The sequence below is a fragment of the Tauraco erythrolophus genome, chromosome 13, assembly GCF_009769465.1.
Source record: "Tauraco erythrolophus isolate bTauEry1 chromosome 13, bTauEry1.pri, whole genome shotgun sequence".
NCBI lineage: Eukaryota > Metazoa > Chordata > Aves > Musophagiformes > Musophagidae > Tauraco > Tauraco erythrolophus.
The window spans coordinates 10,018,016-10,159,051 of NC_141477.1; the positions used below are offsets into that span (position 1 = coordinate 10,018,016).

Here is a 141,036-nt window from a genome sequence, read left to right on the forward strand (position 1 = left end):
GGTGGTCAAAGGGCACTGCTTGTCGTGGTGCTCTGTAGAAATGCCACATGACTTTCAGGCTGCTGAGGCTGAAGGTATCACAACAGTCACGATGCTGTGTCTCTTTTTATTTCTTTTGTTTACACTGTACTTACTGTTTCCACTTAAATAATAACCCCCCTGTTGCCCAGTGTAGCCAGAAAAATCAAGCACATGTGTCTGAGAAGAGAGGGCCTGATTCCTCCACACGTATTTGGATGTCAATGGCAGTAAATCAGTGGCGTTTTTCCTAAAATGAGCTCCCAGAATGAGGACCGGGCAGCCGCCTGCTTCAGCTGTGTCTGTGATTCCTTTGTTATGATTCACCTTCCACAAATATCCAAATAAACAAGTTTTCTGGCAGGAATATTCTGGTGAGAGGCAAAAAGCTGCAAAAAAAGTCACTGAACTCTCACTTTAAATGGAGAAATCTCCCCCTCATAATCTGACCATCGAAGATGCCCTGGCTCGTGCCCTGCAACCCTCTGCGCCGGAGGCAGGTGCCCTCGCCATGTGCTTGGCACGGTACGCAGCCACACCAGGAACAGTCACAGCACTCTTTTGGCACGTCTCAAGGAAATGCATATTTTTCCACTGCACTGTCTTTTTTTAGTTCTTACATAGAAAAGTATTATTAAATGCTGTTCCAATATTCTCCTTGGTTTTGCTGATCCTGGTATCTGGAAGTAGATGATGTTGTTACCAGGACTTCACCACTGCAACAAGGATTTCTCCCTTATCAGAGACTTCCACAGCTTCTTTTATTCCTTGACAGATTCTATGTTCCTAAAGAAGATAGCTAGTTTCCCAACTATAGTGTTCAATGTATCAGTAGATCTAGTGATTTCAGTAGATCAATGGAGATCTAGTATTGTTTTTACTTATGCGGACAAAATCCTTAGAATATTTGTGCATATTATACGAATCAAAATTATTCTTTTTATGCATATTGAACATGTCTCTGCCTGCCGTCATGCTCTTGAAAGAATCAAACCATGATTGTCTGAACTGGCAAAGAACCATTTTTGGAGGAGAGAGAAATAAATCACAAAAAATATTCACTAATATATATTGTTATAATATATGTATATGGTTATAATACATATTTCCCTCTCTGTTCCAAGAAACACAGAAATCAGCAAAACCCTTCACTTAGCTCATCTCTATAACTGACCACGTATAGGTTTTGGCTTTGGTGTCAACCGTATCACCAAGACAAGGTACAGGGTCCCTCCCCAGGATTTCAGGGTGCGCAGCAGTGCCAGGCTTACAGCATGACAGTAATGAAGGGTAACGTGGCCTCTTCGCCCAGAGGGAAGCCACCATGGTGATGTCTGCAAAAATATACTACAGTTGCGTGAGATAGCAGCTTGAAAAATATTTGAGATGCTGAAATACATCCAGAAGACAAGTGCTTTGGACAGGCTGACAAATGAGCATGTTATCCTTTGTCCTTCAGCAGATCTCATGCCATATATTAACTCCTGTCAGAAATGGCTTAGGGTCGATCCCCTGAGGGCAACGCTCTAATTTTTTTGGGTCATGCATATGGGTCACACAGAAGTCCGAGGCCTAGAGCACAACACAGCCTGAGGCATGCAGCTCGCCACCGCGCAGCGATCCGCCGGCTCTGCAGCCATCCACAGCCATTGCACAGGAAAGCAGGTCCGTGCAGGGGGGAAAAGACAGCAGAGAGATAGCTCTCTCACAAATTCAGAGCTATGGATTGTCTCCTTTTTCTCCCTCTTAAGAAAGAATTCACTGAGCACTTCGGGGCTTGGGCAGTTTGTATGTTTGCATTAATACGTGGTTAAGTTGCTACTTAACAGGTATTCCAGAAACAGAAAAGAAACTCCAGGCCAAGGTATTTTTAAATGTACTTAGCTGTCTAAATCCTTTCACTAAAGCTAAGCTCAAAACTAAAACTATTCCTTCCCGTTTTCTCCAGACAGCACATACTTTCAGGATACAGAAATAGTCCAGCATCCCTTTTCAATATTTATGAGTTGTCAATTGATGCTCACTGTGTTCTCTGTTTAGAAATCATCCAGAGCAGCAGGATGTACGTACCAGGCCCAAGGAGTCTGTTTATATTTCATACACATAGTTATTCAGACCAGCTGCACTTGTGAGATTTCCTCGTATTACTGCTATTGTGCAAAGAGACACTGAAATACTGTATTTCAGAAGGCTGCTAAATGCCAATGTTTGAAGTCTAACTGTGGAGTAAAGCCTCTCTAATTGGGATTTCTGGAGCTTTTCCTGGAGTTGTGTGGATATTTCGGGAAGTCATTCAAAGGAGCGGTTTTTTGGGAAGGGAGATGGTTCACAGGAGGATATTTTCCTCCCAACCCAGTCCAGGTCTCGAGTACTTCTGAAGAAAGCGCAGTGTGTTATTTGACCTGTGCGCTGACTATTTTTATACTATTCCATAAGATATGTGCCCCAAGGACTGCCCAGAGAAGCCGATGCACGTGGGGAAGGGGTTCACAGGAGCACACACGCATGCCTGGTCCCACCCAGCAGGGAAACCCCACGTCCTTCCCTGCCAACAAATGGCACGAGGAGATAACATGCAGAAATAATGACCACAAAAGAGGCTGGGGAAGGGGCCGGAGCAGATAAACATACAAAGACACTGGACAACACCATCCTTTCTCTAACAGAAGAGAAGTTTCAGGGAAATGTACTATTCCCTGCTGTTCGCTTCCTCTTAATTTATAAGATGTTGGTTTTGCTGCCTGCAAAAGGGCAGAAATGTATGATGAAAATATTGCAAGAGCCATCATAGACTAATGCAGAAATAATCATTAATTGGTTGTGGCATACAGCTCCGTGCAGCCGGGGCTGTGGAGCTCAGCTGTGCTGCTGGCTGCCCTGAAGGACATATCATCCTCTGGCTGCAACTCCCTGGCCACGAGCAAAGGAATTTGTCTCTTCCAAAGCTCTTGAAACTAGAAACTCATCTTCCACAGTGATAAAAATATTCCAGGAAAATTATTTTTCGTGCGTAATTATTCTTTGCTTTTTTTAAAAAAAATAAAGTCATTAAAGTGGTCAGCATTTTTCAAAAATCAGAAATGCAATTGCAAAGGATGCTAAAAAATGTCAGTCTATTTTCTCTAAATCTTCAGATTTGTTCCAACACGACTGTGTTCATTTGGTCAGATGTTAACAAAAGATTTTTATAAAAATCTAGAATTTCCCTAATCCTGCAACTCTGGTGAATTTTGTCTCTTTAAACAGCAAATAATTTTTTTTTCTTGGTCTTTGTTAGGCAAGTGAGGGATGAGCTGAAAGGCTTATCGTGCCCCTGTATCCTACCTGCTAAAGGCAGCAAGCTGCAGGTGACCTCCTAAAGTGAGAGCAGAGGGATGCCGGCACGTGTGCGAGGCAGTCAGAACTGCCCCGTGATTGCTGTCACGATGTGAGCTGTTGCCTAAGAGCAGCTCAGCTGCATTCCTGAGACACTTAAATGGAGGAGGAATGGGACGTTTCCATGCAGGTATGTCCAGGCATCTCCCTAGGTTGCTCCCTCGGTGTGTAGGAGATGTGGCAATGTCTGGGTGTAGCTCGGTGCAGAAAGCTGTCTGGACTGGAGGAAAGATGCTCCCTGGGGCATTCATTGCCTTTCTCATGCAGCGCTCTACAGCAGCCAGCGCTGTTGCAGATAATAACCTCCAGGCCAGCAGGAACTTTCCAAAAGAGGCAGAGTTTGCCTGGAAATGCCCTTTGGGTGCTGTAGGAAGCACACGGTGACAGCGCCCGGCCGGGGGATGCGGGCTCAGGGTCTGGGTGTGGAGCTGTGCTCAGGGACAAAGTCACCACAGCCCTCCTGGTTCTCGCTTTGGAAAACCTTTTAAACCCTAAAAGCAAATAGGATCCTCATTTTCATGCCTCTGTGAAAGGATAGCAGGAGGTGAGCTCTCCTTCCTTGCCAAATATTTATATTTAGGAGACCAAATCCTGTCCAGCCTGGGGCAGGAACACAAGCCAAGCTGTTCATGAATCGATGCCCTGTGTAATTTGTGACATGTTATGATTACAAGTTACTAAACTAAGCTCAACTGAGTAACTAAACTAAGCTGGACGGAGTAAATGCCTTTCCTTCCCCGTTCCCTGAACAGCCATTTCCCCTCAGTGCTGTAGATCACCCCTCCGTAGCCCAGAGGTGTTGGAGGTGAGGAAGAAGAGACGATCCCTGTCCCAGTCCCGCCGCTCCCCGCTTCCCTTCAGTGCAGATGTGCTGACACGGGAGCTGTTTGCGGGTGGCACGGGTGGCGTGGGCGGCATGGGCAGCACATCGCTGCTGCCACTGCTCCTCAGCTGCATTCGTGGGCTGAGCTGCCCCGTGCTGTGTGCGGTATCAAGGCTTTTTTCCCTGCCTTCTTTCTCCTCTTGCGTTGTGGTACAGAAAAATCTGCAATTTAACGTTCCCCCAGCAGAGTTGTTTTCCTTTCTGAACACTTTTTGGTCAGGAGTAGCCAGGGTGCGTGTGAGAAAGAGGCAGTGAGACAGGCTGATGTTATGGAAAGGCAGCGCTCTAACCCGGGAGGGGAGAAGGAAAACTTCTTGTGCTGGTTTTGGATTAGTTCACCCAGAGTTTCTCTTTGTTTTTTTGCCAGGGCTGCTCTTAACTGTCTGACTAGACGCTTTTCGGTGGTTACAGAAAGCTCATCGCTTCCCATAGCCCAACATTTTTTCCACCCTGCTCCTAAGCGCTCCAATGCCACGCAGCTCCGAAAACCGTGCTCCGGCTCTGCAGCCCGCGGGCCAGCCCCCGGACGGCTCATGGGTGTGGGGAGGGGGCCCGTGAGGAGGAGGGCACTGCTGCAGGGAGCATCCTTTTCAGAATGGATGGGCTACAAAGCTGGGAAAGCTCAGAGGAGGAATCGGGAACAGCGTTAGGTGCTAACGGTCCTGAGCACGGTGCTGTCCGCTGGCCCAGCTGGGTGTGAGGGAGCTGCCTCCAGCTGGGAAACTGCCATAGGGTTAGCTGAAGGAAATAGCAGAGGAGAGATGGTGTTGGGAGCTTGGGAACACTGCATCCTTATCCTGCAGGCAGTCCTGGTGCGTGGCTGTGAAGGGCTTATCCCTGTGAGTCGGTGTCATCCTGCCCCCCTGGTGACACGTGGCTTGGGGGAAGCGCTGGATGTCAGGGTGCTGGACGTCGGGGTGCTGGATGTTGGGGTGCTGGATGTTGGGGTGCTGCACTGTCCCTGCTGATTCCTGGTGTAAACTGGCCTCTGCTGCTGCCTTGTCTGCAGGCTTAGGTTGGGCAAGTGACTCAGGCCAGCAGCTTCTCCTGAACTGCGAGTTTGGGACAGTAAGTTTAGATGCTCTGGGAAGAGTCTGCTTCACTGGGCTGGCTCAAAGGCAAATAGGGACCAGAGATTTTGCAGAACTGGAAGGAATGTGCTTGTCCTGCCATAACTTTCTTCCTTAACCAGTATAATAGATGCTGAATGCTCTCTTCTTTGCTGTCACTCTCACAGGTCCCTTAATTTTGATGATGACAGAGAAAGCAGAGGCCAAGTAATGAGCGCACCAGGTGTGTAAATCCTGACTGAGAACAAGTGCACCATAACAAGGTTTGAAATCTCACGCCAGCAGATCACTTTGACCCCCATCTGCCTGCAAGGAGCACCAGCAGTGCAGTAAGGCAGCTGGGGAAATGAGATTCTACGGGTGGAGGGAGCTGAGAAACCCAATCCACTGGGCTGGTTACCATGCCCTGCACAACAAGGTCAGGGATGGCCCCAGACGGGGCTGATGAGACACTGACTCTTGCAAGGCAGGAGCCAGGACCTGCTGCCGGTGTCCTGGAGGCAGTTAAATACAGCCTTGTGTAGCATGCAAGGCTGATGTCTCTTTCCTTGCCTCTGACTGCAATTCTGTTTCAAAAGTGCTTTGTTATTTCTGGCTCTCCCAAAAGCAACCTGCATTCAGTCACCAAACGAACTGGCCTCCTTTTGTTGCTCTTAAATGCTTTCAATCCCTGCGCACTGCAAGGAAAAAAAATTGGCTCCCATAAGAAAGAAATACATACGGTAAATTCAGAAGCATTTTAGGCATCCCGGCAGTGCACTAAGATTTTTAAGACGCACTTGAGGAAAGCTACCCTTTGTTGAACTGTTTCACCACACTCCATTGAATGCAATTTCTGTCTCCTTCCCATGAATAACGTATATAATAACCACTGTTAGCCTTGGTCTCTGGTGTGTGAATAACAAACAGCAGCGATGGTCAGAGGCCAGATCCAGTGAGGAAGCACGGTGCTTCCACTCTCATCTCCGCAGGAAAGGAAGTCAGCAAACACTGCCAGCCCTCATAAAATAAAGAATTAATGCACCCCACTGAGCACACAGTGCATTACTCATTGGACAGATGTATATGCACCCTCTGCCCAAATCAGTCAGCAGTCAGTATTACCACCCAGCTGAGAATGCACGTGCTGAAACGCACCATCAGCCGTGAGACGGGCTGCAGCATTTGGGAATGGAGCAGCAAGAAACACAGCAAAGCAGTTTCTGCTCTGGGGAAGGTGAACAGAATTGCTCCGGCCATTGCCAGGTATCAGGATGAGGACTGGAAGAGAAGAGGTCTTTTCCCAAGCACTATGTTGTTCTAGTGGCCCCTGGAGCAAGGATCATCTAGGGAAAATTAAGGCCTCCATGTGGTTATGTGGCCCATGGGTTATACAGGTAATGATGAACTGCAGTGGTGGGTAACAGAAGAAGACTGGAGAATGAGGGGGAAGAGTATTAAAGCAAGAACCCAGGGCTGTGGCAGAGCAGCCGCGAGAAGAAAGAGGCATTAATAACCACTTTTTTCACTACGTTGCAAAGCCAGGTTTGAAAACAGTCATGGAGGAATTTAAAATGTTTTAACAACAACCTCTTGTCTTATCAAGAGGGTTTCCCCACTGTATCTCAAACACTTTACCAATGAGGTTAATACGCCTCGTGCCCAAAGAACAGATAAGAAGACTGAGGCTCAGCTAGGGAAAAACACCGGCCCATCAGCTACGGAGAGAGCTCTGCCTGAATTCCTGTCCCACACCAAGGTCTGTCCCGTATCATACTCCCTATTGCAGAGGCGTGCGTAGCAAAATCCCCCTTCTCAATGCATATGGTCCAAAGCGTGATGAAAATAGCAGCATTCCTCAGTTACATGGCCCTAATATTTCACACAGCCCAGCTGCCACCAGTCTTGGCACCATGAGCCGCGACAGTGGAAGCACGTTGTCACGAGGAAGGTGACAGTGCAGCACAAGGAAAACACAAAGATTATTCATTGCAACTTTTGAGACCGAGATGTAACATGCACACGGAAATGTCTCTTCTGACTTTTCTGAAATGTCCCCTGAATTATCTGATTATCCTAAATATTACAGCTCAAGTGAATGTTGAAAAGAGGGAAAAGAAAAGCCTGGAAGCTTTTCTGCAAAACTGTTGGCTCTCTATGCTGCTTTCTTCGCAGGCCAGGCATGCTGTCCTGCAGATGCCCAGCCAGTTTTGCTAATATTCATTTCCAAGTGGAGGCAGCACCTTGATCAGCATTAGGTCAAAAACGTGCATCATCCCTGATGCTAACAATGGCCTTGGCCAATTCAGCTAGTGGGCAGCATGCTGTGTGCAGCTGATAACGGCACGCAGGGCAGTAAGAGACCTGTTGTGATAATTCCATACTCTTAATTACCAGCTGCTCCTAAATTTCTCTGAAGCATGTTTGAAATCAGTTAGTGTTTGCATAATCCTGCTGCTGGGCTGAAACTTGACAGCTGCAGAGAGGGCAGGTCTCACCGATTGCTGGGGTGCACGGCTGTTGTGTTCACGGGTCACCCTTAGCCTCAGTAGCTTCGGGGGGAGATGCTGCTCAGCCCCTCCTGCAGTGTGAGCAAGTCCCACCAGAGCCTTTGGGCACCATCTCAATGGAAATGTGCAACAACAGAAATGATGTATTCCAGAATCCCAAGGAAGGAACGGTATGACACGGTACCCTCTCCTTTATCTCTGGAGTTTCCTGCCAGAGTGAAAGGCTTTCAAAGGGTCTGAACTTTCTTGAGTATTAATGCAGGGGAGAGAGGGAAGGCAGTAAAGTGCCCTACTCTTGCTTTCATTTTCATCTTGGCTTGACAACACATTGCTGCCGCCAGCGTATCTCCTTTCCCATTCTCTTTTATTAGCAAATGCACTTTGACTGGTTGAATTATTCATTGCAAACAATTTACCAGGCCACTTAAGGCCAGCTTTTCTCTGTCTGTGAGTTACCCACAAACGAACATGTACTTTTTTATTGATGTATTTGTCGTCAGTAACTGTTCAGTAAAAAGCCTGTGCATACTTGAGACAGTGAGTTGTTTGTGAGCTGCTGTTTGCTTGGACTGGCCTGTCTCTGGGTAAGAGTTTTCTGGGGGAGAAGAGAGGGAGCAGCTAGGCATGGGGCAAACGTGAAGCAGTCTGACCCCATTTATACTGGAAGACATCTAGTAGCCAATGTCCCTTCTGTCTCACAAGTGCCCTGGTTTGTCAGTGCAGCAGCCACCGTGAACATTGATGCTAGCAAAGCCCTGCGTGCATGAATGTTTGCACAAATGGGACAAGACAAGGTGACGCACTTCGTTGAACATATCATCTCAAGTGAACATTTTGCAGCATTAGGTCAGGCCAATTGCTCATACACCATCAATTTATGTTGTAGAAGAGATCTGAGTCAAATGAAAATTCCAAACTTGCTAGACTCATTGTGCGATATTCATAATAGTTCTGTGTAGCCAGAACTAAGACCTATCACAAGTTTAGACAGTCTTAATCTGTTACCAAACCAACTGGATTTTCTTCAAGTGTCACATTTTTCTAGCAGCTCACCTATATACTATGACATTTTTTGTTTTTAAGATGAGATTCAATGCCGGTTGTGCAAAATTTAACCATGTCATCGGGTCTGGAGGCCTTTTGTAGTATAAAAGTACAAGTATTCATCTGCTGTAAAAGAAAAACTTTGCTTTAGGCAAAGAAGCAGCACCAGTTTACACTAGGGAAATTATTTCCAGTATATACCACAACATCATCCAACTATTTCTTTTATGGGGATGTCATAAGTCTTGGTTGCTGGAATACAGTGTACTGTAAAAAGCATTTCTCACCAAGGAGGGTGCCATGCACCAGCAGGTAGAGACAATACAGCCTGCAGTGGCTGCTAGATCCACCCGTATCACTGGAAATAACTGGAAACCATCAAGGATGCTTCTAAGACTGATAGTCCAAGAACAAACTGTGTTATGCTGTTGGAAAAAAAAAAAAAAAGATGCATTATGAGAAGCTCTCTTTGCAATATAAACTTTCTGTTTTGGTTTAGCTTAATGTAATTAAAGTGTTCCAATGTTTCCTGTTCTTGCCACATTTTTGTAACCATGTTGTTTGTTGCCTTGCAGAAAGACTTTAATATACCTTTGCATACTTTCTTCCTTCCATAGAAAAAAAAGTTTAGGGCAGAGAGAGAGAGGAGGAACTACAAGGGATTGCTCACCATCACCTGCATGCACTGCAGGCAGGCTTGCTACCTTCCTAATTCTGCTATGCTGCTGTAAATCCTGCTGGACATTATGGTTTATTCACAAATTCAGGGTCAGGCTCGAGCATTAAGCTTTCATGGGCATATCTCATCTTGACATCTGCAAGTGGGGAAAAAATCATTGCTGTGCAACTCCATTCTGCAGCAAGATAAATGTGAGCTTTGAATTTACAGTTGCTCACAGCTCTGCCCACAGCTGCACTCTCCCAGTTTCATGCCTCCACACAGAGTTTGCCTGAAGAAAAATCTCCTTTTCTCATTTACTCCATGAACAAGCCTGATGAGGGTTGAAATTGGGCTGCTGAATGCCTGAAGTTCGATCTCCATCTTGAGAGTGCAAAGGAAGAAATGCTATCATACTGAAATTTATCCTAAAACCAAATTGAAGTATCTTCAAAAATGGAGAATTACTGCAGAAAAACTACAGGAAAGGCATCATACTACCACTGCAAGTAATTTCTATGGATTTTTGCTAAAAACTAAAATGAAATGAGATGCAAAAGTGATGAAAGATCAGTATTAACTAATCCTGCAGGTGGAAGTATAGTCATCTTCTTACAAACGAGCTGAAAACCTTTAAAATATGCTGTCAAGTAGCTGAGATATGCTTTTGTATCAGTGGAGCCCTTTTCCTGAAAACTTATCAACCTCTTGAGTAGTTTCACTTGCCCTCAAGAGCATGGGCTGTTGGAAATGACCAGAACAGTCTCCTCTCCAGTTTATCCTCTCCATCTGCCTGTACTAGGCAGCAAGGCAAAAAAAAAGCAATACAAGGAGACTAACAAAGTACTCAATCAGCATTTCTAAAATTCCTGAAATATGGGAATGAAATAACAGAGGACATTGAGTCATCGGCCCCATTCAGCTTGGGGCAAAGCTGAATTCACTTCCTGCCCACTGCGATCAGTTCCAGTAAGCTGAGACTGAAGCAGCTGAGCTTACCCATCACTGATGTTTCCTGGCTGCCTGAGCAGCTCTGTCACACACCTAATTGAGAACAGGTTATTAGTAAAGCAGTCAAATGACAGAGGAGCTGACAAATGGTGCTCAAGGTTAGACCTGGGTAAATTTCATTGTTCCGAAAAATTTCCTTGAGTAATGGGACAAAAAAAAAAAAAAGTCAAGTTGTTGACTGCTGGTGGCTTGCTCTGGTTTGAGGGTATGATGCTTTCCAGCCACCCTTGCAAGACGTGGCGGCCGCTGTCTAGACTGCTGCAAACCCAGACCTTGTCCTGGCGCAGCTTGAAACCTCATCGTCAGCCTCAGGTCCTGCTTCACAATACTTCTCCCCTTTTTCAGTGGAAACTCCTTAGAAAACAAAATGGTTCCCTAGCACTTGTACTTTCTAGGCATACAAATGGCTCAGGTCATGCTCAGGCAGCTTTTCTCACACAAATTAATTCATGGTAACTTGAACTTGAGACCCATGCAGGACCAGCACTTGTGCATATGAAGCAGAAGTTTGCTCTACTAAGCTGAGGATGTGGAAGGGGGAGAAACAGGCAAACAAAATCCAGCACATCCCATTCTGACATAAATAAATTCCAGGATGCTCAATGCTTGGAAGAAGTTCAAGGGAGAGCCACAAAATTTACCTGCAATCTAGAAATATACCTTCAGCATGAGAGCATGGAGCTGAGGGGTCTGTTCATCCAGGAGGAGAAAGAAGGGTGACTCCATCGCAGTCTGCCTACATGAGGATGCATTTTCAAGAACAAGTACTTTTAAAATTGACCTAAAATGGGAAAATTGAAATGAGGATACAGATAGCTAGTGATGAAGCTAGGTAATCATTAAGACAATTCAGAAAAAACGGTAATTTTTTCCATTGCATTAATAGCAACAGAAAAAGTGGCTGTTGGCCTTTTACAAAATATTCTGCAGCACAATTAGCAGTGACAGGCTGGATGCAGGAGCTGCTCAGTGAGGATGTACAGTCCACATTAATGTCTTCCAAGGGATGTTATCTCATTTTCTTTTCTTTTGCTTGGAATATATCCATGTGTAGCATTCCCAGGTGTGAGCAATGCCATCTATTTGGCTCAGGGAATTCTCGTCCATTCAGCATCTTCCTTTTAATAGCAATAAGACTTGCATAATTTATTATTATTAGCATTAACAAGACTTTTCTTCACATGTCTCAAAGAGCAAGGGAGAACTCCTGGGCTTATCTGGATTCTGCAGCACTGATGACAGATTTTTCTCTAAATACTGTGAGCAAGGACTTGTCAGGAGCCAGGTCATCGTAGGCAGGTTGATGGTATGAGCCTGTGCAGGTAATAACTACAACAAGGTAAAAGGTGCCAAGGCTGAAAGTAGGAACAACTTGTGTTCATCAGAATGTCCCAGAACTTCTGGAATGACTCTGGATCCCATTTGGGATTGGAGCAAGTCATAGAAGACTAGAGAGTTTATTCCAGCAACCTTTCCAAGATGGTTGCGTCAGCTGAATTTTTCTTCAAATTCACAAGTCCTGGGACCTGGACCCTAAAAACTGTGTGATGGTGACACAGCAATTCTGGGATGAAATGATACAAGCAGGAGAAAAATTGTTCACATCCTGTTGCAAAATGATGCAGCATCTCTAGTAATGTTGAACTGCGCTTTTGCTATACAGCTCTGAACTTCTTTTCCAACCCACGTTCTCTGGAAAATCTCTGCTAAAACACACTGGTTTGTCAACACAGAGCAGAAACAGCAAAGACTATGTGACAATGTCACCACAGAGATACAGCACAGGCCAGGAATTAATTGGCTGATATGAACACTTGGTGGCTATCTTAGATCTTGCTAATATGACTCTTCTTTGTTGAATCCAGGCTCTTCAAAACCAGGTTTTATATTGACTTCATGCAGTAGCCATGAGACCTTCTGAAGAAGCATGGGGGGTGATGGTGCTACAGAGAAAACAAGACAGCAATCTGCCCCCTGGCTGCTCTTGGAGCCAGCTCAGGCCTTGCCGTGGCACGTGGCACTCGTGGGACCAGGAAGAGGTGGCCAGGTTGCACGGTCTCACCTTAGCCCGGCACCCACAGAAGGGCAGAGGAGCCCATGGAGCACCTGGGCTGGGATGTGGCATGGGGAGCTCTTGGTGGCTCACCCCTCCTCCCCTCTCAGCAACATCCACAGGCAGAGCTGTCAGATCAGTGCCAGACACCGTTAGCCATGATCCCATCTGCTCCTCTACCTGAAGGTGGCTCAGGGTGTATTCAGCTGTGTGTCACAGCCATGGACATCCCTGAGACCCACTGCCCTGAGCCTCAGGCCCAGCAAGACCCTCCTGTCACTGCTCTTCCTTCACAGCATCAGCTTTTCCTCTAGGACCTGCCACTGCGAGTGATGCTGATGTGGCGGTTCAGGCTGCAAGCGCCAGGCGTGGCACCAGCCTCTCTACAAGCCAGCTTGTTTCCACTGCTCGGATTGATCCCTGAGGTACCTTTCCAGAGCACTGAGGGATTATTCCTGTGAAAATGCAGAAGTGTTTTAACACTTACGGTCTTGGTATGTGCGATGGCAAAGGCACAAAGACAGTAGTACTGTCATGCATTACACAGACTTATACTAACCTAATCATAACAGTTAAACGTAGAACTAGCTGGATGCTGCACTAAAGTATCTCCACTGTGAAAAAGAAGGTTTGGATTAAAAAACTTTATTCTATATTTTAAAACCAAAATAAAAGTTCTTTGCAGTGTGTCGCTACATGATTTGTTTCTTTTTTTGTTCTTTTTAAAAAGGAAAAAAGAGTCTAAGATCCAAATAACACTTCCTGATATGGAAAGCAGAAAATACTTCTCACACATTTTCCAAGGTCAGCGCAGAAGAGGAAGCTACTTCCAAACTATAGCTACAAAAATTAACAAGCCAAAAGTTTGAATCCTCTTCTATAGTTAGCCTGTTTATAAAAAAAGACTGAGCATCTTGGTCCTCTCTTCACCTCAGAAACATCCTGTCTGACCTCACTGGGAGATTCGGGGTATGTGGCACCCTTAAAATTTGAGCAAGTGTCTAAATATGGACTCAGGAGTCAATCTTTGAATCTGTTTGAAAAAATCCTCAAAGTCTGTCATTTCAAGCAATGAGACAGCAGAACAATAATCTATAGTTGCCATGTCTTCACATAAATGAAGCCTGCATCTATTCTCTCTCCTCTTTGTTTACTGTGCAAACTGCTTCCCTGCAAAAAGAAATGAGCTTCTCAATCTAAATGTCACTTTATTTAAAGCAGTGGGTAAGGAGTTTACCTTGGGAGGTGGTGAGCATGCTGTAGTGCTCACTGACCTCTCAACAGGCTCCTAAACAAACAGAAACCAAACTGCTGATCATGGCAATGCAGCCATGAAAGGATTCAGTAGCAAGCTGTGTACGTTCAAGGATCAGCAGCCAGGCAAAGCACCATAATGAGTTTTAACCTGCATTTGCTGAGTGCTAGGAGCACACACAGTTATTTGCTGTAACTCAGCAGATCTGCAGTATCTCAAGAAGCTGCAAGATGCATCCAAGTATTCACATTTGCAATGAATGAATAAGGGAGGTGTGCCCATGAACACTTGCAGCTCCCCAAATGGGTGTCCACCTTACTCAGGATGGGTCAAATACACTGTTTATCTTCTCATTGTTGCTTAGAGCAGCCCTAAGGACAGGCTCCAAACCAGATCAGCTGCTTCTCCGTAGTCCTTGTCTGCAGAGATGTCCATGAGGGCACCTAGCAGCTGCTCTGGAGGAAGAAGGGGCTGGTGTCTGCTCTGTGGTGGGGCCTGGCATGTTCTGCACCTGCAAATCAGAACATTATCCGTCTGTTTTCTATGTGACAGTGTCAGGCAGAATCAACAGTGCTCAGAGAATCTGAGGTAGAGACATTAAGAGGCAGGACAACACATCAGGCAAGGATGCGTTAAAAATAACCAAAAAACACAAAAGCAAAAGTGTGACTTCTCTGTGTATTTTTGTTGTCCTGTGATCATCCCGAAATAGCACGTGTGATTCAGAAGCAAGCCCAAAGACACCTCCCTCCCAACCTGCTCACAGCAGCCACCAGACCCCGCTGCCCAAAGGCTGCTGTTCAACTGTTCTGGCTCTGAGTTTAAACAATCCTGGGCTGTACTTGCAGTAATGAGTATGATCAAGACTAAGCACATGGGATATAAATAATCTAAAGGCAAGCGATACTCACAGCCTAATCCAGTTACAGCTTTAATTTGCACATTTCATCTTTGAGAGCAGCTCTTTTATTTTCTATATAGAGCTGAACCTCTCCCAAATGCCATTTGCAAGGCAGGAGAGGTGCTTTGTGTCAGAGCCAAGGCAACAGAGAGACCTGCAGCAGTGTTTCTGACCTACCCACCATGTTCTCCATGCGAAGCAAAGGACAGGGTCCTTCCACCAGCTCTGCTCACCAGCAGTTCCTCAGCCTCCCAGTTAGCTGTGAGTCCAGATGGGAGAAAAACAACAGTCCTGAAAAACAATAGCTGAGCTTCTCTCTCAATTACCTATTGCAAGCAGCTATAGCACAAAGCAGGAGTAGCTACAAAGAACCAGTTGTTACTAAAGCAGTACCTGTGGCTCTCAGTTTAGAAAACCTGCTCCTCATTTGCATCCTTGGCACCTCATCATACAGCAGAACAGTCTACCAGCTACTCTCCTTTTCTAGTTTCTCCTCCAGTTCTCTGCTCCTTTCCAGGTTCGTGGTGTGGCTGTCGGTGTGGTTGTATGGCTCTCCTGGGGCAGAGCTGCAGGGTCCTGTCTCTGTACAAAAGGAAAGAGGTGTGTGCATAGAGATGGCTTGGGATCCATTCTGAATCTGGGCTAAAAATATCCCAACTTCTTGAAAAGCATCAGGAAAAGTACCTAGCACAGCTCTGTGTCATCTGGTCACCCAGGAAAAAGATGTGGGTGTTTCCAGTCTCCGTGGATAGCCCTGTTATCAGGTTATTGCCACCTTTGATGTTATTTGTTACGCTCTTGTAGAGACTGGTGTCCTCCTAGCAATCACAGGCACCCTGCCCCTGTGTGGACGTGCTGTTGGGGCTGCGATAGCCTGGGTACGTGCTCTTAGGCTTTTGTCTGTGTTTACAGATCTCTGGCTGTACTTGTCAAACAGCAAAGTATCGCAGAAGCATACTATTTAAGAGACCTTGTAGATGAGGTCTGCCAGCTGCAGACAACGACAGAGGGAGAGCACAACATGTAGCCTGCTTTTATGAAAATATTTATTAGTTGCCATTCCAGCATTTCCTGCACTTTGGGATGTTATAGCTGGAAGGTTTCATCAACAACTCTTTCTTGAGACTGTTCTGTTCTGTTCTCTAAGAAATCTCATCTGTATAAAAACAAATAAAACACGAGGAACATCTGCTGGAGACCTGGCTTGGCCTTTGAAACACCTAAAACTAATTCCAGAGCAAAACTGTACTTGTTTAATGTTAACTGGCTGTAGTGCTCTGAGAGCCCAGGTGCCAGCTAAACTGGCTCTGTCTTTGCAGCTCTGCCCTCACCCTACTCCTGCCCATGCGACAGGGTCTGCCTGCCACCACCTTCCCACCCACGGGAGGAAGCCTGACCTTCTGTGCTCCTAAGCAAGGCTTGACCCATGGCAATCAGGGCTTTAATCTCCAAGTGAAGTTATTTTCGTGTATTTGCTGGAGTGATACAAGCTTACAGCAATGTGTAGGGGTATTATCCAGGACAAGGAGGTCAGGCTTAGCAGCAGCAAAGCAAGGAGAAATGCCAGCAACTTCTTTAGAGCTGCAGCCAGAGGGCTGGGAATTGCTAGGAAAGGCAGTTCCAACATCATGAGTCCTGCTGCTCCATCTGCGCGGCCTCTGAGGCACAGCTCACTGGAGAGGAAAGCGTCGTCTCACGTCAGAGCTCCTCTGTTCAGCAGAAGGTTGGCCTGAGCAATGCATTTCAGCTAATGATGATCTTTCCTGGTGTTAGAATTAAAAATTACCATTACCCACAGAAAAGCGATTTTTACCAACTAAGGAGAAGCTTGTATTTTCCTGTGAGGATAAATGGAAGAATTTTGTATTCACAAGTAGAAAAAAAAAGCAAAACAAAAACCTGGAAGTTTTGCCAAAGAACATAAGCCTGGCTTGGCAAGAAAGTTCAGCAACAAAATTTTAATCTTAAACTCCTGTGCTAAGATTATGTTTAGCAAGTCTATTGTTTAGGACAATTACTTTAGCTTCCTTTTTGAGAGCAAGTGCCAGCCAAGACTGGGGAAAAGGGTTTTGTAAGAAAAGTAACAGCATAATTCAGTCATGGCCTCCCAGCAAAACATGTTTGTGTTTACTCAAAAGAAGCAAATCATTTTCTGGATCAATATCAAATCATTCTCTGTTTAGACAAGAGATGGAACAAATCCACTAAGAATTGTTATTTATTCGGAAACTGGTAGTGGTTGTTATAAATCAGCTTCAACTGGCCCTGATTCAGCTTTACGTTTAGCCTCTGGGCATATAAAAATAAATTTTTGTTTATTCTCCTGCATTCTTTAAACCCATTCAGTTCCAGCTCTTTGTCTCCAAGGCCTGACCTCCTGTACCTTTCTCTGCGAGGCAGCTGTCAGTGTTGCTGATGGCAGATGCAGGTCTTGCAGGAGCAGGAGGTCAGTAAGCTCCAGACACTCGTGGTGCAAGGTGTTGCTGTGAGACACTCTGATCTCTCTCAGGAAAATATTCTGAGCAACTCAGTTCTGATGATTAAAGTCCCTCAAACTGCTGTATCAGAGAATTCATGAGGATGTTCGCATACTTCTCTGGTTAGGAGTATTTGCCACAGGAGATTAACCCTTTCCTATTCAGCTTCTGTAGAACATATCAGCTAAAAATTATTCTGTAGTTTGCAGCAGCAGAAAAATGATAAGTGTAGTTAATACAGCATCTAAACCCATACATTTAATAGAGATGCACATGGCATGGCCAAAATCTTCAAGAGGCTGTACCTAGATGGAGCTGCCTCCCTAGAGGAGCTGCTGGTCTGGAATTAAAGCAATGGTATTTATTTGGTCTTGCCCAGAAGTGAGTGGCCTGGGGGAAGGGAGTACACTGTCTAATCCCAAGTGATGAGTTTCCTGGGTTTGATGTGAGTTGTCCTTAAAAAGCTTGTTCAGGACCTGGGCTTCAGAAAGAACGTGCTGTCTGGAGAACGACACTGAGCCTGCTTTATTCTGCGGTGATCACGAGACAGAGCAGCAAGCTCAAACGGCTCTGCCTCCTGAAACCTCAAACATGACAAGCCACGTGTGTTGGGAAACCAGAGCTCTGCGTGGTGTTAAGAGGCTGTGCTGCAGTTTGCACAGATAGTGGGCAGAGTTAGGAAAGTTAGAGTTTCTCTCCCACAGGAATTTGACATTTCAACCTTTCAAGGCTTTTTGTTTAGGGGAAGACTCACTGGCTTTAAACAAATCTTCCACACTAATGGTACATTTAATATTTTGCATCTCCGCTCATGCAGAGTTTCCTTATCATTCACACCAAGTTACCTTCTTTCAAATATAACCATTCATGTAACTGCAGCCTGTGATAGAGGGTGACTGAGCATCACCTGATCCATTAGATGGGATCTTCCCTGGGGCAAAGGAGCGAGCTCTGCCTAGAGGTTCACATGCCATGAGCTGTAGCTCCATGGGTCCCAGATACCATTTGCAAGCCAGGAGAGGTGCTTTAAATCAGAGCCAAGGCAACACAGAGCCCTGCAGCTTGTGCATTATCTTCTGCCCTGGGTGCTATAGGGAGTGAGACCACTCCCAGCAGATCTGGCTGCCACTCAACTTCCTTCCATTGATTAGATGAAACAAACAAACTCATGCAACTGCTGTAATGAGGTATCTGAAGGCAAACAGGGCTGCCAAGCAATTAATGTCCAAACCATGCCTAATTAGTCCCTTGGGTACATCTTAGTACAGAACAAAGCAGAAGACGTCTTTGTCTGAGCATTATATTGGGAGCGTGCCATTCTGATCCGACCGGGGATGGAGCAAGGTGGGAGGAGTAGGGCTGTTTGTGAGATGATCATTTCCAGGACATGTCTAGGGAGAGAGCATCTCTTGCTCTCACTGCAGCGATGACAGTTCTGGCTTTTGCAGGCAGTTTGTGCTGGCAGGGGAGGGCAGGAGAAGGGCTCTTGGTCTGTAACCTGTGCAACAGAGCTGCAGTTTCCATTCTGGATCAGCTGTAAAAGATAAGATATGGCTGTACAGGCAGTTTTGAGTAGACTGTTAGACACATACTGTAGATCTTAAAGACTTTGATACACAGTAAATTTTACAACGAAAGTACTGCAAAACACTTACTTACATGTTGGTTTGGGGAGTAGTCATGTGAAATAAACAATCTGCTTCTAATAGGTAACATAAGAAATTTCTTAGCTAAAATCAGCCAGACATTCAAAGCTGACTGAATGTTATCATTAAATTCTAGATCCAAAAATAGACAGAATCTGAATGGGGACCGAAATCCTGTTCAGTAGCTGTTGGTAAATCCCAGCAAACCACACTTCTGTGTTGAAAGGAAAACAGGCATACATCGGTTGGCTTTGGCAGAGCAGAAACAAATTTGCTTTCTCAAATCTGCTGACATGTTTATCAGGATAATGTGAATGAATGCACTGCGCTTGCCAATACAGCACACAGTGGCAGCAGAAGATAGAAAATGATCTGAAAAGAGAAGACACACTATTTGGCTGCAAGCACGAGGCTGTTACTTGCCCTTCCTGCACAATGAATGGCACTTCAGAGGAAGATGTGACACGGCAGCAGAGCTGGCTGCTGCTGTGGCTCTGGGAAAATAGCAGGAAGAGAAAGTTTGGGAGAGAGACTGGTTGCCCAAGCCTTGCAGCATCCAGTGCACTCCTCCTGCTGTCCCCATGGCCCAGGACCTCTGCAGAAGCAGAAAGGGTCTTTGGCCTTAATTGGTATTTATTTTTTATAAGCCTTAAAAATCTTTTCATCCCATTTGCTTTAATTCTTTTTCAGAGTTTGGGCTCTGTATCGCTTGGGTGGAACAGCAAATGTGCAAAAAAGCGACAGGAGCTAATCATGAAAAATACCCTTCACTTTCAGCTTTCTGCCTCTGTATTTGCTGGAAAAGCGCAGATTTTCTTGGCAAATATCAAGAGAATATTTGTGACTGAGCTTGCTGTAATGGACAGGAACTGTGCTGTGCCTCTTAGGCCTGTTGCACTTTCAGATGATTTCACCACTTTACAATTCAGCTCTTATGATAACATTTAACACACACTTGTTAAACTATTCAGTGCAAAGGCAGCATAAAGTCCAGTAAAGGGTAGCACTGTGCACAATCTGTTTCTAGATGGTCTCCCTCTAACAAAAAATGCAAGCAAACACCACAAAGGGCTGAGATGTAACTTTTTAGAGTAGGGAGTAGACATTTATTGACAGTGCTAATGAGATTTAGCAAATTGCACAAAATAACATGTGGAACTATCTTTTAGTTCTCTTGCATTGTGTGGGTTTTACTTTGTCAGTTGTTTTAAAAAGCAACCAGCAATTTCTGGGAATGCTGAGTTTAAAAAAAAAAAAAAAAGGAGAGGGGGAAGGGAGAAAAAACTTATCAAGCATTTCTATAGCTTAGTAAACATGATTAATCCAACTCAGCAAGAGTGAACCAAAGAGAATTCATTGACCAGTTGATATTCAGAAACTTTTTTGTTTAAATATAGCTTAAAATGCCACAAAAATTTGATCTAGTCGTAAAACCCTGGCACATGCAAAGTTCTTACTGTCTGTACATTTGGGCTTATGGTCAGATCTATTTTAATGTCTTTTAAAAATACAAGGACCAGGAGAAAAGCAGAGAGTCATCAGGGCTTTTGCAGGGCTTAAAGGAATGCTGAGCAAAAACCAGTTGAAAATTAAAGTGCCTGGCCCAAAATACGTTCTTCACATCCTCTTTTTATCTGCTCATCTGCAGAGTTGCATAGTCCTTTGCAGACCCGCTGCTAGCAGGGTGAAGAAGAGGGCTCCCTTTCCAGGTCTCTCAATCTGCCCTTGGACAAAGGAGCTGAATGTGCTGCTTGTCCATGGGTACAAGATACCAAGAAAGCCTGAGGAGCAGCAGGCACAGGCAGCTGTGGTGCTGTAAATGTGATGTGCGTCACCCAGATCCGCAGAAGGGGATGACAGATGAGCTATGCTCCTTGGCCCCGCAGCCCACCCTCCATGGTGCCCCTCATCCTTCCCCTGCTCCAGGGGAGCACCTCGCTGCAGTGCAGCGACGCAGCAGCTCGGCCAAAGGGCCAGCCAGCACTCAGCAACACATGTTCAGGTCTGAACTGTGGGGAATGCAAGGTTTATGTAGCCGTGGGTGGAATGATCAGTCGTTTCTTCACTATCCAAGTGCTCATCCAGGCCCAGGCAGGATGACATTCATCACTGCTGTGCAAGATGATGCAGCACCTCTGAGCAGGGCCTCTCTTAGCCCAGCTGACCCTGATATACAGGTCACATTAACTCCTATAATTTGCTGAATATTCTTTGAAAACCTTTGAAACATTTTCCTTCACCGCGTCCAGAGTTACAGCTTACAGTTCCCAGCAGCTGTCGGGCAGGAGAGGACAGACGGGCACAGACAAGAGCAGCTGTTGGAAGGGAGACCTGTTATAAGGGCACCTGCAGAGACTGATATGATATGGAAAGTCGTCCATAAATTGCTGAATGGTTCTGGGGCTTGATATAACGTACACAAAACAACCTGAAAAAAGACTGACTATCCCCTATCTTGTCAGGACACTGGTATGTAATAAATAACCCCTATAAAAATGTTTACCTCCTTTATCCCCAGTAGTGAAAGCTTCTTGATGAAACACAGCATTCTCATGAAAACATTTCTGGTTCTCCTCAAGAGCTAGGGGGAGGTTCACCTGAACAGCTGAAAAGGTAATTTGTCCATCTTTGCCATCAAAATGATGAGTTTTAATATTTTAATGAAATCCAGAATTCCCTTCTTTGGCTCTAACCATCATCTGTAAGGATTTTATAGTGTCGTGGCTCAGCCCAGCGGCAGCTCAGCCACCTCTCCCCGCTCCCTTCTGGGAGGGGGAGAGGAGAGAAATGTAACAGGAGGGCTGAGGGTGAGACAAGAACACGGGGGGATCACCCACCGACCGTGAGCCTGGGCAAAATGGACTCAGTTTGGGGACAAATCAAATTAATTCTTAATGGCTCATTGAGTGAGGATAACAAGAAACAAAGCCAGATCTCAAGAAGACCTTCCCTCCCACCCCTCCCTTCTTCCCGGCTCTACCTCCTCCCTCAGCAGCGCAAGGGGACCGGGAATGGGGGCTGCAGGTCAGTTCATAACACATTGTTTCTGCTTCTCCTTCCTTAAAGGAGAAGGACTCCTTACACTCTTTTCCCTGCTCCAGTGGATCCCCTCCTCACGGTGCAGTCCGCAGACTTCTCCAACATGAGTCCTTCTCGTGGGATGCAATCCTGACCCATGAGATTGCTCCAGCACGGTCTTCTTCCCCATGGAGTCACAGGTTTCTTAGGGAGCTGCCACCTACTCTGGCATGAGGTTCTCCACGGGCTTCAGATCCCTCTTCACCTCGTTGTCAGCCTCCAGCAGCTCATGGAGACCATTCTCTACGACTCCTTTCAGGCACAGGCATCTCTGCTCCAGTGTGGGGTCCTCTGTGAGCTGTGGGTGGATCTCTGCTCCACCATTAACTCCACGGGCAGCAGAGGGGCTGCTGCCATCTCACCACAGGCTGCAGGGGAATCTCAGCTCCGGCACCTCGTCCCACTCCATCCTCACTGACCCGGTGTCTGCAGGGCTGTTTCTCTCAGGTCTCAGCCCTCTCTGCTGCAGCTGCCTTCAGTCAGGCAGCAGTGGGCCCGTGTGGGCAGCTGCCTGCCCGGGAGGCCAGGGGCAGCCCCCCACCTCCCCGCTCTCTCCAGTGCAGCTCCAGTCTCAGTTCGGGCTCCTTTGTCCCCGTCTTAAATCGGCATTTGCAGAGGCACTGATGGGCTCAGCCCCGGCCTGAGGAGATGTGGAGGGTCTCACCTGGCCAGAGGCCGTTCTGACCAATTTTGCAGCTAGGGAAGCTTTTCACATCTACTTACAGGGGCCATTTCCACAGCCCCTCCCGTGCTGCCAAAACCCCCTCACATAAAGCCCACACATGAAGCTTTTTCACAGCTACTTACAGGGGCTGTTTCTGCAGCCCCTCCCGTAAACCCAGCACATATATGTAGCTGATGGCTGCTTTCTACCTGCTTGTAGAGACCCGCATAAGGGCATGCAAGGAAAAATACTGTTTTGTTGGCAGTTTACTGCAAATTATGAAGTGGTGTAGGTCTGGGATGCGATAACCTCCCACAGTCCTACCATTGCCCAGCCAGCTGTCTCAGTTGGAAATATCTTTGGGAATCATGAATGACTGTGAGCTGACTTTTAGCAGCTCCAGGTTCTTTCTCAGCTTTACCTCCCTCCAGCTTTCTGTGGTGGTTGGAAGTTGCTGACGTGCATGGCAGAGAAGAAGAGCAGGACGCCAGCAGCTGAGACAATACAGGATCTGCCTCTGGCCTGGAGGTAGCCAAAGTCCTCAGCAGCCCAGATGAGCAGGAAATTACCCAGCTATAAATCAGCAACCAGGCAAATATATCAAACATTTCTGGTTAGATGGAGCAAGTGCTGGACTGGAAACTTCTGCGAGGGTTTTCTGTACATGGATCCAGGATGGAATCAGGTTCTGACAACTCCAGAAGTCCCTCCGTGGCAGCAGCTGGGCTGGTGGAGCATGGGCCTAAGAAGTCATGGGTGGACAGCAGCCATGGGCACTTTTATGGTGTGAGCTTGATTCTGCCATTGCCAGGTCACTGCAAGCACTGTGCTGCAGCGCGGACTGCACTCTGCCTGGGACGGAGAAGATGCTGCATAGCAGCTAAAGATGTCAAGGTCCTCACAGCATACATGAGGATGGATCAAACGCAAAGGAGAAGGTGGGAAGCCAGTTAAAGGGGGTCAAGTGTGGGCAGTGGCTGCATGCACCATGGTCTGCATGCACACCACAGTCTGTGCGGGGCTCGTGTTTAACACAGACTGCGGCAGGACGGCTCAGAGATAGCAAAAACTCTGCCCTGGCCCTGCCTAGGCTCTGCGTGGAAATCCTGCCTACCCCACCAGTAAACCAGTTAGCCCTCAATTCATGACATTCTGAGTATTTTTTCCTGGCTGGCCCTAGTAAGGGAGCATCTCAGCAGAGAACCAGCTTGTAATTTGAAATGGATATAAAAATGTACTTCCCTAAATACACATGATCTGTACCACCTAGCCTATTTTCAAGCAAAGACAACCACACATAGAAAGATGTGATGGGGGCTTCAATTAGAAGGTAAAACCTTGCATTAAAGCTAGGTGCTAGGTGGAAATTGCTACATTCTCACATTCTATTTGTGGCTATTCTGTTATCTCCCTGCTTTAAAAGTGCTGCAATTACCATCTATTTTAATGAACACTGCTGGAGCTGATATAAATACATGACCAGAACATCTTGTATGCAGTACACAAAAGTCCCTTTTCCTTCCAGAAGTGCTGTGGTGTTCATTTGCATCATAGAATTGTGACCAGGCACATTTAACAGCATGAATCAAAATGCTTCTAAAAGCAACGTTAGATCCAGTAGACCCAAGGAGGCTCTTCATGCTCATCAGTAAATCCAGGGCAACTCCAGAATCGGACCAGGTGTAGCTGTGCCTGGGGCTGTTGATGTGTTTCTGGATTGCTGTAGAAACATAAAAACTCAAACACTCCTTTTTTTCCCCACGGGGGTTGTTAAGCAGAGATTGCAGCCATGAGCTGCAGCAAGCAGGGTTCTGGTCATCCAAATGCCTGGGCAGTGTTGGGGGCCTCCTGTGCGAGAAGACTTTGGGAACAAGGCGCCTTTGGTGCTTGCTGACACTTAGATGCACCGTCCAGTGTTTCACGGCTGCAGAAGCATTCAAAATGCCTTGGTCTCACCAGCTTCCTTGCAGCTGCCAGGTCTCCTGGCCTCAGAAGAGGTGATCAAGGTGATCAAAATTCTTATTGACTGTACATCTGCACTTGTGGTCAGATCTATTTCAATGTCTTTAAAAAATACAAGTGCCTTGGCTGTAGAATACATGGCATGATGAACTTGATGCCAGCAACCAGAGGATCCCACCTTGAGCAAAAGAGATCTCCGCAGTTCCCACAGGGCTTTGTTTCTTTTTCACTTCCTCTTGCAATCTCTCCATCCTCCCCAACCTTTCTCAGCTGTTTGATGCTGAGGTCCAAGCAGGGCACTTTCCCAGTGGTTCTTTCCCTTTTCATCACTATCAGCAAGAGGAACAACTGTATGTTTTTTCCCCTTGTGTAAAGCTGGTGAACTCTTAGAAGGCTGTTTTTTTTTTTTTCTATGGGAAACAAGATCTCTGAGGACTCTGCCTCCCCTGCATCATTTTTGTGTTGCAGGGGAATTAGCCAAATTTTTTGCAGATTATAGCAGTTTCTCAGAAAAAAAGCAAGTTCTGAACAATGTATAGACCTATAGAAAAAAAAAGTAAATCAGTCTTGTTCTAGTCTCCAACTGCTTGGACTGTGTTCTCTTTTCATTGCAGACAAGCAACTTTCATCACCACCAATATGCAAATAAAGATATTTGACCTCAATCTTTCCTACAGGAGGAAAACCCTCAGCCATGCCACGTATCCTACAGCCAAGGCTTGTTGCACATCAGACCATATTTTCTTCCATAGCTTGAATCCCTGTGGGCTAAGAAACCCACAGGCTCCTGCATATCTGGGGAAGACCTAGACCTCTAAGGACATTTCAGCTCAGTCCTCCTCAGGTGAGGTTTGTCACAAGTTATTTTCTATATCACAGAAGCGTTTTATAACTACAAAACTGTAGCAATGGAAACTGGGACTCAACCAGTGAGAGCTGTGTAGTCTGTTGTTAATATACGGCAGGCAGCTCGCAGACACTGAAACTGCAACTAGATTCCTGTCTTTACCCAGGCATTTTCTGCATACCAAAATTAACTGCGGTCAATAAAGAAACCTTGGATTGGTCAACAGTGAAATCCTTTAAGCTAATGCACAGATGAATCATTGTGGCGGGTCTAGGGCAGGGGGAAAATCTGAAATTAGGATGTGTGTTCTCTGCAGGCCCAGAGGAGGTGTGGAACCGGGAGCTCCTGCAGATACCTCCTTGGCAAGGCTGACTTAGTGTGGTGCAAGAGTGGCTGGTATTAAATCACAGAATCGTAGGATCATAGAATGGTTTGGGTTGCAAGGGACCTTAAAGATCATCTAGTTCCAACCCCCCTGCCATGAGCAGGGACACCTTCCACTAGATCAGGTTGCTCAAAGCCTCATCCTCATACTGCTCAATCCTCATGTTGCTGTCTCAACTCGTAGTATTATGTGGTTGTGCTCCCCAGCAGAGTTGCACTCCGTGGTATGACATGGAAGAGATGTGAGGTCCCCACACAGGGCAGGAGCACCATTCAGTGCATGAAGTTAGTGCTTTGCCAGAGCATCCACAGGGTGGATTTTTGCATGAAGCTATGAAAAATTCAAAAATTGAAGGGCTGTCCATCTACAGCAGTAGCCTTCCTCACATCTCATAGGCAAGAGGGACCTGATGAGGTGCATCTGCAGGTCCTGAGGGAACTGGCAGATGAAGTTGCTAAGCCACTAGCCATCATATTTCAGAAGTCGTGGCAATCTGGTGAAGTTCCCAATGACTGGAAAAAGGGAAACATAGCCCCCATCTTTAAAAAGGGGAAAAAAGAAGACCCAGGGAACTACAGGCCAGTCAGTCTCACCTCTGTGCCTGGCAAGATCATGGAGCAGATCCTCCTGGTGACTATGCTAAGGCACATAGAAAACAAGGAGGTGATTGGTGACAGCCAACATGATTCACTAAGGGCAAATCCTGCCTGACTAATTTGGTGGCCTTCTATGATGAGGTTATGGCATTGATGGATAAGGGAAGAGCAACTGACATCATCTACCTGGACTTGTCCAAAGCATTTGATACTGTCCCACACGACATCCTTGTCTCTAAACTGGAAAGACATGGTTTTGATGGATGGACCACTCAGAGGATAAGGAATTGGCTGGATGGTCACACTCAAAGAGTTGCGGTCAACGGTTCAATATCCAAGTGGAGGCCAGTGACAAGTGGTGTTCCTCAGGGGTCGGTACTGCAGCCGGTGCTATTTAACATCTTTGTTGGAGACATGGACAGTGGGATTGAGTGCACCCTCAGCAAGTTTGCAGATGACACCAAGTTGTGTGCTGTTGTGGACACACTGGAGGGAAGGGATGCCATCCAGAGGGACCTTGACAGGCTGGAGAGGTGGGCCTGTGTGATACTCATGAAGTTCAACAAGGCCAAGTGCAAGGTCCTGCACGTGGGTCGGGGCAATCTCATGCACAAGTACAGGCTGGGCAGAGAATGGATTGAGAGCAGCCCTGAGAAAAAGGACTTGGGAGTGCTGGTGGATGAGAAGCTCAACATGAGCCGGCAATGTGCACTGGCAGCCCAGAAAGCCAACCGTATCCTGGGCTGCATCCAAAACAGCATGGCCAGCAGGTCGAGGGAGGGACCCTCTGCCCTCGTGAGACCCCATCTCAAATACTGTGTTCAGCTCTGGAGTCCCCAACACAAGAAGGACATGAAGCTGCTGGAGCAAGTCCAGAGGAGGGCCACAAAGATAATCAGAGGGCTGGAGCGCCTTTGCTATGAAGACAGGCTGAGAGAGTTGGGGCTGTTCAGCCTGGAGAAGAGAAGGCTCCAGGGTGATCTTATAGCAGCCTTTCAGTACTTAAAGGGGGCCTACAGGAAAGCTGGAGGGACTTTTTACAAGGGTGTGTAGTGATAGGACAAGGGGCAATGGCTTTAAACTGAAAGGGCAGATTTCAGTTAGATATAAGAAAGAAATTTTTCACTCAAGAGGGTGGTGAGGCACTGGAACAGGTTGCCCAGAGAAGTTGTAGATGCCCCATCCCTGAAAGTGTTCAAGGCTGGGTTGGATGAGGCTTTGGGCAACCTGGTGTAGTGGAGGGTTTCCCTGCCCATGGCAGGGGGGTTGGAACTAGATGATCTTTAAGGTCCCTTCCAACCCTAACGATTCTATGATTTTAAGAACTTATTCAGCTGCAGTGCATTTGAGAACAGGATGTTCGGACTGGGAATTTTCCATTTGTGGGCTTTGAGAAGGGCTCTCAATGAGGCCAGGCAAACTGTTCTGAAAGAGGCAACTGCAAGTGCACAGCAAGATGCAAGCTGGGACAGGATTTCTGCCTAAATACACTGCGGAGGGGACACAGGACAGCAGGGAGGGGAAAGCCATTTCAGCAGAGGATAAGGCCAACTCAAGAACAGACAGAGATGGCCGCAAACTCATTTAGGTTGGAAAACTGAAGCTAGGAAAGGTCTTCAGAGCAGGAGGTGCCTGAAGGCCCCAGCAGAGCGGAGGGAGTGCCTGCCTGCCCCAGGTCCTGGGGATGCCTGTGGGTTGCCAAACCCCTTGGCTCTGGCAGCCGCTTATTTCTTCAGTGACAGTCACTGGGAGGACAAAATATGTGCGGAGCTCCCCCTGTTCCTGGTACTTCTGGTAATACAGGAGGCTCCATGCAGTTTATCAATGCTCCTGGCAAGAATGACAAAAAGCTGTTCCTGGAGCAGCTGAGGGAGACATTACCAGCTGCAAATAAACTCATAGACAACATAAAGCAGCCTCCCTCCCTCCTTGGTGCTTGGCTTCGCTTCCCACCCCAGTCTGGGTTCCCCTTGGGGGTCCTGCCAGTCACCACACTCCATCTTCACCCCACGGTACACCTCCTCCATCCACAGACAGGGTCAGGGACATCCTCAGCCTCCAGGGATGGTGACTGGAGAGCAACAGTGTCACTGCTCATTTGAGAGCACAGGGTGGGGAATCTGCACCCTGTCATCTTCCTCCTGGAGCCTGGCAAGAGGAGGGTTAACAGTTGCAGCCTGTTGTGATTTACAGATGAACATCCCCTTCTCCAGTCTTGACCTATGGAAAGACTAAATATCACGTTTCTCAGGCACATACACTTCTGCAACAAGCTGGGGCTATCGCTGCACTGCAACAAAGTGCTGCTGCAATGAGGGACATGGGGACAAAGGTGTCCCAGTGCTGGCGGTGCCACAGAGATTCCCATTCACAACGAGGCAGGACTGTGGATTAACTGTAGCCCAGCAGTGTGCTCTGAGCATTTCAGAGTCATGAGATAGACTTAGAAACCTGACATTCAAAAAAAAAATAATTAAGAGGTTCCTCGTTTCTTTGACATCTGACAATCAAGCTTTTAAGTTACTCTTGGGTCACGGTCTTCCCTGCACAGCCACAGCATTGCAAATCGACTTTTTAATGCAGGCAAGCCAAGATGGTCACCTCCTGACTTGCCTCCAGAAACTGGGGTTTTAACTGCACCATTAAACATCACAGGACTTTCAGTAAAATCATGAGAGCTAGCAGTAGTCCTGGCATAGCTAGGAAGGATCTGCTTTAGGACATGGCTTAGTACTAAATCTTAAGCCCCTGATCTTGAGTGGATAAAGCCCAAATCTGATTTTTCTGTTCCTCTTGCCTCTACATTTTAGCACTTTAAGTCATGTTGTCTATAAAAGTGGTCAGAGTTGATCCAGATGAACAGTGAGAATAAGACTTCAGCGAATGAAACCTGCAATAGGGAAAAATAACTCAGCATCTTGCAAATGGACATTAAAGGCCCGACAGTCAAACTCTGGAAGAGGCTATCCCTTTTCCAGGGTACAAAGTGGAGCCAAGTTCCTGCACCTAGCACAGGGCACAGATTCCCAGCAAAGCTGACACTGGCTCAGAGCAGGGCTAGCTGTGAACGCAGGGCATTCTGCCCACTGCAACGCCTCTACTGGAGGGGCTGGGATTGCCCAGTGCTGTCTGAGGGGATGCTCTTAGTTTTTCTGGTCCTCTGGGAAACTGTGGTAAATCCCTGGTTTGTAGCATTTTCCTACACTCCTTTGTCACCTAGTGCTGTGCTGGGGCAGCACACTAGTTTCTTCAGAAATGATACAAGATTTCTGGAAATAAGTTAGTTGATAAAGTACCATTTGACCTTCCACAAGACTGTTTCCCTCCTCCAGGTTGTTTTGCTGTCTGTGGTCCAGTTTGGGGAACTCCTCACATTTCAGCCCAGGGGTTTGCATGTCTTTCCTGAGCTGCTTGTGACTCTTTTCTACTGGGTTGCTGCCTGACGGATGCTCTGCTTGTAGCTCTGTTTACCCCAGCCCCTGAGGGAATTGCAGTGCCCGAGATTCTGTTCAGACCTTAGGCTTCTGTTTAAATATTTTGCCTGTGGTTTCTAGCTGTTTGAATCTCTCCAAGGAGCCCTAAAAGCTAACAACTCCTGCTGCTGACAGCAGGCTCCATCTCCACTGACATGTGCCCCTGCACCTTCGAGTCCAGGCAGCGAGTTCATGCCCTGCCTGACTCCATTCTGCAGCCAATCTGACAAATGCCAGAACAAGGACCCCCATGCAACACAGGAGAGCCAGCCAGCCACTGCATGCGATGCCTTGGCTGCTGCTTTGTTACCAGGATGGATTTGACCAACAAGTCTGCCCCAAAACACACATTTTTATTCCTGAGGCCCCTACCGCAGTGCTACTCCAGGGGCACCACTTTGGGATCCTGCCCTGCGCTAGCTTGGCAATAAACATACCCCAAAATACTGGGGAGTAACATGAGGCACATCTCCTGGTCATTCAACACTAAAATAGGACAGAATGACAAGCAAGGAAATTTGCAGGGAAAGCTGGCCTGCTACCCTCTCTCTGTTAAGCTCATTAAAGGTAGCTTTTAGCATCAAACCAGACATCCCATGAACAGCTAAGAAAATATCAAACATCAGCACTAGCACTTAGACAGGAAAGTCGGGCCCTTGGGCATGTCCTCTTGCAGCCAGCCTTTCCAGGTGCCCTCTCTACCACTGATACATGGGCTGCCAGACCAGCTTCTGCAGAAAATGTTCCCAGAAAAATTGTTTCATTAAACCAATATAAACATGCCTTACCATTTCCTGCTCCAAGTGGCTATTCTAGGTTAAAAAACAACTGGAATGTTAGGAATCACTAGGAGAGGAACAGAAAACAGAGCAGAGCCTCCCTCTAAATCCATCTCAAATATTACATCTACTTCAGCCCTGCTGTCTCAGGCAGATGTGGCAGAGCTAGAAAATGTACAAAGGTGACCAGTGGGATGGAACAGTTCCCAGGCAGTAGATAAGTAGATACACAGAGGCTCTTCTTCCAGAAAGGAGGTGAGCAAGGGAGAACACAGCACAGGTCTATAAATTGCAAAGGGTTTAAAGGAATGAGTATTCCCTTGTAACACCAGCCTCTGGAGGCAGAAATAGACAGAAAGCAAAAAGCAATAGCATTGCTCACCAGCCTGGGCTGCAGCTCCAAGGATGCTATTGCATCTTCCACAACCAGGAGGAAATGGCCCACCTTTTGTAGGCAGGGTCTCAACCTTAGTTAATTACATTCAGTTTCAATTCAAGCCAGCTGGGTAATAGTAATTGGATGCCACAATTCCCCTTTTTTGTTTTACCAGTTTTTTGCTTTTAGAGGAAAGTAAAGGTTTTTACAGTGAGCAGAGACCCAGTCCATTTGTTCCAATTCCAGCACACTTCCCTCCCATGAATATCACATCAGGGCTTGCAGCTTTACCTTCTTTACCAAAGGACTCTCACTCCGGCCCTGGCTCCGGCTACTCTGGCTCCAGTGAGGGAGTCACGGTCCTCAGGGTCTCTCAGATGTATCACGTCAGGGTCACCAATTGTTGCTCACCAGCCTCGGCTGCAGCTCCAAGGATGCCGTTACGTCTTCCACAGCCAGGAGGAAACGGCCCGCCTTTTGTAGGCAGGGTCTCAACCTTAGTTAATTAGTTAATTACATTCGGTTTCAATTCAAGCCAGCTGGGTAACAGTAATTGGATGCCACACGATAGTGGAAGAAAACCCCACCAAATGCTGTTAAACGCAATGATCCAAGCGGCTAAAGAAAGAAATGGCAGGTACTGCGGGTTCGGTGCAGTGACCGACCGGGCCGCGGGCGGGTGCTGGTGCCCCTCCCCGCCCCGGGGTGCGCTACGGGCACCCTCCGCACTGTCCAGTGGCTTTTAAACCCCTCAGACACCATCAGAGGGGTGTTTCTGGAGATGGCTTTGACTGGCCTGAAATAGAGTACGAAGCGTTCCCCAGCTGCCTCCCTGCCCCTTCCCGTTCCCCAGCTGCCCCCCTGCCCGTTCCCGCCGCCCGCCGGGGCAGTGCCCGCAGCCGCTGCTGCCACCTCCCGGGGGAGCGCCGCGCCGCCCGCGCGGCACCGGGCCCGGCCCGGCTGGGCATCCAAACCTCGCGGGCGGTGGTTAAAGTGTGCTGGGGGCCTGCAAGAAAGCTGGAGAGGGGCTTTTTACAGGGGCGGGTAGTGACAGGACAAGGGACAACGGCTTTAAACTGAAAGAGGGGAGATTTAGATTAGAGATAAGAAATTCTTCACCCCGAGGGCGGTGAGGCACTGGAACAGGTTGCCCAGAGAAGTTGTGGCTGCCCCATCCCTGGGAGTGTCTAAGACCAAGTTGGATGAGGTTTTGAGCAACCTGATCCAGGGGAAGGTGTCCCTGCCCATGGCAGGGGGGGTGGAACTAGATGACCTTTAAGGTCCCTTCCAACCCAAACCATTCTGTGATTGTATGAAACACCCTCCCCAAAACCAGCCAGGCTCTGTGCAGCAGCTCACCCTATGCATGACAGCAGGGATAATTTTAGAGATTATTATTCTGTGGCTTTAGTACTGTGGTAGAAAGGGTTATTTTATGCCTGTTGGAGCAAACTGACTCTGTGCCCTCTCCCAATACGTTTTTAGCACCATGGTTATGCTTTTTTGCTACTTAGAAATTCGGTGCCCTTCTGTGCGAAGCCTGTTTCGTCTCTTGCTGCATGCAAAGTCACCCAGCCCTGTGGGGGAACCAAGCTAGAAAAAAGTGTAGTTTTTGTCATTAAGCTCTCCGTCTTAATTTAAGGAGTACTTAGAAAAATATAAGGTAGAGATTGCTGAAAAACATCTATTTGGAGAACAGCATCAGGGTGTGCTCTGAACACCAAGGCGATGCTGCACACTCAGTTGTTGTTTCAGGACTAAACAACTCCATCCCTTTGCAACCTGGTTTAAGAAGTGATCAGGTTTTCTTAGCGAGTCTGCCACCTTTTGTCAATATTTATAGTGAAGATGCTACTAAAATCAGTGATATTGCCGTTCGCAACAGTGTTTCTTGTTCATCTTCCATGACATCAGGATTATTTGTGTGAAGGGGTGATATCCTCTCCAGAGTTCATTAACCTGGAAGTCAGTTTGCATGCGTTTTGCTTTGGACGCATTCAAAGCCAAATCTGCTCTGATAATTTTGCTGATAACATTAAAGGCAAAAGACATCACAGCAAAGATTTTACAAACTACCTACTGAAAACCTTCCACTGCTTTGGAGCCAGCTTTGCGAGCAGCAAACTGCCTGCATGGCCAGGCCAGTGCCCTACCACCCATGGGTGGGCACTGACGGGGACCACGGCCTTCCCCAAAGCACCACCACGGCAGCCCATGTAGCCACGGGTACCGTGTCCAGAACATCACGCTGAGAGGCTGAACTCATGACAAAAGCCTGTTGAAGAAAGGGAAATAACCAGAGGGGACATTTGACAAGTTAGTTTTTTATTCAGTGCATTGGACTCGTACATCGCCGCTTCGTCAACTTACAACATTTCACACATTCCTATAAAACCAACACCGAGTCCGGTCTCTTGTTAAAGACACTCGGTGTAAAATGTAAAGCAGTCTATCAAATATTTACTTTAGTAAGTACAGCTTAGAGCCCAGTAACAGGCTGTGTCCAGCGCGTTCAGTGCTGGGTTGCAGCAGTGGGTGGAGAATGGATCAGTGACTCACGATTGGTGCAGGGATTCGTTCACAAAGGTCTAGACCCAGCTCATTAACATCTCAGCCAATGTTTATCCGATTGCTGTAGAGCCTGGCCTCCCTCCTGCAGCTGCTAGTTCCATTATGCCAGTACTCTGAGCATGGGTGGAGCTGCACCTATGAAACCCCTAATGCAGAACTACTGCAGCACTGGAAAACCTGATTTGGGCTGGGGCAGCCTGTCTGTGCTCCGTGCTGAGGAGAGTCACTCTGGCAGCACGGTATGGCACATCTTACCCCGTCCCCGCAACTGGGCCAGCAGCAGCAGTCAGAACAGCACAGCAAACCAAAGAGAAATGCAAGGTGTTTCAGGCCTGACTATCAGGGCAGAGTGAGATGTTTTCAGGATGGAGGGGTCTTACACTGCAAACCTCTGGGCAGGAACAGCTGCATGCACAACAAATTGGACAATTAGGTGGATGCTGGGGAATGTGGGCAGCTTGAGCATCCCCACTGGTGCTGCTGCTGAGGCACGTCCCTGCACATGCGCTGCTTCCCGCTCTGTCTCCCACACGGGCAGCTGCAGTGTCCTCAACCCCATTCCACCCATCTGACAAGGCAGGGAAGGCTCCATGGGTATGGCTTGGAGCTGGTCTCCCCTCCCTCTTGCAGAAGTCACCCCGGGGAGCACAGGGTGCCCTGGCAGGGGGTCAGGGCTGGTGCCAGCCCTGCAGCTCCCCAGCACAGCGCTCCCAAGAAATCCATCTCTGCTCATCCCCCTCCACCACCCCACTCACGTCCCACCTGCCCTGTGCTCTGGCCCCGACTCTCATCCTGCCTCATCCCTGCCCTCAATAGCTCATTCACTCTGTGTGTAAGGAAGGAGACGGCACATTGCCAAGTTAGCTATCTCAGAGGAAATCTATCAAGTTTTATTGAGCTGCCCGTTACGGGGCCTGGACTGTTATGGGCAGTCCCTGTGAGGAGCATGCGGTGCTAAGGCATGGTGACCGTCCGGCCGGCGCTCCTGGCTGCTGTAAAGCGCCTCTTATTCCTCAGACCAGAGAACCTCTCATCCAGCGTCAGGCTGGTCTGCAGGGGAAAGGGAGAGCGAGTCAGTTCTGTGTCCCATGGCAAAGCACGGCCAAACTCGTAGCAGGGTATTGATTAGAGCCCATCAGTCAGGACGGTGCTTCACAGCCGGTTAGTCAATTAAACCACTCAGCACACAGAGACATGGAGCTCAACAGATTGTGTGCGGCTGGAAAACCTCCAAGCAGTGCCCAGCCCCAAGACATGGGGTGTTCTCGGCAAGAACAGGAGCAAGCAGATGGCATTTGAGCACAAGGCGTCAAGTAAAACCAAACCATCCAGACAAGAAACATCGGCAATGAAGAAGGTGGAGTAGGATTTCTGACCTGCCCTAGGGCTCTTGGACCATACTTCAGCACAAAACATGGCACCGAGAAGGTCACCAAAGCAAAGAGAGAGCAAAGCCCAGAAGTGCCATATGTCTCCGAGGAGTGGGGAGCACCGATAGCGAAATGGTCTCCCCCAGCGAGGACCGCTCACAAGCAGCATCTCCCTGCTCTGAGCAAGCACATGGACACGCCAAGAGAGGCCAACAGAGTTGGAAAAATTGGGCTGAGTCTGTAGCTGCTGAACAGTCTTCTCAGGCACGTTCAGTTTTGCGAGGAAGCTAGCCAACACGGCTACAGGACTTTCCTCCTGGGTTATGCTAGATAAACCCAACTGGCAGCCCCAAAAACCTGAGCGTGATGTTAACAGCTTAGTGGCAGGGCTGCTGCAGGGTGCAAGGCGCTGCCTGTCCGTCGACAATCCTCTACCTGGTTGGCCATCGCGCGGAAGTTGAATCTCAGCAGCACCCCTTTGGGCTGGGGCTTGGTGGCCCATGGTGGGGGCCTCTGGCTTCGCAGGAACGGGCGCTTGGATCCTGGCCTGGGGAAAGCACAGATGTGCAGTCACTGAGGATGCTAAGGCAGCTCGCTTCCTATCGTCCACGAACCAGCGAGGAGAAAAGGAGGCACCTGCACGCTCCATACGTCCTGTGGCATGTCTCATGGCAGCCTGGGTGAGTCTAAAGGGCACCAGGAGAGCTGCTGTGCAGGCAGAGTTCCAGCACTGGGGACTGTGTCACGTCAAGGCTATCACAGGGTGCCCTCTGTGCCAAGGACATTCCTAGTGCCCGCACCCATCCTTCTTCCTGCCCCCAGCTGGGTGCCAGGTCCTGCCGCTGCACTGGCTCAGCCTAGAGGTGAAGCTGCCCCTTCCAGCCTCTGCGCCCCCCTTACACAGTGAACTTGCCGTGTCCCCTCGGGGCACACGGCGCTTCCCCCGTGACACCCCACATCGAGCACAACCAGCCTGCCACCTCCCACGCGCTGCTGGCGCTTCCATGTCTCCTTACTCTGGATAACAAACGAGCCGCACGGTAATTACCGTCTTCTTTCAGATACGCCAGGAAGGGAATGAGACACCATTTGCCAACCAGTTTGGGTGTGAACCATTCATTGCATGCTCATTATGGAAGAAGCGAAGCTGCAATAATGCTAAAGGGATTTGCAATGGCTTTTGTAGGGCTCCCATCCTAACAAATCACCTCATTTACTTACGCGCCTGTCTGGCCTGCCTGGGGATTAGCCACAGAAACCGTCAGAACCGCTCCGGGGCTGGGTTTCACTTGCCACCTGCCAAGACAGGGAGATGTATCCAGCTTCGATTTGAGCGTGAAAGAGCACGTCGTGTTTGCAGCATGCCTTTGTTCACCAGTTACCTTCTCATCCTTGGTGGTTTCCTTTCTCCATTAGCATCCATCTGCTGTGAAATATATTTAAAAAAAAAACAGACTTAAAGAATTAGCACTCAGAAACAATGACTCCTTTTCCATCATTTCATTTGGTGTATCTGAATAGCTCTTTCCTTGCATGTTGCCAAGAAATTTCCTAATCTTAGGTTTCCTGCTGTCACAGTGATCTGTACGGGTGGCTTTACTTTGCCCTGCTTGTGCTGCTGTATAAACTGCAAGGTTTACTTTTATCACCTGCCCAGATTTTATTTTCCAGCTGCCAGAATATTAAGCTGCATTAAAAATTGCCTGTCCTGCAAATACTTTCCTAGGAATATGATCGTTATTAAAATCATCCATCTCTCCCAGTTACTTTTGGAAGCAAAGATACAACTGGGCAATGGCTGGTAAAAGCGAAGGCTTGTCACCTTCAGCAGGTTGCAGAAAAAATGTTGCAATACTGACCCCTTTCTGAAAGTTGCCTTTGGAGAACCGCTGCTGCATCCGCTTCTGCTGGAAGGCTGGTCCTCTGTTTAGCAGAAAGGGCCTGCTGGAAAAGGAGGAGAGAGAAAAGGACATAGGTGAATACAATGCCAGATCTCTCCTAAAGTTTAATGCTGAAATACCTAACCCAGCACGGTATTAAAAAGCAGCATGAGAAGCAAATGAGGCTGCGCATTACCAGGCTCAGCCCAACAGGTTTTTCTGCCAGCAAAAGATTTCAGAGGAACTCGTTTTTCCGCTCAGATGAAACAACAGCTTGTGTTTGTTCTGAACTCTGCTCATGAAATCATGGAAGAAAATCATAGAAAAAAATCTGGTTAGAAGGGACCTCTGGAGGTCATTCAGTTTCTGCTCTACACAGAGCAAAGATGGGATTGCATTGGAGCTTCCTTTCGAGCTCCAAGAACACAAGGACCACAACGAGACAGGCTCTGAGGCTGTGCCCAGTGCCTGGCAGCCTGCTTTCAGCACAGCTCCCGGGCACAGCGTCGGCTCCTGCAGCCCCTCGCCGGGACAGATGCCCTCTCCCTGCCCACCTCTTACAGCTGGGATCTGTATTTCCTGCCTTTATGAAAAGAAATGCTATTTCACTCTTCATATTTTTCCCCAAAGTGACAGAGTTTAATAAAAATACAGAGGTCACACTTCCCGTGCTTTCTAAAATGAAATGACAGATCCAATACCTGAATTATTAACTATCGGCACAAAGTTGTTTTATTTCCAGATGCTTTCCTAACATCCCCAGGGGTATTTTTCTCACGCTGCGTGAGCACACGGCCGTAGCCACTCCCAGCTGGCGCAGACCAAGAGCAGAGCCCTGGGAGCTTCACAGGGAATTGCCGAAAACCAAAAAACTCCAGAGTTACAAAAAATTTTACCTTTTCCCTGGGGCGCAGGTGCTGGTAGCAGCTGCTCTGAACCTCTTGGGGCCTGGGGGTGGCCGCTGCCGTCCCTCCGGCTGCCCACTGCTGCTGCTCTTGGCGAAAGCATCGCTGTTCTTGTTGCCCTGAAAAAGCAGCGAGAGCCCAGCTGTCGCCACCCGCGCTGCCACCTCGGCACACGGAGAGGGAGCGAGCGCAAGCAACAGCATGCGGCGGTCCTTCCCTCCGCTGACTGCCGCTGCCTGAGAAGCCGGGGCATTTATTTGGCATTTTCTTTGGCTCTGTCCAGGGGGAAATCCAGCCTGCTACGATGGGCAGGTGGTGACTGCTGACACGGCAGCCGTTCCCTCGCTGCTCACGGATGCATCCGGCACCGCTTGCAATTGCTTCAAAGGGGGCTCAGCCCCGCACTGTGTGCTCTGCGTTCCCCATATTCTTATTCCCAAATGTTTTTCCTTTTGCAACTTCTGCACTCTTGCAACAGAACAACCCTGCTCTGCAAGTGCTTTTTTTTTTTTTTCCATCTCCTTTGACATTTTCTTGATTGGAAACTGATTTCTTGCTAAATCTATTAAAAATTGGTCTCTTCCATGGTGTTTTGTATCTACAGCAGGCATATTACTACCAAGCAGTGTTGCTGTAGTCTCAACATCTGGACTTAGTATACACTGTTGTCAACAATCAGTGTGCGCACCTCGGCTCCTGGGCATGAAACTAGGAATGAAGGAATAACAGGAAGAATGTTTCATTCTAACAGAGCAGAAATACCTAAAAAAAAATTAGTCAATGGAGAGCAAATCTCATACAAGCCAAGCATTTACAGCTTTGCTCAGGTTTCCTTTCAGTCATTGACTCTTTCCTGTTTGGACATGTAGGTTGTCTGGTCCAAGCCCTGAAGCACGAAGCACATCAGAAGGCCCCTCAGCAGTGCAGGTCCTCCTGCCACACGCTCTATGCCATTTATCTCTGTAGGACAACCACTGTCATTGTTACTACCCATTAACTGAGATGTGTTTCCACATTCTTCCCACTTAGTTTATTTCTGCAAAATGGAAGCTATCATGGAATTATGCCTCCTAGCAACTGCTTATTACTTTCCGTTAATACCCAGCCACACTCAATATCTGAGTCATCACAGTCTTTATTTTCAGGAATAAGCGCACTCCATGCACATGTCTGCTCAGTTTGGGGCTCCCTTATCTATACCCCCAGGACACAGCCATGAAATGTGCCATCATGTTCGCTACTTTGGTGTTATTTTAAAAGCTTACTAAGCATATGTGACCTCCTAACTGAGTGGATTTTCATCAGTGCAGAAAAAATAACCTCCTCTCACAGAGGACTATCTACCTGCTTGATTTCCACCTTCTACACCAAGCCAGTTTAACATTAGTGATGCTCAGAAGAAAGCTGTAAGAATTACTTTAATGGTGAATGTGTACCTTCCTTCTCACCTGCTCAGTCTTAAAATACCTCAAAAATCAAATGAAAATATTTAAATATTTTTTTTCAGTTTTTGAGCAGAGATAAGACCTAAACACTTAACCTTCAAAAAGGGAAAGCCACGAATTAAAAAAAACCCACGCATTTTACACTGAAGCACATGGGTAATCTGATCCATGGCTTGTCACAGCACTGGGAACCAGTGTCTCAGGGTGGGGGAAAGCCACTTTCTAGTGAAAAGTATGTCTCTGAATCGAAGCCACCTGAAGCCAACAACAGTCTGTCCTTTGATTTCACTGGACCTTGAAAAATGCTTTGGGTGGACGACAAGTAACGGTGAATCGTAACATACCTCCTCTAAATGATAATAATAGTAAGATGAGATGACATGGAATTTGGTTTTATGGAAATATTTTTAAATCTTTCAAGAATACATTTTTTAAAAAATCTTTTCTGTAAAACCCATGAGAACTGATTCAGTGAAATTATGTAGAGTCATAAGCTTATAAAACCAACAGGAAAATTGCTATTTTATATGCATATGTGTCTGTACCCACCTATGCATACAAATTCTGTGCACAGACATATAAAAGATGGTGCCTGTAAATTTTTTAGGTAGATTGTTCTTTGGGGTGATCCAGAATCATAAAATCCGGCAGATTTCTACATGACATTTGGGAACAGCTGTACCTTCCTTACCCCCCTACCTCCTGAGTCGATGCCTGGCGATTTAAGGGGCTCACTCCATTTAATGTGGCAGCTGATCTTCTCCTGGGACCAGGCACAGTATTCCTGAACCGTCTCTGATTGTATTGTTGTTGTCCAAACCCTCTTCTAAAACGGTTAGGTCCTACAAAAATAAACTTATTTTAGCACCCTTCAAAACTCAATTTATGATTACAGTTTTGCAAATGAGTTACAAGGTTAACTTAATATGATACAGGAGTATCTATATAAATAGTGATGCAAGAAACACATTAATTTATACCAGAAAAGTAAATTAATTTTGCAGAATATATAAATAATTTATCTTTCCAATGTCTCACTAGCATTCTTATTATATGTAGAACTGACAAACACGTTATTTGATTTGAAAGAATATATAAGAGAAAAGCATTCCAGAATTCTGATTCCTAATAAAGGCAGGAACACTCAAATCAAGAAACCTGTCAATCTGTTGTCAGAGCTCACATTGCTACGAATTAACTGTGAAATGGAAAAGCCTTTTGATACAGACATGCAAGCGACTCGAGCATCTGAAAGCCAACCCCACAGCAGCCTGAAATAGCTCCAAATGCCCACATTATAGCACTTGATAAGTGAAGACTGGATCATAATTTTTATATGTATACATATATTTTAATTTTTGAGCTTGACATATCCTTACTCACTGCATATGTTGAAGGGGGCACCTTCTGCTGCTGTTTTACGTATCTGCATAGTACATACACACCAACAGCCCACCTTGCATTTAAGTGCTTCCCTAAGTTTCTTTATGATTTTGAAACCTGCTTAAGCATCGAGTGAGAGGAAACCACTCTGTCAGATGGAGGCAGAGTGCATTAAAGCCTGATTACGCCACACGATAAACTTCTGTAGTCATCAGGAAGCAGACATTTTCCATGTTGCGATACCAGTGAAACGCGCACCCGGACTCGGAGGGGCACGTAAATCAGGCACAAGGCATGGCAGTGGGCAGCGGGCATACGGTTAAACCCCTGCACCATACAGCAGAACCCCACTGACACAAACCACAGACCGGTTAGACGCGTGTATTGATCCTACACCATCGACTCCTACATCACCGCGATTTATAATGACTCAGAGCAATTAGCAATGAAGTCTTGGGAGGCAGCGGTGACACTGCTGTCAGGGGCCATCACCGCAGTGATTAATGAAGGCTCCAGCCCCAGGGTGTAACACCGGTCAGAGCCAGCGTGGGCTGGTTACGCTGGAATACGAATGAAGATGATTTGAGCTGCTCTGGCTCTAAAACAAAAGGGCACCAGGGTGTGCCCGTGGGAAGCACCTCCTGACCAGCACGTCGGGATGCTCCGCTCCCTGTGATCGGACTGCTAGTCGGAAGCACTCACAAAAACACAACGCTGTTCACAAGCTCTGTGGGGCCAATAGTTATTTTCTTCGCAAATGACACTCTCTCACCACAGGTGTGTAAATGTTCCTCTCCCAACACACACTTGAATTTTGGCCATCTGTGTCTTTTTGACCACATGTCTTGCTGGGTTTAACGGCCCTTTTTTTCCTGCCTGGTTCTGCCCCCACAGTCTGTTTTTCCCTTTCTTGTTCCCTTCAACAACTACCCTGGGCTTGCCCGTCTCTCTTGCTGTCCTGGGTGCCCCCAGCCTTGCAACATAGCTCCCGGGCACCCCGGAGAGGGCAGCTCCTCTGCAGCAAGACAGACTGAGCTCCGCCACCTTTCCCGGGCATCTCGTCGGTGCGATGGGAGGGACTGATGCAAAAGGCAGCCCTGACTGGAAAATCAGGCCCGTCAGTCAGCTCATTTTGGAGAGCCCCTGCTCAGCAGCGCGCTCGGCTGAGCCTCAGCCAGTGCTGACAGCTAACGATGGAGCTGCCAGCCTCTGAGGGGTACCCCGTGTACACCGGCTGGGGAGCAGGGCCCCGGTCTGCCACGCGTATCCTGAAGTGTGACGCATGGGAGGCTCCATCTCTGCAAAAAGTCTGGCCAGTATTTATTAATGAAAGAATATTTGACTAAAACCCCACAGCATCAGCAGCTGCGGAGGACCCCCTCTTGTCTGGGCACATGCTCAGAGCCTGGTGCTGAGCACATCTGGGTTGGCTGAGCGGCACCTCTGCCCAGCAAGTCCAGTCTGGGGAGAAGCTCCAACTTCTGACAGACTCTTTTTCCGAGGAGATTTGAAATTCAAATGTCTCATCATTAAAAATCATCCTTCCCCAACGGGGAGATGGTTTAAGCCTTATTCCAGGCGGGATAACAGCACTTCGCTTGCACGAATTCTCTTGCTAGTCTAATCAGCATAATACCTTTTTCCACACTCTGTCATTACAGCGCTGGGCTGTTCTGATCCTCATTTTGATAATGGTTATCACACCTCAGCCCAGAAGGGACGGCATTTCACCAGGGACCGAAGTGAAATGAGCCCCCAAAGAATTATGGGCTAAATTCCCAGTTGTGCTGAGCTTCCCAAAATTGCTACTGACATCAACTTCACACAGCATGGTGGGTCTCTGCACTTGGCAGGGCTGAATTCAGACTCTGTTAAAACCTATGAAATACTAAGACTAGCAGAAATAATTCTATACATGAACAGAAAAGTTCTCCTTTCTAAGGAATAGCTAGAAAAAAAAAATTATTTATTTGACTCTGCATGCAGTAGCGGCTCGAGTGTGGAAGAATATCAATATGCCTGTGTTTTTGACAGAAAAATCAATTTGCAAAGGGCAATTATCATCATTCTGTTTTGAACCGGAACGATTCTCGGTAAGGCAATATGTGGTGGAGACCAAGAACATGAGAGTGGGAGGCAGATCACAGACAGGCAGGATTGCTCCCAGCAATCCCACTGTCCTGATGTGCCATTGGCACTCCAAGGGAAGACTGCGAAGAAATTGCTGCAAAACGTCACCAAAATCTTCAATGAAAAGATTTAGCAGTAATTTTTTAAAAAAGCGAAATTTTGATATGGCATTTCATGCAGCAGATCACTTTGGCTTTGTAGATAAAAGCTAGTGGAACCAGACACAGATTAGTGTGTGATCACATGGTAATATAAAAAAAAATCATAAAAATAGCACAGTTGGCAAAAGTGACAAATTAGCTCCAATAACTGAGCTATCAAAGACAGTTACTGAAGAGGTAATTTACGTGTGTTCTGGGAAAAAGAGGATTAGGAAGAGGCATAATTAAAATATGCAAAGCCAAAAGGGAATAGAGAATAGATATTAAGTCACTCTGAATTAGTAATTCATGAGAGGGTGGAAGGGAGAGAAACGGATGAATTTATGCTCTGAAAGGGCCCTGATATTCCATTGTTGCAGAGAAAAAAGCTATTCAGAGCCCGAGTACATCTTATACGCACACAGGAATTAGACAGGAGAAGGATTTAAGAGCTGTATTTTGTTACACAAATGTGTTTTCCAGCTTGGCAGACCTCCACCCTCCCAAGGCACTCACCTACCTTGCAAATTCCTCTGCATCCAGGCGCAGAAACGGGGCCGCCCATACCCGTACGCCGAATTCCTGTTCTTGACCTGCTGCCTTTGCCTGTTCCCCACGGCGCCGGCATCTGTTTGCTCCTTCCTGTGGCGTTTTATGATGTCATCTAGATCGAAATGGCAAAAGGGGAACCTGTAAAACCTGCACTTTCTACCGACAGCAATTCCCACTTTTGGTGCTTGCAATTGTCCGCAGCAAAAACGGAGTTTGCGGTTCTGCGAGCTATGCTGGCCGAACAATAAAAGATTAAGCTTAGCTCAGAAAGTATAGGATCAAATCACTCGGCTCCTGTGGGCTGGAGATTAGAGTGCAGCTAATTATTTAAAAACAAGCTACCACCCAGCACGTATGCACCATTTGCAGGACAGAGATTTCAGATCCCTGTCCCACTAAGGGATCCGATCCTGCAGATTTCCCACACACATAAGAGAATATGTTTTTGCAGGAGCGTCGGGAGCTCAGTGCTGGGCAGAGAACATTTTTTGAGAAGGTCTGACTTGGGAGGCTGCAGGACAAATGGCCAAAGCAAGGAGAATGGGCAGAAGCACCCATGGGTGCACTCACGCTGTGATGGCCGCTCCAAGGGCTCCCCCTGCCACACATGGGACACGGACACTGCCCCGTGCAGGGGACATTCACATCCCTGATGTATAAACAACACAAATGCTGTTCCAGTGTCATGCAAACACAGGCGGGATGAATGTCCCCCTAGCCCCTAAATTCGTAAAGGGGAGAACTGAAGCTTGGTGCAGCGAAGGCTGTGACGTGAGGGCTGGGGGAAGGAGTCTCAGTTGTACAAGGCAACTGCTAAGAAAGGGGACATCATGGTCCTGCAAACACTCATGGTTCACCAGGCAGTTGTAGGACAGTTTCCTTTCAATTTCCATCTCCTGAAGGCAGCTACCTGCATGTCTTTCCTCAGTGTTTTAAAAAAACAAAGCAAGTTTCTAGCCCTCGGTGGTATGAGATGAAGCTTGAAGCCATAAACCCCTATGGCTCAAAAACCAGCAAGCAAATAGATGTAACACGCACAATGAGTATCAGCAGTGCTTTGTATTTTAAGTTCCACGATCTTCAGCACCTGACTCGATTTTCTGACTATCTGGGGTAGATGCTCCTGCTTAATTACTCAATATAGCTCACCTAGAAACAGCTGGATGAGGACGTATCAACCACAAAGCAAGAACCTCTTACCTTTTGCTGTTGTCTGATGAAGCAGAGAGGGAGAACATCCCAAATACAAGAGGACTGTGCAGGGGATGCTGGCTCTCCCCTGTGGAATCTGGGTGCTCCCGTATACACCTGTCTGCACTGCACTGAGGGAACCAGCTCTCGTGCTTCACATGGAACACATCGATTCAATTTCCATGCTTGCCCCGTTGCCAGCAGCAGTAAGGTATTTTGGGAACCCTGCACAGCTCTCTGCAGACAGGAGGGAGGGTGACCAGCCAGCTTCTGTGCTGCTGCAGTACGAGAACCAGGACCAGGCACTGCTGCCTCTCACCTCTGAGTCCTCATCGCCGTCCCACCACAAAAGAGGTATAAAACAGCTCGAATGCAGCAAGATGGACCCAGGATGTCCTGCCAATATCACAGGACTCTCCTCACTTAAACTTATTAGACAGCTCTGAAAAGGTGCTCTACTGAGATCTTCCATGAACTACAAGATGTTTCTCACTTTCTTTGCAAGACATCATCCAAATGCAGTTCCTGAGGTGCAGAGCCTGTATGAAACAAGCAATTATTTCCCCTGTGATTTAGACACTTTTGGTTTAAAACTATATTAGCAGCACTGAGATGACACAAAATTTCTCCAAGGATGTTTTTCCATTGTGCTTCACCAGTTTGGACCCAGCCAAGCATCCCTGGTGCTTCCCTCAGCGCTGCTGCTGTAACCAGCTGTGCATCCTCTGAGCTGCACTGAAGTGCTCTGTTTCAGGACAGAGACAGCACAAGGGACACAAAGGAAGGTGGTGATCCACCTGCAGTATCCAGAGTATACCTGAATGGGTTTTGAAAGCTCCTGCCCATCCTCGGCAACAGTTTTTAACTCTTTAAAAGACAGCACTGTAAGTTGAGGTACCTGGACCACACACATATGGCACCAATCATTCTTACCCAGCTGGACTGAGTTGAGATAATGAACTAATTACTAATCAACTCAAGGTACCGATCCTGCCTACAAGAGGCAGGCCATTTCCTCCTGGCTGTGGAGGATGCAACAGTGTCCTTAGTGCTGCAGCCCAGGCTGGTGAGCAACAACTGGTGACCCTGATGTGATACATCCGTGAGACCCTGGGAAGCCCTGACTCCCTCGCCGAGCTGAGAGCCCGAGCCGGGAGCTCAAGCGAGAGTCCTTCGGAGAAGAAGGTAAAGCCGCAAGCCCCGATGTGGTATTCGCGGGAGGGAAGCGTGCTGGAGTTGGATGAATGGGCCAGGTCTCTGCTCACCCATAAAGCCTTTGTGAAAACAAAAAATGGTAAAACAAAAAGGGGGAATTATGGCACCAATCATTCTTACCTAGCTGGACTGAGTTGAGATAATGAACTAATTACTAATCAACTCAAGGTACCTATCCTGCCTACAAGAGGCAGGCCATTTCCTCCTGGCTGTGGAGGATGCAACAGCATCCTTGGTGCCACAGCCCAGGCTGGTGAGCAACACACACAAACTACTTTTAGATGCAAAGCTCCTTCAAGAAACAGCCCAAAGCCCCTCAGTTCTCAACGGGCTAGTCTGAAATTAAGGGGATCTTTTTAATTCAAGCTGTTCTGATGAAGACAAAAGGCAAAGGGACATCTCCTCATTAATTTGTATTTTCTAACAATTTCTTCTTTTAACCTCAAACCTTCCAGAAAATATTTAGCAAGTAATAAAGCCACATCTGTTAACCTCCAAGTGGAATGTTTTAACTTTACTTTAACAAATTAGCGAGGAAAGAAGTGTCCAAATCAGGCCTTTTCCCAGGCAGTGTGTGATAGTTTGATGTGTGGGGGGGTGTTCTGGTGGCAGGGGAGGGGATTTGCTCCCTGTGCCACCAGATCTGAGTCCCATCCCCCCCGGGGGAGGTTGAGCCAAGGCGGCGCCTCTGCGAATTGCCCTATTTAAGCTGGGACAAAGGGGCGGGAAAGGGCTTTTTGCTCAGGAGCGAGGAGAGAGCAGGAGGGCGCTGCCCTCGCTCCCGGCTCCCGGCCGAGCGGCCGCTCGGGCCCGGGCCGGCGCCATGTGCTCAAGATGGCGCCGGGGAGCCGCATGGGGGACTCGGTAAGCGCCCCACTCCCGGGGTGCCCGCCGGGCCGAGCTTCCCCAGAGAGGATTAATATCTAAGAGAAGACAACCACAGCGACCGGGTCAGCAAAGATGGAGCAGGAGGAGGTGTGCTGGAGCTGAGGCTTCCCTTGCAAATCGGTGTGAGATGGCAGGCGGCCCCCCTGCAGCCAAGGTGTACTCGGCGGGGCAGCGACCCACTCGTGGCCCGTGGAGAAACCCACGTCGGGAAGGAGATGCCTGAGCCCAGGAGAGGTCGTGGAGCAGGGGATGCGCGACCAGGTACTGTTGATAATGGGGCATGGAATGCACGACGAGGTCGTGGAGGCATCTGGAGACCGTGGGACGACCCACGCCGACGTGAGTGGCAGCAGCTCCCTAAGAGGCCGAGACTGGTAAAGCCCGAACTGGTGCGATCCATGGGGAGGATTGCAATCCTGCGGGCAGGACTTACTTTGGAAAAGTTTGGGGACTTTTTCTTTGTGAGTAGGGGATCCACCGAAGCAAGGGAAAAATGGTGTAAAGACTCCTCCTCCTTTAAGAAAGGAGCGGCAGTGAACAACATGGATGAACTGACCTGTACTCCCCCATTCCCTGTCTCCCTGCGCCGCTGGGGGGAAGGCAGAGCCAGGAACGGAAGGAAAATAGGGGGTGGGGAGGTGTTGTTTTAAGATCGGGCCTTGTTTTCTCTTTCTCCTCTCAAGTAACCGGTTTCGTTCCCTTTTGTCTTTTGTTTAGTAACTGTTAATAAATTGTTTTGTTTTATTAAGAAAGCCTGAGTCATGTTTTGCCCGAGACCATGTTTGGTGGGTGCTCCCTCTCGGTTCTTGTCTCGACCCTCAGTCCAAAAAAAAAAGAAACCACGACAATTGTGGCGCCCAACGTGGGGCAGAGGAATTCGAGATAAGAATAGTGATTGGGAGAGGTAACGGGCAAAACATGGACTCCAGAGTGGTGAAAACAGAAGGACCTTAGGAAACTTTGATTGTTGTGTTTGGTGAAGGGACTAGGGGTGGATTGTTTGTGAAATGTGTGTTCTTGTTTAATGTTTTAAGTGAAGTTGTGCCTGAATAGGGAATTCGCAGAGGCGAGGGGTGGAATGTGATAGTTTGATGTGTGGGGGGGTGTTCTGGTGGCAGGGGAGGGGATTTGCTCCCTGTGCCACCAGATCTGAGTCCCATCCCCCCCGGGGGAGGTTGAGCCAAGGCGGCGCCTCTGCGAATTGCCCTATTTAAGCTGGGACAAAGGGGCGGGAAAGGGCTTTTTGCTCAGGAGCGAGGAGAGAGCAGGAGGGCGCTGCCCTCGCTCCCGGCTCCCGGCCGAGCGGCCGCTCGGGCCCGGGCCGGCGCCATGTGCTCAAGATGGCGCCGGGGAGCCGCATGGGGGACTCGGTAAGCGCCCCACTCCCGGGGTGCCCGCCGGGCCGAGCTTCCCCAGAGAGGATTAATATCTAAGAGAAGACAACCACAGCGACCGGGTCAGCAAAGATGGAGCAGGAGGAGGTGTGCTGGAGCTGAGGCTTCCCTTGCAAATCGGTGTGAGATGGCAGGCGGCCCCCCTGCAGCCAAGGTGTACTCGGCGGGGCAGCGACCCACTCGTGGCCCGTGGAGAAACCCACGTCGGGAAGGAGATGCCTGAGCCCAGGAGAGGTCGTGGAGCAGGGGATGCGCGACCAGGTACTGTTGATAATGGGGCATGGAATGCACGACGAGGTCGTGGAGGCATCTGGAGACCGTGGGACGACCCACGCCGACGTGAGTGGCAGCAGCTCCCTAAGAGGCCGAGACTGGTAAAGCCCGAACTGGTGCGATCCATGGGGAGGATTGCAATCCTGCGGGCAGGACTTACTTTGGAAAAGTTTGGGGACTTTTTCTTTGTGAGTAGGGGATCCACCGAAGCAAGGGAAAAATGGTGTAAAGACTCCTCCTCCTTTAAGAAAGGAGCGGCAGTGAACAACATGGATGAACTGACCTGTACTCCCCCATTCCCTGTCTCCCTGCGCCGCTGGGGGGAAGGCAGAGCCAGGAACGGAAGGAAAATAGGGGGTGGGGAGGTGTTGTTTTAAGATCGGGCCTTGTTTTCTCTTTCTCCTCTCAAGTAACCGGTTTCGTTCCCTTTTGTCTTTTGTTTAGTAACTGTTAATAAATTGTTTTGTTTTATTAAGAAAGCCTGAGTCATGTTTTGCCCGAGACCATGTTTGGTGGGTGCTCCCTCTCGGTTCTTGTCTCGACCCTCAGTCCAAAAAAAAAAGAAACCACGACACAGTGGCTACTCCAGCTCCTTAATGAATCACTGGACTGGAAGCACAGAAGTGCCATTAGCTTTCTAAGAGTGATTATCACAAACAGCACATCATACCTCCAGCACTTGTCACTTGTCATTTTCTATCAAGAAACTCCTGTGTCCAAATTAACACAAAGCCCAGGGAAAGCAAACGAGAGCAGATGTAAGAATAGGCTGCGTGACTGCTTTTGTGATTTCTCCATCAAGTCTGCCAGAAAGAGAGCACGCTGGGAGAGGCTGGGTGATGTTCTCGATATGAACGCGTTAATGTTCTCAGCTGAGTGTGCCTTTGGGACATGTGCTATTTGGGGCACGACAGCTTTGATGCATATCAACAGCATCCCTGCTTGCTCTGCAAGGAGGTGGATGCAGGCATCCAAGGGTGGGCTATCTGCAATGCGGGGAAGAGCTCACCAGGAACAGAGAGGAGATGAATGTCAGCTGTCCAGTCTGTCCCCTTTCAGTGTCTTTTTTTGTTTGGTATGGGTTGTTACTCTCTCTTTTGCACCTATATCATAGGGTTAACCAAGCAATGTAATGGAGTACTACATAAGGCTGGAAGGGATCCTGAGAGGTCATTCAAGGTACCCCTATGCTCTTAAGACAGAATTAGATCTATCAGGGCAGCTTTAGAGTAACTCCTGCAGTTTCCTGTGACTGCTAACGCAAGTAAGGCCCAACGCATCCCAAAGCACAGAAACAAGCACCTCACGGTCAAAGTTCTTCACTAGGGCTCTTGTTTTCATAGAATCATAGAATGGTTTGGGTTGGAAGAGATGTTAAAGATCATTTAGTTCCAACCCCCCCGCCATGGGCAGGGACACCTTCCACTAGATCAGGTTGCTCAAAGCCTTGTCCAGTGTGTATTCTGGATTGAATATGGAGGTGGACCACAGAAGGTCTGACCAAGGGAAGCAATAAGCAGAAGCAAAAGGAGTATTTCACATCAGCAAGCAGAAAAAGGGTGTGCAACACCACGGGGAAAAACTAAATGAAAAGTTAGGGACGTGCTATTGCTGTAAACTCTCATAGCACCGTTAAAATAAGGGTGCGTCAGCCGAGAGATCAGTTCGAGTTTGTGGTGGAAAATGTTCTGCTATTCCTGACAAGTGGCTCATTGCTGGGAAGAAATGACACAAGGTTTCAGTTAGGAAGCTGACCCAATAATAAAAGGTACTGTTGGACTTTCCTTCCACAGCAGAGATGTCAACACGATAATCTACCAAGATCTATCATCCCAGCGTCAGAGCCCAGGCCTTCGGAGTTAATAACAGAGCAGTTGTTTATGCACAGTCCACGTATCCAGTGCCAGAGGAATGGCGAGCATCACGAGCAAGCTGCTATAAATAGCCTGCGCACCCGAGGATATGGCTCATATCTTTATTCCAATTTACGTAAGCCTCTCCGGACCCGCGGCGCTTCTCGCTCTGCCCTCCGCAGTTACGGGGCGCTGCCAGCGGAGCGCAGAGCCGGGTCTGAAGCCGCGATTCCCCCCCCGCGGCTACTTCTTCGCCTCCTCCTGCCCGGTCCTCTTCCACCGCAGCCGGGTGCGGGCGTACCGGGGGGCACCGGCACTGCGGGGCCGCACCGCGCTCCTCTGCCCGACTCTACCCACCCCGCACAAACACAAGCACAAAGCAAACCCCCGGGCCCCGCCGGGCGCACGGAGCCCCGTGCCGGGCCCCCCCGGGCTCCCCCGGTCCGCCCCCGGCCCTCGCCGCCCCCCGCCCGGGCAGGACCCCTCGCCCCGCCGGACCTACCCAGGGACATGTCAATCTCCTCGGCTCCCGGTTGCGGCCCGCCCGCGGGCTCCGGCCCCGGCTGCGGCCCCGCCGCCTCCATGGGCTCCGAACGCGCACTGCCGCCGCCCAGTGCGCCTGCCCGGAATGTGCCGGCACGGCCGGCGGCACCCCGCCCCGGCACCCACCCACCGGCACCCTGCCCTCTGTGCCCGGACACCCCTGTCTCCGCAAGCTGGCCGTCCAGCCCCGCCCAGGTATCCCCCAAACTTGCTCCGCGAGCATCCCCGCCAGCCCCGCTACTCTCCAGCCAGTTCTGCCCTCTGCGCCCCCGGGCACTCTCTCGTGGCCCGGCCCTGCCCTGGCCCACCGCCCCTCCGCACCCCGCGAGTCATCCTCGCAGCCTCCCCGCTTATTCGGGGGATCCTTTTCATCAGCACTTCCCCTCTAGCTCTCTCCTAAGCATTCCCCAGTCTCTGTGCTAACCCTCTTCCCCCCGAATCCTTCTCCTCTGGGGTTTGTGCCAGGACCAGATAGTCATTGCCATCAGTCATTTCTGAGCGATGTAAAAGAAGGAATGACTTTGCCTTATCTTCAAGACTAGAAAAACAAGGTAACTTCACAAGCAGAGGCACTCTCGGCTTGTATTCAGGCATGAAGTCTGTTGTTTGTGAGCTTCTTGGGGAGCACGCATGCATTTCAAATTGGTCTTTCAGCACCATCCCGATCACTCACAGAAATCAGATTCTTCAGGGGATCTTTCAGTCTCTGTGTCACGTTGGTTGTGGCACTGGTGCTATTCTGCAGTTTGAAATCAAAATGTGAGCTAAACCATCTTCCTCTACTTTTAAAGCCCGATTAAAAAAACCCCAAAACCAAACAAAATGGAAGAGACGAACTGGGAGAACAATCACTCCTCTTCCAAAGGGCCACCGTGCAATAGGTGAATAGAATGTTTTTTCCTAAATAAATGTGCTGAAATAATCTTCCACACCACACACATAATAAAGTCCACATAAATCTGAGAACAAACTCTGCACGTTCTGTGTTTTCAAGACAGTTTCTTGTGTTTTCGAGACAGTTTCTTTTTTCCACCTTGCACTTCAAATAAGAGATAAATTTCTACATGCAAATAAATCAGGGCAAACATTGCCTCCTGGTATGTGAATAGCTCTTAGCAAGATCGAGTGCTTCTGAAAGTGTTGGTTTAGGGAACTGTTCTTTCATGAAAGAAAAGAACAGAACAGTGTTGAGAGAGCAACAAATAACTTTAGTTGTCTTTTGCAATGACACTGTAAGATGATCATTAAAGCATGTTAGCATGAAGTCCTAGGAACTAAGGTCATGATACTTCATTTGCAATTTTATATGATATGCAAGGTGTCCTGGAGGTGCTGCTGCTCTTTGAGGAGCCCTGGTTATAATGCTCCCCTTGTCCAAGAGCTTTCCTTCAAAGGGAATCACTAAAATCTTCCAGCAATTTAGTGAGAGCAGGCAGGGAAGCTGTGGCTGCTGGGAAAGGGCTGGAAGTATCCACATAAGCCAAGGTTTTAGCAATGGACAGGGAGAGGAGGTCTATAGCAGTGCCATTTTCTAGCCCCTAATGAGAGAAGGGCTCTGGGAGGTGTTCTGGAACCAGCTGTGAAGCAGCAGCTGCCGGGAGTCCTGAGGGGAGGACCGCAGGAGAGGTCTGGAGTCTCCTCTGGGTACAGGTGAGCCGTGTGTTGAATGAATGACCCAGGTTTCCACACTGGGAAGAAGCTGGAGTTGGTCCTGCTATGAGGACAGTGCAATAAAAGTTTTCGTGGCTTTCTGCAAAATTACACATACTTGTATCTTCAGAAAATCTGAAGGCAACAGCTGAGAGATTTGCAAGTGTTTCCATTTGGTCATGTTTAGAGAAACAAACATTTGAGACAAAACAAGACAAAAGTAGAGTCTAGAAATGCTGAGACCAACTTCTGAAATAGTAGGTATTTTCAAATGACAGGGTTTTTTTTGTTGTTGTTGAACTACAACAAAATACTACAAAAAAAGTCCAAAATCCAGTCCACCAAGTGAGAGGTTTAATTATCTGTTTTTCTCTAACAGCACAGCTTTGAAGGCAGTGATAAAACCTTTACAAGCCATATTCCTGCATCTGGGAAGTACGAGCTGATACGTACTCTGTTATCTCTCAACTGCCAGTCTGTGACCTCTTAACGTCTTGGCAAGTGTCCCATTTGCTTAGTATGTCTAAGCACGGCCATTAACTCAGTTCTGAGTAATTTCTCATATTAACAGTGTAGGTGACACATGCTGGAGTTGGTGAAACGACCTTAAGAGCCAGAACCTTCTTCTAAAGCACAATCCCCCTGCCCTGGAGAGGGCTGCAGGTGTCTGGCAGACAGACTTGACCCTGCATCCTAAGAAAGGAATGCCAGTAATGTGACTTTCTAAAGGTTAAAGTGGGATTACGAAAAAAAAAAAAAAAAGAAAAAAGAAAAGAAATGAACAGAGGAAAAAGGATTTTTGTCATGCTTTCCTCTAGAACTGGTTTGCAGTACTAAATAATACTGTGGCAATGAGCCATCAAGTTAAGCCCTCAAAGAAAACTGGGGTGCCTCTGCCAAAGGTGCCAAGTATTCCTTCCCTGGAGGGCACATGTGTAATGAACTTTTTCACAAAGAGCAAGTGTTATTTTGGGACACTGAGCCTTTCAATTTATCAAGGTACTCTTCTTATCACATAATCAAACCACAAGGAACCCTAGAAGGCTTTTAGCTAAAACCAAATAAAAATAGAAGTCAGTGGGAGAAGGGAACACATGCCAGCATTCAAACTCTTGTATTATCTGAAATGCTTTCTCAGGCTCTTAGTAGATTAAGTGAATCTTCTGCATGTTAAATAACTTGTGATGATTTGTTGTTGTGATAAACCTTATGCTGTGATATAAAAATACATATCTTAAAATTAATGCTGACCACTCTTTCTGTTGTTCCCAGAGGTACCTCATATCACAATTACTTAATATAAAATTAAAAAAAAAAAAAAGACTATTGACTTTAAGTGAAATGGACTCAAAACTACATGATGCAATTGCAAATAAATGCTTTTTCTTGAGAAGTAAGCCTGACTGGCTGTAGGAAATGTTTAGCATCTGCATGCATACATTTGTACCTGTGGGTATGGAAGCACTCCACCCTATATCTGAACTGCTCAAAGCATAAACAATGGGCCAAAAATCCGCTCACTTTTGTGATGTTTTGTGTTTTGCCCACAAGGGGGTGTTTAGGCCTTTTGGTTGGCGGGAGCTGCAGGAGCAGAATTCTCAGCTTCTCATGAGGAACGCTGGTGGCAGTACAGCTTCGCCAGCTTGTTCTGAAATTGGTGCACCACCACCGAAGAGCCTATGTTTTATTGTTAGATGCTGAATATGGTCTTTTAACCATATGGGGCTACTTGAAAACCATCTTCTTGAGAAGATGGAAGAGAAAAAAAAATGTTCTTCAGGCTTTTTGAGAAAACTCCAGATTACGCCAATATTTCCCTGTTCATTCCCAGAATGTGAGCTACATTGATGATAATGCTTCAGTTTTTATGTGGAAGTTCTGACTGAATGCGATGGAGTGGCTGAGGTGCACACATCATTGAGTTCTGCTCAGTGAAAACAACTGTTCACTGACAAGTCAACCACTTCTTGTTAACACTTAATGACAAATTCCGTGTTTTGTTTCTTACACATTTGCAGCCTGTATACTGTAAGACTGCAAGTTATTTAGAGAAGGGTTGTTGTTTTGTTTTTTTTTTTGTTTGGGTATTTTTTTCCCCTCTCTTCTGTATGTGTATTAAAACTGAGATCTCAGCCTGGTACATGCAAAACTATTTTTACAGTACCCATTAGCTATACCTCTGGACTATGCAGAACATCCTTACAGTCATCCCCGGCATGTCTAGATCTGAAGGTCTGCAGGACGATTTAGCATTTGTATTAAAGCACAATACAATTGATCATCCTGCCTGTAGTTATCTAGGACAAGGAGACAACAGTTACTTCTTATCTTAGACTGTCTTTTGTGTATCAGAGATGTAGTTTGTGAAATGCATGGCATACTTGATAAAAGATAATTGCAACGGCAGAGGCTTGGACTCAACACACACACGTGCAGGATGACAGGGGAGTTGGCAGCTTCAGTGTAACCAGCCTAGCTACATCCCAGTAAACTGAGATACACAGATAATCCATGTCACTGTCATTTTGATTGCCATGTAGGAGTAGTTTTAGTTCATGTTTCTTCTCGGGGTCTCTCAATACTAAAATAAGCCTTCACTGGAAGGGCTCCATTTCTAATTTTACCAAGAAACTAGCAAGGCAAGTATGCTACTGCATAGCAAAGAAGTTATTCACAATAGCATAAAAGGAAGAAATCCTGTTAGAAATCACACTAAAACAATTGGTAAAGGATAAAGGTCTCTGCAGCACCATGAGAAGGTGTTTCCAGTGCATATAACTGGAATAAGTGGTACTTGAAATTACATTTTTGAGGGTAAAGGCCACCCTCCCCCTTGCCTTCAGAAATGTATTTTCTGGTGCTCAGTGAAGCATTGCTAGCTGTACAATTAATCACATGCTCAAGATGGAAAAGGTACCAGGAATCTTTTCTTTAATGGATCTGCTGTCTTCTTGTGGTCTGTACAAAAAGACTTTTAAGAACAGATATTGCCCACAAAAGCAGCCAGAGGGAATCTTGCTTGCTTCCTTTCTATTCAAGCATCAGATGCTGAAGTATTTCGAGCTATCTCTAGCTCTTTCAAAATGATGTTTCAGATAAATCACTACCCTTTAGCACGGACAGCATGGCATTTGTTTTTTGACCTAACTAGGCATATGTGGTTTGCTTGCTTTGCTTTCAAAGTGGGCCAGATGATACCATTTTAGTATGAATCTTGAATTTGGTTATTTGGAGCTTCCCTATGGGAAGCTGTGGACACTTGCAGGTCTTGAAGAAAAAAATGGTATCAATTAGGAATAGAGCATGCACTGAAACACAAAGTAAGTGAGAAGGAATTGAAGAGTAATCGAGGAGACAGCACAAGGATCATGTGAGTGCTGAAGTAACAGTGGATGTGTTATCTCAGTACCTCACACATGTAGGAGGACTGAGGCTACTCATAAAGAAGCATAGTAAGAACATTATGAAAGCTCTGGTGTTTAATTGCCTAAAGCAAGAAAGTCTCTAAAGAATGCAAAAAAAAGGTCGGTGCTGACATCTCAGGAGGATTTCATTTCTCAACAGCAAATGCCAATCTAGACTGACAAAGATCTGCTTTGTATTGAGCTCAAGTATTTAATTCAAGAACACTGAAAGTTTCAGGGGTGTCTCTGCTTTGGGTGCCCAGAGCTTACATTGCATGGCAGAGGCCTGCAAGTCCAGTGGAGGTGTCAAGGGAGCATTGCACCAGGATACCCCAGGCAGCATCTCAGCTTTGTTACTGTGCTTTGATGTTCTTATCGCATGCACTGACCTGACCTGGGACGCAGCCTGCAGTATACTCCGGAGAATTGTGAAGGTACGGGAAACATAAGGAACTCCACTCTTGCTTTCCCTACTCTCATAATCGATTTTATACTGACATTTCCAGTACAGATGAACCTGTCTGGCTCCTCCAGAAGGCAGAGCCCTGGGAGCTGTGAGTGATGATGCTGAGCAGAGGTCAGAAGAGGTGCGAGAGCAGCACAGGAGGAGCAGCAGGATGGGCATGCTGCTCTCACACTTGGGCTAACCATGCCAAAGCACTACGTCATTGCAAGACTTGTGAGTAACCACATCTTGCAATCCATGTTGAAAGTTGGATAGATCAAAGCCTTATCTAGATCTCATTCCCTCTAGGCATTGGCATTACCTCTTAACGTTTGTTGATGTCATATCTTTATGAGTTTTTATCTCATCTAAAGCGGATGTGGGTAACCACAAAGACTGTCAAAGTGGAAGCTCTTTATGGAAGCAGGCGATTTTCAGTGATTTTCAGACCCCTGAGACATAGACTGTGTCTGTGGTGAGCCAGCAAGGAAATACGTTTGTCTTGTGCATTCTCATTGTGTTCTCATCAGTGTTTCCACCTTTTCCTGTACTCATCTTTACTGCCTTAATAAATGAGAAAATGCTATCATCTCTGTTTTACAGAAGAAATGGGGGGATGGCACAGCTATGACTTACTACTCAGTATGACAAGATGGTTGATTTTTGGGAGCCTTCTGCCACTAAACTAGTGACTCTGGTTTTGCTTGTGAAATGAAAAAGAAAAGAGAGCAGGGGGTGTGGGGAGAAAGAACTGTTGAATGGCTGTGAAGTTCAGTATAAATAAAATGAATCAGACTTTAGCATTCCAGACATCTGTTCTGATTGTGCAGCTATTTGAGGTGATAAATGACCGCCACAGGTAAATCTGCATGTAGCTATACCATAGGAACATGCAATCAATTCCCAAGCTTTTGCCTGAGTAAGCAACAATCTGCTCAAGACAGTTTGCAAATTAGGGATTTTCGGTTAGCTGTTAGAAAAAGTCTCAGACATTGCTTCTAGCCTATTGTATTGGACACTTTAGTGCATGTGAAGATGTGAGCATGTGCCTGAGCAGACTGAGTGTACTTGGTTTGCTTCTCAGTAGGAACACCTGCAGACGCAGTGAGAGTTTTGTTACAGACAAAAAGGCCCCTCATACGTGAGAACTGCAGCATGACTAAATGGTGTTTTGAATCCTCTGACAATTCAACAGACCCGTTTCTTACAAACCGAGCTGAACCTCTTTCTCTGTCTAACCACGCAGAGACCAGCTAGGCTCATAAATAGCAAGCGGCTGTGTGATGTGGCTTAGAGGGAGGACAGCAAAGCTGCATCTCCGAGCTGGCCCTGTGCCAAGCCACCGGCTTTGTAAACTCAGAGCCACTATTTCTAACATTTAGTAGCATTTAGTTACCAGGGCTGGTCCTGGCTGCTGCTCTGCTTCACTCTGACAAGCTGCAGAGCCACTATACCTCCCGCTCCACGTCTGCAAGCAAAATCATCATACGCACTTGGCCCAACATCAGCCTGTGAGCTTATTCAACCTCCACCCTCTCTGGCTGGAAACTTGACCACGGGCAGCAGTCAGCAGTGGTTATGCAGGTTTGTCTGATTTTCCTGCTGTGAATCCAGGGAACAATTAGCTTTTTCAGGGCAAGAAGAGAGGCTCTGGCCCAGGCAGATGGGTCACTAGATATTAATCTGTAAGCTTTAATCCTGCAGCCCACAAAGTATCCACAGCTATGGTTAAATGAAGCAGTCAGCCACAATATTTGCAGGTGGCAATGGGAGCCCTTCCCCCACCACACATCCATTTTGCACATAGGCTTCGTTTGCTGGAAATTCAATCTATTTGCCATGACACAATGATCCTGAAGTCCATACAATACTGCACCAAAGGATTAAACCCTTCACTCTTCAGTACCTTCTTACTGATCCTGGCTAATTTGGTTCTATTGAATTTCAGCCAGATATCACCCACACAATATTACAGGGCTGTTCCTGTTTCGACTAATAATGGCTCATCTGTCTCTCACTGACACATTGCTGACTGAAGGCTAGTCTCTTCCATACCGCTTATAGAAGGAATTTCCCTTAGATCCCCAGTCATGATGCATGCATGCAACAAAAATATCCATTTAAGGACCTTCAGGAGGATCAAAGCATAAAAGCAGATTCTGCTTATCAAACCCACAGCAATTGCATTAAAGTGTGGGTCTATGAGCCTTTCTTCAGCATTTTTTAATTATGGCTCCAGAGTAATTTTTGACAGATAAATATGCAGCACCTAACGAGTACAGATTACATGGTAATAGAGATAATTATTCATCCATACAATATTCTAGAAATTGTGTAACATTTTATTAATATAACAGGGCTCTGGACATTGCAACCAGCTTCTGATTTATGTTTCACTGCTTCCCTTTCACAGTCTTAGTCAAGAGCATTAGTATCTTTAAGGCTTTTGTAAACGTTTCTTAACCCATTCTAGGGTGATAACCTTACTCCTATTCCCCTTTGTTCTGCTATGGGAGATTCCTCACTGATTTATTTTTTTTTTCCATGCCACTGACGAGAATCTGCAGTTATTAACAGGCAGTACTGTGACTTTCAACACAGAGGTGATGCTCTGATGCATCTGGTTTAGGAGACCCTTTAACCTGCGGAGCAATCGATAATCTGCGTTGCCATAGATACGACGGTAAACCCGAAGGATGCCAAACGGCTGACTGGAGTGAAAACAGCCTATTTGCCGTGCCGCCGACAGGCGAGGCTGCCCCGGCACCGGGAAGGGACGCCGTTTCACCGACGCCGTGGTTGCCGAGCAGTTGTTCTCTGCGCCACATCAACATCGCGTCTGTTCTGCGGGGCGGCCCCTTGCCCTGAACCGCCCGCCGCAGCGGCGTTCTCCCGACACACGCTGAGCCGCTCCCGGCCCGGCTGCAAGAGGCGCCCCGGTGCCCGTGCCATGTCGGCGGGCCGCCCCGGGAGCGAGCGCGCCCCGTCCCGTCCCGCCGCAGCCCTGCGGGCGGCACCGGCCCCCGAACGCGCCCGCCTGCCACAGACCGCCCCGCCCCTCCTCACGCGCTTGGCCCTTCATTGGCCAACACCTCCTCGGGGAGCCACGCCCCACCGCCCCTGCCGCCGCGGATTGGTGAGCGCGGCCCAGGGGCGCGCAGACGCCACGCCCCCTCCGCCACGGCCCCCTCCCGCGGCCCCCCCTGCCCCCTGCGGGTCCGGCGGCGCCTGCGCAGTGGCGGCGCGGCCGTCCCGGCTGTTGTTATTGTGGGGCTCGTCAGCGCCGCGCGAAGATGGCGGCCGGGCAGGGGGGCGGTGGCGGCGGCGGCAACGGCGGGGGCAACGGCAACGGCCCGGGGGGGCTGGGGATCCCCGCTCACCTCACTCTCTCCTTCTCGGCCGGGCCGCACTGGGGCGCGGCGACTCTGCCGCAGTCGCACACCGTGCGCAGCCTGGACCGGGCCCTGGAGGAGGCGGGCAGCTCGGGCATCCTCTGCCTCAGTGGGAGGAAGCTGCGCGACTTCCCCGGCAGCGGCTACGACCTCAGCGACACCACGCAAGCGGGTGAGAGTCTCCGGCTGTGAGGCGTGACGGGGCCCGGCTGCGGGGGTGATGCGGGGCGGATGGCCGGCCCGGCTGTGAGGGCGGGGGGACGACGTCCCCGCTGTGGTGGCGGTCGGGGATAAGCAGTGGGAAGGGGGGGGCCCGTGGTGGCAGTGGGGGAGTGTGGGTGCCCAGCTGCGGAAGGTGGAAGTGGAGGGGATGCAGCGAAGGGGTCTTCTGTGGTGGCGAAGAAGGGCTGTGGGAGGTGGGGGCTGTGGTGGCAGTTGAGGGGGAGATGGCATGGCAGCGGCCTGCTCTGGGGGCATTGGGGTGCCTAGGGGTGCCCAGTGAGGGCGATGGGGAGAATGCAGCGGGGAGATCTGCTGTGGTGGCGGTCGGGGGGAGCAGTGAGGGGCACACGCTGTAGTGGCGATGGTAGAGATGTAGTGGCGGGGCTGGTGCGGTGGCAATGGGGAGAAGCACTAAAGGAGCCACCGCTGTGGTGGCAGTGGGGGTCTTGGAGTGTGCGTGGGGGCTGCTGTGGTGGCGGTGGGGAGGAGTAGGGGCCCTCGCTGTGTGAGGGCAACGGGGGCTAGTGGGGGGTTTCCATTTTTGGGGGAGGGGCGGGACAGTAAGGGTGCTCCCCCCGCATGCAGTGGGACGGGGAGGCTGGAGACGGGGTGCGCACTGGTGGGGTGCTCCTGGGGGGGTTGGTTCTGCTGCGTGTCCTTACCGGGGGGAGCGTTCCTGTGGTGGTGGGCTGTGCACCGCGGACACCTTGCTTGCGGTGTGTGCGTGCAAAGGCAGGGGTGCTGCTGCGGTGTGCCCGAGGGGGTGGGGGGCGAGGGGCCCCCAGCAGCGTGCGCCTGCGCGGAGCAGCGTGTGTGTGTGCAAAGGCAGGGCTCTGCGGGGAGAGGGGCTCCCGCTAAACCCTGTCCGTGTGTGCGTGCACACCGCGGGCTGTCGTTGTGCTGGGTGGGAGTGGTGTTGTGCTCTGTGTGTGTGTATCTGTGGGGGGGTGGGGGGGTGCTCTGTGTGCCTGTGCTGCGGGGGGAGCGGGGCTGCCTGCGTGCAGCGAGGAGAGGGGTTCTCGCCTATGCATGCTTGTGCAGCGAAGGAAAGGTGGTGCCTCTGTGTGCGTGCAAGGGCGGAGGGTGTCCACAGGGAACTGTCTGTGTGTCTGTGCGTGTCGTGAGGATGGGGACTGGTAGTTGGTGTGAGTTGGTGTGCTTGCACAGGGGGTGCCAGATGAGGGGGGCTCTTCAGTTCGCTCCGGGGAATAAGAGCTCCGTGCTGTGGCTGGGTTGTACCTCCAAGGGTGTCAAATCCCTCGCGGTGAATTACCTGGTGTTCCGGTCGGTCCTTCTTCCAGGCTTGGCAGGAAGATGGTTAAAAGTGCGAGTGAGGGATGTGTGCACATCTAGCAGTGTGCGTGTCAGAGCTTAATGTATTCACCGTGTTGGTGAATGCTTAGGTGTGTGTGAGCCTGGATTTACTCGGGCTTTCAGGTGAAGTAAACTTGGAGACATTTTTCTATACGTTTCCTGGTAAATAAACCTACGTTTTCTATGGGGGTTCCGTTATATTTTGGCGCATCTCTGATGTACTTCTGGATTTAGTTGCTAAAAATGTGTCATTTTCAGTAGTGTGCCAGAACAAAATATTAATAAGATATTAATCTTTTGTTCACAAGTAGTAGTGGATTTCCAAAATGTTACATGGGTGAATTAATTCTGTGGATGTATGTGGTTGTGTGGTTGTTGGGTTTTTTTTTGCTTTGGGGCTTTTTTTTCCTCATGGGTTATGAATAACTGGCTTATTGTTTTGAATATGAGGCTATCCATTGTGGTACCTTATCCATCTCTGACAGTCCTGTATGCCTGGTCTATCAAATACTCATTCTGTTGCTCTTTGTTGTGGGCTGCATTCATACAGAGGGTTAAATAATGATGTACTCGTTCTTCTGCAATATATTAGGTTGTGTGGAGTGTAGGATTTATGAAGGACTGATTTTAAAATCCAATTTTTGCATCCAGTACCAAGCCTGCTAATGATTTGTGGTTTATTAGCTTTTTTTTTTCCCTGACACATGTGATGCATCCCTATGTGGAATGTAAAATAGGGATAGGTAAAAGTGTGTTAGTTATTTCATAATGGAAGCACAAGATAAAAATAAAAACAGGTTTCATGAATTAATAGCTCTTTTTCCCTGTAGTAGGATAAAAATCTATTCAGCAACATAGCAGGTCACTCTGTGTATAAATATTCAATAACTAAAGCATTAAAATTGAAGCATTTTATATAGGCAATCTATTATTAAAAAGGCTTTTTCTGTATCTTGAAGCAGGTGCATCAAGGATCCATATTTTGTGTTTGCTTCTATTTATTACTAATTGCATTTTGGGTTTAATTTTTATGTTGTTTTATTTTGAATCTCAGAATATTTGATTAAAAGCTGTCTGTAGTGATCTTGTCTTTTATGATGTAGCAGAGCCCAGCCACTACCATCAGGATTGAATTTTCATCATGAAAGATTGTGTGAAAATGTTTAAGGGCAGTCTCTGAAAAAAAAAAAGCCATATTGCTTGCTGCTGTAAAAAAACTTCTGTGAATAGTTAATGTGGGTCTATGGAAGTACCATCTTGTAGCAATCCTGATTTAACGTAGCACTGATTTACAAATTAATTCTGTGAAATACAAATTTTAGATGTCTTTCGAAGTATGCTTGTAAACAAAAGGTTTGTAGTCTTTATCTTGACTTAATCTGTAGAATTTTTTTGGTAAGTGGGTAAATGGTGTTCTACTGATGAATTGTGGACATCCTTTACGGAGTATCAGTATGACGTAGAGCTTGAGGGAGTATCAGCACCTGCCTTAGAGGCAATAGTCACTTATTGGCAGCAGCTTATTGTAGCAGTTATCACTGTTTCACATGACAATGTACCTGTCAGTAAGGTTATAGCTGTAGGCTGAGGCATGGCAGATGGAGGCATGGGTTAAAAATCTTTGCTATATTTCACTTTCTGTTCGAAGTCACTGACTCTGAAATTTGGTTCTGTGGTACTTGAAGCAAACATTTAAAAAAAAACCCTCTGACAAATCTGAATGTAAACAATTTCTTTTCCATACGACAAGCCCTTATGCAGTAAGATCTACAGTGTCACTGTAAATCCAGGATATTCTACCTTGAAGTCAATAAAATAACAGAAAGTTATTTCTAGGATTGAAGTAAAACCACTACAGTTAGTAAGGTTCATATATATATGTGTGTGTGTGTGTATATACTGTGCCCACAAAACTGTGTACATGTACTACAAAACTGCTGTAATTTTATCAAAAATACCCTGGGATTTTTTGTTCAAGGTCTGGCCATGTTTTATATTTAACTTATGTAATCGCTTGCCAGTACATAATTTGCAAATACTGTAGCACATTTTTGGCATCTTAAATTATGTGACAAAAATTAACGCTGAGCTAAAAGCACAATGATGATATCTGACTGTTCAGCTCTGACCTTATGTTTGTCATCTTTTTTTTAATCGTGATTTGTCATTGCAGCTCTTTGGCAAAAAAACCCTTACTTTATTGTTTCCCTCATTTTGTCTTCTGGCTATTCAAACAGATCTTGTGCTGCTGTTAAATGAACTTCTGAAAAAAAAAAAAATCCTAGGTCATGAACTATCGAGAGGTGTATCAAGAGGTATATTGAATATTCCAGTCATTTTATTAACGTGTGTAATTTTGCTTCTCACTGCATGAGCAACATTAGCCCCCTGGCAGTTAAGTAATTGAGTATATTGCATCAATGTAATCACTGTCTGCTTAGCTGAAGAGTTGTGTTTTCTGTTTGTTGTTTGTTTGTTTGTTTTTTTTTTAAGATAGGTTGCTGTGCTATATTGCCATGCTGAACTAAGTTGACCTATGCCTCCAGCAATTTCCCCCCTTTTTTGTGAGCACTTCTTAAAACATGAACTTAGTAAATATGAAAGGTACTAGACTGACAGCTCAAGAAACAATTTATTTGCTCTGGATAAGTATAGTGGTGCCCTTAGGCTTACTTGTTTATGACTTTGTCACAACAAACTTGATTCCAAATTTTGAATTCTGAGGGAACCTCCAAGCAGTTCTAAGTAGTAGGTGAATGATTGCCTGTAAATATATTAACTTTGAAATTTCTCCTTTCTTACCACCTGCTACCTTCTTATATAGCTGAGAAGTAACACCAGTGTATTCCCAGTACGACTTTAGAATGAGCCCTCCTGTCATGGCCAATGACAATCTTGGCACCGCAGGCAGAGTTTCCACATTGTGATTCCTGCATGTGTCTGGTGAGGGGATGGGTTAGGAGGATACACGCTTGCTGTTTAAGAATACGTTGCTAGCATTATTTGCATGACTTTGTTGATTTTTTTACATCATATTTCTGGCCATTCTAAAGTATGTAGTAATTCATGTGATTATGAATTAAAAAACCCTAACCCTACAGCTTAATATTGAGTGCAAATTGCATAAGAATGTTAATTTATAATACTCTTCTTCTGCCTTTACAATATGCACTTCTAAACCAGTTATATTTTCCTGTCAGAATAAAGTTATTTTTGATGGTGGTACCAGTGTTGATTAAAGTGATGGCAGGTAACTGAATAGCAACACCAAATCCAATTTTCCTCTTAAGAAAATAACATTCATATATGATGTATATCCTTAATCTAGATTACATTCCAGAAATCAAACATGTTGAAAAGCATGTGGTTCTTCAGTAATGGCTTCTTCAGATTTGAATGAAAAGAGAAACTCAGATTATATGGGTTTTTTTTGGGGAGGGAGGGGGTAGTGTTTATGCTCAGAAAGGTGTCAGATGCAAAATCTGGAAGTGACACAAGTAATTGTGAAAATGCCCTACGGTGGTTTCCCATAGCCTATGCAGTGTTAGGGCTGTGGGAAAATGAGTTGTGTATGTTGACTGCAGCTTTCTTGCTGAAGAAGTAAAGAATAAAAGTAAAGATACTTGTTAAGGATACTTAGGATTATAGGTGTTAGGAAAAGTCTCAGTTCAGTGAGTTGAAGTTAACTGATTATCAGTTCGCCTGTGTAAAAGGACTGTATTATGAAGAATATAACTAATGTCTTAATCTAATCTTAAAAAAAAAAAAAATCCATTTTATGGCCTAATCTGAAGTACTGATGTACAAGAAATGTGCAATGTGTAATTTTTTGACTGTTTGCATTCTCCATGCATCAAAACTAAATTTGCCACTACATTGACTATTTTTGTGCCTTGGAATATAAAAAAAAAAAAAATTAACCTCTGAGATATTTCTGCTTTTGATAGATCTAAAGAACTTCTTGTGATGCATATTTTTGCTTTGTTACTTATTATTTCAGGAGTGGGCAAATTTGTTCAGATCATGAATTGTGTTGCAAAACCTTGTGTGATAAGAAAAATAGACTAGCCTTTGCTTTTTCTTTTTTTTTTTGTTTGTTGAACGTATCTTCTTATTTGACTTGTGAAGTTTTGTTGGAGCGGATTCAAAAGTATGTATTAATTTTACTGGTGAGGCTGGCATTTAATGCTGAAATAAATGTGTCTTTAGCAAAAAGGTAACTGAATTGGGACTGAAGGCTAGAATACCACAGAAAATGCAGAGATACTGGCTAGATCTTTTTTGTGCTAGAAGTTCTACGTGACAGCGTGGAGAGACTTCCAAATTGTCTGCTTTCCTGTGACTGCCCAACGCTCTGATTTTCATCATTCTGCCAGCTAACCAGGGATTGTTTGCTGGCTGCTGGGAGAGTCTGCTGCTGGGTCTGACAGATCTAGAGAAGGTATAGCATGTTGGGGGGGAATAAAAAAATCGTATTCTCTGTTCCAGAACTAAAGTATTTTGTTGCTTGGCAGACATGATTATCACTAATGTGTTCCCAAGTGTCAATGTATAGTTTTTCAAAAAAGGTTTTTGTAGTTAAAAGGCTTGAAGGAACCAGGCCTGTTTGTGGGCTGGTGACCAGCAGGTGTAACTGCACAGTGAGCAAATCCCTGACCATCTGTGTGTTAAACCAAACATCTACTTCAATTTGTCACTTCACCACTGTTTCAATAGGTGGAACCAGTATGTAGTGAATAAGAACTTGGTATTTTAAAGACTGACCTAGAACTAAAAAGTTTATGGAAGTGTGTTCACTTCAAATCATTACATGCAGTAACGAGTGATATTAGATCTCATTTTTAAGCTGGTGGAAGTGGCTACAGCCATCCTTAAATGCTGCCATGAAGTCTGGCACGAGTAGGACAGAGTCGGCGGGAGGCACAAGCAGATAAGAACAGATGCTGAAGTTGCTACAGCAGCGGCCCTCGTATCTCAAGAGAGCACGCTGTAGCTGTCGCTGGACCTCCTTCCCTTTCTGCTCGTGGACTGTGAGCTTACCCATTTTCTTCAGGGCTTTTTCTGCTTCACCCTTAACTTCATTCGCCGTGTTTTCCAGTGTTGTCTTCCAGCAGTCTGGCTTACTTTAAAAATGTTTCTGCTTAGTTTATCCGGTGTCAAGCAATTTTATCATCACAAAAGATAAGTCATGTAGTAAACACTGGTTACAGTTGATGGGTTGTAGCCTTTCGTCTGCCTCATGTCTATTTAGATTGGAAGCCCTTCAGGGCAAAGGCCTTGGATGTGTATAACTGAGCATACAGAAACTAACAGAAGCAGTTTTACTTGGGAGTTTTGTGTGTATTTTATTAATCCTTAACAATCTCAGACTTTGCTTCATTTATGAATGATGATTATTTTCCCATATATTACTTTTCTGTGAAAGAGTTACAATAATGAGAAACTGAAACTTGGAATTTAAAAATTTCAAAATCAAAAAAAAATTGGCAGAATTAAACCAATAAATAATGGCCAATTTAAGTGGGAGGAAGATACCCTGTGCTATAATACACTGGCTTAATAAGTCTTGCTGACTTGTTGGGAAAACATTTCGCTCTTTCTGGTAGTAAGCTGTTTTAAGAATTATAGTCTAGACTAAATGCTAAAGTACCATGTTGTTTAGGGAAACAAGTAAGCTTCCTGTGGGATTTGCTGCTTACCATTTCAAACTATAAAAGATTTGTGATAACAAGATGCCTTTAGAAGTGGAGAGGAGGATGATCCTTGATATGCAGTAATGTCCTCTTGACTGAATAGCCAGTTGGTGTGCCGATTTACCCCTTCATATGCCAGTTTAAGGAGTAAACTATACGCTCCTCGTGGTAATGTGCTCTTTACTTTTTGTTTTAATCATGCTCTGCTAAAATAATTGATCACACATACGCAGGAGTTGGAGCAGTGTGCTATTTTGTGTTGGAAATGCCTGGACCCTTCTCATGTGGGAAACATGGTTAGGGATTTCCTGAATTCATCTGCTGGTTTCATCCCTGCGTTGGTGTGCAGCAGGTCGGCAGTGGCATGCCCTCAGTTTTTCCAACCTTTAAGATCAGAGCTTCTGGTTTAGGTGCAAATTTCAGGAAAAACCTCATGTACCTCAACCAACATGTGGCGAGTGGAGACAACTTACATGAAAAACAAGAATTGCTCGAACTGAACTGCCAGTTTAGACACTTTCAATGTAGATGTGTCCGGTGTACACTAGGCTCAATGAGGATGGGCTGGAATAGTGGATTCCTCAAGAGGCTACCTTGAGTTCAAAGCCAATGTGCTGGATCTCAATCCTTCCTCGCTGGTGGTAAAGTTTGTGAGAGACAACTGTTGGTCTGTTCCAGTTACAGAAACATGTATTTCACATGGAAGAGCTGTGGTTTGATCTGACAGGATGCTTTTTTTTCTTTAAATCCCTGGAGGGTTAAGATATTTTTTTTAAAAAGGATTTTTTTCTTTAGTAGCGCTAGAAGTTTAGGAGTGCAAGTAGTTTAGCTTGAAAAGCCAAGAACTCAGAATCTGTAAAATACAGTTTCTAGCTGCCTGTATCATCTTCCCTCTGTTCTGGTCAAGAAACTTGAATTACGTGGCCATGTACAGTTTCTTCATTTGTTTCTTTAACCACACAGACTGAGTATGTAGGTTAGCCATAAAGCAGGTATTTCCTAAATGTTCAATTGTTGCATTTAAAATCCGAACACCACTTTATGATATCTCTGTAATATCTCTTTCCCAAAAATAGAAGCTGTGCTGTGCTCTGTCAAACACCCAGTTGGAAAAAAAGTAAAAGCTGCTTGTAGCCACCTACAGTCTTGGGGAGTGTTTTTCTTTCTTTTAAGCATCTCAAAGGAGAAACAGAAGCAGAAATTGAGAAGCAACGTGAAAATATGGTTAGCTTCTCTCTAATATGGAGCAGCCCTGTGTTAAAATATTTGATGGTGTATTGCTGTGAGAAACATGGACCGTGCTAAAGTGATTGACCAGTACTGTGTTTCACTTTAGTAGCATACAAGCAGACATTGCATCTGGTAAAAGCCTTGAATAAATGATTAAGCATGCACTGGAAACTGTTAAGCTGGCCAAAGTTTTCCTGGAGGTTTTTTCATCTCTCTCTAGCTATTAAACAGTGGTCACGTTGGTGCCAAGGAAGCACCGCCTTTATACTATTTCTGAACTTGCTCAGAAGTCCTGAGTTTCTCATCCATGCGTGCTACAATTTTGTGACTGCATAAAAGCTGCAGGTCTGTATCAGTGCTCTTTCTGCTTTCAGTTTCAGAAACTTCTGACTATTACTTCCTTTACTGCCAAATTACTGTCACACTATTCTTTTTATCTTTGCTGCTGTCTCCCGCTGTATTCCCTGGTGTAGTAGGTGCTTGGGAAGAGGTGCTGGTCCTTATTTATGTGCAGTCTCTCTGATTGTAGTTATATGTAGGATTATGTACTACATAAATAGAAACAAAATACAGAAAATTATATATATACACACTATATACTAGAATAATATTTTTCTAATACATAAATTGGACATGACTATTGATATAAAGGGTGCATGTAGCCTATCTATATCATTCTCTATGAAAAGCTAATAATGATCTTTTTAACCTGTTACTTGGTAACTTCCTTTGCAGCCCCAGATTTTTACTGAAAATAAAGAAAATAGATTGTGTCCTCAGTTATCTTTTCCAGGCTGATGAAACCTATTCTGTATAATCTCCTCTCATACTGAATAATACTCGTGTGTGCATATACTCTTTGTCTATGTTGTACTGCATCTTTTCAAGGTAAGCCAGGAACTGCATGCAGTACCAAGCTATGGGTATGCAACGAAATAACTGTCTGTTCTCTGTTCCCAGCACTGTTTTGTGCCTTTGACTTGAGTTGGCATTTTCAAAAAGTAAAGAATCGAGTAATGTGGCTGGATGAATCTCCGTTTTGAAATGCCAGTGTATTCGCTTATGAGTTACTAGTTAAATACAGTACGCTAAAGCTAGAGAAGTATGTGAAAGTGAAATCCTCACGAAATTGTCCGTAAGATAAATAGGAAGCAACAGTGGAAAACACAGAAGTAGAACTAGCTGCACGTGTAGCACTACTGAAAATGCAAAGTGTGTTGTAAGATTTGTCCTTCAATTTTTTTTTAATTATAAGCTACTGGAATATTAATCGTGAAGATGAATCATAGAATGGTTAGAGTTGGAAGGGACCTCAAAGATCATCTAGTTCCAGCCCCCCTGCCATGGGCAGGGACACCCTCCACTACACCAGGTTGCCCAAAGCCTCATCCAACCCGGCCTTGAACACTCCCAGGGATGGGGCATCTACAACTTCTCTGGGCAACCTGTTCCAGTGCCTCACCACCCTCTGAGTGAAAAATTTCTTCCTTATATCTAATCGAAATCTCCCCTCTTTCCATTTAAATCCATTGCCCCTTGTCCTATCACTACATGCCCTTGTAAAAAGTCCCTCTCCAGCTTTCCTGTAGGCCCCCTTTAAGTACTGAAAGGCTGCTATAAGATCACCCTGGAGCCTTCTCTTCTCTAGGCTGAACAGCCCCAACTCTCTCAGCCTGTCTTCACAGGAGGGATGCTCCAGCCCTCTGATCATCTTTGTGGCCCTCCTCTGGACTCGCTCCATGTCCTTCTTGTGTTGGGGACTCCAGAGCTGAACACAGTATTCGAGGTGGGGTCTCACGAGAGCAGAGGAGAGGGGCAGAATCCCCTCCCTCGACCTGCTGGCCACGCTCCTTTGGATGCAGCCCAGGATATGGTTGGCTTTCTGGGCTGCCAGCGCACATTGCCGGCTCATGTTGAGCTTCTCATCCACCAGCACTCCCAAGTCCTTTTTCTCAGGGCTGCTCTCAATCCATTCTCTGCCCAGCCTGCACTTGTGCTTGGGATTGCCCTGACCCATGTGCAGGACCTTGCACTTGGCCTTGTTGAACTTCATGAGGTTCATACAGGCCCACCTCTCCAGCCTGTCAAGGTCCCTCTGGATGGCATCCCTTCCCTCCAGTGTGTCCACAACAGCACACAATTTGGTGTCATGTTGAAGTTCTCATAACATCATTTAAGTTTGTTTAAATGTGAAAATTCTAGCCATACAGTTTCTAAAGCAAGTCCTTTTGAGCAGGGACACCAAAAAGCTTGTTTCTTAAAATGATCTTTTGCTTCTGTAGAAATTTCAAGTGATTTAATCTTTCTGCACATTGACTCCATGCTCAGGTTAAAAAGGCTCTTCTAAAACTTTCATTAGTTTGAGGGAGCTTTTCCAGATACAGGTTTTGCAGTTACTATTCCAGGTGATTTGGTATTAAACTGCAACTGTGACAATGTTGCATTACAAAAAAAATATTTAGAGGATGATCTTTTATGTGGCATTAAATACTTACATGTGAAATCTTATGTTCTACTTGTGCCTAATATTTTTTGAAAGTAAAACATCAGTGTTAAATGCTCAGGTGTAACTTCATAACGAGTTGTGCCTGTGTCTTCTATTAAAAAATTGCTTCCCATTTGTGGGAAGACTGTGCTGCAGCATGCAAATCCTGCTGTTTGTGATTCCATAATGACTGTTTATGGGGCTTATGAACCAGTTGAGAGTTTTTGTCTATTCTATGTGATTTTGATATGTCAATTAAAATACATAGCAACCACAAGGATTAGATGAAGAGAGACTGTGCTTCTATTTTATGTAAGAGTGTACACAACAATAAAAATAAATTTACATGTTACTATGTAAGCTTTTAACAACAGACTTTAAATGTACCTAACTTTTCTTGTGACAAGGAGAGTACATTGTTCAGTTTAGTTTCTTGAGAGCCATCGGTGTCTGACAGGTAGATCAATTTCTTTATTGTGCATAAGAACTGATGGGTGCTCAGTTTGTTCTGTGTGGTCCTTCACCCTAGCTCTTAATGTTGGAGAGCAAACACACATTTGTATGTGAAATGACGTAGGTACATGCAGAAATTATTTTGCGGTATTTTTTGACATTCTTTGTCAGTAAATTCTAAAAATTTTTTGTCTATTTTGCAACGGAAGTGGTTGCTGTTTATATCAGTACGCACAATCATTCTACATTTGGACATATTTTAATTGTTCAATGCTGAATTTTGCTACCTAAGTAAATATTAAGAATTCTGATATTAGTTATTTATTTAACCAGGCTTCTCTTTTCCTTTTCAAAGGAAAATTTTTAAAAATTTCTATGTTTAACAACACTAGTTGTGCATTAACATTAAGATTTAGACTCTAAACCTGCAAGTAGGCTATGTGGAGTTTGAGGGGAATGCTGGAGGTGCTAGAGGACATCCCTTTTGATGTAAGCTTGGCAAGCTTAAGAGTTCCTTCTCCTGAGGTTTCTGTAAATCGTGATGAATCAGTAGTTTCAGAAACCTGGTTCTGTTTCAGTTGTAACAGAAAGTGCTTAATGCAATGGAAAGCTTAATTAGCTTATGCAAAGAACTTGTGATCAGAATCTATGAGAGAAAAGCCTCTTGAATAGTCTCTCTCCCACCAAATCTAGCTGTTGATTTTTGTTGTTGTTATTTGTTTCCCTATACTGGATAACAGCATAGGAGCAGGGTGCTTAAATCACACTGTAGTGTGTTCACTTTCTTTCTGGCAAACTGGACACAGCATACACATTGGTGATTTTTTTTTTTTAGGTGAATGTAACTTTGTTTGGGGGGATTCTGTTGTTTTGTCTTTGTTTTTCTTTTCTTTCGTAACTGTATTTGAAAGCTCCAAATGAAGACTTGTGTTTCATTAGTGCTGCCATCAAAATTCATGGCTGGCAGAATTATAACCCTTTATAGGAAGCAGATACGTATTTAAGCACACTTGGCTTTTTCGATGCATCTTTAGTTTTCTTCTTTACCATCACAAGGACTGATATTTGAAATACGCAAAAAGTACTAGGATAAATGGGGAATAAGCAGCATGTGGAATAAGCAAGAGGAGTTAAAGTGTGTGCGTGCCTGTTGGAATACGATCTTATTGGCATCACGGAGACATGGTGGGATGAATCCTATGACTGGAGTGTCAGAGTGGAAGGATGCAGTCTCTTTAGGAAGGATAGGCAGGGGAGAAGAGGAGGAGGGGTTGCCGGTTATGTCACAGACCAGCTGGAGTGCGTGGAGCTGCACCTGGGGACGAATGAGGTCCTGACTGAGAGCTTATGGGTTAGGATTAAAGGGAGAGCAGGGACAGGGGACATAGTAGTAGGGGTCTGCTACAGACCACCTGACCAGGAGGACTGGGTGGATGAGGCCCTCTACAGACAGATAGGAGCTGCCTCACGTTCACGAGCCCTGGTCCTCATGGGGGACTTCAACCACCCTGATATCTCTTGGGGGGACAACACAGCAGGACACAGGCAATTCAGGGGGTTCCTGGAATGCATTGGTGATAACTTCCTTCTCTAAGTGGTAGAGGAACCAACAAGGAGAGATGCTTTGCTGGACCTTGTTCCCACTAACGAAGAAGGGCTGGTGGGGAACATGACGCTCAAGGACAGCCTTGGCTGCAGTGATCATGAAATGGTGGAGTTCAAGATTCTTAGGGAAGCAAGGAGGGTGCTCAGCAAGCTCACTACCCTGGATTTCAGGAGAGCAGACTTTGGCCTCTTCGGGGATCTCCTTGGTAGAGCACAATGGGATGAAGCCCTGGAGGGAAGAGGGGCCCAAGAAAGCTGGTTAATATTCAAGGATCACTTCCTCCAAGCTCAGGAGCATCCCAACAAAGAGAAAGTCAGGTAGGAACACCAGCAGGCCTACTTGGATGAACAAGGATCTCCTGGTCCAACTCGGACACAAAAAGAAGGCCTACAGAGAGTGGAAGCAAGGACAGGTAGCCTGGGAAGAATGCAGAGCAATTGTCTGAGCAACCAGAGATCAGGTTAGGAAAGCTAAAGCCCTGATAGCGTTAAATCTGGCCAGGGACATCAAAGGCAACAAGAAAGGCTTCTATAGATATGTCAGTGATAAAAAGAGATCTAGGGAAAACGAAGGCCCTCTCCAGAAGGAAACGGGGGACCTGGCTACCCGAGATATGGAGAAGGCTGAGGTTCTCAATGACTTCTTTGCCTCAGTCTTCACTGGCAAGAGCTTCAGCTGCACTGCCCAAGTCACGGAAGGCAAAGGCAGGGACTGGGAGAACGAAGAACCACCCACTGTAGGAGAAGATCAGGTTCGAGACCATCTAAAGAACCTGAAGGTGCACAAGTCCATGGGACCTGATGAGGTGCATCCGCGGGTCCTGAGGGAACTGGCAGATGAAGTTGCTAAGCCACTATCCATTATACTTCAGAAGTCGTCGCAGTCTCGTGAAGTTCCCACTGACTGGACAAGGGGAAACATAGCCCCATCTTTAAAAAGGGGAAAAAAGAAGACCCAGGGAACTACAGGCCACTCAGTCTCACCTCTGTGCCCAGAAAGATCATGGAACACATCCTCCTGGCGACTATGCTAAGGCACCTAGAAAATAAGGAGATGATTGGTGACAGCCAACATGGCTTCACTAAGGGTAAATCCTGCCTGACTAATTTGGTGGCCTTCTATGATGAGGTTACAATATTGATGGATAACGGAAGAGCCACTGACATCATCTACCTGACTTATGCAAAGCATTTGGTACTGTCCCACACAACATCCTTATCTCTAAACTGGAGAGACATGGATTTGACGGATGTACCACTCGGTGGATAAGGAATTGGCTGGATGGTGAATTGGCTGGATGGTCGCACTCAGAGAGTTGTGGTCAACAGTTCAATGTCTAAGTGGAGGCCAGTGACAAGTGGGGTTCCTCAGGGGTCAGTACTGAAGCCAGTGCTATTTAACATCTTTGTTGGTGACATGGACAGCGTGATCGAGTGCACCCTCAGCAAGTTTGCAGATGACACCAAGTTGTGTGGTGTTGTGGACACGCTGGAGGGAAGGGATGCCATCCAGAGGGACCTTGACAGGCTGGAGAGGTGGGCCTGTGTGATCCTCATGAAGTTCAACAAGGCCAAGTGCAAGGTCCTGCACGTGGGTCGGGGCAATCCCAAGCACAAGTGCAGGCTGGGCGGAGAATGGATTGAGAGCAGCCCTGAGGAAAAGGACTTGGGAGTGCTGGTGGATGAGAAGCTCAACACGAGCTGGCAGTGTGCACTGGCAGCCCAGAAAGCCAACCGTATCCTGGGCTGCATCCAAAGGAGCGTGGCCAGCAGGTCGAGGAAGGGGATTCTGCCCCTCTCCTCTGCTCTCATGAGACCCCACCTCGAATACTGTGTTCAGCTCTGGGCCCCCAACATAAGAAGGACATGGAGCTGCTGGAGCGAGTCCAGAGGAGGGCCACAAAGATGATCCAAGGGCTGGAGCACCTTTGCTATGAAGACAGGCTGAGAGAGTTGGGGCTGTTCAGCCTGGAGAAGAGGAGGCTCTGAGGTCATCTTCTAGCAGCCTTCCACTACTTAAAGGGGGCCTACAGGAAAGCTGGAGAGGGACTTTTTACAAGGGCATGTAGTGATAGGACAAGGGGCAATGGATTTAAATGGAAAGAGGGGAGATTTCGATTAGATATACGGAAGAAATTCTTCACTCAGGGGGTGGTGAGGCACTGGAACAGGTTGCCCAGAGAAGTTGTAGATGCCCCATCCCTGAGAGTGTTCAAGGCCGGGTTGGACGAGGCTTTGAGCAACCTGGTGTAGTGGAGGGTGTCCCTGCCCATGGCAGGGGGGTTGGAACTAGATGATCTTTGAGGTCCCTTCCAACTCTAACCATTCTATGATTCTGTGGTTATACTCCTGTAATACAAAAAACTTGTAATTTTATATCCTCTAATTATGTAGGTTGAAAGAGATCTTCCTAGTTCATCTAGGACAGACTCCTGCTCAGAACAGGTCCAGTTAGGTTGCTTGAGGCCCTGTCCAGTTGAGTTTTGAGCATCTCCAGTGATATTTCAGTCTTTCAGTGGTATGTTTTCTGGATTCTCCTAGAAGCCTCAGTTATTAATTTTTCTGACTTGAAGAAAGTGTTACATAAACAAGGAAATTGGTTTGTTCCTGCTAAGTGCCGTTTCTGTGGTTAGTAATGAAAGCCAGATCTTGTATTTCCTTTCTTAGTTTCTCAACAAACTGGGCAAAGAGCCTCAAGATTTAGTAGACTTTAAAACATGCTGTTTTCTTATGTTTCTCTTTTTTTAGATACATAATTTGTAACTGATGTTTGGCTTATAGACTGCAGCTTAAGATCAGTAAGTTCAAATAGTACCTTTGAATACCTGCTGACTCCTGAATCCATGTTGCTCAGTCATAGAATGATCATGTCATGTATATAGTGCTTACATAACTCTTGTGAAGATTTAAACAATGTAGAAAACAAGGGTCATCTTAGTGATTTCACTAAAGACTAATCATAGAATCATAGAATGGTTTGGGTTGGAAGGGACCTCAAAGATCATCTAGTTCCAACCCCCCTGCCATGGGCAGGGACACCCTCCACTACACCAGGTTGCCCAAAGCCTCGTCCAACCTGGCCTTGAACACTTCCAGGGATGGGGCATCTGCAGCTTCTCTGGGCAACCTGTTCCAGTGCCTCACCACCCTCTGAGTGAAGAATTTCTTCCGTATATCTAATCGAAATCTCCCCTCTTTCCATTTAAATCCATTGCCCCTTGTCCTGTCACTACATGCCCTTGTAAAAAGTCCCTCTCCAGCTTTTCTGTAGCCCCTTTATGTACTGTAAGGCTGTGATAAGATCACCCCAGAGCCTTCTCTTCTCCAGGCTGAACAGCCCCAACTCTCTCAGCCTGTCTTCATAGCAGAGGTGCTCCAGCCCTTGGATCATCTTTGTGGCCCTCCTCTGGACTCGCTCCAGCAGCTCCATATCCTTCTTGTGTTGGAGACTTCAGAGCTGAACACAGTATTCGAGGTGGGGTCTCACGAGAGCAGAGTAGAGGGGCAGAATCCCCTTCCTCGACCTGCTGGCCACGCTCCTTTTGATACAGCCCAGGACACGGTTGGCATTCTGGGCTGCCAGCGCACATTGCCGGCTCATGTTGAGCTTCTCATCCACCAGCACTCCCAAGTCCTTTTCCTCAGGGCTGCTCTCAATCCATTCTCCGCCCAGCCTGTACTTGTGCTTGAGATTGCTCCACTTCATGTGCAGGACCTTGCACTTGGCCTTGTTGAACTTCATGAGGTTCACACAGGCCCACCTCTCCAGCCTGTCAAGGTCCCTCTGGATGGCATCCCTTCCCTCCAGCTAATGATAGTAGATTATGTAGATATTCACTACTCAAATACCACATCAGAAACTGGGAGCATCAGTTTGCTAATGAACAACTACTATATACTATTTCCATGTTTTTGTTACCTTTTTAGTTCTCAAAGCAGGATTGCTAAAACAAGGAAGGAGGAGAATGTAATAAAAGGAGGTTTATTTTCTGAACCGTTTTGTTCAAACACTTGTGAGTTGTTAAGCAGCTCTTCAAGGTCTTTGGAAGCTTGATACTGAGAGAAGTAAAATTAAGGATGATGTTTTCAGATGTGGATAATCCAAGTTTAATGCTAGCTCATCAGTGTTTCTTTTTAGTAAAATTTATTAGCATCTCCACTTAATTGTTCCCAGTAAAGATGGTGGCAAGACTAATGACAGTGCGAAAATACACCTGAAAGGGAGTTGCACAGTCTTGGAACATTCTCCTGAGGACTAAACTAGCACTTTTTTGTGACATGGCTGTGCAAACTGTGCTAGTATAACAAAAAATAGAATGGGAGCTAATGAACTTAAGCAACTGCTGAGGAATTACTTGTTGAGCCACAGTCATCAACAATAACGACACTGGGAGATTCGAAAGGTCTTTTTCTGCTCTAGCAGAAAAGCTAGCTTTGAGTTTCTGTGACTCTAGTTCTGCAGCCTGGGTTGTTGTTCATCTGCAGTAGGTGAGAGATTCCCTCCACTGCATGTATATAATAACATTGCAGGGCTTTGGAAGTTGACCCCAGCATGCCAGGAGCCCCCCTTGGTGGGCATAGTGCACATGACATGTCGGACTGCTTTGGCAAGCTGACCTCTTTTTAAGCTTTGGGTTTGTATTTTCTTTCTCTGCTATGCTGGAATCTCCATTCCTGGAAGAAGGTGGGTAACTCATACTCATAGGACTTAGTGGTGGTTTTTTTTGGGTTGGGTTTTTTTTTGACAAATTTTACTGTATTTCATGCATGCATTTTTGCTTTATGATTAATCTTAAATGCTTGGCAGCTTGGATTTAACTTCTCTTCCTCCTCCTTAGATATACAGGGAAATGCATGCATTTGCTGGCTGATGCCTTTCAATTATTTTGGCATTTCAGCATCTGAAATATCTTTGTGCAACAGAACTTAATTTCTTAAATTTTGTATTCTGTCTCCTGTTCCTTGAATTCTGTGGTATAAATAACGTCCATCATTTGCCATGGCTGATTGTGAAGTTGAAGGTGTTTGAAATGGAATGCCCGTACTTGGGGGAGAAGGTGACACATTAGTAAAGCTTTAGTTATGTCTGCATTGCTGATGTCACTCTTGGAACTTCATCAGGTAGAATGCAGATCTGGTAATTATCTCTTTATAGGTCCCTCCTCGAGAGGGGAGACTTGTCTTTCTGTTTGAGATGGGAGAAGAAGAAAGAGGGGCTATTTGCAGAATAGTTGGCGGGACATGTGGTCATAAGGTGGTTTTGGTGTGTTACATTCAGCAAGAACACTTTCCTGCCTGTATTTCTTCAGTACCATTAGGCTGGCCAGTGAATTAACAATCACTTTAGGATCAGGTCTGAACACTTTTAATTTTATATATTCGTTGACTTCTGTAGGACTAATTGTATAATTACTGTTGTGCTTAGGTGTTTTTTAGCTTAGACTTGGCTGAAGCATTACTAGAAAAACTGAGTAGGAAAATTTATATGTATTAAAAGTTAGGAGAGCAGATCTCGTGTTTGTTTTTTTTTTTTTTGGGGGGGGGGAGTTATTGTTTTCTTTTCTATCTAGTTTCTAAATAAAATTTTGGAACACTTTGAGCAAGCAACAACCCAGCACCAATATCATGGATCACCATGTTTTTATGAAAAAAATCTTATTAAGATGAGGTTCAAGTGTACATTTCCCAACTAAACCTTGTATTTCAAATTCAACATGTAGTGCGTGCAAAGTGTGAATATAAAAATGATCGTACTAGATTAAATAAAAGGCTGGTCTTTCCTAGCAGCATGCCTCTGATAGTAAGCAGGAATGAATGCTTAGGGAACAGTGCAAAAGCGCAAGCAGCGTGATGTTAATGCTGTTTGACTGCCTTACTGTACACTGCTGTAATTGGCAGCTTCAGCTTTTTTTTTCTTTTGATCGTGGCTTAAATTTAGACAAGATACCTTTTTGCTTCTAATAGCTTCCCCTCCAAACTCTGATTTCCTGAAATTCTTTCTTTTTGAACTTTCAATATATTGTCGAACTTTCAGTATAGTCTTTTAATAGTTGTCTTACAGTCAGTAAAGACTTTACTCTTCCTGTTGAAAAGAAACTAAGCTGCAACCAACTTCTTCATATTTTTGTAGTTCCCCTTTTAAATTTAACCTTAGTAACGGTGAACTTCTCGCTGTTGTTGTTTCTGTGGAGGTAGTGAATTGAAATACCCTGTGATTCATGAGCAGTCATGGATAGTGTCTTCTATCTAGTCTTCGCATAACAGCCCAATTTAGAGTTTTCCAGTCTAAACTGGTTAAGCATAGAATTCCCATAATCTCACTTCTAGTAGAGTTGTCATCTTATATCATCTGCGGTTATGCATTTAGCAGCTTTCCTTGCTTCAGTCTATTAACCCTTACAAAACAATTCTCATTTTAAGTGCCAGCGATGTGCTTCCATTTTGATTGAGATGAAATCTGTCTTGTTTATAGAGGAGCACTCTATTCTGAAAGTTTTCTCCTTTTTTCTTGCAATGTTTTCTCAGCTGTGCATTGGGTTATTAGTCTTCAAAAGGAACCTAAATGGCATAAGCTTCACATGTACGTTTTATTTAGCATGATAAATGAACTCATAAATTTTTTACTCATTGTAGAAGCATTTCTGGAGTAGAAGTAATTTTTCAGTTTGGATTAAGAATATCATTACTTGTTTTAAAAAGCTGTAAGTACATTTGATGTAAATGTTGCAGAAAACCGTGTACACTTCAGTCTTTCTCTTTAGGAAGATCTGAACCCTGGGGACTATTATAAAACTGCTTTGCAATGAATAAATGAAAAATTGCTTGGAAGAGAAGTCATACCATCTTCCAACTCTTTATTTACTTTTTTTTTTTTATTTTATTATTGACAGACAATGGATGTAATTTCCTATTTTAATAGAACTTCTGGCTTTTATAATGGCTGTCATAATGGAAAAGTGAAATCCGTGCCCCACAGTATCTTAAGGCATTGTTTGCAGGGAAGCATTTTCAACAGTAGTACGTAGCAATTTCACCATTTTTTAATATTTTTTCTAATGTGAAATCATATGGGTTTTGTACAAGAGTACACTAAGGGACATCAGCCACACTGTGCTAATGTGATTTTTTTTTTTTGGTCAGGCCAGGCTGGAAACCACAGCTGGTTTTAGATTTCCTGTTGAGTACTACACCTCCTGGTGCACTCATTGTCCAGAGCAGAGAGTTGGTGCACACAATAGTGTTTGTCTGTCCCACCTCCGAGTTTTATTTCTGCGGAAGAAATGGCAAAGCTGTTTGTTAACCTGTGTCTCTCCAAGACATGTGGTTGGGGTGTGTCAGAATTTTCATGATGCTCTCGAATCTTCCAGTTCAGATATCACCTAGAATATTGCTCTTGGGATCAGTGGCAATAGGGTGGATTACTGTCATTTGTGGGCTAGATCTTCGTACTAGCCTTCAGTTATCTTTCCAGTGCTGATAAAACGAAATCAGGAAGAGCCTTAGAGCTGATTTCTTCAGAGTGGGAGTGTATCAAAGAGTGAGTGTTCATCGTATGGTGGAGGCTGTAGAACTGTGCCGGCAATAAAACTGCATCCATTTCTTCTGCACGCAGTTATCCCACTCTGCTGAATATTCGTGTAAGTGAGCCTTTGTTTAAACTAAAAAGGGTTTTGCAGAAAATTCTTTCCTGTGAAAGCTGCCATTTTTCTATAATGTTTTGAAAATTGATGTGCTGGAAAACAGAAAACAAACCTCATTATTATGAAAACTTTCTTAAGGTATGCTAAATTATTTTTAATAAGCTTTTTAATTTCAATTGGGATGTTTAGTTTTAGTTAACATTATTCAATTTTTCATTCAGTTAATTAAGAATGCTAGTCCTGCAACCTAAATTTTTCTCTTTCTGCCTCTTGCAGCTAGAGTTTGCAGAATTCAGTGTCAACAGTGGATACCCTGATCTAAAGGAAGGCTTTGGGATACTTCAGCTTGAGAATGTTTCTTAGAAATGATGGAACAATGGAGTGATAGCCAGTTAGCTCACAAATCACACATGTTGTAGACTTCAGGAACCAAAGTCGAGGCTACTTCCAAAAATAGTGCCACTGGAAGGTGATGTTTCATTGTACCCATCCATTTTTTTTGATGGGCACCTGCACCACACTGTGCATGGCCTTCCCCACTGCTAGGCACACTGATGACTTGCATTCAGCCTGTTGACTATCATCACATGTTCTTCTTGGCAAAGCTCTGTTGTCCTCCAGCCCACACTAGTGGGAGAAGTTATTCTGCTAGAGGTGCAAGTCTTTGCATTTACCTTTGTTAAACTGGATGGGGCATCTGCCAGTCAAAGTCATTGGCTGGCATCCCATCCCTGCAGCATGTGAGTTGCCTATTTACTCCCTCCAACTCGATGTTATCTGTGCACTTTCTGAGGGCACATTCTAGCCTGTTTTTCAGGTCGTTGATGGAGATACTGAATGATACTTTTCCCAGTCTTGGCCCAGAGAAATGCATCGGATAGCTGGTTGGCAATTATACTTCAGGCTGTTGAGCTCTCTTTGAGCCACTTTTCCAGCCACTATCTAATCTGTTTTTTTCAGTCTAGTGTAGATAGTGTAATGATAATGTGATAGGAGCTAAGCAGAAACACAGTTATTTCATGCAAGTGTTAAAAACTGAGAACTAAAGCCTGAAATAGCAAGGGATTGGTATTGCTTCTTTTTCAAAAGCATTTGTTCAGCGTTTCTGAGAAACCACATCCTTTTGAAATATCTTGGGTTGGGAACCAGAGTTACTTTCAAAAAAGTAGGCAGTTGTTGTCAAGTAAATTTCTTTCTTCCAAGATAGTTTCATGGACTTTTTGTGATACAGGTTTTGGTAGTTACCTGATAATTTCCAGGATTCATGAGTCACATCCCACTTGAATTTTCTGCGCTTTGTAAAGATTTCATATAGTCAGAAATAGTATGTGTTTTTGTAATGTGCTGTTTTTTCGTTATCTTCTGCATGCAAATTTGCGTGATACAGTCTTGCACTGTCAAAATAACTCCAGTTCAACTATTACATTTCCATTGTCAAAGGTATCTTCTCTTTCTGCTTTTAGGCTAAGCTAAACTGCATTGTTATTTTTATAGCTAAATGCATTTGGCATTGATTTTTGCAACTACATTCTCTTTTTAGTTAAGTTAAAAATGTGTAGCTGGAGAATGTCTCAGTTACTGTGCTTGCAATAAAGAGTATTTTTTAGATGAGAATTGTAGTTCTTTAGTGAAATAGATATGTAAGGGTTTTTGTGAACTTGGCTTTAGCATTGCAGATATTTTGTACAAGTAAATTAGATTCTAATGTAGCTGTCATACAGGAAGAGTAATGTTTGCTGGAATTGTACTTGACTTACTGTTGTGCCTGGAATTGGAGGAAAAAACCGCAACAGTTGCATACAACAAAGACGGATAGAGGAGAGACAACCATAGTTGATATTCAGTTGCATTTTAAGTGTTCCTAATTATGTAGTGGGCGATATATTTTAATTCCTGTCATTTTTCTATTTTCTGTTATAATACCATATCAAACAATAATCTGTTAGTGTTTTAAGTATTTTTTGTGTATTAATCATATGCAGTAGCATCTGGTAAAACTGAATTATTTTACACTTCTTTCAACACCTTAATTTTTAGGAGTATGACAAGAATAACAGTGGGTACTTTTGTCTCTTATTGCAGGGAAACTTTTGACTAAAAAAAAATTTTTTTTTTCCTTTGCTTCTAGATCTTTCAAAAAACAGATTTACTGAAATTCCTCCTGATGTCTGGCTGTTTGCTCCACTGGAAACTTTAAATTTGTATCATAACTGCATCAAATCCATTCCAGAATCTATTAAAAACCTGCAAATGCTTACCTACCTTAACATTAGGTGAGTAATGCTTGTTATTTTTTGTCCTTGTATAACTTACTGCCTTGGAGAGGTGACATTCTACTTCATCAGGTCATTAAATGCCCTTGTGCCCTCATTTTTTCCCAGATAGAGAAAATTGTTCGGTTGTTTGTTTACCTTATCCTTGGTGTTTTGGGGCCAGCAGTTGTTAATTACTTTGTGAGAAGGAACTGATTGCATTAGAAATGTCAGTAAACTATGGTAGCTGAGGATAAGGAGAGTTTACAAAGTTTTTTTTTTTTTTTTTTTTTTTTTTTGTTATGCAGACAGACAATATTTAGAAACTACACCTGTAAAATTTTGCTGCTCTCGAGGGTATATTATTCTGGCCACAAGGCCTTACTCATTTTGCATATGATTTACATCCATCGCTGTTCTTAAACTTGGAAAACATGTGATTGGATCTTCTCAGAAGAACAGAAGATGAATGAGAGCTCTGGAAGAAGAGGGAATCTAGACGAACCCTCCCATAAAGAGTCAAGACCCTGTTTTCCACAATATTCCTTGTTTCTTATACTGACTACATCAAGTCCAAAACAGTCTTCTCAGCCAAGAGCTGTTTAACATGTGAGAGTTGGTTTCGGAATTTATTTTGAAAAAACTTTGTGAATTGATCCTTGGAAAAGAAAAAAGTTAAAAAAAAAAAAAAATTTATGTCTCTGCAGATATCAGTACTTATAGTGATAATTTAGAAGTAGTCTGTTCTGTAGCAATTCTGAAGAGGATTAATGATATGATGAAACCACAGTGTTTTCTGAAAGAAATTTGGCCTAACTTTCTTCTCAGAGCAGCAACAGCCCATTTCTATTTTGATGGCAATTGAAGTGCTGATTACAATTCTTTACACAGAAATAGTGTGTAGTTCTAACTTATAACTGGTTGTTGCATGGTGTTTCAAGAATCGACTCTTCCAGTCATTATTTGCCTTGCTGTGCTTTGTCTTCATTCTCCTGCTGATACCTGAGGGTGGTTTTCGCAGTGTGTGCGCATCTGGGCGGCAGTAGTTGAGGAACGGGCTAAAATCTTGGCTTACTAGTTTCAACATTGTGTTACGGAAGAAAACCATGTGATCTCAAATCCTAATTTTGGTTTCAGATGACTGAAGAAACGTATTGTGCAATTCATAGTAAAGTAGGCAGCTGTTTTAAAATAAACCAACAAAAAACAAAAGGAAATTTATTAAAGTGATGCGGAGAATGAGTTTCATTGCCACATTTTTATAATTAATTAAAAAAAGTTTACTCGCACATTATATTTTTGCTTCTCGTGCTCTCTAAGCAAAAAAGCCTGTTGTATTTGCCTGAAATACGACAGACTTACACCATACCTACAGCCAGAACTTTTGTATCGTTCGCTTAGAATTAACAGAATGAATAGATTACTTTTATAAAGATACTGATAGCAGTTTACTTTCATTTTATGGTGTTGAAGTCGTGGTACTTCTTTGAAGATGGAATGTTGCAAAGACATAAGTTTGTTGTTGGTTTTTCAGCCCTATAAACTGTAGTCACAGACAAAAATAATGTAGGAAACTTTGTTTGTTTAAATAAGAAAACAGTGCCCTGGTACATATCAATTAAACATTAAAGCTTCTGGGTTTTTCTTAATATCGTGTGAACACAAATGTCAACACTTAAAAGGTGTTTTTGTGGTTTTTTTTTTTCAAAATAGAATGTCTGGCCTCTACACATTTCTACTTAAAGCAAAAGCAATTACTGATTTTTTTTTTTTTTTTTTTTTAGTTTTATGTATGAAAGGAATTGCTTTTATGCCACATCTGAGCAAGCTGGTTTTCCAATGGCTTTTTTAAATGTATAAGTACCTTATTAAAAAAAATTCTATGTATTTCTTGCAGTGGCAGTCTGCAGTTGGTAGTTTTTCCAATATGGATTTAAATCAGTTTGTCAGTAACAGTATTTTTCTTTTGTACAAAGCAGACATATGTGCATGTAGTTGGGAAATTATATACACAAAATAGATCAATTTTACTTAAAACTTACCTTCCAGACTCTTGCTCGACAAAGTGATAAATAGATATTAAGGGCTTTTTGTGATGGCTCATGAGTGACATGAGAAGCAATGGCTTTATATAAAGTTCTGGTTTGCTGAGAACATGAACTTTATATTGGTAGACTGTCAGATCAGGTGGTCCTTGTGAAGGTATGAGAAAGCAGAATAATAGCAAACATCAAATGTTATTTCTTTTAACAGATTTCTCTGTATGTTTTAGTGTTAGATTCAGTTACAGTACATACTCATTTCATCAAGCAAGACGGGGATCTAAAATTCACATATCTGAGAGAGGCTCTATCTGGTAAGGAATTCATGATGGAGATGGTAGCTTAAATTTAGACGAAACTGAAATAGGTGGAGAATATCTTCTGGAATAGCAGAAAAGTTGTACAATGTGCATTTCAGACTCCCCGCTAGGCTTAAAAAAAAAAAAAAAAATCTAGCCTTGATTGTTCATTTTTCTTTCTTTCTTTCAAGTCGAAATCTTTTATCAACGTTGCCAAAATACCTGTTTGATCTTCCACTTAAAGTTCTGGTTGTCAGTAATAATAAGCTGGTCTCCATTCCAGAAGAAATTGGAAAGTTGAGAGATCTAATGGAGTTGGTAAGTACAATTGTGAACCGTTTTACTAAGTAAACTTAAACTATAAGCAGTTTATTTACAGAATAAGAAAAATAGAAGCTATTATTTTTTTTAAATATAGAACTACAAAATGTAAATTCAGTTACTGCTTTTTCTTAATGTTTGAACTCAAATTACAGTTGTAATATATTGTAGAGTTTCGAAAATGGGATTAAACATAAATTAGTATCTTGGGTTAGCTAAAGCTTAAGAGGTTCATAAATAAAATCACTCTTCAAATTATTTCATTTGAGTCCCTTGCTTGTATGTTGTTGCAAATAGTGAGGGATTTTCTGTTTACCTTCCTTACAGTAATTGTAATTCCATTTTTCTTGCGTGCTATCAGGAATCTTCTTTTCAGCTGAACAGTTCATCTCTGTTTGCTCTGTACTCTTGTAAAAGTTATTCCATTCAGTCATTATTGTCTTGTTCTGTGGTGGTGGGTTTGCTTTGTTTTTTGGTCCTGTCAGCCCCGCTCCCCTGCCCCACCCCCATCTGTTCCTGTGTTTTGACTGGAGTGAATAGAATAGTGTGTGATGTTTACAGTTTGTGTTGTGCAACATGATTTTATTCTATGGCATACTAAAGTTTAGTGCTTTGTCATCCATTATTTTTTCTGTGTTTTTTAATATTCTGGACCTTTCCTCATCATTACTCGTGTGTTTTGGAGAACTATGCACAATTATTCATCATCTTGGCACTTGGACTACGTGTGATTATTGTTATTTTTTTTTTATTTTTCACTATGTATAGAATCATGGAATGGTTTGGGTTGGAAGGGACCTCAAAGATCATCTAGTTCCAACCCCCCTGCCATGGGCAGGGACACCCTCCACTACACCAGGTTGCCCAAAGCCTCGTCCAACCTGGCCTTGAACACTTCCAGGGATGGGGCATCTGCAACTTCTCTGGGCAACCTGTTCCAGTGCCTCACCACCCTCTGAGTGAAGAATTTCTTCCGTATATCTAATCGAAATCTCCCCTCTTTCCATTTAAATCCATTGCCCCTTGTCCTGTCACTACATGCCCTTGTAAAAAGTCCCTCTCCAGCTTTTCTGTAGCCCCTTTATGTACTGTAAGGCTGTGATAAGATCACCCCAGAGCCTTCTCTTCTCCAGGCTGAACAGCCCCAACTCTCTCAGCCTGTCTTCATAGCAGAGGTGCTCCAGCCCTTGGATCATCTTTGTGGCCCTCCTCTGGACTCGCTCCAGCAGCTCCATATCCTTCTTGTGTTGGAGACTTCAGAGCTGAACACAGTATTCGAGGTGGGGTCTCACGAGAGCAGAGTAGAGGGGCAGAATCCCCTTCCTCGACCTGCTGGCCACGCTCCTTTTGATACAGCCCAGGACACGGTTGGCATTCTGGGCTGCCAGCGCACATTGCCGGCTCATGTTGAGCTTCTCATCCACCAGCACTCCCAAGTCCTTTTCCTCAGGGCTGCTCTCAATCCATTCTCCGCCCAGCCTGTACTTGTGCTTGAGATTGCTCCACTTCATGTGCAGGACCTTGCACTTGGCCTTGTTGAACTTCATGAGGTTCACACAGGCCCACCTCTCCAGCCTGTCAAGGTCCCTCTGGATGGCATCCCTTCCCTCCAGCTAATGATAGTAGATTATGTAGATATTCACTACTCAAATACCACATCAGAAACTGGGAGCATCAGTTTGCTAATGAACAACTACTATATACTATTTCCATGTTTTTGTTACCTTTTTAGTTCTCAAAGCAGGATTGCTAAAACAAGGAAGGAGGAGAATGTAATAAAAGGAGGTTTATTTTCTGAACCGTTTTGTTCAAACACTTGTGAGTTGTTAAGCAGCTCTTCAAGGTCTTTGGAAGCTTGATACTGAGAGAAGTAAAATTAAGGATGATGTTTTCAGATGTGGATAATCCAAGTTTAATGCTAGCTCATCAGTGTTTCTTTTTAGTAAAATTTATTAGCATCTCCACTTAATTGTTCCCAGTAAAGATGGTGGCAAGACTAATGACAGTGCGAAAATACACCTGAAAGGGAGTTGCACAGTCTTGGAACATTCTCCTGAGGACTAAACTAGCACTTTTTTGTGACATGGCTGTGCAAACTGTGCTAGTATAACAAAAAATAGAATGGGAGCTAATGAACTTAAGCAACTGCTGAGGAATTACTTGTTGAGCCACAGTCATCAACAATAACGACACTGGGAGATTCGAAAGGTCTTTTTCTGCTCTAGCAGAAAAGCTAGCTTTGAGTTTCTGTGACTCTAGTTCTGCAGCCTGGGTTGTTGTTCATCTGCAGTAGGTGAGAGATTCCCTCCACTGCATGTATATAATAACATTGCAGGGCTTTGGAAGTTGACCCCAGCATGCCAGGAGCCCCCCTTGGTGGGCATAGTGCACATGACATGTCGGACTGCTTTGGCAAGCTGACCTCTTTTTAAGCTTTGGGTTTGTATTTTCTTTCTCTGCTATGCTGGAATCTCCATTCCTGGAAGAAGGTGGGTAACTCATACTCATAGGACTTAGTGGTGGTTTTTTTTGGGTTGGGTTTTTTTTTGACAAATTTTACTGTATTTCATGCATGCATTTTTGCTTTATGATTAATCTTAAATGCTTGGCAGCTTGGATTTAACTTCTCTTCCTCCTCCTTAGATATACAGGGAAATGCATGCATTTGCTGGCTGATGCCTTTCAATTATTTTGGCATTTCAGCATCTGAAATATCTTTGTGCAACAGAACTTAATTTCTTAAATTTTGTATTCTGTCTCCTGTTCCTTGAATTCTGTGGTATAAATAACGTCCATCATTTGCCATGGCTGATTGTGAAGTTGAAGGTGTTTGAAATGGAATGCCCGTACTTGGGGGAGAAGGTGACACATTAGTAAAGCTTTAGTTATGTCTGCATTGCTGATGTCACTCTTGGAACTTCATCAGGTAGAATGCAGATCTGGTAATTATCTCTTTATAGGTCCCTCCTCGAGAGGGGAGACTTGTCTTTCTGTTTGAGATGGGAGAAGAAGAAAGAGGGGCTATTTGCAGAATAGTTGGCGGGACATGTGGTCATAAGGTGGTTTTGGTGTGTTACATTCAGCAAGAACACTTTCCTGCCTGTATTTCTTCAGTACCATTAGGCTGGCCAGTGAATTAACAATCACTTTAGGATCAGGTCTGAACACTTTTAATTTTATATATTCGTTGACTTCTGTAGGACTAATTGTATAATTACTGTTGTGCTTAGGTGTTTTTTAGCTTAGACTTGGCTGAAGCATTACTAGAAAAACTGAGTAGGAAAATTTATATGTATTAAAAGTTAGGAGAGCAGATCTCGTGTTTGTTTTTTTTTTTTGGGGGGGGGGGAGTTATTGTTTTCTTTTCTATCTAGTTTCTAAATAAAATTTTGGAACACTTTGAGCAAGCAACAACCCAGCACCAATATCATGGATCACCATGTTTTTATGAAAAAAATCTTATTAAGATGAGGTTCAAGTGTACATTTCCCAACTAAACCTTGTATTTCAAATTCAACATGTAGTGCGTGCAAAGTGTGAATATAAAAATGATCGTACTAGATTAAATAAAAGGCTGGTCTTTCCTAGCAGCATGCCTCTGATAGTAAGCAGGAATGAATGCTTAGGGAACAGTGCAAAAGCGCAAGCAGCGTGATGTTAATGCTGTTTGACTGCCTTACTGTACACTGCTGTAATTGGCAGCTTCAGCTTTTTTTTTCTTTTGATCGTGGCTTAAATTTAGACAAGATACCTTTTTGCTTCTAATAGCTTCCCCTCCAAACTCTGATTTCCTGAAATTCTTTCTTTTTGAACTTTCAATATATTGTCGAACTTTCAGTATAGTCTTTTAATAGTTGTCTTACAGTCAGTAAAGACTTTACTCTTCCTGTTGAAAAGAAACTAAGCTGCAACCAACTTCTTCATATTTTTGTAGTTCCCCTTTTAAATTTAACCTTAGTAACGGTGAACTTCTCGCTGTTGTTGTTTCTGTGGAGGTAGTGAATTGAAATACCCTGTGATTCATGAGCAGTCATGGATAGTGTCTTCTATCTAGTCTTCGCATAACAGCCCAATTTAGAGTTTTCCAGTCTAAACTGGTTAAGCATAGAATTCCCATAATCTCACTTCTAGTAGAGTTGTCATCTTATATCATCTGCGGTTATGCATTTAGCAGCTTTCCTTGCTTCAGTCTATTAACCCTTACAAAACAATTCTCATTTTAAGTGCCAGCGATGTGCTTCCATTTTGATTGAGATGAAATCTGTCTTGTTTATAGAGGAGCACTCTATTCTGAAAGTTTTCTCCTTTTTTCTTGCAATGTTTTCTCAGCTGTGCATTGGGTTATTAGTCTTCAAAAGGAACCTAAATGGCATAAGCTTCACATGTACGTTTTATTTAGCATGATAAATGAACTCATAAATTTTTTACTCATTGTAGAAGCATTTCTGGAGTAGAAGTAATTTTTCAGTTTGGATTAAGAATATCATTACTTGTTTTAAAAAGCTGTAAGTACATTTGATGTAAATGTTGCAGAAAACCGTGTACACTTCAGTCTTTCTCTTTAGGAAGATCTGAACTCTGGGGACTATTATAAAACTGCTTTGCAATGAATAAATGAAAAATTGCTTGGAAGAGAAGTCATACCATCTTCCAACTCTTTATTTACTTTTTTTTTTTTATTTTATTATTGACAGACAATGGATGTAATTTCCTATTTTAATAGAACTTCTGGCTTTTATAATGGCTGTCATAATGGAAAAGTGAAATCCGTGCCCCACAGTATCTTAAGGCATTGTTTGCAGGGAAGCATTTTCAACAGTAGTACGTAGCAATTTCACCATTTTTTAATATTTTTTCTAATGTGAAATCATATGGGTTTTGTACAAGAGTACACTAAGGGACATCAGCCACACTGTGCTAATGTGATTTTTTTTTTTTGGTCAGGCCAGGCTGGAAACCACAGCTGGTTTTAGATTGCCTGTTGAGTACCTTTAAGGTCCCTTCCAACCCAAACCATTCTATGATTCTAAACTATGTGCTAGAAAGATGCTTTTAGGAAGGGAATTCCATCTTAAATTTCGTGACGCGGACAAAGAAGAACTTGCAAAGATATACAAGAGTTGATCCCAAGCAGCCTGTACTTGTTGAGACATCCAGCTATGTGCAGACATCATGGTTGCCAAAAGTATTGCCTAAGCTGAAGCTCTGGAAGCGTGTAGTCAAGGAGGCTGGATTTGTTTGTGTAAGGCCTGGCTTTTGGTTACTGACTCAGCTTGCCTTTCAAATCAACTTCCAGTTTTTCATCAGACAGATAACTCATTGTTACTTAGTCTAGGTAACTAGTTTCTGAAGACAATTTTATAATAAAAAAGAAATAAAAAAGGTTAGAAACAGTCTTATATCAATGTGATTGTTGACTCAGTCCTGGCTGTAAGTGTTAAATTAGTGACTGAAATAGCTGTAGTGTGTGTTCGCTTCATGCAGCTTTGTCACCCTCTAGTGCCTGGATCCAAAAAGTTGGTGAGCCTGCTATTGCTCTTTGTAAATTTTTAGTTGCATGGATTGTTTCAAGGTTTTTTGAGGAAAAATAATTTTTAGAAAAGGAGCAGGATCCAAATAATTTGTCGGCAGTAGCACCAGAAGTTTTTAACTCGTACAGGAACTACACCAGGAACTCCTGGCTCCTAGGCTACAGTTTTACTCTCAAAACCAGTCTTTCATCATTCATTGGTTTAACTTTTTGAATTGAATTCCTGAAACATGAATCACTAGATACTGAAGAAACAGTGAGATTTGTTACAGTACTTCTTCCCTTTGTGGAAAAAAACAACAAAGACATGATTTTTTTTATTTTTATAGTATTTCTATAGCAGTTTTGATAGCAGTTTTCCTTTGTTTAATTTCATTTGAGATGTTCACTTAATTTCTTCGTTATATCTTTCTTAGGATATTAGCTGCAATGAACTTCAGGTTCTTCCCCAGCAGATAGGCAAATTGCAGTCACTTAGAGAATTAAACATAAGAAGAAATAATCTCCATATCTTGCCAGATGGTAAGCTACTAGTCTTCATTTCTTTGATGTAGGTAGATTAGGTAAAGTGTTACGGAGATACCTGATGCTTTTTTTGTTTGTTTGTTTCCCCCAATATAGAATTAGGAGACCTTCCCTTGGTTAAGCTGGATTTTTCTTGTAATAAAATTACAGAAATTCCAACTTGTTACAGAAAGTTACGTCACTTACAAGTTATAGTTTTGGATAACAATCCGATGCAGATACCACCAGCACAGGTCAGTATTCAAGCATTCTAGTTCAGTAATTTGCATTAGAATGTTAAGAAAGAGGAAGCTGTTCTAAGCTATACCAGTCAGGTTTTCATTTTTTCAGCTGTATTTCTCCTAGTGGGAAGTTGTGGGTACAAACAGAATAGAAAGTATTTGTTGGGGTGCATTTTAAAAAGACATGCTATGTAATTAAGATTTTCTTTTTGTTTGCTTTATAACAGATATGTTTAAAGGGTAAAGTACACATATTTAAATTCCTCAGCATTCAGGCGTGCCTCAGAATAGATAAAAAACCAGATTCTTTGGATCTTCCGTCATTAGGTAAACGAATCCCCTCCCAGCCACTCACAGACAGGTGAGTAGTGGTTGGTTGGTTTGGTTTGTTTATTTATTTTTTTTTTTACTTTAGCATTTGCTAAAAAGTGATCTCTTTATTACAGATAATAACTAATTTTAATACCTCAATTGGTTTTTTTTATTTAGGAGTCATGGTATTTATTTCTGAGATCATGTTACTGGACATTTAGTTGGCTTATCTGAGTTGCTGTGAAGAATTTTCATTGTACTCGCTAAAGATTTGGCAATCAGAACAAAGATCTATTTTAAATTTATTGGAAAACGCAGCTATTTATTTCTCAAACTGATACGTCAAAACAATACACAAGAAGTTCCCATAAATGTTCTGAATATAGAGTTTGTCTGTTGGATGGAAAGTCTCTCTCCCACATATATTAACGTATATATAGGGAAACTAGCTCAAACATCAGTGAAATACCATGGATTTTTTTATTAGATTACTTGAGGCCAAAAGTGCAGAATATTTTGTTGGAATTGTGTACTGAGTACCTCTTGAGTAATGAAATGGGAATGCTCTTGTATTTTCTGTTGTCAGTTGGCTTGTCATTGGAAACTGTGAGGAAGAATACACCCTTTTTGCCTATTTTCTTAAAATGTCATGTGCAACTTGTGCCTCTCTATGTTTAAGGCTGAAGGAAAGATGAAAGTTACGAATAAAGCTTTGGTGGAACCATCTGAACCATCAGATTCAGTCCGTGTCTCGGTCTTGGGCAGCTGTGCCACAGGGAGTTAGTTCACAGGGTGTGTAGATGGCATCTAAATGCTCCTAAAAACTGCAGTCCATAGCTGCTCCCCAAAAGCCTCCACTGAACTTCAGGCCTACAACTAAAATGTATTGCAAAGGAGCAAGGTCATGGATGTTACTGCTGTACATTGTATTTGTAGCAGTGAGAATTTATTTATTTAAACTTGCCAGATAATCTTAGGATGTAAACCAAACTTCAGTGCAAAACTGGAAAACACATCCTCCTGATGCTGCTAATTTTATGTCTTCAAAATGCATAGGTTTGGAGGAATTGTTTCACAGATGCTCAGACAGAGTTAAACCAACATAATATGACAGTCTATTAAGAAATACATGTTTTCTACTAGTGGAAGACCATGTCTGCCAATAGAATTCAAGGAATTGTGTTTTTTCAGGGGAAGCTGTCTTTTCTAAAGATGGCGTTTTTGAATGAAATAGACCAATTCTAAAATTGCATAGACATAGAGAGAGTACCATAATTGATTGTTTCCACCTTAACTTTGCTTCGAATTTTTTTTCTTGAACGACTCTTGTAGGAGATTAAGAATTTTTTTCTCTGCACCTGAGGCATTGTGCAAAAATTCTGTATCAGGAACCGTAGATGAGTATAGAGAACATATTTTTAAAAGGATGTTTATTTTCTTTCAGAAAAGTGAAACTACTGTTGCTTTCATTCCTGTGTGGGTTTTTTTTTTGTATGTTGTTTTTCTTAATGTAGCATGGAAGACTTTTATCCCAATAAAAATCATGGACCAGACTCTGGCATCGGAAGCGATAATGGGGATAAAAGGTTGTCCACAACAGAAGTGAGTTATTTTTCACTGTGGAATTTGTGTAATTTCTGTTTTTTAGAATTTCTTTCCCTTTGTTTTTTGTATAATTTGAGAAGTACTGAACTAAGTTGCATTTAATGTTCTCTGAGTATCTGTACAGTTGAGTTTAAACCATTAGACTGCCAGTATCAGACACGAGTTATTTGTATGTTGCTTTGATGTTTCTCATCAAGGTTCATTCCAGTCCAAATTTTGTACATTTAAAAAATGAATTCTGACCTAAGAAATTGCTTGGATCTTTTAATAGGTGAAGTGTATGATCAAATAAATTTTGTCTTTTGTGTAAAAAATGAAACTTTCCTTTATTATTAGTGAAATTAAGGTATTTAAGAAAATGAAAGTTTATTTGGACTAAACTTGAGTGTTAGTAATCCTCATTGTTGAAATTTTAATAAATTTTAAATGTGCTAGGTTTAAAGTGAACAAAATCTCAAGTTATGTGTGTGTTTGTAGATCTATATTAAAGAGCTGTAATTAATAACAATGATGTCAAAGCTGAATAGTGCAGAACAAAAGATTTTTGAAACTTGGAGAGTTATTACAAATGCAATGTGATTGTTAGTGGGAAAACTGTAGAACAAGGAGTATTATGAGTTGGGATTTTTTAAAGAAAATTGCAAATTATTAGAAGTAAAGCTGTTATTCCTGCCCAGCCCCCCCCAGGTTGAACAAAAGTTGAAGTAGTTGGAAGCTTTAGGCAAGTACCTAATTACAGTTTTCTTAGTCCACTGACCAGGGCTGGACTAGACCTCTTTGAAGAAAACGCTGTATTTCAGTATTAAATGCTGAACAATTGTTTGTCATTCCCTAAACTATGACAGAAAATCCTCACCTGACTTGATGCTATTTTCTGTGTCTTGGGAGCCATCCCTCATGAGAGGGTCAGCTGCACTATAATTTTTGCATTCTTAGCAAATCATATAATAATAATATTTGTACATAAGTTCTATATTAAATGTGACTGTCTTCGCAGCCATCTGATGATGATACAATCAGCCTTCACTCCCAGGTATCTGAATCAACAAGGGAACAGACATTAAGGAATGACAATCATGTAACAGGAAGTAAACTCGATCCGCAGAAAGGTAATATCTGTTGTGCATCTGTCATTTTAGATATCAGAAATGCTTTTGCTTCAGTAATCTAATCGAAGAAAATTGCACAAAATTATATAATCACATGTTGGCATTGTATTTTCATCATTTCAGAAGACAATGTAATAATTAAATAGCTAAGGTCAGAAAGAAAGAAAAGATTATTTCTGGCTCAAGTAGACACGATTTCATTTTTTTATCTTTAGCTGATGTTTTTCCTAAGTACTTTTCTCTCTCAGGAATAACATTTAGTTGTGAGAACTGTTGAATTCATCTTTTCCATTTTTCATCAATCCTCACTAGACCAGGAGCTATATGATTACATTGATCCGAATGCAGAAGAGGGAGCTGTTCCTGAGCAAGGAGATGTACACATTGGACCATTGCTGTCTTATATTAAGGTAGTATAGCTTGACAACAGAAAAACTGTTCAGCAGGCTTGGTTGTTTTTGAATTTAAGTCTAAATATATTTTTCATTCTGCGTAAGGAACGGGGAAAACATCCTGAGAAATCCCAGAAAATAGAACAGAATGAGGACTGGGGAGATGAAAAAAGGTAAATATTCTTGATCTCTTTTGGGAAGGTTTTACTGACAGAGGGCGGTGAGGGTGGTTTTGTTTTAAGCTACTTGCATGTGGAGGAAAGAAATCTCATATTGAACAAATGGAGTTCTGCTTGGACAGAAAATAAGCCATGGGAAGCACTTCTTAGTTATTGTCCAGTCATGTGGCCCTTTCTGTGTCTTCCTTTAGTGAAGTCAGGCAAGTCACCAATGTTTTAATTTTTCAGACTTCAGAAAGAACAGCTGCTGGCTGAAGATGATGATGACCTCAAAGAAGTGACTGACTTGAGAAAAATAGCAGCTCAGTTACTGCAGCAAGAACAAAAACACAGGTATTACAATACTAGTTAAGATAACTTGTGTTCCAACTAATTTATTCTTTAACCTGCCTTTTACCCAAAAGCTTTTGACACCTTACCATTTTGAGAACAGTTTTGTCCAGCTGTTAAACAGTTAGTGACAGACTCTTTCAAGATCCCTGTCCCATGTTTCTTTTCGTAGTATTGCTGTGTAGAGAAGCAGTGGTGTGCCTCCCGTGGAGCGGAAGAGGTGAATGTGAAGGGCTCTTGATTTCCTAGTTTGGTGTATTTATACTTTTTTTTTTTCCAATATACTATACTTATATGAGCATTAACCATGCCTACTTACGTAGATTATTGGTAATGTGTTAAGTGGCTTTTCTTAGTTTGTATGGGTTACAGAACCTGCATACAGTTTGTCTGTGACTTGTTTTTTTCATGCAAATACGAGATAATTTAGGTGGTACTTCCTCCATTCAGTCTATGGACTGAAGAGGAAATTGTTCAAACATTACCCTGTCAGATGACAGAGCACATCTATATTAGAAATACATATAAAGAGAAATAATTTGAACAGTTGAAGTTCATCCTGAAGAACTGCCCAACTTTCTCCGCTTCATTAGGCATCACAACAGAATGATTCTTGAAAAGGAGCTGTAGAACAAGCAGCAGGTTAAAGGAATGTAATAGAATAAATTAACAGCTGTGTAAAAGAGCAGGAAGGAGTTGCATAGAATGTGGACAGGCTGGAGTAGGAACTGTGTTCTAACTGGTTCCTTTACCAAGCAGGCAAATAACCAGTGAGGTACTTGGCGAGAGTAAGCTCTTTCCTGAAAGGCAGAAGTTGTAGTTAATAGTTCATTAACTAAAATAGTTCATTAGTCATTCATTATCTCACAGTAATGGATTTAGCTTCACACCAGCTTAAATACTACTTTTGTTTCTTTTGAATTTCTGTGCAATGCTGAGATTCTGCACTGCTGTTTTTCTTCTAAGATAGTTGAAATACACATGAAGCCCTTAGAGAAGTCGATATTCTGATACTGTGAAGTGCAGAGCTTTAAACATTCACCAGCATTTTATGTTAGTTAAATATAATAGCAGTAGTGTGTGTGTAGGGCAGTGTCGTGGTTTAGCCCAGCTGGCAGCTAAGCAACCATGCTGCTGCTTGCTCCCTCCTCCCTCTCGGTGGGGTGGGAAGAGAAAATGGGGAAAAAAAGAGTAAACCGTGTAGTTGGGATAAGGACAGTTTAATAGGACAGTACAAAAACCTGAGAAAGGAGTGATAATAACAGCCCTCCCCCAGCTGGCTCTCTCAATATGTACTCCAGGCATGACATCATATGGTGTCAAATATCCCCCTAACTAGTTTGGATCTGCTGCCTGTGCTGTGTCCCCTCTCAATTTTTCTGTGAAAAGTTAACTCTATCCCAGCCAAACCCAGGACGGGGGGCAAAAGATAAAACAGATTTTACTTATAACTCTATGCAGCATATTTAAGAATTCGTTGTTCACACTGAGAAGGGAAAAGTAAGAACAAAATCTTATTGCTAATACATCCTAATACCAAAAGTATTGCAAAAAACCCTAAGAATGCTAATTTTCTCATATCAATTTATTAATAAAGAAAGAATAAATATGTTTTTCTTATTTTAGATTTTTATATGATAGTTATTTCTATTGCATGTGGGTCTTGTTTGATTAGCTTTAATACTTCCTACTTTTCTAATCGTTTGAAATACCAAGCCGCCCCTCTTCTGATGTACTGCAACTTAAATTTTACTCGTATGTTGTTGTATCTTGATGCAGCGATCTTGCTAATGGTTCTGCTTTGCTCTTGAATTGTTCAGACATATGCAATCTTATTAATTGTTAACTTTTACTTCTTAGTTTAGCATTTATATTTTAAAGCTTGCTTATGTGTCTTTAAGTACATGGGGGCAAAATCACCTCTGATATAAAATTTAGCCCTGATTTTGAATCCATAGTTTTGTGAGTTTATAATTTCTTGCCATAAAAAGCAATAAGAATAATATTTAGAAGTTTAGTGAATAGTTTATTTGTGGAAAATAAGTTCAATCTGAGTAAATAGAATCCTCAGAAAAATGAGCATCACAAAAAAATTTCTTACTAGTTGTATTTTTGTTCGTTCAGTGTGGTGTTTTTAAATATTATGCAGTCTCTTTTCTTTTTGCTTGCTGTGCTAATAACTTCCCTGTCCTTTCCCATCAACCTGTCCTGCTTTCTTCTTCCGTCTTTGGCTTTGGTGTACATGAAATATGAATACAGACGAAGGCCATTAAGCTATAGAACTTCATTCAGTGAAAAGCTCTTCCAGAGGACAAGGGCAGCAGGACGTGCATCAAGGTACAAAGTGTTTGTAGAGCTTCAGATTTCCAGAGTTAAAATGTGGACAAAAGAAAGTTTTGGCCACTTCTTGAACAGAAACAGAACAAAGGATTGGCTAAGTTAGCCTAAGATATTTTGTTATCAAAACCAGATTGCAATGCACTGTTCTTGAAGGTGAAGTACTATTTAAGGAAAATATTTTATTAGGCAACTCTCCAAAGCATATTTAAATGAGTCCAAACCTAGAAGCATAATTTCCTGTACCTTTGGCAGGCTTTCTCTTCAGGTTTTTGTACCACTATACAGAAGTAAGTAGTACTGTACAAATGTATAGTACTTCAAGTATAGAACCTCAGGCAAAAGTTTTTTTTTTCTGTTAAGGGTATCTTGTTTTTAAAGTGATCTTTTTCAAATTAGCATGATCAGTGACACTTTGTTTTGCACTTGACAACCACGAGGGAAGCATTTGCAGATACACAAACCTCACAGGTAGGAAGAAATCCGTAATGGGCTGTGTAGCCTGTGCGCAGACATGGAGGTGATGAATCCAGTCATTTCAGACTTTGTTACTTTATCAATTGAAACTCTGTAACGTACTCTAGATACTCCTAGTCTGTTTCAAAAGAAAGGAGGGTGGCTTAAGTATTTAATCTTCATTAGTACCAAAGGGGCCTGTTTCAGCTTGCATCAAAGTTAAGTGTGAGTTCTTACCTGACAGCAGTGACTTCCTAAAACTGACTAAATCACTGTGAGCACAGCTTATGATCACAAAGCAGAGCCGTATGTGAAGACAGTAGGCTGCTCCTGAATGAGTTTAAAATCCATCTTTTTTTTGGTGTCACTGTAAAAGATTTCCAGTGTCTTATACACTTTATAGATTCTAGGTGGTGCTTGCTAGTTTAAACTTGAAGATACTTAACCTTAAAATAGCATTACTATTATTCACTTCGTTTGTGTCCCTTAATCATGATGTTAGGTTTGCTCAAAATATGAAAATGTAAGTGACTGAGAAGAGATTCCACTTTTTAAATTCTCAAACTTTAGAAAATATTTTCCAGTATCATAATTGGTCTTGCCATCGCCTTTCTCTCCTGTCTGGTCAGCAGTTTGAATTAGATGTTATGCTTGCATGCTATGAAGCAAAAAAGAGTCACAATGCTGTTTTTTGAGTTTAATATCTATAAATGTGTGTCATTGTGTATGTGCTGTTGTGTAATTTACATTTCAAAGTTTGTGTGAGCTTTAGAACTTTCAAATTAATAATTTGTATGCTACCTCTGTAGCAGTGGAATTTATGTCATTAGTAGGAATTGTAAATAGGAAAGTACTAATACAGGTGTCTTACGCAAGTTCTTATTTAGTGATTGTTATGACCATCAGTAAGTCATTGGCCTGATAATTGATCTGTCTAACAAAAAAAAAATGTTTGGACTTAATGAGTTGTAGTATGAATAGAAACAGTTGCTGGAATCTTTGCACCATTAACACCACACTTAAAAGACCTTGACTTCTGGGTATAAGCTGCTTGTACTTTCATTTTGCATACTTAGTGTTTCCTGGAAGACAGTTCTTAGATGGCTACAGTGATGTTTTTTTTTTTTTTCTTCAGCTGAACAAATTATTTTGCCATTAATTCCTTAGTCTGCAATTTAGTAAATTCAGATTAATTTTCTTCACCATTTTCTTTAACTAAGAACTTTTGAGTTCCATATTCCACAGGAAATTGAGATTTCTCTGACGGCAGTAGTAATCGCTAACCTGACAGATACTGAACTTGCTGTTCCTTCCCCTTTAATCTTCAATTTTTAAACAGAAAGTTTAAAAAATGATTGTGTTTGTTTTGTTTATATGTTTCATAGAAACAGCGTAGCTGAAAATATATGTTTGAATTAGCTTGAATAGTTTTTCCGTACGTTTCATGTAATTAGTATAAAAAAATTGCCTGTGTTACATACAGTCATTGAATTTACACTGGTAGTGTCATTTTTGGTCCAAGTGTTGCATTAAACTATTTAGATGGCTCAAATTCATGTTTATTTTTTAAAGCTCATTCTATTGTAATGGTCACATCTTGCCACGAAGTCCCTCTGAATTTGTCATTGTTTTCAGTTGAAGACAAGAGACTAATTTAAATGAGAATTCTCTCTAAAAATTGCTTTAAAATAGCATGTTTATATTATGGTTTAATAACCTGTGCTCTGAATATTATTTTTTTTTGTAACACTTTTCTCAGCCTATAGTATAATTTAATTCTGGAATGCACATTGAAAATTATATTTCTGAAGACAATCTAGGGAGCAGGTGCTGCAGCTTGTGAATGCTGCAGGCTGTGTTGGTTTACAGGCTTAACTTCTCGTAATCCCATTAAATTGAGGTTCACACAGTGAGAGATTTAAACAACTTTGAGCTTGTTAATCTCATTTGTAATCGCAATAATCACAGAAGTCTGAAAATCATCAACCATTTAAAGTTAATGACTGTACTGCCCTATATAATGATAATGAAATATAGAAAGGTGCCTACTGTTTTACTTCCATGGAATAGTTGGTGGTGTTCTAATTCTTTCTAGTTCTTCATACATTCTAGTTCTCTATATAATTCAGCGTAAATATACTTTAATCTCAGTTCTGCACGTGAAGTCAGTGTCAGTGTGATGTCACTGCTTCCAAGGATTCATAATTAATCATTCTAGTCACTTTTCAACATGACGCTTAATTGAAAATTTTCAGTGTTACTGGTTTTGTTATTTTTAACACTTTAAACATCTATAATAGCTCGTATCTTCTTGCTGTGTGTGCACATGTGTGATATGAGTTTGTTCCAGAAGACAAAACATTTCTGAATCTCTCTAAGTTTAGGCTTTTCTGACTGTTGACCGTTTCCTGTTTCCATTGCTTCATTTCTGCATTAGACTTTTCATTTAGTTCTTAGCCAGTGTTTCTCCATTTCTCACCTCTTCTTTTTCTGTCCATTTCCTTTGCACTTGCAGTGTTTCTTACTCAGCTACCTTCTTACCTGCTTCTACTGACTGACTTCTTGCACTCAATCTTGTATTGAGTATTATTGTGTATTATTTCTTGTCTGCTTTAGGTTGACTATCTTCTGTCTTCTAATTTTAGTGAACAGAGGGAACTTTTGTGTTGAGGGCAGCATAACTTTACACAGGTGTGAAATCAGTTGAAATAGTATGTATGTAGGGAGAAAAATAAGAGACTTCATTTTGGTTTGAATTGTCATCAAGTCTTATGTGAAATTCAGAACTTGAAATATTTCAAGAGCTGGAAACAATATTGTTGATTTAAATGGAAACAGGATTGGGCTTGGATTTCATATGTGTATGTATATGAATATTCATATTCTAATTTTATGGAAAACGTCACCTTAATGTTCAAAACTTTACTTACAGGAAGTGTTGTGAAGTGAAAGTAACGTATTCTAAGGAAAAGTTTTAACTACAAAGCTGTTGAATAAATATGTATTTTTTTCTTTCTAGGCTTCTTAATCATTCAGTTTCAGTAAGCACAAGGAACAGGCCAAAGCAGCCAATGGAATCTGAAAAATGGTATTGATATACTTAAATGTATTGCAGCTTTCAATATTTTATTAATTTAATTTTGCTATTTATTTTGTGTCGCTACTGCCATCTTCTGTCATACTGTTTTTTAGCTCAAGATGAAATAGAAGCTGCACAATACACTGTTCTTGAGCTTCCTTCTGAGCCGTTAGGAAAGTTGATGACATCCAGAAACTAATTTGTGGGTCTGATTATGGCAGCAATTCAGGTGCCTAAAGTTAGGCATTCAGTGGTGTTTTAGACATCCAGTTTCAGTCCAGAAGGTTGTGTCTCTGAGAGGTAATAGTCCTGTGCAGATGTGTTAGATCCTGTGTTACATAAAATGACACTGTAGCTGTGCTTAGGCCTCTAAATTTTCTTCCCTGGCAGTCCTTTTGTGCTCTTAAGAGCTGTTGGAAAAGTTTTGCAGGCTGAACTCCCAGCAACACCTTTCATTTTGGGGAGGATGTGTCAGTGAGGAATCCATTTTCTGCAATAGCTGTATTCTTATGCTCTTTCTGTGAATTAAAAAACAAAACAAAACAAAACAAACACAAAACACTAGCAAAAAAAACAAACAACAACCCACAAAAAACAACCCAAAACCAAAAATACCCAGAGCCTTGTCTTCAGGAAGTTGGGAAATCACAGCTTCCCAGTTGTGACCATACGGGTGAGAGAGAACTTAGGAAGTTTTCAGCCCTCACTTAAGGAATCCTAGATCAGTTCTTTTAATCAGTTTGATCAACAGATATTCTATTTTAATTTTTAAGCTAAAGGAGGAGAGCTGACTGGCAGCCTCCTAATGAGAACTCCATTCAAATAGTGGCTTTTGTAATTTTTTGCCAGCCTGAGCCAGTCTTCTAACATCTGTACTTTCAAAAGAATCTGTATCTGATTGTATCCAGACTGTAGTGTGACTGTGAGTCTGGGAGACAAAAGCCAGAACTGCTGTTGCTAGAGAGTGCTGTGGGTGGTAACAGCTCTCTGGGGTTCTCTGCAGTTCAGGTACGCATCCGGAAAGCGTTTACTTGAACAGAAAAGAGACACCGTGTAGGTATTTCAATGGGATATACATCCTGTTTGGACTATCTTCTCTCTCCTTGGTATCTGCGGCTTTAAAGGGCTGATTGTGCACATGTCCTGTGCTCATATGAACCATGCTGCAGCTATTGCTTATTTGCATTTGGAACTTTCCAGTCCTTGGTTACTTCCCGTACAGTTTCTGTTCTTTGGGATGCTGTCACCTATTGTAGTGCAAAGCTGTGTTAGGCCTTCTGTTTTATAGGGTAATCCAGGAAAGGTTAAATTTACCTTTCCTTCTTTTGTTAATGCAACAAATAAGACTTTAAAACAGAACAAAGAACGGCCTCAAAAAAACCCTACCCACCCCTTAATTTTGAGATGTGCACACAAGATAGGGTAGATGTTGCAGGCTATTTGTTGTTTTATTGCACTGATACGTAGGAACACAAATCACACGCTGCGTAAGGAATGTACAAAGAGAGTAGAAAGACTGTCATATCGCTGAAGAATTTATACTTATAGAACATGTCATGGTTAATAGATACGTTCGTATCAACAGCAAGACTCAGTTGTTTATTGCAGCAGTTCCTGCAATTCTCAGCTGGATTGCTTATCAAGTTGTTGGACATGACTCAGACAAGTTTTCCATGCTGACAGCTTTAAAAAGGCAGTATTGATTGGCAGCAAACAGAAACAAAAAGGAAGGAAAAGGAATGCAAAGTAGCAGAAGCTAAGTGCCTAGTTGCTTTTGCTGTAGGATTCATTATGATTGCCCGTGGTTTTATGTCCTTCTCGAATTCAGTCCCCAGATGTTAGCATTTTGGTATACTGCACAGCTGCTAAGCCAGCGGTCAGATGTGAATGAAATGGTTGCTAGTAAGACAACAGACGCGAGTTTCACAGAAAGATTTAAAAAGAAAAATTTGAAGTGACACCAAATCTAAACTTTTCTTTCCCTGAGAACTTCCAATAATCTCAGACAGTCCATGTTCCAGAGTGTATTTTTTGAGGTTTTTCAGTTTCACTGTCCCATGCTAAAATGTTTTTCCCTTCCCTGTTAATATAAGCTTAGCTTTATTGTATAGAGCTAACAGTGAAGCGAAGCATGTGAGTCTTGCAGAAGTTGAAGATGAGATTTTTTTTGTCAGCTTTGAACAAAATGTTTCGTTGGTCGCTTTGAGAAACAAAGCAATGAAGGTGCATTAGTAATCTCTAAAGATCAGCATGCTTAAGAAAAAGCTTTATATGAATGAAGTACTGTAGTGTGGAAGTCCCAACTGTCAGTGTATGGTGAAGAAGAGTGAAATATGATTTGAGATCTTAGCCAAACGGTCATACTTTTTAGCTACATTGTGACATCCTTGTACAGGTAGCCAAAAAACACTATAGTGCTGCAGAGAAGCTGCTTTTTAATAGTGTTCACTTTGTTGATGTTTTAAAGTACACAAAGTAGTAAATTTCATAATGCTTGTCATCTTAATTTTTAGTGTCTCAATAGATGAAGTGAATTCCCCAGTGTCTCCCTACAGCTGGCAGGTAAATATTCAAATGTAAATGTGGTGGCTTCATATTTGAGTGATTTGTTTGTTTGTCCTGTTTTGGTTTTTGGTTTTTGGTTTTGTTTTTCTGACAGAAAACTTTTATACATTCATATGGTTGCTTACACACATAGTTATTGTGTGTATGTAATTGTGGTGGAAAATATAAAACCTTTGAAGAACTTATGCTTCAAGATAATTCGACTTGTATGTAACGGAGGCCTTTTCTTTTAAGAGCATATGGTGCTAGCTTTAAGGTCTTGAGACTAATGAGACATAAGTTTACTTACTGGCTTTTAGTATTTCTTTACATACAGATTTTATTGTCTCACCATAATGTTCTTTTTATTTAAATTTCTAAATGGTTTGAATTGTATAGGCCTTCCATTCCCCATACCTCATTGAGAAGCTGGCATGATACAATAAAATTGCAGTGAAACCATAGTTAGTACTTTTTTATTATTTTAGACTCTAATTCATCAGGTATTTACAATTGCTTTAAATGGCCTGATATTCTAATATGAAGAAATAGTTGGAAATGTAGTTTTAGCCTTATTATGAAATGGTCCCTTCAGATTGTCTGCTTTCAGTTTTCATAAAATAAACACATTCATACATATTCATTGTTATTTGAAGAATAATCAACTTCAGCTCTCTCTTCAGAATACATTCCATAATAGAATACTTTGAAAGAGAGACTTATTTTACAGCTTGTTGATGTGTATAATCTTTTAGATAGGAACAGCAGACAAGTGCTTGAATTATCTTGTTGTAGGCATCCTTTTCCTGTGTAATGAGTATTCAGATTGACGAACTAATGGCTAACCACACTTCTAACTGGTTTTTTTTTGACATTATTTATGGCAGCCTTAGGTAGCTTCCTAACATACCTGCAAAAATTAGCGTCAATGCAGAAAAGGATATTATTTTCTTAAGAATTATTTCATAGATTCTTTTCCTTCTATAAAATCTATTTTAGGATTTGAAAGGAAATAAGTGATTTCTACCAGAGTCACCATTAAGATTGATAACACTTTCATTTCATAAAGCTAGATTATGAGACAAGCAACAATTAGTAATTGTAGCTGATGATAATTTATGCTAATGCACACGGGGTGTATTTACCTTTTACGTAAAAATATTTCTGAACCTTGTAGCCACTGGAAAACCAGAAGGATTCAATGGATGAGCAGCATTGGCCAGAAACACAGCCAGTGATTTGGCAGAATGAAGAAAGAAGGAGAAGTAAACAAATTAGAAAAGAGTATTTCAAGGTAATGAGGGAGGAATGTGGGTGGGTGACACTTTAAAAAAAAAAAAAAAGAGTAGAAGAAACTTTGTAACTAAGTAAAGATAAAGATGGGAAAACCTCAAAGGTTGTTCATGCTTTTAATTTTGTGTGTAAACTGTAATTTTTTTATTTGATTCAGTTCCAAGTTAATACATATGTATGTATGTAGAGTAATGTAAGAATGCAGGAAAATAAAGAGGAAAAAATCGACCTGTTTATCCTTTAAATAAAAGAAAATAGAATCGTAGAATGGTTCAGGCTGGAAGGGACCTTGAAGATCATCTAGTTCCAACCCCTCTGCTGTTGGCAGGGACACCTTCCCCTGGATCAGATTGCTCAAAGCCTCATCCAACCTGGCCTTGAACACTCCCAGGGATGGGGCATCAACAACTTCTCTGGGCAACCTCTTCCAGTGCCTCACCACCCTCAGAGGGAAGAATTTCTTCCTTATATCCAATCTAAATCTCCCCTCTTTTAGTTTAAAGCCATTGCTCCTTGTCCTATTGCTGCTACACGTCCTTCTAAAAAGTTTCTCTCCAGGTTTCTTGTAGGCCCACTTTGAGTACTGGAAGGCTGCTAGAAGGTCTCCCTGGAGCCTTCTCTTCTCCAGGCTGAACAACCCCATCTCTCTCAGCCTGTCTCCATAGGAGAGGTGCCATCAGATCATCTCTGTGGCCCTCCTCTGGACCTGCTTCATTAGGTCCATGTCCTTATGTTTGGGGCCCCAGAGCAGAACACAGTACTCCAGGTGGGGTCTCATGAGAGCAGAGCAGAGGGGCTCCCCTCCCTCGACCTGCTGGCCACGCTACTTTGGATGTAGCCCAGGACATGATTGGCTTTCTGGGCTGCCAGCGCACATTGCCGGCTCATGGTGAGCTTCTCATCCACCAGCACTCCCAAGTCTCCATCTCCCAACTTACTCCCAGCCCTTTCTCCAGGGCTGCTGTCAATCCATTCTTCACCCATCCTGTACTTGTGCTTGGGATTGCCCTGACCCATGTGAAGGACTTGGCGTTCTTGAACTTCATGAGGATCTCACAGGCCCACTTCTCAACCCTCTCCAGGTCCCTCTGGATGGCATCCCTTCCCTCCAGTGTATAAGCTGCACCACACAGCTTGGTGTTGTCAGCAAACTTGCCGAGGGTGCACTTCATCCCATTGTAGTTTACAATTGTCTTCTGGTAAAGCCAGAAACTAATCTTCAGTTGTTGGTCCTTCTCCATCCATTTTGAGGGATGTATTTTTTTTTTTTTTAGTGCAAGAAAAATATACATTACCTTTCTGTGCGGCATGGTTATAAGAATGATTTACACATTTTGATTCTCAGCATGTTGGTTTGCGTTTTAGAGAGGAAATTGTCTTTGCTGTTGTAGTGTGCACAGTTCGTCACCAGATGTCAGTGTCTGCTTATTGCAAAACCGATATGAAGTTACAGCAGCATTAAATAAAATTCGTTTGGGGATATGGCAGAAAAATAGGGGAATTCTGACCAATGCTAGATTGAGTTAAAATTAAATTTGTCGCTGAAGAAATTAGTTTCTTGGGTCTTTGCCTTCAAACAGCTTTATGAAGTGCTAGGGAACTTCAAATTAAATTCTAGGAAAAACAGAGCGTACCATACAGCTAAGCTACATTCTTGTCATTATAGAAGCTATTATTATTTTTTTCCTGAAGAGTTTATGGAGTTGTATCCTAGTTTGAATTCTACTGATCTCTTTCCAGAGTTTTCATCCCTAAATTAATTTTGCCCTACAGCCTTTGAGGGGAAGGGGAGAAACTTCTAAGTAAAACGAAATTCAGTCATTTTAGTCATTAAACAGCTGTAACAGCTGTGCTATCAATACAGAAGACCTCCATTAGTGATTCCTCAGAACTTTAAAGAATGCCTTTAAATGCTAATAGAGATTTCACTTTTGAGCTCTGTGATGGAAGCAGATACCTGAAATCACATTGCATACAGCTATGGACGTGTCTCAAAAGTGAATTTAGCAGGCTGTACTAGTAGCGAAGTACCGTATCCCTAATAGTTTATTTGCAAAAACAAGGCAGTAAGCAAGTGAAACAAAGTCTGTCTTCCATGGTAAACTGGGGGGCGTGGCGGGGGTGGTACCACTGCTGTTCTGAGACATTCATATTGTGTCCATGTTTTCTTGGCAAAAAAGCTCATTGAATAATCATATGTGTCCTGCCAAACATTAATATCTAAAGAATACATGCCAAATTACTGCAATGGGCATCGCTACAACAGCAAACACTTACTTCGATCAGCATCCAGAAGTATTTATAGACTATCTTTATTATACTTATTATATATTTTTATTGTGCAATTGTACTGTGCAGCAGAAGGGTAGGAAAATGCCCCTGAGAATCAAACTTTTATTGTGGTATTGCACTGAATTGTCACTGGTACCTGAAATCTTTGTTGCATTTAATACACAAAAAGAATCTTACCATTGAAGATGACTTTCTCAACCAAAATACTGTTTGTGGTTTTTTTTTATGAAATAGTTTGTAGTTGTTTTGGGTCTTAGCTACATCCGAGCTGAATTTCTTGTTAGTGTATCCACAATGGAAAAGACTTACTATGTGCTAGCTTTGATATGGTTAATTATGGTGGAAAAACATGAACACAGAACTGACCAAAAGTTTGTATAAACAGAAGTCAGCAGTGGAGGTCTGCAGGGCATAGAAAATTAGGCTTTACCTTAGCTGCCAAAGTAATATATTGCCTTGTACTGCAAACATAAGAGAAATGACCAGTCATAGGTGTATGTAACAGGTCTCTATTTGACCCCAGAACTAGCTGTACTCTGTGCATAGTTTAAAAAAACCCATCACAGAACAGCTAAAACAAAAAAATCCATAACCCCCCAGAGCCCCTCCAAATAAATAAAAAAACAAACCCACTCAAAAATCCAGAGCAAAAGAAAGCCACAAACCAATAGCTGACACTTCATTCACTCACTCTTCAAAAGGCATGTGAATTTGCACAGCAAATGAGCAGCAGTAGGATGGCTAACAAAGGCTAGGCTTGTCCTAGATGTGTTTTTTCAAGAGGGATACTGTTCACAATTGTTGTCAACATCAACAGCTTTTGAACTACATGCTGAACGCAAATTCAGCTCTAGAAAGCTGTTTAATTTTACAGTCCAACAGTACTCAGTTATAACTTTGAAGACAGCAACCATCTTCTCTGCGTAACTAATAAATACAACTTTCTATAATGGAGCTACGTAAGTTTTCGTGTTTATTAATATTAAAAGAATGTAGTTGCAAGTCAGGTTTTTCTTGCTTTTTAAGAAATTCTTCTAACTAAATGTCGTACGTACCCTTAAAAGTCAGATCTTTGGAGGAGAGCCATCCTTCCAGTTCCCAGAGATAGTCTCTGAATTTAGCTTGTCATGTGTTATATCATAAAGATGGGCAGGCCAGCCATATACATACAACGCACTTAAGAGTTTTGTAGTGATGGATCTTTTTAATTCTAGCAGCATGTGTTTTTTGTACATTTGCTGTGCAGACCATGGAATACACTTATTTTCTTAAATACTGCTTTTGTAAATGTCTTCCTTCAATCCCTCCTTCACTTCCTACACTTTCAGGATAATCAGGAAGTGGGATAGTGATGAGGGCAGTGCACAACAAATGAGACAGAACTATGGAATAAGTGTTGGTCTTAAATAGATAAAAGGATGTGATCAGGCTTTGAAGTTGTAAAGAAAATACTGATTTTTATTTTAATTTAAATTTCACAATGTCAAGTCAATCTCTTGAAGTGTAAGCAATCTTAAAGTTACATAACAAAACATATTGTAGAAGTAGCTTTCACAGATTGCATGTTTTTTTCCAAACAAATAATGCTTCAGACTAGCAGTTGTTCAGATCTTTTCATTTGGATCAACTGTCGTAGGCAGGGTTCGCATTAGAAAAGTGTTTAGTTTTAAAATGCTCTTATCCTCTCATCAATATAATGAAGATCTTGACTAGCCTAGAAACTAGACGTTCTCTTTCTGGTTTATTTCTGTTTTGCTCCTTTGATTTTGTGACATGTTATTTTTCTTGGCAGCTTCACCAGTAATAAGTAACATCTATGTGTTATCAAACCATTTAGTTCAAATGAAAACCGTACTTCCATTTTTAAAGTAATAATTATGTATGTTTTGCAGTATAAGTCTTCCAGAAAGAGTTCAAGTGGAAACGAAAATGATGAGGTGAGAAATAGTAATTGTGCAAAATATTTAAGAAAACGTTTTATTCATTTGTCTATTATGAACACCTACAAGCTGCAGTCAAAGAATAGGAGAACGTTGGCTAGAGTCAATGCAAGCAAACTTTGTGTTCCAAAGCCATGGCAGAAAGAAGTATTACACTCCTTTATTTGCAAAAAGTACTCAAGATTGTGTACGGGGAAAAGTAGGACATTTATACAGGTATTAGGAAAGTTAATTCACCTGTCAAGCAGAGGAAATGTGAAAGTAATATTCGACCTAAATAGTGAACAGTGTTTCCTTGACTTACACGTTTTTAAATTTAGTTGCTGCCAGTTTGTCACATACTTGGCAAACGTTGCACGTCTCATGTAATGTGTATTTCATAATTTCATGTTTCTTGTTAAATCATAATTTCCATTTTTGTAATTTCATCTCTTTGATTTCTTTTTAGCAAGACAGTGATAATACTAATGTGTCCCCACAGTCTCCTGTGTCGTCTGAGGTACAAGTTTGTGGTTTTGTTTTTCATTCAACAAACATTTCTTTGTGTGCATTACTTGTCACCAGGTTTTCCATGCAGATACAAGGCTGTTAGTTTCCTTTGAAACTGCAATTAGAAATACTTCATCATAATAAAAATTAGATAGAGTCTGGAGGCAGATATTACAACTTGTTTTACCTTTGCAGCTATGTGATCTCTCCTAGAATTGTTTTTTGACTGGTGTGTAGAAAGGTGTATTACTTTGTCTCAGTTATCTTTGCTAATGAAAATAGCTAACAAAATAGAAATCAAATTTACCATATTTTGTAGGTGTCCCCTATGCACTAACCATCCAGAGGATTTTAAGCAAAACTTTCAGTTTAATATTTTTATATATCACAGGGAACTCAGAGGTGCTGGGGCTTCTTAGAGTTTAATCCTTTACAGTTGTGGCTGTTGCCTTTGTAGTGCAGCGTTGCAGCTTCGTTCACGGGTTGCTTTCCTTTTTAAGGAATGTCCACATAGTCTCACAGTGGCTGCACTACACTATTGAGTTCTGAATAAAGCATACCAAAGATTATTAACATTTCCACCTCCTGTCAATAAGGAACTTGAGGGAGCAGAATGAGAACGTTTCCCAAATACAGTGAAATGAGTTGAAATAAGGATATCTCATGTACATACCCAATTACTGAGGGCATATCTCTTTTTAGATGGTGAAATGAAAAAAAACTGATATTCATAATTGAAAGTAAACATTTCTTAAGAAGTATTTTGATGCTAAGCATTGGGAGGATATTTGCGTTTGCTTACAGCTGGCTTAGAACTCTGTTCACAGAATGGTTGCAGTAGTTTGAAATGGTTTAGAGTAGATTTTTGTTAATCTGGTGCTGTTTTTCTTCCTCAGTAAGATGTTTTTATCTACATGTAGCGAGGTTACTTTCATTCCATTTGTTTTATACCGTCCCCTTCAAAAGAGTGTAACAGTTAAGGAGAAGGACTTACTTTTCTTAGGCAAGAATAATTAAAACACTATCTTGATGAGAACAAAAGTTAATTCTTTTAATGAATGGAAGGAAATTGACTTTATCTCTTTTAACAGGATTATGAAAGGACAGACAGTAATACTCATGGCCCATTTGGTCTCAAACCAAGGTCAGGTAAGCTGCTGTTCTCTAACATAGCATGGTAGAACAGGTGTTTATTTCCTGGGCTGGGATAGATGGTAAGGATAGCAGATGCATGAACTGGAGTGAATATGAAGAGACACCACAGTGCAGCAATCCACTCGGTGTGCTTATCACAAGCATAGTATTGGGAAAGACATAGAGAGCTGCTGAGTCAGGAGGATTTCAAGAGAAGCAGATTTCTGTAAATTGTCCTGTGAAGGGGTGCTTTGAGAAGAGCTTTGCCAGGAGTTGTATGGCTTAGTGCTTTGTTGCACCTTGACTCTTCCAAGGCTCTGCCATACCCTCATAAGAAAGTTGTTTTGTCTAAAGCAGACTTTCAGTCCTCTGAACTCTAGGTAGAAATTTTTTTTTTCAATTACAGTATTCTTTTGTTTGCAAGTGTCTATGTGAATATTGGATGTCAACCGTGTAAAACCTAGTTTAGAAGAGCCACTGTGCAATTCTTTTTTGCAGTTAATACCACTGTTCTCTGTTTTAGGGGAACAGTCTTTGTGCAAATTCATTAAGAAAGAATCTAAACTCTTCAGTTCAGTTTCGTTCAGTGTTCACAGTAGCAAAGCTTGACCTCCTTAATACTAGCCTGGGAGCCCTGAGTAGTAGAGTGTGTCTGGCTGAGGTCATGCAAGTGGCTTCTTCAGGGACCTGAAGTCACTTGAGATTTGTAAGCAGTTGCATGAAACTTCTGTGCCAGAGAAGGCACAGTGAAGTTAGTTGCATGTACCAGGACATGCCTGGCTGTGATAATTCAGAGGCTTCTGAGTTATCTATATCCTTGGGTGCAGGAAGGTGCAGACTTGATAGGAGGAAGCAGGCTTGTTAGGACTCTTCAGCCCATCTTTTCTCAGTGCTGTAGTGGGCTTCCTAGGAGCCGCTGCTAGCTCAGGGCTGTAAAACAGCACCCTTTTCACTCAGTTCTAAGAAAGTGAACAGCATTTTGTTTGTTAGTTATAAGCCAAAATCTTTGTGGCTTTACACACACGCATGATGTATTTCTATTTTTGTGTGTACAATCTACATACTCTCATGATTAACAAAATCAAAGCAGTGATTTCAAGAGTATCCGTAAAATTTCTGTTATTTTTGATTATTAGATCTCTTGCTAAAATCTAAACTATTAGAAACAGTGTAGAAAGTTCTAAAGGTGTAAGTATTGATTTTTTTTCTATTTCTTTTTTTCTCAAAAGCATGGGATAGAATTCTTAAGAATACAGTGGTATTGCTACAGAAGAGTTTTTATTTACCAGTGTTCTATAAAATAATAGTGGTGTCATTTAAAGGCTTTCTGACAATGAAGAACAGTAAAGTGAATGTAATTATTTAACACACCTCCTTTTTAAAGAACTCTGAACTTTTAAATGAGACATTTCATATTTTTCAATTAGTTCTTTAATGAGTAATCACTGTGTCTCTGCATATGCACACCTAACACATACCCATATGTGTGTGTGTATATTTTAAGTCTTTCGTTGTAAGTTATATCAGGAAGTTCTGTTCCTTTTTTTAGTCTCCATAATGAAGGCTTTATGCTTGATTAAAAGTAAAACACAAGGAAAATACTTTCAGAGCTACATTGCAAGATACGCTTGGAAAGTGCAAATGGAGTTGTATGTCTCTAACATACATTTGAATATTGAAGTCAAATTTGACCTATATTTTCTAGTTATCTATTTGCACTTAACTAAGGTGATCTGTGTATTTTATTTGAAAGATAAGTTTCATAGAGAGTATCTTTTGCATCAGTATACTTAAATGTATTTGTTCTGAAAGGTTCTGCAGCTTTTTCCCATTTTTGTCCGTGCTGGTAGGTATTTAGTCATTGCGGGTTTTTAATTGAATTCTGAAAATTATCTTCACTAATGTTTAATAGCTTTCAGCCGTGCATCTCGCCAGGACTATGGTGCAGTGGATCCTGGATTTACAATGAGGAGGAAAATGGAACATTTAAGGGAAGAAAGGGAACAAATAAGACAACTTCGCAATGTATGTATCATTATTTACTATATGGGTGCAGTGCCTTTAGTTTGCTCTGTGCCACAATTTAAACCTTTATAATAAAGGCCTGCAAATTGTACAGTTGTACAAGGGCATCCCTGTGGTGATGTTTCTTCCTAAGGAATTTCATGTAACAGACTACACTGGTACTATTTTTGGTCCAACCGAAATACTAACCAGGAACTAAATGTGTTTTTTTAGCTGAAAAATGAAACAAAATGAATTTTTTTTTCCGTTTCTGAGGCTTTAGATTTTTGCAGGGAGAGAGTAAATCTGCTTCTGTTTGCTGGTGTTTGACCTGAGATTTGAAGAAAGATGGTCATAGTCTCATGAATAGCCAAATGCTTTTTGAGTGTAGGAAGTTGCTACAAGGGATGTAAATTTCAGACTTCCAGTAAGTTGTTTTCTGAGTAGTTCTGTTCTCAAGATATTTAGCAGTTGTAGTTAACTGTAAATCTTAGCAGCTGTGCTTTCCAGGGCAGTACTAATTTGGGATGTGACTTCTATGAAGGCTGTTCTCTGTTATCTGATTCACTTCCTGAGCAGTGAAGTCTTGTTGCTGGAGGGGGAAAAAACATTCCTCGCTTCGATTCTCTGTTTTGCCACACAAGTTTGGGCACTTCTTGGCCACCCTTTCCTCAGCTATTTAACTGTCATCTGCATGAGTGAAATAGCCATGCCTAAAGTGGTTGTGTTCTCTTTTTTTTAACTTTTTTTTCCTCCTTCTCCTAGTAAAATTTTGTATGACTTCAACCCACAAATTTTGCACACTAGCAGTTAATGAGATATTCAGCCTAATGTTTCTGTCCTTAAATTCTGTGCTTTTCTATTATGAGTAGTTGGTTCATCGTGTGGCTTTGAGAGCAATGTATCATGGTAGTTTGGCTGGATGTCTTTCTCAATGTAGTTGAGAGTTAAAAAAAAAAAAAAACACAAGAAGCAAGCAAAGGGAATTTAAGGTTAATAATAGAGAAAAGGATATTTGTACTCAGTAAAGTGTGAGTTGACTGTTTACTTCAATTAGTATTAAAATGTCTCTTTCAACTTGAATGCTTTGAAATAGCCTGGATTTAAAATTAAACATTAGCTAATGTTGAAAGTAACTTACGGACTTTTCAATAGAATCTTGAGTCAAGGTTAAAGGTAATTTTGCCAGACGACATCGGAGCAGCATTGATGGATGGAGTAGTTCTTTGCCATTTAGCCAATCACATAAGGCCGCGTTCTGTTGCCAGCATTCATGTTCCATCGCCAGCAGTGGTAAGTCACTGATCTCGCTTCTGCTGCATCTTGTGTGAAAACAATACTAAAACATCATGAATCATGTTTACCGTATTAATAGGCTACGTTCCTCACTTCAGTTTTTCTGCAAGAAGCACTAAACGAGGCTCATGAGCTATTTTCGTATACAGAGTCTTCATAGAATTTGTTTTGTGTTTTAGCAACTGTTACTGAACTTGTATCAGAAACATACAATCTTTCACAAATGTATGATGAAGACCTAACATCCTGTCTTTACAGCCTAAACTCAGCATGGCAAAGTGCCGAAGAAATGTGGAAAACTTTCTTGATGCTTGTAAAAAATTGGGCGTTCCACAGGTATGCTAATTGCTTTATTAATGTATTATTAATAACCATGGAAAATGTCAGCAAATACTGAAGTTGGTTTTTTTTTAGCGGCTTAATTCAGAGAGCAATAGTGATTATAACACTGACCAGGAAACTTGAAGATATGAAAGGAAGTCTCATTTCTGGCCTGTGGCATGAACTCGAAGATACTTAATGGGTTTCTAGTCAGGTCCTTACAGTAATAGTAATAATGACCTCCTTGTAAAATAAATTATCATCTAAACAAAAAAACTGATGCAAGAGCATAATGTTGTAATACTTGAAAGTCTTGGGTTTAGCAAGTCATTTTGGCATGAATTTCAGTGTCTGCCTAGGAAAAATCTTGCAATTACAGAAATATGTGATCTAACTGATCAGCTGTCTTTTTTAGCATGGCTGTAATTGCAGCCCGTTATTCATACTTCTGTTGCCCAAGTTCATCCTCTTATTTCCCTGTATGAGGGGAAAAAACCTAAAGAGAAATAATTTCCTGCATGTTACAAGAGACAAAAAACTCCCTCAACCCTTTTTAGTGGAACAAGAAAATTAGTTTATAGATTTAGAAGCCTGGGTTACTGCTCTGCCACAGCTTCTATCTAGCGTGGAGCCACAGGCCATTGAGAAATTAGAGATGCTAAGATTTACCTCCTGAATTACATGTAATACCAGTTGGGAAAATTGCCTAATTTGTGCTGAATTTGGAAACTGAAAAATGATTTTCCTTGGGAATGACTCATTACTGAGGACCCAGTCTATCAGCACTTCACACAAGGGAAAAATTGTTAATAAGCCTGCAAAAGAAGGGAAGGGAGAAGTAGGCCACTGAGCCAACAGTGGGCATCAGCCTGTTTTTCTTGCTCTGCTTATGATAATGAACAGTTTTTGGCTTCATGAAATTAGCAGTCTGTCGTGGTTTTGGCTGGGCCGGCAACTAAATGCCACACAGCTGCTCACTAACCCTCCCTCACCCCGGGAGGATGAGGAAGCAAATTAAAGGAGAAAAGGGAAAGAGACCCATGGGTTGAGATAAGAACAATTAATTACAATAATAATATATGAATATATATATATGTATAATGATAATGTATACAGACAAGTGATGCACAGTGTAATTGCTCACCATCTGGTGACCAAAGCCCGGCCTGGACTAACGATCCCGAAACAGATAAGTCCTGACACAGCAATCCTGGATCAGCAAGAGCCCTGAAGAGAGAGAGAGAGATAGTACTCTGAGAGTGAGAGCCCTTGGAAGAGCAAAAGCTCTCCTTTCGGGTCAGCCCTCATTTTTATACTGGACGTGGCGCTGCATGATATGGAATGCTCCATTGGCCAGTTTAGCCCTCAATCCTAAGTCTAAGTACAAATCATAAGGGCAGTTGTGGGTTCTTTATCCTGCCATGCTCCCCCTATCCTGTTGTGCTCCTGCACACTGGCAAGAACACGGCAGCTAAAAAGTCCTTGAGGTCTCAGTGCCGACTGTAACCATCAGTGCACTGTCAACGTTCTTCTCATAGTGAATCCCAGACTAAAAACCAAAACACAGAGCTCTTCTGGCTGCTGAAAGAACTAACTGTCTCAGCTGAAACCCAGACACAGTCTTTTATGTATCTTCTGGTGTTGTCATAGTTTAACACTTCAAACAGATCTTAGATATAATTAGTTTCTGGCCATTCTGTAACTGTAGGAACCATGTGTAAAATTTATGGCCAAACACATTTTCTGTGCAAGTGTCTTAAAGCGATGTATGTGTGACTTCAGAGAGAATGTGTTTTTTCCCTGCCTTGGGGAAGAAACGAATGAAGCTTGATATGCGTCCCCTTTATTTTGCAGGAGAGACTTTGCTTGCCTCATCACATTTTGGAGGAAAGGGGTCTGGTGAAGGTTGGCCTCACAGTTCAAGCTCTGCTTGAATTGCCAGCGTTGAAAGTATCTCAGCTTTCCTCCATGTGATATGACTTCTTGGAAGCTAGACAACTTGCTGTATGATCTGTTGATCTGGATTGCTGTGAGGCAGTTCAGCTTCCTACATGGGAACATCCAAGCCATCAAAAACTAGTATCTGTCCAGATGCTGTAGAGAGCCTTACTTTGGAGTTGTACATGAAAACCATGGAGTCAGCTGACAGCTAAAAGAACATAATTATTCTTTTTTTCTTTTGTAATTGGATGCACAAAGAGATTGTGGTAGCATCAGGTTCTCTTTCCAGTTAATTTAAGTTAAAAGCTGCCATTGTTAAATGGCACAGTGTTACAGTTAAATGCTGGATTTCTTTTTCTACATTGAAAATGTTGTTTGAATTATTTTGGAAGTACAAAGCACGCCCCTCCTCACTTTAATCTCTCAAGTCAATAATTTGATTTAAAGGTAAGAAAAACGTAGCGATGGTGTGATGGTAAAAATGCGAGTGACTGACCACTTGTCATCTGCTTTCACTCTCTCAGAAAGCTCAGTATTTGCGTTCTTTATTTTTTGCACTCCTGATTGTAACTTACACACTTCTAACATTGCCAGTATTTAGTCTGAGTGTATGGTGATTACATAGAACAGTATACAATGGGAAAAGGACACCTTTTATTGATTTTTTTTTTTTTTTTCCCAGTCTTCTAGGTTGGTGCCAAATATTTTTTTCAGTTGTACTGTAGATTGTTTACATGTGAAGTGCCTGTGTAATTGATGACTCTTAATAGTCTTAAACATTTTTGAAATTTCTTTGTTTGAAATAGATAAAATGGAAATTTTAAAATATTTTAATAGTTTTTTGTAAAATCAGTATGTGAAGATTTAAGTAATACTTCACATTTTTGATGTTGGTGTTTTAAGTTTGTTGCACAACTTGGTTATTTTGTTGTCTAATAATTAGCAAATACTGTAAATACTTTTTATTTATGATATTTAATTTGATAATACCTAATCACTTTGGGTTTAACGTATCGTTGAACAAAAAAAAAGTTGTCTACTCTTCTTTGTTTGGGACAAAAATATATACATGGTGAGTAAGACATGAGGACTAGTGATGCATACAGAGTTATTTAGGACATTTTGATAAAACTGCCAAAATCTCAGGTTTATTCTGTGACTTTCAGGATTTTGTGTAATATTGCTCCTGATCTCACATTACATTTTTACAACAGGTATATCCATAATTTAGTTGAGAAATATTAGTGTTTATCTTTTTAGTGTTTATGGGATATATTGTGTAATTTACACAAGTGTGGTGTACCATACAAATCAGTTTGTACAGATGTCACTGTGCTGAGACACTAGACTTTTCTGGATAAATGTGAAAAAGAAAAATTTCCACCGTGGTGGTTTTTTGAAACTTCTGAGTTTATGTATTTGTTTGCTTCTGCACAAATTCTCTGTGTTTTGAGAACATTCTTAAACCACACACAGTTGAGTTCTTCTGCAAACAAGTTGCGAATAATTTCATAATTTTAGTCATAAATCTGTTTGTATTAGTTTGTTCTTCATGAATACGTAGCTCAATTTAAAAAAAGTTCTGACTGTCACAGATTTTCTATTTCAGGCTAAGTTAGCTTTGAGGGACATGTTTGGCAAGCATGTAACAAGATTTGATTCTGTTCTTTTCAATTGATCAAGACCCATGTAATACAATTCATAAAAGAAGGAGGGAGGAGTATCACTTAACTCCTTACTTCATTTACTATAGTCCTTAAAATCGATAGCAGAAAGGAAAAAGTAACCTTTTTCTGATTACAAGATTTTTTTCTTTTTTAAAAAAAAAGATACATTACTTCTAAATCCATTGAAACAAACTGATTCATGTGTAATAGTTAAAAACCACTATTATTTATATTGTGTTTTCTCAAAATACAACTCATGGAGAAGCTGATGTAAAACTTGATTTGCAAAGTTCTGGATATAAATCTTAGGTTACATAAATACTTGTTTAAGGAAACCGAATTGTTTTGACCTTTGAAATATGATATTTCAAACCTCTCTAGTTGTTTTTAAATCTTTCACATAATAGCCATCACTAACAACTTCAATCTCTATTTTTCATTAAAGGCGGTATCTGAAAAGTCTTGCTAAGACTAAAATGAAAAAGTAATGTAATTCACATGGCAGACAGCAAGCAGTTTGCTTAATTTGAAGAACACACCCATTCAAAAAGAATAACTTACTGTCTTTCAGTTCCTTGCTGTAGTATTTGACAACAACAGCAAAGTTTTGTTTGTGTTAGCCATAGAATTGCTAAGTGTGTCACTCCCAGTTGTCTCGCTTAAACTGATCTACGTGAGTATTTCATTGTCATATTTAAATGTGTTTTCTGATCTTAAAGTAACTTTTTTCTCTACTAGAACTGAATTTATAAAGTTTTATCATGGTATAAACATCAAGAATTTCCTTGATGTAGCATGTCAGATACTTATTGGATTTTTTTTAAGCTTATCTTATTTCCTTAGTAACTTGAAAACTGGATATGAAATTAATGTAGTCATTTTAAACTGTATCTCTGAAGTTGAAAACTTCTAAAATATCATGTATTTATTTTTTTTTTTAGTACTCTGGATTTCTTCCCCACAAACTTCCTAGAAACAGTCTTGCTTTGCCATTCATTGGAAATTATTATGGCCTTCTTTTCATGCTTATAGCGATGGATAATCCTGGTTATTCCAGGACTTCCTTTTCAGCATTGCAAAGACCTTCAAGTACCCGTAGGAGCAATCTGAGAAAAGGTCCACTTTGCCTGGATGAATCTTTTCTCATCTTTCTTTAGCTGCTTTTACAAATAATAATAATCTAAAGCCTTGCTAAAATTGGCTGTTCCCATCAATTTTTTTTTTTTTTTTGTAGGAGCCACTGCAGAAACCATGCTAAAAATGTTTTGAATTTTAAGTTTAAGTTTTAAAGCAGTCTGAGGAAATTGTTGCTGTCTTCCTTGTACAAGGATTGCCTACTATCCCTTTTCTCCCTTTCCATCTGATTCCCAGCATCTTCATATTTATTTTTGTTCCTTCACAGATCTGGTAACTTCACATTGTTCATTACTGCATGCCACCTTCCTTCTTCCTGTTTACTTTTTTTTTAAAGAAATTGCTCCAGTGGTATTGGTAAACTGCTGTGATTTCAGAATCACTGCTCCCAATGTTTAGATTGTTTGAAGATACTCTTTTCCGGTTTTGTTTAGGCTTAATACTTGGTACAGCTAATAGGATGGTTAAAACCAGAGACCTGCCCAATTCCTATTGTAGTCGCTCAGTTTTTACTTTGGACATGAAGAAAAGTCAACATTAAAAGCTTTAGGAAACTGCATTAAGTTTTCGTTATAAATTTAAGAGTTAACTAGGGTCCTTTTGTTATTGTGAATGCTGTACAAAGTTACTGCAATAATGTATGAACTGTAAATTACAGAGCAAATCAGCATAGTGACAGGGCTGTATTTTTTCTGTATTGGAAAAAATGGGATGCGCTATGTCGCACATGAATGGTCTTTCGTTTTAGCAATAATGTCCCAGATGTTGTGCGATCTCAACGCAATGGCGTTAAAATTATTGTTGTAAACTACGGTGACTTCCCACACAGTATCTCAAAAATGCTTCACATCTGTGATGTAATACTGCTAATGCAGTGTGCTAGCTGGGGCACTGCTGGGAATGTAGAAAACTATGAAACCATCTATAACCAGGAGGCCTTCCAAAATTAAAAAAATCATAAAATATGGAAGAATCCATTTGAAACAATAAATAACTATGTCATGAATCATAAGAATTTCTGGGTAAAATTCTAGCTTCACTTCAGTCAATGCAAGTTTTGCTCTTGACTTCAGTAAAGATTTCACCTTTTTCCTTTATGGAGAACCTGAGCTGGAGACCATAGCGAACATGACTTAAACTTGTTTGACACTAGCAAAGCTTTAGTGTCAAATTCTTGACTAAAAATAGTGATCTCAGGTAACTTAAAGGAAGCCGTAAAATATTTCACTGATTCATTTATTTAATGTAAATTTTCTGGTATGCCTTATGCAGTAATAAGATGGTAGGAAAAATTACTCTGAAGCATAGCTTTCATACAATGGGAAGGGGTGTCACCTCAGTAAAATTGCAGGTGAGGGCTACCACCAGTTATTTACTGCACTAAAAACTTCACTTCAAATATCGCTTAGCAGCAGTATTCTCAGATTTCGACAAAAATCTATAGCCAAATTCAAACAAAAAATGAAAAGGCATCTGTTTTCACTAAAACCAAATTTCCATATGTCTTCTCAGTATTGAAGAGAAGGACAAAGGTCTGGCACTTCTTCCTTCTGCTGATTTCTTAACAGCTGCCTTTCATACAAGCATTTGTGTATAGTACAGGTGCAGTCTGCCTGAGTAAAGCGTGTGAATTCAACTGAAGGCAACTTGTGGGAGTTTTTAGCACTTTCTGCAGATAGGACATGACTTTGTATGGGTAAATCAAATTTCCGTTTTTCCTCACTTGAGTCAGGCTAATGTAAGTGGTTCAAGAGGTACATGATATTAAACTGTGACGTCTACTTGAAAAACAAAAATACCAATCCAACACACGTAAAACTGGTGAAATATTTCCTGTTTTTACAGGTGGGTCTTTGAAATTAAAAAAAAAAAAAGTCATTAAGACCAGGAATGGGAAAGGCAAAGTATGGTCGTCCAAGGAGAGGGTGCTCTGAGTTGATTTCATTTTGAATCATTTCACAATGAAAGGCTTTAGATTTAGTAGTGTCGTGGTTTTTGGACTGAGGGTCGAGACAAGAACCGAGAGGGAGCACCCACCAACCATGGTCCTGGGCAAAACATGACTCAGGCTTTCTTCATAAAACAAAACAATTTATTAACAGTTACTTAACAGGAGACATAAGGGAACGGAACCGGTTACTTGAGAGTAGAAAGAGAAAACAAGGCCAGATCTTAAAACAACACCTCCCCGCCCCCTATTTCCTTTCGTTCCTGGCTCAACCTCCCCCCCCGGCGGCACAGGGGGACAGGGAATGGGGAGTGCAGGTCAGTTCATCCATGTTGTTCACTGCCGCTCCTTTCTTAAAGGAGGAGGAGTCTTTACACCATTTTTCCCTTGCTTCGGTGGATCCCCTACACACGAATAAGTCCCCAAACTCTTCCACCGTAAGTCCCGCCCGCAGGATTGCAATCCTTCCCCATGGATCGCACCAGTTCGGGCTTTACCAGTCTCGGCCCCTTAGGGAGCTGCTGCCACTCGCGTCGGCGTGGGTCGTCCCACGGACTCCAGATGCCTCCACGACCTCGTCGTGCATTCCATGCCCCATTATCAACAGTACCTGGTCACGCATCCCCTGCCCCACGACCTCTCCTGGGCTCAGGCATCTCTTCCCCGACGTGGGTTTCTCCACGGGCCACGAATGGGTCTCTGCTCCGCCGAGTACACCCTGGCTGCAGGGGGGCCGCCTGCCATCTTCACACCGACTGCAAGGGAAACCTCAGCTCCAGCACACCTCCTCCTGCTCCATCTTGACTGACCCGGTCGTTGTGGTTGTTTTCTCTTCTAGAGGAGCTCGGCCCGGTGGGCACCCCGGGAGCGAGGTGCTTCCCGAGCCCCCCATGCGGCTCCCCCGGCGCCATCTTGAGCACATGGCGCCGGCCCGGGCAGCCGCCCGGCCGGGAGCGAGGGCAGCGCCCTCCTGCTCTCTCCTCGCTCCTGAGCAAAAGAAAAGACCTTTCCCGCCCCTTTGTCCCAACTTAAATAGGGCAATTCGCAGAGGTGCCAATTTGGCTCACCACCCCCCCACCCCCCGGGGGGGATGGGACTCAGATCTGGTGGCACAGGGAGCAAATCCCCTCCCCTGCCACCAGAACACCCCCCCACACATCAAACTATCACATAGAGAAAGAAACAGGTGGTTTGTAGCTACTTCATAGTGAGAGAGATGGATCCTTAAGGACATGGAGCTTTCCATAAACGTGACAATAATAAGAAATTTGGTATCTTTGTTTTCCCAAAGACTGTATATTTTGGATAGCCATATCCCAGTGCTGCAGGAAGCCTGGTTGATTGTGCAGAGAACATTGCCCATCCCAAGCCCTGGGTAGATGCCATTCGCACTGCTCTGGCTTTGTACTGGTGAGACTGGACTCTGCACCTTCTGAAGGAAACACCTTCTTGCTTCATGCTGCTGCCTCCTCCTGCATAGGCTGCAGAGTGCTTTTAAACAGATGTTTGCAATCTGAATAAGAACGCTAAGGAAAACGATAACTTAACTTGAAAGTAACAGATAAGTAGATGTTTACCAATAACTTCCACTGGCAAAGAATGATGTAGTGAGACAGAGGAATCTTGCTTTAGGAGCTGCAGAACTTTACTGATTGAAAATTGCACTGTGGCTTTCAACAGTTCAGTGTGCCGCTTGTCCTCTCACCTGAATGAATCCAAACAGTAATTCTGTTTCTTGTTCCATACGCAACATGCTGTGGGATATGCATAATTCATTTGCAAATGGAGAGAAAGGCGAACTGTATTTTTTTTAATCAGGAATTTTATGGCACGTATTTTTTTTGGTAAAATAAATCTGAAGGTGAAAAATTACTCTCTTCCTGTGAAGAAAATTTCTGCTGATCTTGACTGTTAAAATAGAGAACATTTGATTAACTGAATTTTAGTTTAAACTTGCCACTGCACAGGAGCAGTTCTGGCTCCTGTGCTTCTTAGATAATAAAATACCACTTTGCTTTATTTGTCTTTATTTCACATTTCACAATTCTGACAACATATTAACTTAAAATTGTGGTTATATGTAGCATTTGTTCCCTCTTTTTTTATATACTTTTTTTTTCTTTTTTAACATGGGAAGCAAAGGGAGGCAAAATTGCTATAAGCCACCTGGTTAATTTCTATGGAAGGAATACCAGTTGCTATAAAAATGACATAGTCATTTTTAGTTAAGATGTTTTATAGCCAACTACATTTTCGAACAAGAATTCTTAATGTGGCTTTTCCATACACGTTTTAGAATCCTAATCTTAAAACAAACAAAACCAAAAACTCTTTCCAGAACTACTTTAGTATATTAGCAAATGTTTAAGGAGAGAAATAGCTCAAACTGACAGCAAATCCAATTGTTTTGGGAAACTTTCCTTTTTGGCAGTGTTAGGTTTACAGTTGGACTCGATCTTAAAGGTCTTTTCAAGCCTAAATGATTCTATGACTTCAGTGAAACCAGAATTTCCTTCGATAGTTTTGTAACTGAGCTACAACATGAAGTCAGTCATTTAAAACGAATTCTTGGCACTAATGAGGGTTTCATTGCTTCTTTCAAAATTGTGTGAAATAAGGCAAACATAACTTTTCTCACAATAGTTCTATGAAGGCAGGTTTTGAAAGAGATAATATTTGGAAATAATCACAAGGATACTTTTTTTTTTGTTTTGTTTGATTTTTTTAAAATACAAGTGAACCAGTGAAATATTTCCAGAATTGCTATATTTGTTTAGGATTTGGTCATGCCTTTCCTGGCATGGAAACTCCTGTCGTTCAGTATTAATACTGTTTCTGGAACATGTGGGAGATTGTACTCTTCACATGCAAATGTTAATACAGTTGTGTTTACTGAATCCATGTGTTCCTGCAACTGTGGGAATTCCGAGCTGCAGCTGTGTGTCTGTCTCTTGCACCAGCAGGTAATGCAAGGCTTTGATTCCCATGAGGGGCATACGCAGGCATTGCAGAAGGGTTCTTTGGTGGGTTATGCTGGGAATAATGTCAATGCTTTTTGCTGTTACGTAATGTGTAGAACAAGGAAAATGTGATTGCTTTACGGTTATCATTCAGTTGGTATTTAGTAATTTTATTTTGTAACTCGTGGTTATGGAACTCAGAAAATGCAATGTAGCCAAACGATCAATATGTAAATGTGTGCAGAACATGACAGAAGTAGTTCTGAGGCACAGTTGGAGAGTGATCATTTAAAAATAGATGCTTAAATTGTGTATATACTTGCAGCATCTTTGATAGTGCATTTTAATTCATTTTGCATTTCATGTTCTTGTAAAGTGCATCTTACACATTTCTGAAGATTGTCTACTTGTACAATACTGTATTGAGTCTTTTTTCAGGACTTCCATTATTGCTGGAGCTTCCAACGTACATGTTTCTGTTGAAAAATGGTTCCTAATGTTATTTTTTGTAAATAGTTTTTTGTATTAAATTTGCATGGATAAAACCCACATTTTCAAAACCAGTGTACATACTCTGTGTATAAAATACAAACTTTCATAACTTTCATGTAGTCAAGTTTTTCACTTTGGTTTCACTTCAGGTTTTCTATACTCGTAGTAAATAATGAGAATTTGTTGTGTGTCCTTTCAAATGTCTGTGTTGCCGTTTTGATAGATAAATGACCTGCCTCATTACATAACAGAAAATGTGTTCTTTTGTAGTGACAAACAACAGATATGTTGACTCTTACTCCAGGAAAATAGAGGACACTTACATATGAAGTATGTTAGGACTTGAATTTTGACCAACAGGGACATTGGTGGCGAGAATATGTGAAGAGAAAGATGCCTTCACATGTAGCAGGATCTACACACTTGCCTGTCTTACACAACGTGAAAACCATCCAGTGTCTTATAGCATGTATATTTGGAACAACATAACTTTTTGAATCTTACTAATAATAAACTTAATCCAAGACGGAAACTCCTGCTGACAAAGGTGATCTGCTTCCCTTCCTTTCCCTGGGTTGTATCCAGCAATAGCACAGATCACCTTTTGTGTGGTTTGCAGACATTAATTGCTAAACACAGCATTAGGGAAGCAGAACTGCAGGTTTTTAGAGCTGTAGTTAAGTTAGGTTCTTCAAACTGTAGGTTAAAATAGAATTCCGTGTGATGAAACTGATTTTACCTTAATTTCTTTCTGTTTGTTTAAAGATCTGGACGATTTTATTATTAAACCTGAATATTGAAAGTAAATACTCTCTTTTGAGAGATGTTTTTATTTGTGAGACTGTGCATTCTGCATCTGCACGCGCCCAGCTGTTCTTTTGTTTCCTGATGAAGCACAATTTGGGACTATAAAGCAGAAATTGAGGAACACCATTACAAAGAAAGTGAACACCGTCCCTTGACAAAGGCATCTAAATAATTGGGAGTTTTTTTGCAGTTATTGATGAGGAGTTTGTGGTCGAAGTGGTGTGCAAGTCTGTTGTTCAGTTTCCGACTATAAAGAAAACTTTCCTTTTGAGAAAAGGCCTTTCAGGTCCACAGGGGGAATGATGCCATGTGCAGAGGCCTCTATTCCAGGCTGGGCTCCATGAACCATGAGATTCCTGTCTGTGCTTGGTCATCTTCATGGGGAAGGTCACTGTTGAATAAGGAAGGTAGTATAAGCCAAAAAAAAAAAAATCCCCGATTTCTACGAGATTTATTCAGAGAAATGTAACATTCATGAAGCTTTGCAGTGTAATATTCTTCTTTGAGCTTGGTACGTTTGTTCAGGATGCCACAAACAAGTGTGTTGCTCTTAGATTGTCAGCTGTGGATAATACAGCTCAGTCACAGACTTCTTTCACTGAGTCACGAGATGTTAAAAGTATTGTAAATGGCAGGATCTACTTATAAACAAAACGTAGATAGTTTACTCTAGCTGCCTTGTTAAAGGCGTCTGCTGCTGGCAGGCTGCGTGGATTCCAGCAGGATTTGAGAACTAACGCACTGAATACATTTCATAAATCTTTATGGCAGTGCTTCCTCCACGCAGCGCTTCTTCAGGAGTAGTTCTTAGTCTTGCTGACTGCAGCAACCTTCTCACGTGTCACACTGGGCTTATTTGCCTATTTCCTCAATCAAAGATGGTGAGCTACTGCTAGATTAAACTGTTTTGTTTTCTGTTCAAGCTCAAAATCTGCACCTCTCTGTAGTCTGTCAGATACCTGCAATGTATGTTCTCACGCTGTGTCTGCTTTTACAGTCTCTCTTCAGTGTCCTCCTTACAGACCAGTTGTACATCTTGCTGTCTTCAGCTGCTGGTTTGCATTGGTTTAAGATTCATTGTTATGACTGTAGCCTTTTAACTTTCCTCTCTGATTAAGATACGTCTGCACCAGTGATGGATGTAACTACAATGCCCCAGGCTAGCATTGCTGTTCCGATACCCTTAGTTTGTGGAAACTGTATGAGAGTTTAAAAAAAATACATAAAAAATTCCACTCATCTGTGGTTTCACAGAATTCTCCTGTTTCTGGTTCTGTGTTCAGACACATGAATCAGTTACTGAGTGGCTACAAATACCACTCAAATGGCTGCTAGAACCATTCCAAGAGTATTTCTTTTTTAAAGCTTGACATTTGATGTTGCAATGACTTCAGCAGATTAAACCTATTTGCAAAATATGTGTGTAATTATTTGTGGTTTTAATTAGTTAGGCCTCATTAATAATGGAAATCTCATGCTAATCCAATTATATAGCCAAAGAGTAGATACGATATGAATATCTAGTTTTCACAGCTATAGCACACTGCCTTCAGAACTGAATGGTGCAGAACTCAGCACAATAGCTCATAGCTACTAGTAAGGGCAATAGAAGAAGAATTAGAACATGTTAACTTTTCTGAAATCCACAGGTGATTGTTAAAGGTTTGACTTTGTATCATCTTAACATAGTTTTCATTATAGTGGGGAAGTGGAACGACTAGACTGTACATGGAACTTCTGTAGGTTTTTTAGCTGACATTTAAATGTGACAAACTTACTGGAATACTTGTATTTTTCAGCAACTCAATAAACATCTATCTTTGGAGTATTATAATTGTGGCTTTATTATAATTATTTCAATATCAGAATTCATACAACTTTTCATATATACATACAGGTAGATACAGTGTGTGCATGTGTGTGATCTCTAGATCAATAATCACAAGTTGGAGAAATGATAAACGATTTACCCAGAGAAAACCATATGTTCTCTGTTAGCTGATCTGGTAGGGCCTCTGCTCATGTACCTGCTTCTGTTGCAATGTTTGTGATAAAGAATCACGTCTACTGCTATATCTATAGGAGGAAGAAAACTAAGTTCCTATCTAAGTGCATTTGTGGGACTATGTTGTTGCCACCACCCTCGCACACAACTATGAAAGCACATACCTGCATGGGGACTGCAGGAGACTACCACTTTTCGCATCTTGATGTTGATATCTTTCCATCCCACTTCCACATGGCGTTACATTCCTCCATTATGTAAGAAAGTCTACTGAAGGGTGGTTGTGAGAGGTCTTGGGGCTCACTGCTCCAGTGAGTTTAAGGTGTGAACTTTCCAGAGGACCGTTTCCTCCTTTACTCTCATCGTTTCACAAGAGATGGCCCCAGTGCTGATGGTAAGTTGTCTCATTAAATGGCATACTGCTACTTTTATCTTCCTTAGAACTGTTACATAGAGCTACATTACATCTCCTGCTGTACAGCATTTCAAAGAGGTTCGTTGCTTTTACTCCTAATGCATTTATGGATATTTTTCTGCTCCAAGGTTAGTATTTTTTTGAAATGCTTTTGCGGCATGAGTGAGAAGTAAATCTTAAGTGTAAATGTTAATTTATGTTGATAAGAATATGACATTCCAGACAGATTTGAATTCATGAGCTGAGGAGACGTTGCTCATTTCAGCCACTTGCTTTTGATCTCCAGAATCTGCTGTTCTATAATCAGAAGAAAAAAAAAAAGCAACAGCAAACATTATGCTTCCTAGCATAAGCTTCCAAGTGCATGAACTTCTAAAAAATCTTTGATAAGACACATCATCCGACACACCATCCAACACTCCATGTATTCTCCAGCCCCTAAGAAACTCAAGCAAAAGAAAGGATTCTGTCTGAAAACTGTCAGTGATATAATGGGTGAGTAGTATTGAATTGAGTCACAAATGTTTATGTTAAAGCTATTCTGCTCCGTTTATCAGTGAGTGATGTGTCTAATTTGTGCATTGGCTGTGTACTGGAATGGTAAGTTCATTCTGTTCTTTCTCCAGTAAGTCATTTATATGGTGATGAAATTGAGATACTTCTGCCAACAGTGATAATTTTGTGATTTTTGGCTCAAGCAACATAAACGTCTATTTCCTGGGAATATCAGTTAAACGATGGTCATACAGTTTCTGGTGAAATGGCAGGGGAATTGTTAAACGGTTTCCTTCCTCCTGTCTTTGCTAACTAAGGATAGGATTGCAAAACGGAGATAGTAGATAAAATTATCAGAATCATAGAATGATTTGAGTTGGAAGGGACCTCAAAGATCATCCAGTTCCAACCCCTCTGCCATGGGCAGGGACACCCTCCACTACACCAGGCTGCTCAAAAAAGCCTAATCCAACCTGGTCTTGAACACTCCCAGGGATGGGGCAGACACAACTTCTCTGGGCAACCTGTTCCAGTGCCTCACCACCCTCAGAGGGAAGAATTTCTTCCTTATATCCAATTTAAATCTCCCTTCTTTCAGTTTAAAGCCATTTTCCCTTGTCCTGTCACTACACACCCTTGTAAAAAGTCCCTCTCCAGCTTTCTTGTAGCCCCTTTAAGTACTGGAAGGCTGCTTTAAGATCACCCTGGAGCCTTCTCCAGGCTGAACAACCCCCAATTGCTCTCGGACCACTCCAATGAATCAAGCAGCATTTGTTACTCAACTGTTCTTGCCCTTCTGTGAGCAGTCCCACGCTTGCCTATGTATCTGTTGTTGTAGTATTGCCTTTTTCAGCTTGTTTGTACAGAACACCTCTTGTTCATGCCACCAAAGCTGTTACCCTTGCAAGCTTATAAACATGAAAAACAAACAAAGGAATTGGAACCAGCATGGAGTTAAAAATACACACCTGGGTAGGGGTCAGGGCTGCCTAAAGGGCTTTCAGTTCTCTATCAGCTCCCAGCAGTGCCACCAAGTGTCACTACAGTCTTGGCATCCTTCACCCCTTCTCCAAAGTAGGTGAGCTCCATATTTGCTTCCTCTATAACCCTTTCCCCAACAAAGTCTAGGGTTTGCTCTAGGTCTAAAATGCGTCTTGCTTAAATTTTAAACCAGTTGCCCGACTGTTGACATGTTTGACTCATCTCTGCCCAGGAGGTTGAACTTAGATGATCTCCTGAGGTCTCTTCCAGCATCCTTCTGGTCTGCAAGATCTGTGGTGTGCTGCCCTGCTTGCTCGCTCGTGGGCTCCTGAGGACAGTGCCTCGGGAGGAGCTGGCCCACCAGCAGACTTTAGACAGCTGTGGAGGGTGGTTTGTGCCAAATCCAGTGATTATATATATTTTTTATTTTAGAGAAATGGATGGGGAGCACACAGCCGCTCTTGTCAGGTGGCAGAACAGAGGGTGGGATGTTTCTTCACAAGCAAGTATGCTCTGTCATTTTCAAATGAACAGCTGGATTGAAATGAAAATATATCTCTATTGCTGGTTAACTTGTCAGGCATGCTGTGATTTTAATGGACCAAAGGAATCCAAAGGCATTTTTGCCCTGCCCCACACCATGCTGTTTAGTTAAGCTCAGTTTTGAGTGGACAGTTCATGCATTGTGGTGCCATGAAAAGCACCCACAGAAAGTGCTGCTGCAGGTCAGAAATTTTTTAAACAGTTGTGGTTTAGTCCCAGCTGACAACTAAGCATCACGCGGCCACTGACTCCTTCTTCCCCGCCAGTGGGATGGACAGGAGAAAATACAACAAAAGGCTCGTGGGTTGAGACAAGGGACAGGGAGGAGGGATCACCCACCAACCATGATCATGGGCAGAACAGGCCTGACTTGGGACAAATCAATTTAATTTGTTACCAGTCACATTCAGAGAGGATAATGAGAAACAAAGTCAGATCTTAAGAACACCTTCCCCCACCCCTCCCTTCTTCCCAGCTCTGCCTCCTCCCCCAGCAGCGCAAGGGGACAGGGAATGGGGGTTGTAGTCAGTTCATCATACACTGTTTCTGCTGCTCCTTCCTTAAAGGGGGAGGACTCCCCACACTCTTCCCCTGCTCTGGTGTGGGGACCTTTCCCACGGGACACAGTGGCTGACTTGTATTCTGTTGAATTGTTCCTCCTCAGGGGGGAGGAATTTCCAACCTCTAATTAATGTTTTCTGTGCCAGATGTTCACAGACAGAAAACCTAAAAGTATGGGAAAATGTGTTTTATGCTTGATATTCTCAGACTATAAAATAGGGAGCCAATAAGGGACAGATGCTGTGGGCTGGCAGACAAGCCACAGCAGTTTCCCATGTGAGCTGCGGCTTGTTTGCTTCCTTGGGAGCAACCTCCCTGTTGTGCTGGGCAGACCCTTCTCTTCTCCTCCAGCACACACACACATCTCTTCCAGTATCCCCAGTGCTCTCCCCTTTCCCAGGGCAGGCAGGGTGGGCACCAGGCTGAATCCAGCAGAGACAGTGAGAGCCTCTGCCCACTGCTGCCCACCGCCCTGGCCAGGGTAACTGCAGGCAATGTCCTGGGGGAGTGAAGGCACAACCGTTTCAATGGTTGAATGTCTGTGAAGACCTTTCTTACTCGTTGTGTTGGGTTTGTTCAAAGGGTTCTGGTAGCAGTGGAGGGGCTGCACCCTGTGTGACTTCCCGGGCTCCAACAGTGGTCGGGCCGCTCTCTGCCCGGTCGGACCCCCCCATCCTCTCAGGCCCGGGCTGAGCCATCAGCGCCTCTGCTGACACCCCATTTAAGTAGGGACAAAGGAGCCCCAAAGGTGGTTTTGGAGCTGCAGGGGGGAGCGGGGGCTGCCCCCTCCCCACCCCCGGGCGGTTCTGCCCATGCTGGGCTGGTGCCACCGGCTGGAGATGGCCGCAGCAGGGAGAGCTCAGGAGCACCCTGTGCCGGGGTGCCACTGGGCCAAGTGACCTGGAGAGGGCGGAGAGCGGAGAGAAACGGTCCCGCGGGCCGCGGTCAGTGCGGGGGGGCGGGAGGAGGTGCCGGAGCGGGGCGTGCCCTGAGCCCGCGGTGAGGGGCAGCAGCCCCGCTGCAGCCGTGACACACTCAGTGGGGCACAGACCCACCACAGCCTGGGGAGGACCCCGCACCAGAGCTGGTGGCTGCACCTGAAGGAGGCTGTGACTCAGTGGGAAAAGCCTGTCCTGGAACAGTCTGATGGGTAAGGACTGCATTCCATGGGAAGGACTCATTTGGAGAAGTTCGTGGAGAGCTGTCTCCCATGGGAAGAACTCACATTGAAACAGGGGAAGAGTGTGGGGAGTCCACCACCTTTAAGGAAGGAGTGACAGAAACAACGTGTGATGAACTGACCTGCAGCCCTGTCGTGGTTTTAGGCTGATCCAGCAACTAAAACTCACACAGTCTCTCCTCCTCCAGTAAAGTGGAGAGGAGAAAAATATAATAAAGGGAGTGAGGGTCGAGACAAGAACAGAGGGAGCACCCACCAACCATGGTCCCGGGCAAAACAGACTTGGCTTTCTTAAAAGCAAAACAATTTATTGATGGTTACTTAAAAGGACAGAGGGAAACAAAACCGGTTACGTGAGAGGATAAAAAGAAACAAAGTCAGATCTTAAACCCGACACCTTCGTTCCCCCGCCCTGCCCCCCCCCTTTCCTTTTCCTCCCGGCTCTACCTCCTCCCCCCAGCAGCACAGGGGGCAGGGACTGGGGGAGTGCAGGTCAGTTCATTCCGTGCTGTTACTGCTGCTTCTTTCTTAAAGGAGGAGGAGTCCTTACACCCTTTTCCCCTGCTCCAGTGGATCCCTTACTCATGAGGAAAAATCCACAAACTTCTCCAGCGTGAGTCCAGCCCACTGGAAACAATCCTCCCCACAGATTGCTCCGGTGTGGGCTTTACCACAGTCTCGGATACTTAGGGAGGTGTTGCCACTCCCTTCAGCGTGGGTCGTCACGCAGGCTCCAGATGCCTCTCTGCCTGGTCGTGCGTCCCAACACGACCATCCTCAGGCTCAGGCATCTCCTCTCCACAGGCTGCGAGTGGGTCTCTACTCCACTGAGGCCGTCCTGGTTGCAGGGGGGCTGCCTGCTGTCTCACCACCAGCTGCAGGGGAAACTCGGCTCCAGCACACCTCCTCCCGCTCCATCCTCACCGACCTGGTGTCGATGCAGGGGCAGTGCCCTCCTCCCTTCTCTGCTCGCTCCTGGGCGAAGCACCTTTTCTGGTTCCTTTGTCCTGACTTAAATAGGGCAATTCGCAGAGGCGCCCTATTGGCTCAACCCCGAGGGGGATGGCAGTCTGATCTGGTGGCCAGAACTAAGTGTAACCCGGTTCCAAAACCGGGGAGGTCACAGGGAGCAAAACCCCTCTCCTGCCACCAGAACCCCCACCCCCCCCCACATCAAACCATGACAAGACCCCATTCCCTGTCCCCCTGCGCCGCTGGGGGAGGAGGTAGAGCCGGGAAGAAGGCAGGGGTTGGGGGGAAGGTGTTTTTGAGATCTGGCTTTGTTTCTCGTTATCCTCTTAAGTAACTGTTAATAAATTGAATTGATTTTTCCCCAAGCTGAGTCCATTTTGTCCAGGGCCACGGTTGGTGGGTGCTCCCCCCCTGTTCTTGTCTCACCCTCAGCCCTCCTGTTACGTTTCTCTCCTCTCCCTCTCACTGAGGAGAGCGGGGAGCGGTGGCTGAGCCGCCGCTGGGCTGAACCATGATACTTATCCTGTTTCTGACATGGGCTTTTTTCAAACCCTATTTGTTTAAATAGAGTTTGTTTTATAGTGAGCCATATCATATAATGGTTTGGGCTGAGCCAATGCATGGATCAAGGGACTTCATGTCTTGAGGGACTTAGTGGGAGTTATGACTTCACTAAGAAAGCATCAGAGTGCCTCTGTTCCCACAGTGTGTCCCCGGAGATTTGCTGTAGAGGCAGTTGGTGCAGAGTCGACTCTTAGTAACGTTGGGGAAGCCTCAATGGGCAAGCCAAGCACCAGTGAAAGTCAAAAAAGAGAACAGGTAGGAAATAGCATGATGATCTTTGGTCTTAATCCTATACACCCACAAGTGCCTCTACCCTTAGGAGTTCTGTATTTCCCAAGCGTTAGACTTAAGACGTTAGGTGTTGGCCAATATTTTTGTGTGCAGCATGCCTAAGCAGACTTTAAACAGGTTGAGCCCTGCCTGCAAGGTGAAAGTGGGGCAAATGCTATTTCTTTCCTACCAGTAACTAATTTGCTATTAAGCTATCCTGGTTTGGGTTCATTTGGGGAGGTGGCAGTGCCTTTAACAGTGCCTGAGCATGAGAAATACAGTAGGAAAACTGTATTGTTTTGATGAAGAACCACACTCTCTCCTATTTTTCCTCACTTTGCATATGGGCATAACCTTTATCACAGCAAAGGTGATCATCTGCCTCACCGAGGGTAAACTGTGAATTTGTTGCACAACCTGGCAGAGCGAGGTGCCTCCTCTGGTCTCCTGCTGAGAGCTGGAAGGAGGAGGCTTTCCAAAGCCCTGGCTTGCCACATCTCTGTAACGTGAAATGATACACCAGGGAGTTCAGGCACTGATACCTGACGACTGTGTGCTTGAAGACCCAAATCTGCATCCAGCCATCACAGAGGTAGGGCCTTTTTATTCAGGCAAACTGTGGACATTGAGACACACTCAAATTTCAGTTGCAGGAGTCCTTGGTGGACATGGAGCTGCTGAAGCAGGTCCAGAGGAGGGCCACGAAGATGATCCGAGGGCTGGAACACCTCTGCTATGAAGACAGGCTGAGAGAGTTGGGGCTGTTCAGCCTGGAGAAGAGAAGGCTCCGGGGTGATCTTATCGCAGCCTTTCAGTACTTGAAGGAGGCCTACAGGAAAGCTGGAGAGGGACTTTTTACAAGGGCGTGTAGTGATAGGACAAGGGGCAATGGATTTAAACTGAAAGAGAGGAGATTTAGATTGGATATAAGGAAGAAATTTTTCACTGTGAGGGTGGCGAGGCCCTGGAACAGGTTGCCCAGAGAAGTTGTAGATGCCCTATCCCTGGAAGCATTCAAGGCCAGTTTGGTTGAGGCTTTGGGCAACCTGGTGTAGTGGAGAGTTTCCCTGCCCATGGCAAGGGGGTTGGAACTAGACCCTAGTTCCTTCCAACCCAAACCATTCTGTGATTCTATGAGGTGGCTTGTTGGGTGTTAGGAGCTCTGCATGCGCTGCGGTTGCTCAGTGGGAACCCAAGCATTTGTTTGCTTACAGGGCTTTGCAGTAGTGTCTCTGCAAGGACTGAGCAATAAATCATTTCTTTATGGCTCTTCAGTAATGCCTCAATTAGTCTTTTCACTGGACTGCTAACTGCATATTCTCCGTGACACCAGATTTTTGGCTCTGGAAATTTAGCCCTCTTTTATCCATGGTGAATCAAACATTGTTGATTTATGTCAAAGGTGTTGCATTTCCTTAGATTTTTTTACCCCAAGGTAAAGGCTGTGCTTGGTGCATATGCTGCTCTGTGAGAGAAAACCTAACACAGCTCCTATTGAAAAGGATCTTGAGGAGATTTGCACGGGAATGCCTCACCCAGGGCTCTGCCTTTGGAAATCCTCTGTGCTTTTGTAGATCTTTGAGCAGTGTTACCTTCAGGTCTGGTCACGTGTCAGTGTTATAAATTGTTGATCAATTATCTGGCAAAAACTTCTGTCTCCAACATCCCAAGGACACCCATGGCCAGAATCAGTCTCTCCCACTATCAGGGCGGCAGGGGACAGTTTTCCGAGCAGGGCTCTGCCTTTCCAAGCACATCTGAGCTGCATTAGCCACACCACCCTGCCAAGAGGCTCTGTGTATCCTGTCCTTGCCCTCCTCGACAGACAGCAGTCCTGCCCTGGCTGCTGGAGGGAGGCATCTTGCACAGTAGCACTTTGCAGAGAGCAGAGCAGCAAAGCATCCCATCAATCTCCCTGGATTACTGTTCCTCTGCCTTGTCACTGTTACCTCCTGCATGCATGCTTCTGCACGTACAGGGATTTCAACACTGCCAAAAGATGCTGGTCTACCCTTTGTCCCTAATCAAACTTCCTGTTGCAGAACGTATCTGTGTAAGGACATCCGCAAGCCAAATTATACTGATGAAATCTAACCTCTGCCTGATTTCACTGGCCAATAACCAAGAGATCCCAGTCAGTACTGGAAAAGACCAACCAGCTGGACCTGCACCTCCCTGGAAAACAGTCCTGCCAGCAATTCTTCCTTCAGCACTGTAGTTTATAGCCTGAGGACGTGCAGTCTGATCTCTCAGGGAATCAGCTGTGTTCCACTAGTGTCACTTCTGCCTGTAACTGCTTGGGGCAGTTTTATCCATCTGCTGCATTCCTATCTGAAAGTAGCCGTTATCCGGTCAGGACATTGGTCAAAACATGTTTCAGGGGAAATAACAATGGAGTGAAGCTGTTCCTTGATCAGAAGGAGCCTTGGCAGTTTGAAAGGACCCAGGGGAAGCAAAGACCAAATTTTCCCATTCAAAAAAAGTTAATGTTTTACTTTCATACATTTGTGGGGTTGTTTTTTTTTTTTTCCTCCCATAAATGAGGCAGTTCAGCTGTCATCTGCCTGTGGAGCCTTGCCTGCCCACAGGTGGGATGCTGAGCATCACCTAAGGATGTGCAGAGCTGCAGCAGCCACTGCGTTGCAGGTGACGGAGGCTGGGAGACCTGCAACCGCTGAGACCAGATAGGATTCCCAAGGTTTTCCCGTCTGCTCTCTGCAGAGCTCCTAGCCCTCCGACACCAGAGCCTGCAGCGAGCCACGTGCTGCCTGGCTGCCGGGGCTTTGCCTGTGACGCTGACCCTGCGCCAGCCACTGCTGCCTGGCTGGCGGCCAAGCAGGCATCCGTCAGAAGTTAGCTGGAGCCAGCGTATTTCCACAAAGCACTTCAGTTGTCATTAGGGTGTTCTGATCAAATTGCATCTTGTGGCAGGAAAACCCCTGAAACGCTGGTGTAGTGCTGTTTACTGTATCCTATGGGTGTAACGTACGTACTTTGCTGCGTGGGAGGGGATGTTGAGCCAGACGCCTGCCGTGGGCAGTCGGCAGTGGCTGTCTTCCCTATTTCTTCATATGCATCCTGTACACAACCCACTTCCAGGCTGGCTGTTCAGATGCAGCTGCTTGAAACTTGCTCTCTAGAAACAGCAACACCTGCAGGACTTTTCTTTCATTTTGGTCTTCCAGTTTTCTTTTTTTGTGAATATTTTCATCTTGCGCGTTACCTGGCTCAAAGGAAGATCCCGATGCGTTATGGTAAGCTGTAACTGTGTGATCAGCATTAAATCTCGGCAACTCATCTCTGATGTGTTTAGCCAAATGGGGGTGGGAGAATTTGTCTGCTTTATATCACAGTTTTGTTTTGTTGTGTGTGTTCTTGAAACTCAGCTGTTCAGGTGTAATGCAGAATATGGATTCTCATACAAGCATTTCTATATAAATTTAAAAGAGTTTTCTAGTGCTTCTTTTCCTTTTTAGTCGTACTGATGTTTGTGTTCTTGAAATAACTTTGGTTGCATCTGCTCAGAGTTCAAGGAGATGCTTGAATCAGAGATTTTCAGACAGGCATGTTTATACCATTTTTTTTGCGTGTTTATACCACTGCTACTTGAACCGATATGTGTCCCGTCCCTTGAAAGTCACATTCTGGCTGTTCTGAAATCCTTCCCGTGGCCGTTCCTAACTTAAGCGTCTTCTCCTATTTTTTGTTTTATTGGAAGATTTAAGTACCTTTTAATATAATTAACAGTATTTAGGCTTGTCCTAAATCAGCATTGGCTTGCTGTCAGCAGATATCATTTTGGGGCCATCTCTTCTGGGCCAAGCAGTTATTCTGAGTTAATGCTTGCTCTCTTGGGGGAGGTGTCAAATGATTTGCATCTGAAAAGGACAAACCCATTCAGCATTTTTGGAGTGCCTTTTTCATTTTTTCCATAAAAAAGAATTTCTTCTCGGCTTGTTCACCATCAGGCCAAACTTTGTACCTTTAATAAAACATTCAATGAAGCACCTTTCAACGCCAGTGAGATGTTTAGGAGAGGCATAAAGGCTTGGGCTGCTGTTTGCCTTGGTGATCCCTGGCCACCGTACTGGATGCAGAAGACACAAGAGAGCAGCCCAGCACTGCCGTCCCCTCCAAAGGCCCCCCGAGCTCTAGAAAAACCCCCTGTCCCCAGGGCAAATGTTATTTTATATCCCTCAGGGATGCAGCTCAGGGTTCAAGGTACAGTCTGTGATAACGCTCCCGACTTTACCCTTTCTCCTGTGTTTGCCAGCTCATGCACTGACCCTGTGCTCATCCCTCTGGATCTGGCTGCCAGATCTTGCTCACGGCAGCAGAGGCAGGATCAGGCCCTGATCCTTCAGGACCTTCAGGACTCACTGGTCACATTGTTAGAGGGGAAGAACTGATTTTCCTGGCCAGCCTCCCGGGGCTGCTTGGCCGTCTCGGGCTCCCTATGGGACGTACTTGCCCGGCATGTGCTGGGGACCCAGCAATGACAGAGGGGGTGGCAGCTGCTCAGCCCCTGGCAGATCCTGCCCCCGGCCAGGGCAGCAGCAGTGCTGCAGCACTGCATCCCTGCTGGAGATGAAGGCAGGAGGCACAAATGAAGCAAGCAGCAATTGCTGTGTTCCCCAGCACCTCAGATTAGGGCATTTGACTGGACAGAATAGCTGTCTCTGTAAACTCTCCAGTACAAGACTGGAGACAAGATGGAGTTTCAAGGAGAAGGAAAAGGAAATTTATTTTGCTTGTCTCAAGGGCTTGGAGTCTTGCAGAGGGAAATTCAGTTGTAAAAAATGGTGCAGAGGGTCAAATACCATTTTAAGATGGCCTGAAAGCAGAGATGGAGCACTGGCTTTTTTCACTGTTGGTGCTGGTGCCAGTAGGGGCAGCCGGTCCCAGCACGCTGCTTCGCCCAGTGCACCTCCTTCCCCATCCGTGCTCTTGGGACACATCTGCAGTGCGCTGCCCCACTGCCAGGCTGGTTTTCCGAGTTACCCTGAGAGCCTCACATGAAATGTTTCTGCTTTCATGCTCTCTAGACCTCTTTTTTATTTGTCTGTTTAATTCTGGAGCAACCTGAAAACAAGATGGGAAGTAATTACCGCTCTCCTGTGAAACCTGAAGTGTTACATTAGGAAGTTTAAAACCTATAGGCAGAAAACAAATCTACTTTCGGGGGCAAACACTACTGGGAAAAAAATTGGCACAAGGCAGGGCAGGCGGCGAGTGGGGAGCGGGATGCTGATGCGATGCCTACCAGCAGCATCCTGCTGCAGGGAGACTGGGCTGAGACCTGGGCATTCGTCACGGGCAAAGGGCTGAGTGTGGCCCTGGCAGGGCTCAGCCATCCCAGCAGGAGAGCCCCAAGGATGCTGCAGGGTGAGATTTCCCCCCCATCCCAGTATTTAGCGCTGAAGTAGCTATTGAAATCCTGGCTTCTGTCTGTTACATAGCTCTGGTGACAAAGCTGCCATTATGGAAAGGCATCAGGTGCTGCACCCTTAGGTTTCCAACAACATGTTGGCAGCCAGCTCCAGCTGAGTTCAGGATTGCACAAAGATTTAAGACCTGTGCCATTCCAGGTAAACTCATTTTCCTAGCCAGGCTCGAAGCAATGTAGTGGGAAGACTTTGGTCTTTGCTAAGGCAGCCTCTGGGATGTCGGGGGGGCCCATGAACCCACCTGTGGGAGCGGATGGGTTTGGTGGGAGGAAGCAAATGGAGATTGATTTGTAACTCTTGACGAGCAGCCACGCAGTCACAGCCTGGTGCCCAGGGGCTGCCGCTGGCTCTGGCCCAACGCACGGGACAGGCAGGCCGTGAGGACAGTGTAGGTGGGAGCCATTTATCTTTCCACGTTATTCAGATTCTCTGCTCCAGACAGGCTCAAGGCTCAGTCTGATGGGTATGAGGTGGTGTTTCTGTCTGTGCTTGCCTGAGGAGCAGAAAGTGGTCTCAGAGCAGCCCTGGGCTTCCCAGCATGGAGCCAGCGGCTCCCACTGCCTCCGGCAGCACAGGTCCGAGTCTGCAGACAGGGGGGAACAGGGGAAATGGCACCTTCCTCAGGACCAGGGGTGCACAGATCTTCCCCATGAACCCTGCGTCCCCCAGCAGAGCCTGCTGCAGCCGTGGGACCGGCTGCACCCAGTGCACATGGTGCTGGGACCAGCAGGTCACTGTGGCAGAGCTCTGCCTGCACCCGTACATAGGGCAGCTCCTTGTCCCCCCTTCTCCTGCTGGGAGCTACATCAGAGCCTTCCTGCTCTGGAGCTGACTTTTAGCTTCTTTTTTTCATTTCTGTCTGCATGTATTTGTGGCCCATTTATTAGCAGTTGTTGCTCCGCCAGCTTTGTGTCTTCATTGCAGTTCTTCCTGTAACACCCTGGTGCAGTTAGCAGCAGAATTTGGGCTCCTGTGTGCCAGGCTGTGCTCCTGATCCCCTTCCAGTTTGCTGGTCTCCAGCATCCCCGCAGCCCTCCCCATGCATCCCGGCCCCTTAAAGCCCACCTTTGCCACAGGCTGGTTCCCAGACACAGCTACATGTTGGTCAGTGCTGCCTAATTCCTCTGCCTGCCTCGTATGTTTTTGCTACAAAAATTTTACGTGCACTGGGTGTGCCAGGGTGGAACCTAATCACTGAGCTGTTTATTAAAAGCTGCCATTGTGCCATGATAAGAATGAAGTTATTCTCACGGGCTCTGCTAAATGCCCAGCCCAGCCCAGCCACACGGGAGGGAGAGTCAGAGCAAGTCCGTGTGTGGGCAAAGGGCATGTGCAGGTTGTGGAAGAAAACGCTCGAGGAGCACAAGAAGATGACCCAGTGCGATGTGAAGAAGGTTGTGGATGCTTTGGTCAGGGCGTGCTCCCGAGGCGGGAGATGTTCTCTGCACAGACACCATTTAATCGGCGATTACAGGAAGCCGAGATGATGGGGATGAGTACGGGGTTTCTCTCATGCAGTGGGGAACCTGCAGCGGAGTAAGCTGAAAGGCAGAGGGAGCGCATGGCGTTTGGCTTTCAGCTGGACGGACCTTTCTGGGAACAGAAAGCAAAGATTCTGGCAGTGCCAGCTCCACGGCAGCTGCCTTGTTGGCTTGCATGATGCAGGCACAGTGAAACAGCTGCTGTCCCTTTCAGATGCCATCTAAGCCAAGATTTGTCCCCAACAGTAGCCATCAGCAAAGAAACAGGGAAAACTGAGGTCTCCACTCACCACAAGAATAAATATTGACACTGGACGTATTGCTAGAGAGTCTGGATTCCTTCCATCATTTCCTGAAGTCCCATGGAAGCCATAAGTGTTTAATTTATTAATGCAAAGAAGGGATTTTCCTTGCAACACTCAGTCTGTTGTCACTGCCACGTGCTCCTCTTCCTAGCACAGCTGCTTGTGGTGACATCCCCTTGTAAGTGCAATTCATAATCCTGTGCTGGAGGCCACAGGTCTGTTTGGAATTGCTGAATCTCTTATTCCAGCACCTCGGAAAG

The 141,036-nt window shown here is 43.6% G+C and overlaps 2 protein-coding genes across 3 annotated transcripts; one reads left to right on the plus strand and one right to left on the minus strand.

Moving 5' to 3' along the window:
• Positions 1 to 34,565: 34,565 nt before the first annotated feature.
• On the minus strand, positions 34,566 to 50,814 carry LOC104384607 (UAP56-interacting factor-like). Of its 2 annotated transcripts, none has more exons than XM_086619842.1 (9): positions 50,733 to 50,814; positions 43,385 to 43,528; positions 39,911 to 40,053; positions 37,758 to 37,885; positions 36,841 to 36,922; positions 36,364 to 36,407; positions 36,203 to 36,277; positions 35,417 to 35,528; positions 34,566 to 34,661 (listed from the first exon to the last, which is right to left on the minus strand). In XM_086619842.1, the coding sequence occupies exons 1-9, from the start codon at positions 50,812 to 50,814 to the stop codon at positions 34,566 to 34,568; spliced, it is 906 nt and encodes a 301-aa protein (XP_086475968.1). The 2 variants fall into 2 exon arrangements, with proteins under 2 accessions (XP_086475968.1, XP_086475967.1); XM_086619841.1 differs by having other exon boundaries at positions 36,841 to 36,925.
• Positions 50,815 to 59,565: 8,751 nt separating this feature from the next.
• LRCH2 (leucine rich repeats and calponin homology domain containing 2) lies at positions 59,566 to 121,508 on the plus strand. Its single transcript, XM_086619398.1, has 22 exons — positions 59,566 to 59,836; positions 82,435 to 82,579; positions 85,091 to 85,217; positions 91,167 to 91,272; positions 91,372 to 91,508; positions 91,724 to 91,857; positions 93,323 to 93,410; positions 94,411 to 94,522; positions 94,835 to 94,932; positions 95,020 to 95,087; positions 95,322 to 95,426; positions 97,683 to 97,760; positions 101,236 to 101,304; positions 103,809 to 103,857; positions 105,017 to 105,133; positions 109,317 to 109,361; positions 109,813 to 109,863; positions 110,945 to 111,002; positions 112,900 to 113,012; positions 114,147 to 114,284; positions 114,546 to 114,623; positions 116,463 to 121,508. The coding sequence occupies exons 1-22, from the start codon at positions 59,566 to 59,568 to the stop codon at positions 116,580 to 116,582; spliced, it is 2,307 nt and encodes a 768-aa protein (XP_086475524.1). The 3' UTR covers positions 116,583 to 121,508.
• The last annotated feature ends 19,528 nt before the right edge of the window (positions 121,509 to 141,036 follow it).

What these genes read in the sequence shown, in the direction of transcription:
- LOC104384607 (XM_086619841.1), bottom strand. Translation starts at nt 50,814, where the DNA reads ATGGAGGCGGCGGGGCCGCAGCCGGGGCCGGAGCCCGCGGGCGGGCCG. An exon ending in GCCAGGCATCGACTCAGGAG is followed by an intron (nt 37,886 to 39,910) that starts GTAGGGGGGTAA and finishes CTGCTTTTTCAG; the next exon opens with GGCAACAAGAACAGCGATGC. An exon ending in AAGGCAACTTTCAGAAAGGG is followed by an intron (nt 36,408 to 36,840) that starts GTCAGTATTGCA and finishes TATATTTCACAG; the next exon opens with CAGATGGATGCTAATGGAGA.
- LRCH2 (XM_086619398.1), top strand. Translation starts at nt 59,566, where the DNA reads ATGGCGGCCGGGCAGGGGGGCGGTGGCGGCGGCGGCAACGGCGGGGGC. An exon ending in CAGCGACACCACGCAAGCGG is followed by an intron (nt 59,837 to 82,434) that starts GTGAGAGTCTCC and finishes CTTTGCTTCTAG; the next exon opens with ATCTTTCAAAAAACAGATTT. An exon ending in CATTGCTGTCTTATATTAAG is followed by an intron (nt 94,933 to 95,019) that starts GTAGTATAGCTT and finishes ATTCTGCGTAAG; the next exon opens with GAACGGGGAAAACATCCTGA.